Raw genomic sequence first — 144,179 nt, forward strand, 5'->3', positions numbered from 1 at the left:
ACTTTCCAACTCCTCCATCAAGAGGTAGAATCTATATCCCATCCCCTAGAATTTGGGCCGGGCTTTATGACTGCCCTAACCAATGCAGTACAGCAAAAATGACACTGTGTGACTTCAGAGGATAAGTCACAAAAATACCATATATTTCTGCCTTGATTTCTTAGGATGCTCATGCTTGAAACTCAGCCACCATGCTGTGAGGGAGCCCAAGCAGCCTTTGAAGGGGATCACATGGAAAGGAACCAAAGTCCTCAGTCCAGTGCCCTGGCTGGGATCCTAGAGCCAGCAGTTAGCACCAAGACATTCATATGAGTGAACCATCTTAGAAGTGGATCTTCCTATCTCCAAGTGAGCTGCCTCAGCTGAAGCCCCATGGAGCAGAGACAAGCTGACCCCACTGAGTCTTGTCCAAATTGCTGATTTATGAGCAAAATAAATGATTATTGTTTTCTCAAGTCACTAAGTTATGGGGTGGTTTGTTACACTGTAATGAATAAACAGAGCCCTTACCTAGAGGTATTTTAAAATAGTATAGAAAGGACCCTAGAGCCAAAGCAATATGAAAAAGATTGATAGAGGAATACTTTAAAAGGTGAAACTTCTGCATGTAAAAAAAGTCATAAACAATGTTAAAAGGCAAAGTTAATAGTTAAGGACATTCACTTCTGGGTATATATACAAACTGATTGAAAGTAGGGACTCAGAAATATTTGTATACCATGTTCACAGCATTATTATTTTTATTTTATTTATTTATTTTTTTTTTTTTGCGGTACGCAGGCCTCTCACTGTCGTGGCCTCTCCCGTTGCGGAGCACAGGCTCTGGACACGCAGGCTCAGCGGCCATGGCTCACGGGCCTAGCCGCTCCGTGGCATGTGGGATCTTCCCGGACCGGGGCACGAACCCGTATCCCCTGCATCGGCAGGCGGACTCTCAACCACTGCACCACCAGGGACGCCCACAGCAGCATTATTCACAATAGCCAAAAGGTGGAAACAATTCAAGTGTTCATTGATGGATGAATGGATAAACCAAATGTGGTATATGCATACAATGAAATATTATCCAGCCTTAAAAAGGAAGTTCTGACACATGCTACAAGACAGAAGAACCTTGACGACATCATGCTAAGTGAAATAATCCAGTCACAAAAGAACTAATATTGTATGATTCCACTTATATGAGGTTCCTAGAATAGTCAAATTCATAGAGACACAAAGAAGAACAGAAGTTACCAACGGCTGGGGGGGAAGGGAAAATGGGGAGTTAGTGTTTAATGGGTACAGAGTTTCAATTTGGGATGATAAAAGAGTTCTGGAGATGGATGGGGGTGATGGTTGCACAACAATGTGAATGTACTTAATGCCACTGAACTGTACACTTAAAAACGGTTAAAATGAGGACTTCCCTGGAGGTCCAGTGACTAAGACTCCATGCTTCCACTGCAGTGAGTGCGGGTTCAATTCCTGGTTGGGGAACTAAGATCACGCATGCTGTACGGTGCAGCCAAAAATTAAAAAAAAAAACAAAACAGTTAAAATGGTAAATTTTATGTAATGTGTATTTTACCACAAAAAAAGAATATAATAACAAAGACAATTAGAAAACTGGAAAAATATTTGCAATATATTTGCAAACGTAACTGTAATATATTTCCAGTTTTTTTAGCATGGGAAAATGATAGAAACATGCAATACCAAATAAGAAGGATGAAAAAGAGGAGGAATAAAAAATGGCCAAAAAGCACTTTGGAAATATATTCAATCTCTCAAGTAAGCAGTTTTAGTGAGTACATGGGATAATATCATACACAACTGGTGAGTGTGTAAATTAGCATCTTTCTGGAAGGCAATTTGGTTCTACGCATCATATCTTTTTAAAAAGTACCCTACAATTGCACTATTGGGAATTAATTCTAAAGAAGTAGTCAGATAAGATAAAAGGACAGCAATACAAAATGGCTTATATACAGACAAAAATTTGAATCAACATAGATCCATGAAGAGGGGGTTTGTAAATAAATGCTGGTACATCCATGGACTACAGTGCAACCTTTAAAAAGGATGATGTTCTGCTATATTTATTGACATGCAGAGGTGTTCATGACATATTTTAAGTGTAAAAAAATGCAAAATAAGAAGCAATATGTTTAGTATGGGGGCGGGGAGTGCATGTGTCAGAATACATAAGAAGTCTAGAAGAAATGTTAACCATGCTCATTTCTGGCTGGGGGAACTCCAGATAATTTTTTTCTTCTTTATACTTGTCTGTGTTTTCTAACTTGTTTTTGGCTATGAGCATATATTACTTCTATCAGAAAATTTTAGAAAGACCTTTTTTTTTCACAACTACAGAAAAGCACAGCTGTGGTCCTGGCTGGAAACTGAGCATTCTGTTATGAATCCCACCGCTGTTCTCATCTGGGGATCTCAAAACACATCATGAAACATCTGCTGAGGTCCTGGCAGACCCTGAAGATGTCTCGGTCAAAGTCGCCTTGCCTGAGAGTCTTCTGGAGGACAGTCGTGGATCCCCATCCTCCCACACAACTCGCTCACCAACACTCCGCAGGTCCTCTATCACCTGGAGCAGGTGAGCTAAGTTCCTAAGGACCCAGGTTCTCACTCTCAACCCCTTCCCTTGCCTCTCCATGGCCTTGGGCTCCCATTGGAGCACCTGCTTCATTGCTTTCTTCTGCTTCTTCATGCCTCAAGCTGGTGACACATGACAGCCTGAGTAGAGATGGTCACGTCATGGCCCCCAGATGCCAACCTTCTCTGGGGAGAGTCTGATTCTCTGCTCTCTGGATACCGGAATGCTGGCGTCCTGGGAAAGCTGGGAGTTCCCATCCTGGACATCAAGGATGTCACAGGAGAAGCTTGGCTCAGGGAGCCAGAAAATGTGGTGCATCCCAGAACAGGTTCTTATTTGCCACGTGTGGGTTACAAGCTATGCAACCCAGCTGGTGACCTTTTCCTTCAACTTCTTTACCTGCAAAATGGGTATATTGGACTTTTCTCTAGCTATTCATAGAGGTGAAATAGCAACAATGATAGAAATAATAACAACAAGAATTATTTTAGCTGCTACTTTCTGAGAACCTACTATGTACCCAGCCCTGTGTGATACACTTGCAGACATCAATCAGCTAATCTTCACAATGTCACAAGATGGGGACTGAAATTGTACCCACTTGACAAATGAGGAAACTAAGGCTCTAAGAGGTTAGGTGAGCTGCCCATATCTCACAGCTAGGAGGTAGTACAGAGTGGACTGAAGCTTCAGCTGCCTGTCTCCCATGCCCATGCTGGGACCACATTCTGCTTTGCCCTTCCTCTCCCTCCTCACTGCCCATTTCATGCCTTCCTCTGGTTTGTTTCTTCCTTTTGTTCCTACTTCCTGCACAAACCCTAAAGTGAAGCACTGTGCTGGGCATGCAGAAGGTGCAGAGAGCGGGGGTCTGTTGACGTCTATGCACCCTCTCAGCCCTGCTCAGTATGATCCTGCCCTCAAGGAGGCTGCAGACTAGAGTTTGGAGATGTTCCATCCATCATTGTATATAGTGGCAAAACAATGGGCTATCCATCCACAGGGGACCGAATAAACAACTCATGTGACTTGCACAGTGGAAATCTCTGCAGCCATTACCAAGAACAAAGTAGCCCCTCAGAGGACAATATCTAAGATATAGTGTTAAGTGGAGAAAGCAAGAAGAGAAGGCATGTTTTAAGTGAGCCCATTTGATTTTAAAAACGTGTGTAACATCCTAATTTGATTGATTATTGTTGTGACAGTATTTTTAGTGAGGTAAAATTCACAAAACAAAATTAACCATTTTAAAGTGAAAAATTCAGTAGATTTAGCACATTCACAATGTTGTGCAACCATCACCTCTATCTAAGCTCCAGCACGTTTCCATCACCCCAAAAGGAAAACCCTGTTCCCATTAAACAGTCACTCTCTATTCCCTCCTCCTCCAGCCCCTGGCAACCACTAATCTGCTTTCTGTCTCTCTGGGTTAACATATTCTGGATATTTCATAGAAAAGGAATCATGCAACATGTGGCCTTTTATGTCTGGCTTCTTTCACTACTCATAATGTTTTCAAGGTTCATTCATGTTGTAGTAGGTACCAAACTTCTTTCTTTTTTTATAGCTGAATAATATTCCACTGCCTGGTTAGAGCTGTTTGTCCATTTATCAGGTGATGGACATGTGGGTCTTCTTCCCCCTTTTGGCAGCTGTGAGTAGTGCTGCTATGAATGCTCGTGTACAAGATTTTGCTTGAGTACCTGTTTTCACCTCCTTTGGGTATACATCTAGGAGTGGAATTGCTGGGTCACGTAGAAATTCTATGTTTAACTTTTTGAGCAAATGCCAAACTGTTTTCCACAGCGACTGCACCATTTTACACCCCCACCAGCAGTGTGCAAGAGTTTCAATTTCTCCATATCCTTGCTAACGCCTTTATTTTCTATTTTTTCTTTATAGCTATCCTGATGAGTATAAAGCAGTATCATTTCCCTAATGACTAATGACGTTGAGTATCTTTTCATGTGCTTGTTGGCCATTTGTATATCTTCTCTGGAGAAACCGTCTATTCAAGTCTTTTACCCATTTTTTAATTGGGTTATTTGTCATTTTATTGTTGAGCTGTAAGAGTTCTCCATTTGGGTTTTAAAGATATGCTTGTTTATGTATGTCCCTTCATTCACATTCATAATGTTTATCAAGCACCTACTGTGGGTCAATCACTCTACAGTGGTAGACAAGGCAGTTAAAGATGCTTGCTTATAAGGAGCTTCTGGTCTAATAGGGAAGACAGAACAAAGGAAGCAAATAAATAAAACAAGATCTATTCAGATTGTGGTAAGTGCTAAGGAAAAAGTAAAGCGGGATGATGTGATAGATTGAGAGAAGAATTTCTTTACTCAGGGTGGCTGGGGGATGCCTCTCTCTCAGGAGGGGACAGTTGAGCTGAGACAGAGAGAGAACAAAGAGCCAACCATTTGAAGACCTGGGGGAAGGGCTCCAGGCAGTGTGAATAGCTGGTGCAAAGGCCCTGAGGCCAAATGAGTTTGCTATATTTGAATAACAACAGGAAGGCCAGTGTGGCTGGAGCATAGTGAGCACAGGGAAGAGAGATGTGTCAATAAAATAAGAAATGTGGATGGGGGCCAGAGCACATCTAAAAGCTGGACACACAAAATAGACTGTGGCAGCTTCTGGGGCAATGCGGACCTTCCCTTTCTACTTTACAGATTTCTCTTGTGTTAGGTTTTTATAAAAAGCAAATATTGCTTTTGTGAGAAAAATTATTATCAAGAGCAATGTATGCCCAATATAGAAAAATCTAATATAGAAATGCATAAAAAAGAAAATTAAAATAAAAACTGCCCAGATGGCCAGCCCCTAGAGATAAGCCCTCTGGTAGGGATTTTATTTCTCCTCAGAAAAGACAACTTCATATCAAAGAGCATGTCTTCCAGTCTCTGTAGGGTTGCCCTGAAACCCTCCAAAAGGCCCTCTTAAGAAACACCCAGATCTCTAAATAGACATTTCACCAAGGAAGACATACAGATGGCCAAGAGACACGTGAAAAGATGCTCAACGTCACTAATTATTGGAGAAATGCAAATCAAAACTACAATGAGGTATCACATCACTCCAGTCAGAATGGCCATCATCAAAAAATCTATGAACATCAAATGCTGGAGAGGGTGTGGAGAAAAGGGAACCCTCATGCATTGTTGGTGAGAATGTAAATTGATACAACCACTATGGAAAACAGTATGGAGGTTCCTTAAAAAACTAAAAATAGAACTACCATATGACCCAGCAATCCCACTACTGGGCATATACCCTGAGAAAACCATAATTCAAAAAGAGACATGTACCACAATGTTCATTGCAGCACTATTGACAATAGCCAGGACATGGAACCAACCCAGATGTCCATCAACAGATGAATGGATGAAGAAGATGTGGCACATATATACAATGGAATATTACTCAACCATAAAGAGAAATGAAATTGAGCTATTTGTAGTGAGGTGGATGGACCTAGAGTCTGTTATACAGAGTGAAGTCAGAAAGAGAAAAACAAATATCGTACGCTAACACATATATATGGAATCTAAAAAAAAAAAAATGGTACTGATGAACCTAGTTGCAGGGCAGGAATAAAGAGGTAGACATAGAGAATGGACTTGATGACATGGGGTAGGAGGGCGAAGGGGGGCAAAGTGAGAGTAGCATCGACATATATACACTACCGAGTATAAAATAGTTGGCTGGTGGGAAGCAGCAGCATAGCACAGGGAGATCGGCTCGGTGCTTTGTGATAACCTAGAGGGGTGGGATAGGGAGGATGGGAGGGAGGCTCAAGAGGGAGGGGATATGGGGACATGTGTGTGCATATGGCTGATTTGCTTTGCTGTGCAACAGAAACTAACACGGTATTGTGAAGCAATTATACTCCAATAAAGAGCTATTAAAATAAATAAATTAATTAATTAAAAAAAAAAAGAAACACCCAGGTCTCAAAAATAATAGCTTTCAAAGTGTGTACAACCTTCAGTCCAGCATTTCCACTTGTAGAAGTGCATCTTAATGAAATAACTGGATACTTGGACAATGTAAAAATGTTACAAGAATGGTGACTACATCGCCATTTATAATTGAGAAAAACAGAAAACAGCCTAAATGCCCATTAAAGGGGGAAATGGTTGAATAAAACATGGGACACATCCATACAGGGGGACATTCTACAGCTGTTACAATAATGATGTGAATCAATATTTACTGACACAGAATGGTCTTCTGGTTATATTATTAAGCAAATAAGTGGTTATGAAACTATATGTATGGAATGACTCTCATTTGTTAAAAAAAAAGAATATATATGTGTACTTGTACACGTGTATGTCTAAAAGTAGGCCACTAAAATATACACCAACGTGTTAAATTGTTATTCCTGGGTAGGGGAATTACAAGTGATATTTTTCTTTTTCAGTATCTATTTTTTCCACAATAAGTGAATATTACGTTTTACTTTCAAAACTAAATAACACACCAGCTCGATCCCACCTCAGGGCCTTTGCCCTGGCAGTTCCCTCTGCCTGGAATATTCTTCCCCAGATATCCTCCATTTCTTCAAGTCTGCTCAGATGTCACTGTCTCCAGGAGCCTTCCTGACCATTTTAAGTTGTCCCCATACACCTCTCTCTCTTCCCTCTTTTTTTTTTCGATACGCGGGCCTCTCACCGTTGTGGCCTCTCCCACTGCGGAGCACAGGCTCCGGACGTGCAGGCTCAGCGGCCATGGCTCATGGTCCCAGCCGCTCCACGGCACATGGGATCTTCCCGGACCGGGGCACGAACCCGTGTCCCCTGCAGCGGCAGGCGGACTCTCAACCACTGCGCCACCAGGGAAGCCCTCGCTTCCTTCTTAACATGCTGTATTTCCCTCTTTTATTTCATAGGAGACCTTATCAACTTCTAACCGAATTTGTAATTTGCTTATTTATTACGTTTATCATCTGTGATCTCTCACCCCTCATCCTCAGCCAAAAGGTCAGCTCCAGTAGGTAAAAAAATTTTGTCTATTTTGTTCCTTGTTGATTCCCAGAGCCTAGAACAGGGCTTGGAGCAGAATCGAGCTCTATAAATACTTGAGGAATGAATGAAATATAAACAAATGGTTTTCCTGCACGAAGACTTTAGTCCTCGCCCTACTGGTTTTCATAAGTGCTATGGATGAGATGGATCTGGCAGGCTTGGTGAGGGACAGGTGGGAGAAAAGATGTCCTCTCCCTTTCCAGATTTCTGCTCCCGTCACTTGCCAGCGAGCAAACGTAGCTGCGCTGAGCCCTAACATAGCACCGCCCCCTGCTGGGACGTTTGAAGAATGCAGTGCTCTGCTGTGGCCCCAGATAACATTTGAAAAATGATTAAACCTGGGAATTTGGAAAGAAACCAGGTGGAAAGGTTATGGGGACGAAGCCCCCGTGTTTTCCTCTGGGCAACCAGATAGGTATGTGGAGGCTTTTTCAGGCTGGAAGAGGGGATGAGAAGGAAATGGGGCCCACTCTTTCAGCTGTGGGGTCCTGAGGGGTCCTGATTCAGGCACAGTTCACCTCTCACAGTGGAAGGACTGCTCCTGATGAGAAATTTGGCCCAGACTCACCTTAATGGATATCAACCACAATTCAGAGTCAACCCTCCAGGGATCTTTTTTGGAACTTCTGGCTCCCCTGGAGCCAGTTCAAGTACAGGGTTTTTTTTAGGTTTTGTGTTTACTTTGTATTCTTTTTATCCAACCCACCTCACAAAAGGAGAACTTCAAATCCAGTTTTTACCCAGACTTTTAAATGAATGTGCAAGTTCAGTTACAGAAAGAGGAAATGGATTGGTCAAGTTTGCTTACTGACTTAGCATTTTTATGGAGCAGTTACTGCTAGCCAGGCAGGGTTCTAGGTGCTGGGGATACAGCAGAGAAAAATATAAAAATTTCAGCTGTCATGGAGTTGATATTCTAGGGAGGAGACAGATGCTTCACCCATAAATAAATTTAAATATCTAATTTAAAACTGTGGTAAAGTGCTCTGAAAAGAGAACATGGTGAAGAAGAGTAATGGGGTAGACTTCAATTTTGGGAAATCCACAAAAGAACATGATATTTAAATTTGAATTCTGCTGCCAGTAGTCAGGGGCCGTTTAGGGTGGGAGGAAATTTCCAGTCTTTCAACCTTGGCAAATTATCTCCCCAGAGAAGAATAATTTGCCCATTTTAGTTAACTCTTTGCTCTTCAGGATACAGTATTGCACAATGGTGTAGGATCAGAATTCTGGGTTCAAATCCTGACTCTGCCCTCTTCTTTAGTTTCTACTTTCTTGGTTCCACAGAGTTATTACAAGGATTTAATGAGATAATAGAAATAAAGCAACTGATACAGTGCCTGGCAAGTGGTCAGTACTCAAAAAATACCAATTGTTATTGTTAAAGGCTCTGAGAAGTTCTGCAACTGAGAAACCTATTTAACTAGACTCACTCTTTTGCTGTAGAAATTTTTGTTGTAGAGTATTTTGTATTCCACTATATATTTGGGGGAAAAAATTATTTCAGTTATTTTGGAAGGACTGGTGAGCAGACATTATTTATCGTCTACCCCAGATCCATTTGCCATCTTTTTTCTTGCTAACAGAACTCTGACTATGTTCAGGATTTGGCCAAAGAGACTTTGATTGCAGAGAAAGTAGGCCAGGCTTGATGTAGACATGGGCACCTTACTTTGTTCTGGCCCATGAAGTGTATAGAGAGTCTTCTAGGGGCTTTCTGGGAAACATATTTGCTTGCCTGATAAGAAGTAGACAGGCTACTTGGATCTGTGGCTGCCATCTTGGGAACATGAAAGGAAAGTCAATAGAATCATGGGAAGAACATCAGGATCCTGGTCATGTCCAGCTACCAAACAACCCTGCAACTACCGATTCCCAAACCCCTTGTTGAAAGAGAAAAACAGTCCCCCATTGGTTTAAGCTCTGGCTAATGGTTTTCTGTCACCTGCAGCCCAAAACATACCTCATGGATCCAGGGGTCCCAGCTCTCTGCTCAGAATTAAGATCAACCTGTTTTTATCCATTTGTATTAATAATCGCTCTTTCACCCTGAGGACAGTCTCTGGGCATTGTACCAGGCAGAACCATTCCCTTCCCTGGGGCCTGTTCACCTTGTAAAACCATGACTCACTTCAGAGGCTCTTTTTGGCCTCACACCTTCATTCCAGAGTGGATTCCATGATCCATCCCTCTTTATCTTCCTCATCTTTCCTGTCTATTTTTGTCCTTTGTAAAATGCCCTTGCTCCTGGCCAGGATACGGAAATATTAGCACACACTCCCCCTTAATCCCTCAGGCTCCTGTTCCCTTGTCCAAAGTCACCCAGGAGAACAGGGCAAACTTAGCTTTCTCTGTCTGGCTTTTCCTGGGGAAATAGAACTGCTCCATTGTGTGTCCCAACCCCCAAATTCTCGCCTGTTCTCCTCACCACACATAACTCAAGGGCCTTCTTTCTGTCTCAGAGGATACCTACAAAGGTTGAATAGCAAATGTGTAGCACATGGCATGCACACCCCACTACCTTATCCGGCACCCATGGCAGACATTGCTAATCAGTCCCAGCACTCTTTCTTACTAAGCCAGGATGGCCATGCTCAGTTGAAGTTGGTAGGGGAGATCCTTAACCTCTCTGACACGGATGGTGGCGAGAGATAAAAAGCGATGCCGTGATGCTCTCTCAGTGAGCCAGAGGGGACCCAGCAGGCCTGAAGCCTACAGGTAGGGGTGGGCATGAGGACCACTGACTTCAGCCCCCAAAGAACTGCATAGAAGTTTGCTCAGGCCTTTTACACATGTGTTCTGGACTCACTCCCAAGACCATCCTCAGTCCCTTTTGAATTCAGTTCCATGGAGCAAGTCTATAGCAATCACCTACTATGTGCCAGGCCTGAGGGTCCTGGAAAGATGAATGAATCCTGGTCTCTGTCCTGGAAGGTTCTGGAGAGACAGATTGACAAAATGATAAGAAGGTGCAGTGAATGCTGCAACAGAGCATCATTCAGCCATTCAATAAATATTGATTGAGTGCCTACTATGTGCCAGGCACGGTGCTGGGTACCAGGGGAAGATGGTGAGCAAGATAGGCACAGTCTCTACACTGTGGAGCTACAGCCCAGGCAGGGAGTCAGATGCTCGTCAAATAATGACAAAGAAATGCAAAATGCAACTGTGGTAAGTGAGAGAGAAAGGAGCCCAGTGCTAGCAACCTTCATCTGGGGAGTTGGGGAAGGAAGAACGTTAACTAGAACAGTGGTTCTCTAATGGAGACAGTTTTGCCCCCCTGCTCCAGGGGACACATGGCAATGTCTGGCAATTTCTTTGATTGCTATGACTGGGTGGCATCTAGTGGGAAGAGGCCAGGGATGCCACTCAACATCCTCCAATGCACACGTCAGCCCCCAACAACAAAGAATTATCTGGCCCCAAATGTCAATAGTACTGATGGCATCCCTCTTTATCCCCCACCTCCAACCACGTCAGAGAGGTTGAGGATGTCAGCTCATCTCCCTTGCCAGCTCCAATTGAGCATGACTGAATGAGGGAGAGTGCTGTGATTGACTAGCAATGTCTGCCATGGGCACCGGATTGGAGAGTGGTGTGCGCATGCCATGTGCCTTGTATTTGCTATTCCTCCTTTGTAGGTATCCTCAGAGACCTGAGACAGAAAGTTCTAGGGCCTTGCATGGTGACATTGAGAAACTCTGATGTAGATAAAGAGGGGAGGGAAGTAGGGTCTAGAAGGATGGAAGAGTCTTTACCCTAAGAGAGTGGGAGCAATTTAAAAGTATGGGTGAAGGGACTTCCCGGGTGATGCTGTGGTTAAGAATCTGCCTGCCAATGCAGGAGACAGGGGTTCGATCCCTGGTCCGGGAAGATCCCACTTGCCGTGGAGCAACTAAGCCCATGTGCTACAACTACCGAGCCTGTGCTCTAGAGCTCACGAGCCACAACTACTGAGCCCATGTGCCACAACTACTGAAACCCGTTTGCCTAGAGGCCGGGCTCGGCAACAAGAGAAGCCACCGCAATGAGAAGCCCACACACTGCAATGAAGAATAGCCCCCGCTCGCTGCAACTAGAGAAAGCCCGCGGGCAGCAACGAAAACCCAAACACAGCCAAAAATAAATAAATAATTAAAAAAAAAAAAAAAAGTATGGGTGAAGACAACTGACTTTGAAAAGGTTCCTCTGGCTGCCATGTGGCAACAGTCTGTGGAGGGTCAAGGACAGGAAGCCGGGAGGCTGTTGGAGTCATCCAGGTGAGTGGTTACAGGGATTTGATCAGGACAGTTGTGCACTCCCTGCAGTCCTGAGCTGAGGGAGGACAGAAGACTGGACATGAATTCAAGGAAGAAGTTTTGAATTTTGGTTGCCATTTGGGGCTAGACATTCTAAATATTGAAGTAAGATTGTATTTAGGACTAAATGACCATAGGACTGTCTTTTACCTAAGAATGAGCAGAAAAGCCATGCACAGAAAAGTCAACTTTTCATCCAAGGGTGGGCATAGGTTACCCTGAGAAATAGGATTTATGAAGACCTCGGACGGCAAAACCCAAGTTGCATTTTGTTCAGTGTTATCTCAATCCAGCCTCGCAGCGCCCCATGAGGTTGGTGTTCTTACCCACCCAATTTCACAGATGAGAAAAGGGAGGTTCAGCAAGGAAGAGTCACTTGCCCTCCATTATCCAAGCAGCAGGCAGCAGAGGTGACATTCTATCTCATCTGACTCCAAGTGTCCCTCCTTCCCCAGAGCCAGGCCAGGAGACAGCAGGAGGAAAAGCAGAGGGTGGTCGGTGGACTTCAGTACCCCTAACCATCCTCAGACTCCTCACTGGCAGGGAACCCATCTCTCCCATCCTAGTAATAATTCTCGAGGTCAGTGGTTCTCAACCTGGGATAATTTCCCCCCACAAGGGGACGGTTGGCCATGTCTGGAGACATTTTTGGTTGTCACCGTCCGGGAGAGGGTTGCTTCTGGCATCTGCTGGGTGAAAACCAGGGACGCTGCTCAATGTCATGCAATGCCCAGGACAGCCCCTGCCCCATAAAAAAGAACGATCTGGACCCAAATGTCAACAGATCCAAGGCTGAGAATCCTGGTCCAGAATCAAAGCCCTGTGAACACCCGTGGCTGTGTCAGGAAGGCGCGGGGCCCCAGCCCTGCCAAGCTGTGTGAGATGAAGACATGTTGAAAGGTCCTTCACCCAAGAACCCCAGGTAGGATGACTAATGAGCTGGGAGCGCAGCCTTAGCACAGCTCCAGAGCGGGGTGTTAGTGACAGTTTTGGCTGTCATGATGCCACGGTTTCAGCAAAGGGGACTCAGACAGGCAGGCAGAGGAGTGTGGAAAAGCTAGTGGGGGAGGTCGGGGCAACAGCTGTTGCTGGAATCTGGGCCTCACCAAGAGGAACAATGCCCCCGGAATGCCAGGCACGCCACCAAGACAGCTGAGCCTGGGGGGTGAGCGGGCGTGGGCAGCGGGCATCTGAAGGGCACCAGTAAAAATGGAATTGTCTGGGTGCCTCAGTCCCCCCACGCAGGCAAGGCAGATGACTGAGGGCTAAAAATACCAGGAGAGGAAAAGCCACCAGAGGGTTGTCTGGCTGCCTGGGACCGGATCTGACCTCTGGGCTCCCTGGGGGTGGTGAGAGCTGGGACCTGGGTCCCTAAGGCCCAAAACTGGAACAGCAGTGTGAGGAAAATTGCAGTGGTGGAGTCTCACATTCAGGGTTCAAATCTGCCAGGCACTAGCAGTGAGGCCCTGAAGTGTGACTGCTCTTCTCTGAGCCTCAGTTTCCTCATCTGGAAAATGGGTCTAACACTAGTACCTCCCTCACAGTGTTGTGAGCATGAAATAAGATGATGGGTAAAGCTCTTAGGTCAGTGCCTGTCACACAGGGAGCTCTAGATAAGCAGGACAATAATGATCTGATTTCTCTCGGGACCTCAGTTTGGTGAGCTCACGGTACAGTGGCTGGGTGGTGGCCCCAGTGGGCAGGCCTGCTTTCTCCAGGGCCTTATTACCTACCCCCAATGATCCAGCACAAGTCTTAATGTCCCCTCCAGGCCCAGCACATGCCTGCTCACACTTAGACAGCTCATGTGTGTCCTTCCTACACCATGAGGGTGCCACTAAAAGCAGGAACAACTCAACAACTCAAACATGTCCAAGTGTCACAGATCATCTTCCCCCAAGAGCTCTGCCCGAGGGGCCTGGAGGGTGAGGTTGGGGCTGGCATAGGAAACGAGGCTGGAAAGGTAACCAGTAATAACTCCCCCACACACACACGCATGCATGCGTGTACTCATGGTGCACATACTCTGTGCTGTGCCTGGCACCATGCAACGCCATTCACACGAATTGCATGAGTGACTAAATGGATGGTACTTGGGACAGTGCCTGGCACAGGGCAAGCATACAATAAATGTTAGTTGCTGTCATTAGCAGCACAATGATCTAGTTTTACTTTAAAAACAAGCTTCTAAGGTCAGCACTATTGCTTCCCCCATTTATAAGTAAAGAATCTGAGGTTCAGGGTAGTTAAGTCACTTGTCCAGGGCCCTACAGTCAAGGAAGTGAAGAAGCTGACCTGGAACCCAGCTTTCAATGGACTCTGATGTATCATTCTGGTACATCAGGGTCAAGCAGTAAAATATCTTAACTATTGGACCAAGGAGGGGCGAGTTCCTCCTCAGGTAGTGGGGAGCCACTGAGAGTTTGGGAACATATACAGCTCATCATCAGAGCTGGGTATGGGGGGAAAGTATTGGAGTGGGGGGTACGTGGAAGCCAGGGGTGGAAAGGCAAGAGAAGAGGAGCCTCAAACAAATCGAGATCTACTACCATAGGCCAGACCTGTGGCAGGACGTAGGGGATATGGATTTGCAAGACCTGACAGGGGCAGAATAGATAGACTTTTTTGCCAGTGGGGCAAAATCAAGATGGCTGAGGATTTTGGTCTGGTCGTTTTAATTGACAAAGAGATTGGTAGAGCGAGAAGAAAGAATGAATTCATGCTTGAACATACTACCTTTTTTACCCCATCTCCCTGGACACGGCCGACAGCCAGTGCTCTAGAATAAGAGCTGACATTTACTGAACACTCACTGTGTGCCCAGAGTGTTCTAGCACTTTGCAAGTATGGGTTAAGTCATTCAAACCTCACAAGAATGCTGGGAACACCTGGAAATAAGGACCTCTATTATACGCATTTCACAGATGAAGAGACTGAGGCACAGTCCGCTGATGCTGCTTGCCCAAGTTGCACTCAGTACACAGTGGGTGCCCCATCACTGTGGCTGCCCCATCTCTGCTGGGCACAAAGCTTGTCTACCCAGGTCTGACTTGTTGGAAAAGCCACCTTCCCCACTTGGTGGCTCTCGCTGACAGCTGGGGGCCCTGACACAGCAAGATAGGCCTTATCACTTGGTGACAGAGCCAATCAGCCAGCCAGCTTTGGGATGGCAGGGCCTGGTATGCCTTTGTTCTGTTGGGAGATGGCTGACTTCACCACCCGCCTTAAAGGGGCATCACGCCCAAGGCAAGGCGACCCGCTAAACCAGTTTGCTTCCAATGATATCACAGTGAGCACATACATGGCACTTTCCTGTGCCAGGTTCTGTCTTAAATATTGACGTGTTACTAGATTAACTCTTTAATTTACTAATATTAATATATGTACTCATTTGATCCACTGAAGAGTTTTATAAAACAACCATACAGAGAAGCGCTTCCTTTTTACCTTAGAAAGGATATAAAGGCTTAGACTTGAATTCCAGGAGCTAAAGAGAAAAAAGTACTTACAAAGGAAACAAATTAAAAAATACCCCCCGCCGGAGCTGGATTAAAACCTTTACATGACTCAAAAACAGCAAAGACGCCAACTCCCACCACCTCATATGAAATGCAAGATAAAAACAGTATGAAATGGACAAACCGGCGTAAAAACATCTCGTGATGTTCTGATTTTCCCTGCGGTGACTATTTTAATCCTTTTTAAAAAGATATCTAATCCTTTCCAAAAATAAGTTTGTTGGGTTTTCCTTTGTTTTTTTGTCAACACTGCTGCTCAGCTGGTGCTCTGAGCATGTATTAAGTATGTCCGCTGCATGACCTGGCTCTGCCACCAGCCTCTCGCTTGGCCACAGATGGGAAGACATGCATCCCATCCCCATCAGTGAGGCAAGGGTGGAGGACTTCTCAAAAGGTTTCCAAGGCGCATCGTGCAGTAGAAAGGTCCAGGTGGCTTGTGTGTGTGTGAGTGTGTGTGTGTGTGTGTGTGTCAATATCATTAATGTGAAAAAGTATATTAGTATGTATGTGTGTGATATGATATTAATGCAAAAAATGTATATTTGTGTGTGCAAATGAGAGCAGTTGAGAGAGTGAGAGAGAGGGAGAAGCTGAGATGCAATCCTGAAATAGATTCTGGAACAGAAACAAGGGCAATGGTGGAAAATCCAGTGAAATCCAGATGAAGTATGGAGTTGAGTCAATAGTAATGCACCAATGTCAGTTTCTTAGTTTTGACCAATGTCCATGGTAACGTAAGATGTTAACATTAGGGGAAACTGAATGAGGCGGACATGAGAACTCTGCAACTTTTCTATAAATCTTAAAATTTAAATTTTATTTTAAAAAAGTCTGGAAGGAATTTCCTGAAGTTCTAGAATGGCAAAGCTAATCTCCAGTGCTAGAGGTCAAAAAACAGTTACTTTTGGGGGGTGTTGACAGGGATGCGGCTCTGGGAGCTGGGATGTTTTGGGTCTTGACCTGGGTGGTGGTGACATGGTGTATGCATATGAAAAACTCACCGCACTGGGCACTGAAAAGGCATGCGCCTTATTACAGGTGTATCTCAATGTTTAAAAACCAAAGAATTAAAAATATAGTCTAAAAGACTTTACATCAAACCACAAACACTGGTTCCCTCTGGGGAGGATTTGGCTGAAGTGACAGAAAGGAAGATTTTTAGTCAAAATATTTCTGTAGCATTTCAAACTGTTTTATAGTAAGAATGTATTCATTCACATTGTACTAATTTAACTTTTTATGGACATGCACACAGAGAAGGGCACAGGCACACAGGGCACACAGAAGGGCAGCTCGATAAATCTTCCCAAACATAACACACCTGTGTAACCAGCACCCAGATCAAGATACAGAACATTCCCAGTGTCCCAAAAGATCCCCCAAATACTGTTTATCTCAAATTCCAATTTAACTGGGCATTCTATATTTTTTTTTTTTTTTTTTTGGCTAAACCTAGTAACCCACCCCTAGAGGCCCCTCACAGTTACGAACTCCCATTGTTCTGACCCCTAACAGCACAGATCCATTTTGCCTGTTCATCCATATACTGTTTTGAAATTTAAAATGTTAATGTTTACCTTAGAAAAATATGAGGAGCAGTGATCATCAGCAAAGTGGGAATCAAAGTCTAATAGGAACCCAAAGTCTCCTTACCCATCTCCCCTCATTCCAAGACCCCTTTTGTCCACTGAAAACACAGTCAACCCAGGCAAAGGTGTTGGATCCAAGTTCAAATGGGCACTTTGACCCTGAGACACTCCATGTCAAGGATCCAAACGGTCAGTGGAAAAGAACTATTCTTCCTTCAAGGACTTCCCCTCCCCCAGGTTAGACCACGTTTTCCAGGCCTGGGGAAAGGTGTTCCCAGGTCTAACAACCAAGCACCCCAAAACAATCACAGTGGCTAACATTTATCAAGGGCTCACAATGCTCTATCCTATTTGACCCTCATGACAACCCTATGAGGCGATGCTATTATTTTCCCCATTTTACAGATAAGGAAACAGACTCAGAGAGGAGGAAAAAACCTGCCTGAGGGCTTCCCTGGTGGCGCAGTGGTTGAGAGTCCGCCTGCCGATACAGGGCACACGGGTTCGTGCTCCGGTCTGGGAAGATCCCACATGCCGCGGAGCAGCTAGGCCCATGAGCCATGGCCACTGAGCCTGCGCGTCCGGAGCCTGTACTCCGCAACAGGAGGGCTACAACAGAGAGAGCCCCGCGTACCGCAAAAAAAAAAAAAAAAAAAAAAAAAAAAAAAAAAAAAAACCTCCCTGAGATCACACAGCTGGCCTGAATTCAAACCTTGGTTTATCTGATTCCAAAACCCTGAGCAGTCACACTAGGCCATCTCAAGGAGAATCAAAAGCAAGTATTCTTCCTGTCCTCAATCTGGCAGATGACCAATTGCTGGGACCTGGGGTTTGTGGGCTGCAGCCCCCCGTTCTCTGGCTCCTTGCTTCCAGCATTGTCAAGGAAAAGTCTGATGCCATTCATATTTTTTCCACAGGAGCCTGGAAATGTGTCAGATTTTCTCTTAATCCCGGGAGTTTGTGAATTTTGCCAGGATATACCTCGGTTTGTGTTCTTTTCCTCATCCATCCCACGTGGAGCTTGGGAGTCCTTTCAATCTACAGATTTCGTTCTCTCCTCAGCTGAAGAAAATTTTCTTGTATTACTTGTTTAGTTTCAGCCCCTCCTTCTGGAATATTTATGGTTTGCATCTCTTCATTATTTTCCTCCAAGATATTCCCTGCACACCATCTTCCAAACCACTATGTGGATTGCAACAGGGACCCTCCTTGTTGACAATTCATCTAGTTAAGTTCTTAGTTCAAAAATTAGGTCTTAAAGCTCCAGGATGTCATTTTGGGGTTTCACTGGTATTTCTCTGTGTTTGTTTGTTTCAGTTTTTGTTTTATGTAGTAAGCCAATACATGGGTTTTAAAAAATAATCAATTAACACACTGCTACATTTTCAAAACAGAAGATTATTGTGCCATAGGCAGTTGAACATAAATTCTTACTTTTCTCAAATTGAAGCTTAGTATTTATGACTCTCCCCTTACCCGAACGAAGTTTTACTGATATACATCAGGCCTTAAGAACAGGACCCTGCATAAAGGGGGGCACCAATAAATATTTAAGTAATTCATGTCCTTTGAAACTGGGGTCAAAATCATTCTTGCTTTAAAATAGTGTACATCTATTTGCACTACTTATATTTTTTCCCTCTCCTCACGCCTTTTTAAAAAATTGTCAATGGGTAATTTTTTAAATTACCATTCAATAAAATCGACCTTTTTTCGTGTACAGTTCCATGAATTTTAATACACTTAAATTTTATTGTTGTAATTAATATTACTCAGCTGTTGCTCTGTTTCCTCCTGTGCTCACTAGATGTGGGGGGCAGTATAAAACTCTCCAGAAATGTCCATGCCCAAATCCTTGGAACCTATGAATATGCTACCTTACATAGCAAAGGGGACTTTGAAGATGTGACTAAGAATCTGGAGGTGGGGAGATTACTCTGGATTATCCAGGTGGGCCCAATGTAATCATAGGGGTCCTCAGAAGACAGAAAGGAGCCAAGAGGATCAGAGAGGTTGAAGTCAAGAGACTGGAGTGATGCATCCACAAGCCAAGGAGTGTGGGCAGGTGTTAGAAGCTGGAAAAGGCAAGTATGGATTCTCCACTAGAGCCTCCAGAAGGAATGCAGCCCTGCATTTTCAATTTCTGACCTCCAGAACTGTGAGATTAATAAATTAGTGCTCTTTTAAGCTACCAAATTTATGGCAATATTTTTATAGCTGCAGTAAAAAACGAATCCACTAGGTTTGTTTTCTGATTGTTCTAGAATTTGCTATTCTGATTGCTCTGCCCAATGTTCTTCTCTCTGACTTCTGTTCAGGTGGGCAGTTATTTTTCTCTTTGGCTGCATGGAACTTAGGTCTGGTTGCTGGACATTTCTTAGCTGTATGAATCCCACCAGGAGTAGAAAGCTCTCAGGCCCAGTGGGACTGTGTTCCTAGGCAAGGTGCCTTAGCCAAGCCAGCCTCAAGGATAGAGAGGCCTCAGACCACCCACGAAGCTCCCTCCCCTGGTGCAGGTTGAGGTTGATGCTGAATCGTACCCCTGAATGTCTACACAGACCCAAACCCCAAGTCTTCCCGGATTGCCACTCCCAGGGCCTTGTCCCAGGGCTCTGGGGGACTCCCCAATGCTGGCCCAGCTCATTGACCAGAGTGGGTATTTGGGTCTCCAACAACAGAGCCTAAAGTCTAACCCAGCCTGTGGGCCCAAGTCCTGGCAGCCATGTGACTCCATGCCCTACTCAGGCCACATGTTCCCAGAATTTCCCTGACATACACAATCTCACTTAATCCTCTCAACAGCCTTATGGGGGTTTGTGTACTATTATGGTTTCCATTTTCCAGATGAGGAAACTGAGGCCCTGAGAGACTTATTACCCTGATTGAGACCCCACACCTCTAGCTATGGAGCCAGAACTCTCCCCCCAGCACCTTCTCCTAAAGGTTCAGTTGAATAAAATATGTTCTCAGAGGGCCCAGCTATACGGATGCCCTTCAGGGGCACCACCCACCTCTGGAGGGCCTGAGCCCATCCTCACCCCTGAACCAGGGATCCTCCACCCTCATCATGCATTCTACACATCCGCTGTGGCTGCAACAACCTTTTCACTTGGTCATTTATAGCTACTGACTGCTTGCACAAGCGTTTTAACAAAAATCCATGGTGTGCCTATTAGCTAGGGAAACATTTATTCTGGTGTTGTCAGAGAAAAGCTCTTTTTGACCTGTCTGTGTCCACGTGCATGTGTGTATAAGTGTGCATAAGTCTGTGTGTAATATGTGCCTCTGTGTATGTGCATGAGTGCATGGGTGTGTTTTGGTCCGCACACAGACGTGTGGGCATGTGTGTGGGTGCAGGTGCCCACTCAAGTGTGTGTACCTGTGCCTGTACCCATACAGGAAAACACATTTTTTGTTATTAAAGATTCTGTTAGAAGAGGTTCCTGGGTAATTCTAACCCATGTTAGAGAGGTAAAAACTCACACCCTTTTTTTGGTCATGGCCATAAATGATTCTTGGGTTTGCACCCCCAAATTTGAAACATTTTTTTCACCTGAGAAAGGAAGTGAGTGATCACTGCCATTTACTGAGGACCTGCCTGGGCCGCATCGCCACTCACCCTCTGGAAAATCTCAAAAGGAAGGTTTTCTTTATGTGCTCAGAGAGGTAAAGTCTCTTGCCCAAGGTCACACAGAGCCCACCAGTTCAAATGCAATTTTGTCTGACTTCCAAGTCTGAGGGCTCAATCACTCCACTCCATTGCCTCAAACTGCCTAAGGTTGAATGAAAATGTTCTAACAATCCCTACTCAGGCCCTTGGCAAGGAAAGCAAAGTCTGTGTTACTTGTTTATTAACTACTTTGTTCATTCCTGGGGGCCAAGGATCTTCCAGTTTTCTCCAGCAACATCCACAAAGGTTTCAGCACATCAGACTAACTGAGCACATATCTGTAGATTGATTTGGTTGATAGGATCTCATTCCAGGGTGCTGCCTGCTGGCCTTGCCCCCGAATCAGATTGTCCCTGGCATGGGCAGCCCCGGGGGCTGGTTAGCCAAAAGGTCTCCCTGCTGGGAACTCCCCTTGCTTCTGGAATGAAATCCCAAGGCCATACCACATGATCTGCCCTGCCCACCTTGCTCGCCTCACTTTGTGCCCTGGCCCACACTCAGCTCCAGTCACATGGTCCTTCTGCTCCTCAAAGATTCCCAATCCATCCTCCTCTGAGTCTCTTGCCATCCTGTGGCCAGAAGCACTCTCCCCCAGTCTCTGCTCGGTACTACCGCCCGGCACTACCCACCTCTCTATTTCATCTCTCTGTAATATGTGTCACTACCTGAAATTCTCTGGGTTGCGCATTGTTTATTTTTATCCATCTACCCGTTGCACACAGCGTCATAAGGGTGTGGAGTTTGTCACTCGGCGGCAGTCTCCCACACTAGCCCCATGCATGGCGCAAAGCAGGCTCCACAGAGGGGGTGACCGCTGGCCCAGCCATCGGCCCTGGGGCCACACCACCAGGGACAGGACAGCTGAGAGAATGTTCTGCTTCTTAGAGGCGTGGACTCTGGAGCCCGTCACCCACGGCCACTAAACAAGGCCATGACTTGATTCCAAGCCCTGACTTCTCACTCCTTGGATCCCAAGGCTGCCTGTGAGGCCACAGGAGGAAAACCATCCTGAGGGAGATTAACAACCACAGTGCTTGGCGTTCTGAGAGCAAACGGCCTTTCCCAAGGCCCTTTAAGAGCTTGGACTCTGGAGGCAAATGAGCCTCAGATCCACTCCCAACTTCACTGCCTGATTCCAGGCAGCTCATTTTGCCTCTCAGCCTCAGTTTCCTCATCTGTGAAATGGGGACACTGAAAATAAGGTGGTCTCTACCACACAGGGTGATTAGAAATTTAAATTGGAATAAGAGACGTGTACACAGGCACTCCATGAGAGCTGTTATTTCTTCCTTCCTTCCTTCCTTCCTTCCTCCCTCCCTCTATTTTTGGCTGTGTTGGGTCTTCATTGTTGCATGCGGGCTTTCTCTAATTGCGGCGAGCGGGGGCTACTTTTCGTTGCGGTGCGCGGGCTTCTCATTGCGGTGGCTTCTCTTGTTGTGGAACACGGGCTCTAGGCACACGGGCTTCACTAGTTGTGGCACACAGGCTCAGTAGTTGTGGCTCGCAGACTCTAGAGCACAGGCTCAGTAGTTGTGGCGCATTGGCTTGGCTGCTCCATGGCATGTGGGATCTTCCTGGACCAGGGCTCAAACCCGTGTCCCCACATTGGCAGGCAGGTTCTTAACCACTGTGCCACCAGGGAAGCCCGAGAGCTGTTATTTCTTCAGTCAATTAACACATACTCATTGAGCAGCTGCTGTGTGCCTGCTAGTCACGAGGTTGGAGCCAGGGAGCGAGTGGTGAGGAAAATAAAGAGGACCCACCCTCCGGAGCTGTCCACTGACAGTGAACAAAATAAGTGAATTGCACGGTATGTTAGAAAGTGGTAAATGCTGGGGAGAAAAACAAAGCAGAGAAATGTCTCTGCAGGGCAGGGCTAAATGGCTATTTTAAATAGGGTGGTAGGGAGGTCTCACTGAGAAGGTGACGTTTGAGCAAAGACCTGAAGGAGGTGAGGAAGGGAGGCTTGCAGATGTCTGACAGAAAAGCATTCCAGGCAGAGGAGACTGCAGGTACAAAGACCCTGAGGTGGGACCCATGCCTGATAATGTTAGAGAATTTTAACAGTCTCCCTCCCTGCCATTTTCCTTCTCAAAACAGACAAGCACAAGTGCTGACCACCCAAGCGCTGCAGAAAGTGAGCCACATCTCTCCCCATGCACCAGCCGCCAGTCTATTTAACCTTGAATGCCTTTTTGGGTCTCACGTGTCACTGGGTGGCGAGTGAGCTGCCCTTACTTCAGAAGAACGGCATGGGGTGGGGGTGGGGGGGCCTTAGGTGGTGTCCGCCTCACCTACTACTGCCAAAAGTGGTCATGGGGTTATTTTTAAACTTGGGGAGGAAGTATTTATTGTTCCTGGGCTGAGGAGAGCTGGGCAGCCTGTGGGATTCTTCTGGGGGAGCAGTGCTGTGTCCTTTCCACCATGGTGAGTATCGAGGGCCCCCGGAGGTAAGTGATGCTGGGCGGCGAGGTGAGGACACCACCTACAAGCAAAGGACGAAAGGGGAGGGGGAGAAAGGCAGCTTTCTGGGGCCCCAGACCCTGGTGGAAAAAGCACTATTCGCTGTGTGCACACAGAGGAACCCCAATCAATGCCCCGATAAGCCACAAATAACAGCAGCTCCCGGGTACTCGCAAAAACAAAATAAGAGAGTTGGCCTTTTTATGGCTTGTCTACTGACCTCTCGAGGAATCAATAATGCCCAGGGCTTGCAAAATGGGATTGAACACTTTTAAGGATCAAATTGTAATTCTTTTCTCTTGTTCAGGCATTTGGGGAAAAGAATCCTTTTTGTTTTCACCTTTTGAACTTGCAAATTTAAAACCTTTCTCCCTATGTTTTTGGTTAGGTGTCCCCCTCCTGAATCAGGAAGCCCCCAAATCAGGGTCAGTGTAGGACTGTGGTTAGGGGCACAGACTCTGGAGTCAGTCTGCCCAAGTTCAATACCTGCTCTGCCTTTCTGTGACTGTGTGACCTTGGGTACATGACCCAACCTCTCTGAGCTTCGGTTGCCTCCCTGTAAAATGGCGATGGTAATAATAGCATCCACTTGACAGAGCAGTTATGAGAATTAAATGCAATAACATATGCAGTGTTCAAGCGTTTGCTGTAACTCAAGTCAGAAGCGGGTGGGGAAATGTTAACTCGCTCTTCTCTGCTCTGTTTGCACGGTGCGAGGACAGAACATTTAGAGAGGAGATTTTGCTGCCATTTGGATCAAGAGAAAATTGAGGCGGACAGAGCAGTTGGGTTTTAACACCCTGAAAATGTGTCATTTCATCTCGCATTCCTCATGGTTTAGTGAGCCTGGCTCTTTTTCGCCTCCAATCAATTCTCCTTCTGTGCATTACTGAACTTTTTGTGAAATGCATCGAAACAAAAGCAGCTGGGTCCTGCTGGGGCTGATCCGAAAGCCTGGCCTCCATTCTCAGAGACAGACCTCTACCTCCACTAGTTTGCAAAGGAGCTGCTGCAAGATCCACAGTCTTTTACCATCCACCAGAACTGGGGTGCTTTTGAGAAACCTTATTCCATGTCCTTTTATCTTTCCAGCATCGCCATTTTGAGATGAGTGTGGGCACCATACCCCCATTTCACAGATATGTAGCTGAGGCTCACCCAGAGATGACACCTGACCTAGTCTTCTAATTCCCAGCCTCTGACTTTTTTTAATCGATGCTTTTTTACACCCTAGTCACCTAAGAAAGCCAAGAAGAGACCAGAGGGCGCCAATTCCAACGTGTTCTCCATGTTTGAACAGAGCCAGATCCAGGAATTTAAGGAGGTGGGTGCAGCTGTGGAATCATTCGCCTGGGTGGAGAGTCTCACATGCTAGAAAGAGCCCTTCCCTCGTTCCATACTCCCTGCAAGGACCTCTCAGTTAGGTTGTCTTTATCTTCCCCCCAAACCCCAAATTCGGTCTGAATGTGTGTGTGAATGACTTAAAGAAATTAACTGTTGCTGCTCATCAAGGTAAAGCATGTGTCTTGTTGAAAATGTAGGAAAGAATTTCAGAAATGCACAAAGAATAAAAATGACCTGACTGGGCTTCCCTGGTGGCGCAGTGGTTGAGAGTCCGCCTGCCGATGCAGGCGACAAGGGTTCGTGCCCCGGTCCAGGAAGATCCCACATGCCGCGGAGCGGCTAGGCCCATGAGCCATGGCCGCTGAGCCTGTGCGTCCGGAGCCTGTGCTTCGCAACGGGAGAGGCCACAACAGTGAGAGGCCCGCGTACCACAAAAAAAAAAAAAAAAAAAAAGACCTGACCTACAATTCTACTACCCAGAGATAATCAGTTAACATTTTGGTATTCACCCTTCCAGTGATTTTTGTTATACATTGCGTTGGCCAAAAGGTTCTTTCATTTTCTTCCATAAGATCTTATGGAAAAACACAAACGAACTTTTTGGCCAACCCAAAATATGTACACATTTGTTAAACAAAGCACACTAATCAGTACCTGCTGTTTTTCTTTGAGCAATTCGGCACCAACATTTTCCATAATTTATTTAAACTGCTTCCTATGGTTGGATGTTATACACAGAATGTTGTACTATTATAAATAACACATCTTTGCTTGTATCTCTGGTTATTTCCTTGGGGTAAATTCCTAAAAGCAGAACAGCTGGATCGAAGGAACTTTTTAAAAAAGGAACTAAAACCAAGTATAACCACTGGTCCAAGTTGCCTTCCAGAAATGCTGTGATCATTCTGACTCCCATCAGCACCAAGAGGAGAAAGTGCCTTTCCCGCCACATCTTCATCAACATAGGGCGTTAACGTCTCAAAATTTATTTTTGTCAATCTGAGAGATGTCTGAGAGTATCTTAGATTTTAATTTTTACAGTCCTCAGTTGTTGGATGCTAGCCGGGTCTGAAACCCTATCACAGTCTATGGGCATGTGCCTTAGTAAGCAAACCTAAGTACCAATTAGGCAAAATTAAGCCACTGCCGCAGACTCAGAAGGATAAACTGAATTAATTTTCCAGCAGTCTTGATGGCTCACACTGAGTCATCCACATTCTCACCTGGCCCTTCAGAGGAAAATATGTTAAAGCTATGCTGGAGAGGACACTGTTTTATATAAAAGGGGAAACTGTTTGGGGCTTCCAATGGGACATGAAGACTGGTCCATGCTGTCCGCACCAACATTCAGATCACAGGAACGCCGTGGCCCATAAGCTGCCAGGGAAAGAGGAATTCCTGGGATGAAATATCATATCTGAACTTGAAATAGTCCCCTTCCATGGAGAAGACTACACCCTCCCTTCTCCCTCACTCTGTCCCAACCTCTGGAATGAGATCAGCTGCTGGGGGTATGACCTGGGGATGCAAATATTTTCAGGAACCAGTTGCTAAAAGAACTAAAAAAACACAGATATAATACATCATTTGTAAATTACCTGGGCGTTCACAAAGCTCTTAGAGTCTCTCTGGAGCCAGCTGGGAAAGATTACTGGCTCTGTTTTACAGATAATGCGGGCTTGCGAGCTGGCGGAGACAGACTCCAGTTTTTAACTTAGTTTTGTTTTTCAATAACAGCTTTATAAAGATATAATTCACGTACCATGTAGTCACCTTTTTAAACTGTACAATTCAGTGGTTATTTAATATAGTCACAGAATTTTGCAACCATCATCACTGTCTAATTTTAGAACATTTTCATCGCCCCCAAAAGAAACCTCATACCCATTAGCAGTCACTCCCCATTTCTCCCGCCCCCCCAGCCCCTGACAACCACGGATCTATTTTCTGTCTCTATGGATTTGCCTGTTCTGGAAGCTTCATAGAAATGGAGTCATATACTATGTGGCCTTTTGTGTCTGGCTTCTTTCAGCATCAGATCTCAAGGTTCATCCATGTTGTAGCATGTGTCAGAATTTCCTTCTTTTTATTGCTGAATGATATTCCATCATGGGGAGAGACCACATTTTGTTTATTCACTCATCAGTTGATGGACATGTGGGTTGTTTCCAGTTTGGGGCTGTTGTGAATAGTGCTGCTGTGGACATTCACCTACAGGTGTCTGTGTGGACATATGGTCTCATTTCTCTTAGGAACACACCGAAGAGTAGAATTGCTGGGTCCTACAGTAACTCTAGGCCTAACATTTTGAGGAACTGCTAGACTGTTTCAGATCTTTGATTCTTGATCTAATGTCCTTCGATGTGCCTTGAAAACCCCAGAGTCCCACTGCCCCCAGCCCTTGGCATAACCTCTAGGGCTCCTCCCCCCAATTTCTCTCGGGCTGACCAGACAACCGCCTCCCTTTCACAGGCCTTCACCATCATGGACCAGAACAGGGATGGCTTCATAGACAAGAACGATCTGAGGGACACCTTTGCTGCTCTTGGTACGTCGCCCCACCAACGCCTGCAGGAAGGTCTCCTTATCCCACTCATGTGAGGGGCAGGAGGTGGGGCCATCAAAAAGGTCAAGAGCTTGTCATTTTCCAAAGAAACAGCTCAACCAAGATTTGTCTTTAAGGCAAATTTCAGAGGATAGGAAAGAAGTGTTTTAGTCTTTGTCTTCACATGTGTCTTATTTTTCTTTCAAATTAATTTTTGTGTGGATTTGAATGCAATGGCAGTTTACAATAGAAAACTTGGAAAACAGAAAAGTATAAAGAGGAAACAACGTTGGCCATTAGGCCACATTCCACTGTTAACATCTCAGCCTCTAAGTTTTTTTCTAGGCATCTCGTGTGTGTATGTGTGTGTGTGTGTGTGTGCGCGCGCGCACGTGCCCACGCGCGCATGTGCGTGAGCATGCGTGCACGTGTGTGTTTAATAGCTGGAATCATTCTATTTTGGATTCAGCTTTTAAAATTTAACATCTCAGGAAGATGAGGATGAGTACATGGAGCTGTTTCAAAATATAAGTGTCCAACCTGCCACCACTAACCGCTCCTCGACTCCTAACCCCAGAACTCAGGGCCATGAACAGCTGTGCAGGTTGTGTAGTGAGCAATTATACAGAGTACTATTCATATTTGTAGCCACTGTAGACTTTTACATTTAAAACATAAACTATCTTAAGAAGGGGCGGCTTTTTCTAACTTACACAAAGGTACTTACTATATGGCCTGTGGCAGTGGCTAGAGCAGGTACATCAGAATCTCCAAGGCTGTATGGGTTATAGCAGGTATAATTTGAAAAAGTTCCCTCAGGTAATTCTGATGTCTCTCCCACCTCCAAGTAACAAGGGCTAATTTATAATACAAGCATTTCCCATTGAGTAAAATATTAAAACATCTGTATAAATTGTTCCAGGTTCTGAAGGCACTATTTTAAAAAGTAACTAAACCCTCTTTGGGTTGTTTCCAGTCGTCTGACTTATATAAATAACACTTTTGAGAACATCTTCTCACGTGAATCTTTGGCCCCATCCACTCCGTCTCTGATTATTTCTAGACTAGATTCCTTGAAGTAGGATTACAAGGGCAAATGCCAGTGTCCTGACAGCTGTTTCTGTCCCAGCTTGGAGTTACTAAGTGTGTGTCTCCTGCCCTAGGGCGTGTGAATGTGAAAAATGAGGAAATTGATGAAATGCTCAAGGAGGCTCCAGGTCCAATTAACTTTACTGTGTTCCTACAGATGTTTGGGGAGAAACTTAAGGGTAAGTTCATGTGTATATCTGTGCATCTATGTGTGTACATGTATGTCTGTGTAGATGTGTCTCTGTGCATCTGTGTATGTCTGTCTGTCTTTATGTGTCTTCATCTTTGGGCATCAATTAAAGCACTGGGAGAACATGTTGGGGTTGGCACATGAAGGCAGAGTAACGTCAGGGGGAAGAAAAAACAATAAGAACAGAAGTTAACAGTGCTCCAAGGCTTACCCTGATCCAGACCTCATGCTAAGCACTTTAAACACATTTTATGCATCACCTTATTTAATAGCATCTAGGAGATAGTTTCTATTCTTATCCCAGTCTACAGATGGGGAACTGAAGCTCAGAGACGGACAGTCTCTTGCCTGCAGCCACACAGCTACCAAATGCTGGAGTCAGAATTTGAATCCAAGTCTTTCTAAGCCTAGATCCCTGCTTGACCTTGGGTTTCCTCAGAAATAACTGGATTCTCAGGACTTCCCTGGTGGCGCAGTGGTTAAGAACCCGCCTGCCAATGCAGGGGACACAGGTTTGATCCCTGGTCCAGGAAGATCACACATGCTGTGGAGCAACTAAGCACATGTGCCACAACTGCTAAGCCTGCACTCTAGAGCCCGCAAGCCACAACTACTGAGCCTGTGCTCTGCAACAAGAGAAGCCACCACAATGAGAAGCCTGTGCACCGCAACAAAGAGTAGCCCCTGCTCGACACAACTATAGAAAGCCCGCTCACGGCAACGAAGACCCAACACAGCCAAAAAGAAAGAAAGAAAGAAAGAAAGAAAGAACTGGATTCTCAGCCCACTCTTTCAAAACGCCAAGGCTCAGTGCTCAGGAGGCAACCGGACCTCCCCTCCTTACCAGAGGTTCCCAGCCACCCATGGCACATTTTAACCCTGTTTTCTGTTTCAGGGGCAGACCCCGAGGAGACCATTCTCAACGCGTTCAAAGTGTTTGACCCTGAAGGCAAAGGGGTGCTCAGGGCTGATTAGTGAGTGGGATCTGTGGGGGAAGACCTGGGGTTCCTTGCTTCTCCCCCCAGCCCTCTCCACACAGCCGGCTGCAATACCTGCTTTTCTCTCTCTGCAGCATACAGGAGATGCTGACCACGCAGGCGGAGAGGTTTTCCAAGGAGGAGGTAACAGGGCCCTTTGGACACTCTCTGCACCCCAGCTCCTGGCCTCACCCTTCTGGGGACACCCTCTCCAGACTCTCTTATATAAAACACCCCTGACCCCACACTGAGAGAGAATCTGCTCTTGTTTACTAAGCCCTTATCTCATTTCACTCTGTCAATCACCCTGTGAGGTAGGGACTAGTATTATCATCATTTTACAGATGGGGAAACTGAGGCTCAGGGAAGCAAAGTCACTTTGCTTTGACTGAAAGGACAACACTAATGAGAAATGCCGGGGCCTGGATTCAAACCTAGGTCTGTCTGACTCCAGGTTCTGTCTTCCTCATAATGCATGGATACCTGGTGAGAGTATCAATTTCCTGATGAAGTGAAGGTGGCATGCAGGGTCACCACATACAGTCGTGTAGGTTATACACTGAACAATCCTCCTGGATGCCCTTAATAATATATACTGCAGAGTATTTATTTGTTGCAATAGTTTTCCAGCAGATGGCAGTAAAGTGTCTTATAATTTTTTAGAAATCAGAATATATGACTTTTTCTGGCAGGTGGCAGTAATGTGCCTGGAAGAAGGGGCACTATTGCTAATTCACCAAAGGCCCTGTATAAACAAGCAACTGCCTTGTCAACGTTACTAATGAACCTTAATGAGTCTATTTAAAATAGTCCCGGGATTCCCTGGTAGCACGGTGGTTGAGAGTCCACCTGCCGATGCAGGGGACACGGGTTCGTGCCCCGGTCCAGGAAGATCCCACATGCCGTGGAGCGGCTGGGCCCGTGAGCCATGGCCGCTGAACCTGCACATCCGGAGCCTGTGCTCCGCAACGGGAGAGGCCACAACAGTGAGAGGCCCGCGTACTGCAAAAAAATAAAAAATAAAAAAATAAAATAAAATAAAATAGTCCCTTATAGCCTCTCTGGCCTGATTCCATAAAGTTTCACATTTTACTAAAAATTTTATTTGGATCTCCCCCTCAAAACTCAAGCAGTTGAAAGAGCCTGCCTTTCAACTCTCACCAGGCTTTGGGACTTTGGACAAGCTCCTTAACCTCACTGTGCCTCAATTTCCTCATCTGTAAAGTGGGGACAATAATAGAATCTACTTCATAGTACACTGTGAGGATTAAATGAGTTCACATGTATAAAGTGCTGATATGTGATAAGGGCAATATAAATGTTATCTATTATTAACCCCAAATTAAAAAAAACATAACTAGCCAATACTTTTTAAATGTAGAAATTGCACATTCTAAAAAATTTAATTTATAGTTTCCCTCAAAGAGTCTGACCTCCTTGCCCATGTGGACACATTAACTGGCCCTGAGCAGTTGTGACCTCTGTAGATGGACTAGTCTCCATTTAGCCACAGTACCCACCAGGCCCACCTTGCTCCCCTACATAACCTGCCTGCCCCTTTGCACACTTGAGTTTGCGATCCCTTCTTTCCCCATCGCAGGTTGGTTCCCGGGAACATCCCTGCAGGATGGCCCTTGGGGTTGGCACCTGTGGAAGAGCTACAAAGGGCAAGGAAGCAGGAGGGCACAGAGGGATATGTCCAACGCAACCCATGTCCTCCAGGCCCCCAGCTGCCTCTCCACTCGGGCTGCCCTGCACACAGCCCTCCCCCCTCCACTGCCCCTCCCCATGTCCTCAGCATGTCTTGCTGGTTCGTTGCAGATCGACCAGATGTTTGCCGCCTTCCCCCCTGATGTGACTGGCAACTTGGACTATAAGAACCTGGTGCACATCATCACCCATGGAGAAGAGAAGGACTAAGGGAGGGGATTGTCTTTGGGTGGGTGGATGGGGGGGGCGTCCCTGCCCTTTTCTCACCTTGCCCAGTAATGCCACCACCCCTGCCCCTGGCCTGTTGGCTGTGTGGCCGCCTCATTTATCTACCTCCATCTTCTTCGCAGCCTGGGTGCCTTAGAGATACCATGTGGCCACACAGCCAGCAGATGGAAATCCATCCAGAGGCCATGTTCAAATAAACAGGAGGTTGTGTATTTGTTTATGGTGTGTCCTTGAGTATGGAAGACCCTTTGCTAGTTCCCATGAAGGTGGTGTATGAGCTAGTGATGGCCCTGCTGTCATTATTATTGAATCTTAGTGACTCTGTAAGGTAGACCTTCAGGGACTTCCCTGGTAGTCCAGTGGTTAAGACTCCATGCTTCCACTGCAGGGCCACGGGTTCCATCCTTGGTCGGGGAACTAAGATCCCGCAGGCTGCACAGCGTGGCCGGAAAAAAAAAATAGACCTTCACAGCCACTCAGGACTATTTCTATGAAAGTCCACATTTTACTGGAATGCTAACCAGAGGACCACAAACCTTTCTTTCAAAGAGTTCGAGCACTGGTAGAGCCTAGCTTCCCCGGTGTACTTTCCTTTAGGATGCCACTGGAATGCTTCTCCCATAGATGTGTTTAGGCCCCGGGATAAGTTAAGAAGAAGAGGCCTCACATGCACACTGCCAAAAAATCACATCCATTAACTGTAAGAGGTTAATTTCTAATTTCATATAAAGTAGAAGTTGTCTGTATTTCTCTCCTGGCAAATTAGGGGAGGGACACAGACATACATAGATAATGACTTCTGACCCTGCCTGGGGTCTAGGAACTAGGCCTAGGTGTGAGTTGACTCTTGATTTTGAGTGACCAAAATCATTGTTGAAACACTGAGGTCTGTTTTGGCTGCAAGAATCCCAACTTAGGAGACAAATGAGTTCACATAACTGAGAAGTCTGAGGGCTTCAGGCACAGCTGCATCCAGGAGCTCAAACAGTACCAACAGAACCTGAGGAGGCCTCTCCACTGCTCTGCTTTCTTTCATGTTGCTCTGCTCCCAGTGGTGACAGAATGGTCACCAGCAGTTCTTAGCTCTTGTCTATCCCCACAGGAATCCTAGTGGAAAGAAGGCACCTCCCTCTCTCCCAGCTCCACACAAATCCCAGAACAGGGCCTATGGGATACCTGAACTAACCCCGAAACAGGTGTAGTGCTCTGACTGGCAAACTTGGTCACACAATTAACTCTTGTGTTGGGGTTGAAACCAGCCCCTTCCAAACCACATGGCCTGAGGATGGGAGGGGCCGTTCCCGAAAGGAAAATCCAAATGCCTTTTAGGAAGAAAGGGGAGGGGATGCCGGGCACTCTAAGTTTTCAAGAGAACCCCAAGAACCCAGGACACAGCCAAAGCGAATGACGTGATGGAAACAAAGGGCTGAAACTGGGGGTGGGAGCGGCAGCTGGGGTCGACCAGGGGGTATGAGGGGGTCCAGGTGGTTGAAGGAGTCAGAATTTGAGTGAGTCTTCAAGGTTCAAGAACAACACCAGAGCCCCCAGAGGAGGAGCTCAAGGTCAGCTCCAATGACATCACTTGCTGGGAAGGGGGGTCCCTTTCAAAGCCAACAGCAAGCTGGGAAGGCAGGGACTCAGGGGCCCCCCACGCCATGATGACCCATCATGATCCAAACCCTACAACAACCCATATCCCCCACGTCCGGAACCTGTGACCTGGGGCTCCTACAGAGACACGGCCAGGCCCGGGCGAGGCCCCAGCCCAGAGCGCTCGAGTGGAGTTTGTGTTTCTGGGCAAGACACTCTGGACACAGCTCCACAGTGACACACTCATCCACACCACACACACACACACACACACACACACACAGCCTCCAAGGCTCCTGGTTCCCACCTATGAGCGTCTGCTGCACCCCATGTGGTTCCAGGATGTGAAATCAGTATTTTGGCTCCCAGCTGTGGTGACCTCACACCACTCTTGTCCCCTTGCTGGCTTTGGAACTCGACCCTCCTGCTCCTCTACCCCATCCTGGGGTGGCTCCAGCACCCCAGTCTCTTAGTAATGAATGTGAAGAGGCACCGGGGTTACGGAACAAAACATTTACTCTCTCTGGTTATGGTACAAACATGGCCATGTCCACCTCAGACTGTTAACTTCTTCTTGGGCCTCAGATCGTCCCCCTTTTCAGGCACGCTGTCCATGTGTAAATCCCTGTTTCTAGACTCCCTTGCGGTGTAGTGGCTGAGCACCATTTGCCGAAGGCTGCTGTGGTCCAGGGGTTGGTCCACTGTGCCAAAGATGGGACTAGTGTGAGGAGTTTGGAAATCAAACCCAGCACAGCAGGGGGTGGGCTTCCTTCCCAGGGACAGTGCCTCTCTGCCCTGTTCAAAGATATCCAAGCCTGGTTTGGTGTCCCTCCATAGTGCTGGGGGTTGGAGTGTAAAAATTCTCAAAGTCCAGGGAGGGGGAGGACAGGCAGAGATGTACTGCTCAGGGATGGCCAGACAATAACTGTTTTTTTCTCCAAGATGAGGATGTAAAGATGAGTTTGGTTTAGTATCAAGGAGATAGGGTCACCACGTGCAGTTGCTCAGGATGTAGATTGCACAAAGACACCTGTTTCTACAGGGCTGCAATCCAGCCCCCCACTTGATTGCCAAGCCATGTCTACCCATCAGGGGCTCCTTTTCCTAATTAATCTGCCCAGAGGGGCTTGCCTCTTCTAATTCACACATACAAGCCATAGAGGCTAGTGGGCTAAGAGAACCTAATGTTTATCAACATTCCCTTGAACAGAAATAAGACAACATCTGTACTTTCCTGACCTTGTGAGGACAGTGTTCTCAACAGCTGTGCCCTGCCACCCTCCTCCTTTAAGAACTCAAAGGGCCAAGGGAAGCTGTGCTAAGGTGGCTGACATCAGCCCGTTTTCACTCCTGCTAAGTCTCAGGTGCCTTGAATAAATCAAACAGGAGGTGTGTGTATGCCTGTGCCTGTGCACGAGTGCCTGTTGGCCATCCCCTCCCTCCATCCTTGGCACACCTGCACAACTGAAACGTTGCTCACAGAAGAGGGGCAGCTTTTAAAAATACCAAATTTTTTCCTCTGATTACTCAAGTCATGCAAGGTCATTTTAAAGAAAATTCTAAGCAATACATAATTAACTTAGAAATGCAAAGTTCTCTGCAAACCACCACCCAGAAATACCCACTGTAAGTCAGCAGTGTATATCCTCTTCATTTTTATATGTATCATCAAGATAACTTCCTCCTTCCCTTCCTCCGCCTCCTCCTCCTTCCTTCTCTCTCTCTCCCCCTCCCTTTATTATAAATCAGGTTGTGAAGGGCTGTCCTGTACACTGCACGATTTTTAGCAGCATCCCTGGCCACTAGATGCCATATATACATGTCAGTTCATGTCAGCCCACTGCATTCTTTTTAGTGGCTGCATAGTATTCCATGGCATGCATGGGTGAACTATAACTTATTTAACCAATCTCTAACGGGTGAGCATTTCAGTCATTTCCAGTTCAATCACCCTCCTACTTCCATCTTTAACCCTCGAATAAGTTTTTCTTTGAAGGATCAATCTCCACAAGTGAGATTACAGACTCAACGTGTGTATCTGAAACCGGGGGTAATCATTAGTCAACCCCATTTCACCTGTAACCTGCGTTCACTAAGCAAGGTCGTTTTAATTATTGCTACAAAAGACTTGCTTGTCCTCCAAGCAGCATTTAGCCTAAACAATGTGTTTGCCTGAGCTGTTTTCCAGGAGCTTGGATTCAGCTATGTCTAGTTCTAGGTGAGCTGGTTAACACTGGAAGGAACCACCAATCCTTTAACAGGGCACGTGCGAGTGTCACTGGATGACCTCTTGAACATGCAGAGGCCCACAGCTTAGTTACACCGGCACAGAACCCCGATTACCGCACCGTTTTCCAATTGCCTTTCCTCACACTCCCCACGCCTCGGACCACCCTGCTTCTTTATTCTTTATTCCATAAATACCCGAGCCCCTTGCTTTCAGGGAGGTGGATTTTGGACGTTTGTTCTCCCATCTCATCTCCTCGCTTTGCTGCCTTGTGAATAACCCCCCCTCTCAGCTGCAACCCTCCACTCTCAGCGTTTGGCTTGCTGCATATCGCAAAAACTGAAACTGGCTCAGTAACATAACCATTTCTCAGGCTTCCCGAACGTGTTGCCAAACTGCCCTCCAAAAACCATGTGGGGCCGATTATATCCCCACCTTCGGAGAGAGGGGCAGACCCCCACAAGGGGGAGTATCATGAGCTTCAGCCTCCAAAAGCAAAGATCAATGTGCAGGCGCCCGCAGGGCCACAGTTCAGCTCTGGCGTGAACCGTCTTGGGCGCTTCAACCACGGGGTTGGGGGATGTGGATGGGGCTGCGGAAAGGAGGTCACAGATGGAGGAGCGAGTCTCAAGAGCATAGGGTGAAGGTGGGAGCCGGGATCAGGGAATCTCCTGTGCCCATAACTTGACAACCCGGAAATTTTACACATTTTAAGGTTCATCAAATGGTCACAAAGTTGTTGCAATTTTTTTAAAGTACGCAGGATAACTAAACTTCAGAATCTGTGGCTGAGTCATTGTGCAGTAGAAAGAGAAGCCCGGGAAGAAAGAGCTCACCTTCATCCAACCTGTCACTAAAGGGGTCAGCCCCGAGCACTGGGGGGATGACCTTGATGGGTTCTGCAGGCTTGAGGAGGGCAGAGCCACCCCAGAAGGGGTTGATGAAGGGTGGTGGGACGTCCATCTCCGCCACTTCCATTTCCATGATCCGCTTGTAGGATTCTAACAGCAGCAGGTCGTTGGTCTTCTTTTCAATGATGGCTGGAAAAAAATAAACAGAACCAAGAGGGCTGCTGGGAGACGGGAGTCCCGGGGGTGGGGGGCTAGAGGTTGCGCCCCCTGCTGGAGATGAATGGTAGCAACAGGAAGTGGAGCAGGTCATGAGCTCCTATAAAGACAAGGCTTTCTCTTGGGTTACATCACACGTTCCCTAGAGGGCACAATTTGGTTCTTGAGAAGCAAAAATAATCTGACTCTTTAATATATAAAGTACAGATATACATACAAGACGTAAACAGTTATATGGTATATGAACTGTATTAAAATTCCACAAGGCGGAGCAGTTGGGAAAAGAATGTCTAAAAAGGCTCCTTAGGGCTTCCCTGGTGGCACAGTGGTTGAGAATCCTCCTGCCAAGGCAGGGGACACAGGTTCGAGCCCTGGTCCGGGAAGATCCCACATGCCTCAGAGCAACTAAGTCCATACGGCACAACTACTGAGCCTGAACTCTAGAGCCCGCGAGCCACAACTACTGAGCCCACACACTGCAACTACTGACACCCACACACCTAGAGCCAGTGCTCTGCAACAAGAGAAGCCACAGCAATAAGAAGCCCGCGCACTACAGCGAAGAGTAGCCCCTGTTCTCCACAACTAGAGAAAGCCCGCGTGCAGCAACAAAGACCCAACACAGCCAAAAATAAATAAATAAATTTATTTTTTTTTTAATTTCTAATTAAATAAAAAAATAAAAAGGCTCCTTAGGGGACAATAATGAAAAGAAGATTGAGGAACACTGGGTTACACTAAAAATTGGGAGCCCTGGGCAAGCTCTGCCTTAAACTATGGTTTTTTCCTCAGTGCTGTCTCTGAGTTTGAGGGAGCTGCCCTTCCCACCGTGTTTCATAGCCTCATGGAGTCACCAGAATAATTCATTCATTCATTTCTTCATTCATTCCACAAATTATTATTGGATGCCTATCATGCCAGGCATGGTGCTACAATGCATGGAAGAAAAACAAAATGATGATAAACAATAACAGAGATGCAGTCCCTGTCCTGATGAAGCTCATAAGCTTCAGTATGAATGGGGAGACGGAGAGAAAGGCAAGTTCAGCAAATAAATACACGTATCCCTCACAATCCAGATGCCTATTATCTGAATTCAGTAACTACTGGATCTGGACAATTTTTTTGAAAAAAACTCACACAACCCATACCGTTTCTATTCTCTCTGAAAGTCAGGAACCAAAAAGATTTGCATCTGAACCTTGCTATTGGATCTCAAGAACCTCATAGATTCAGATAATGAGAATTACCTGTACATAGAGACAAACTGGGTGAGTATTAAATAATAGGACTGCTGTAAGAGTGAATAATAGTGGGTAGGGGAGGACCAGCTTCATATGGGGCAGCAGAGGGAGGCCTTGTTGGAGGGAGGGCATTTAAACTGAGATCTGAGAATGCGGAGGAACTGGGCATGGGATGAGTATCCCAGGAACCACCCATGCAAAGGCCCTGTGGCGGGGATGAGTTGGGGGAGGGATTTGAAAATACAGAGAGGAGGGGCTTCCCTGGTGGCGCAGTGGTTGAGAGTCCGCCTGCCGATGCAGGGGACATGGGTTCGTGCCCCGGTCCGGGAGGATCCCATATGCCACGGAGCAGCTGGGCCCATGAGCCATGGCCGCTAAGCCTGTGCATCCAGAGCCTGTGCTCCGCAATGGGAGAGGCCACAACAGGGAGAGGCCCGCGTACCACAAACAAAAAAAAAAGAAAATACAGAGAGGAGAGCACTGTGGCTGAATGTGGTAAGAAAGGAGGGAGAGCAGGACAAGAGATGATGAAAAATGTAAGTAGGGGCCAGGCTATAAAGAACCTGATAGGCTGTGGGTAAGAAAGAGTTAACGCAGCAAAGCCTGACTGCTCTTAGAAAGGGCTGCTTACCAGATTGGCCCTTGGATAGCATCAGGGAATTTGAATTTCAGGAAGGTCCCCACTACCATTAACTGTTAAAAGAGTGGCTCATCATGCTTAAACTGTGGTATAAAAAATGTGATTTATGCTGAATACTCACTATTCTTTCTGGGAGTCTGGAATTTGGGTATGTGTCATGCTGGAGGTGCCTATATGATGAGCACCCCCCCAATCCAAACCCTGGGCAATGAGTATCCAGTGAGCTTCTCTGGTTGACAACATTTCACTTGTGTTGTCACAACTCATTGCTGGAGGAATTAAGCTCATTCTGTGTGAACCCACTGGAAGAGGAACCTTGGAAGCTTGCTCCTGGTTTCCTCCAGACTTCATCCCAAGCCCCTTTTTCCTTTGCTGATTTTGCTTTGTATCCTTTTGCTATAATAAATCAGGGCCATGAATATGACTATATGCTGAATCCAGGAGCCCTCCTAGTGAATCACTGAAACTGGTGGGAGGGAGGTGTCTTGGGAACCTCTCAAAAACAGATTGTATTAAGAGCCTTACATTTTATTCTAAGAGTAGTGGAAGCCATTCATTCTAAATTGTCATGATCTCTGTCGATGCATCCTCCCTCTCTATCCTGAGTTCAAGGCCTATGCCTAGAAATGTGTGTTATAGTTAATAGGCATTTGTTACATGCCAGGCACTGCTCTGAGCCTTTATTTCTTCTTTTCCAATCTAAATGCCTTTCATTACTTTTTATCGCCTTATTTCCTTATCGAGGACCACCAACACAATATTGAATAGGAGTTGCGAGAGCAAACATCTTTGCCTTGTTCCTGATCTTAGAAGAAAAACATTCAGTTTTTTCACCATTAAGTATGAGGTTAGCTGTAGGTGTTTTTGTAGATGCCCTTTATCAGGTAAGAAAGTTTCCTTCTAGTTCTAGTTTGTTGAGAGTTTTTATCATGAATGGATGTTGAATTATGTCAAATACTTCCTTCTGCATCTATTGAGATGATCATGTACTAATTCTCTAAGAACTACTCATTTATTTAATCCTCCCAATATTTTTTTGGATGAAAAAACTAAAGCACAGAGAGGTTCAGAAAGTTGCCCAAAGTCACACAGCTAGTAAGAGTAGAACCAAGATTTGAACCCAGCCAAGCTGGCTTTAGTGCCCATATGCTTCACCACCAGGCTCACTACCTCCAAAAGAACAAGTCCTTGGGTCTGGTCATAGAAACCTCTGGAAATGGTTGCTACCCCAGCTCGACTCACCAAAGTACTGTGGGAGGTTGGTATCAGTGATTTTCCCTGTCTCCCCTAACTGTACCAGGATCTTGGTGGCATCACAATTTATCTTCTTAAACAGATTCTCAACCAAGTTCTTGAGATACTCCAAGGTCTTGTTGATCTCCTTGTAGTTGTTCTCATACATATCTGCCTGCTCCATGGTCTTCTTTAGTTTCTCCTGTGGCAGACCCCAATTCCCATCCAGGTCAGCCAGGTCACCACCCTGGGCTCAGCCCTCACATGAAAGCTTTTGCTGGCGATGAGGATTTAGGACCCTCTGAAGCCAGGATCTCCAAAGTGCAAGTTTGCAAACTTCTAAAGGGGTGTGAGATCAATTTAATCAATAAATTGGCCTCAACCCACATTTTTTTAAAAAATGAAATAAAATGATCAGAAAAGAAATGAAGAGAAAATACTAACATGCATTGCAGGTAGTGAGGGTAGTTATTGTTTAATGTAAGTTTTGTTTACTTACGTATGTGTATGTGTGTCTACATGTGTACTGGATTACAGTATTTTTAAAAAGCTGGTGACTCATTTTTAAAAAATGGCCCACAGGAAGGAATATATTTTACATTGCAGCCCAATACTTATATACGTGTGTGTATTTTTATATATTTATCTAATCAAATGAAATTATAGATTCACAAATCATATTCTTATTGTGTGTTCTAGTATTTTCCATTCTGTTCTGTTCTATTCTATCTTGTTTTTTGTTCTTTTTTTTGCGGTACGCGGGCCTCTCACCGCTGTGGCCTCTCCCCCTGCGGAGCACAGGCTCCGGATGCACAGGCCCAGCGGCCATGGCCCACAGGCCCAGCCACTCCACGGCACGTGGGATCCTCCAGGACCGGGGCACGAACCCGTGCCCCCCGCATCAGCAGGCAGACTCTCAACCACTGCACCACCAGGGAAGCCCTCTTGTTATTTTTAAATGCTGGTTGCAATCCAACAAACCAATTTCACCACTCAGTTTAAATCACATTAGAGCACAGTGGTTCTCAAAGTGGGGTTCCAGGACAAGCAGCATCAGTTTCACCAGGGAACTTGTTAGAAATGCAGATTCCTGGGATCCAGTCCAGACGGAATGAATCAGAGGCTCTGGGGGTGGGCCTGGCAATCTGTATTTAATGCAGGTGATCCTGATGCATGATAAAATTTGAGAACCTCTGTGAGTCCACTGGACCACAATTTTGGCTTCACATTGGTATCACGTGGGAGTGTTTAAACATTTGCTGCCCAAACTCCAGCCTCAGAGATTTAGACATCTTGGTCTGGGATGCAGCCTAGGCATCAGGAATTTTAAAGCCTCCGAGGTGATTCTGACTTGCAGCCCAAACTGAGAATCGCTGCTCTGGGATGAGTGCTTCAGTGGCTTCCTGCCTGTCCCTCTGAGTTCTCAGCTTGCAAAGGTGAACTGGGCCCTGGAAGGACCAGCCTTGTTCCCACCAGCTCCGTACGGACCATTCCAAATAAAGATCCCAAAGGGCCCTATTCACACCCCCATTTTCCAGGTGAGGAAACTGAGGCTCTAAGGAATACAGCCAGGAGAGGGAAGCCATGGTTTGAACTGTCTCTCAACCACCACACCAGGCAGCTTCCTCCATCCCAAACACTGGAATATTCAGTTCCCAGGGCTGCATTTCCTCATATGACAGCAAGAGCCCCCCCTCATTCTAAAGGTGCATTAAAAGATCACATGGTTGAGAATTCCCTGGCAGTCCAGTGGTTAGGACTCTGTGCTTCCACTGCAGAGGGCACGAGTTCGATCCCTGGTCACGGAACTAAGATCCTACAAGCTGCGCGGCATAGCCAAAAAAAAAAAAAAGATCACATGATTAAAAACATTTTTTAAAGCCTGATGTGACAGTGACAACACATGTCCAGCACCTAAAATGTTCCAGGCATATTACACACATCATCTTAACTTATCCTCACAACTGCCCCAGTTTTCAGATGAGGAATATTGAGGTCAGAGAAGAAAAGTGAACTTGTGTTTAGCTCCTCTGTATTGAGTTGTCTAATACCTGACCATGGGCACAACTCTTTATCTGGACAATTATTTGGTAATAAGATGATGGTGATTTGAGGTTTTATTGACTTACAGGATAAACAACAACAACAATGATAGCTATGTTTATAGCTCTCTGCCCTGCACTGTGCCAAGCGTGTACATTGCAGTATCTTATTCAATCTTCACGGCCCTACAAAGTGAGTACAATTTTTATCTCCACTTTACAGGTGAGACACGGAGCCTCAAAGAGGTTAAGTCACTTTCTCAAAGTCACACAGCCAGGAAGCGACTCTTCTGGGAGTCATACCTAAGCGTTTGTTCCCGGAGCCTGGTTGCTTAACTCTTATGCAAAACCCTCCCATTAAAGGACTGGTCTCACCACTTCTCCCAGAGGGGAGGATGAAATGGAAGTTAAGTGGAAAGGTTCCAAGAGTAGAAGAGATGGAAGCGATCTTTAGCAGGGGGGTAAGAAAAGTGGTTTCTAAGTGAGCCCATTGCTATTAAGACAAATTCTCTTGCTTAGAGTATTTGCATTTGAAAAGAGGTTCCAGGAGTTCCTACTAAAGCCAAAGGAACAAAGAGCTGCTGGAGGACTTCAGGCAGAGGTCTTCAGGGGGAGATGCTTAGGGTTGCCTGGTCAGCCTTCCCAAACTGTGTCCCCCTTTAGGCCTTCAAAACCCCAAGAGGCAGAACAGCACAAGTCCCAACCCCAAGGAAGCATTTGGACACTGGATGACTCAAAGCCAAGGATGTGGGACGCCAAGCATGTGTCCAACTTAAGGAGAGTCTCCTTGAACTTGGGCCCTGCCTGCAAGTCTACATTCCCCATTCCCGAGTCGTGGGAGAGGTTGCTGAGCCTGAGAGGTGCTTTGCTGCCCTCCAGTGGTGCATGAGAGAATGGGATGGCCAACCCTTTCTGCCACCTGCATGCCAAGAGTAGAAATAAGCCACAGAGAAAGGAAGGGAAATGACCAAGGATTGTAGTTCCTGGGCCAGGAACTACTGGATTAGAACAGGGCTTTGCAGTCAAACTCTCTGGTTCATATCTTCGCCAGACATTTGCTATCCATTCTCCCCTTATACCTTAATAGCAAAATGCTGATTGTATTTGGGGTGACAATGTGCCTGCTAAAAGTTATATCTCCAACCCTCCTTTGCAATAGGGATGGCCAGTGAGACATAGATACAGAAGTCACTGGCTGAGAATTCAGGGAAAAAACTTTTAAGCTGACTAACTCAATTAGCAAGGCCTTTTTTTCCTTCCCTACTTTCTTTCTGCTTGGAATGTGTATGTGATGGGTGGGCCATTGGCAGCCATAATACAACCATGAGGCATCCTTGAGAATGTAAGCCACACACTAAAGATGGAAAAACTGAAAGGAGAAGCCTGGGTTACTGATGACATAATGACCAGCCCTGAAGTGTTTATCTCCAGATTTATGTTTTAACAAAGTAAATAAACTTCTATTGCTTAGGCCACTGTTATTTTGGGTCCCTATTATTAGCAGCTGAATACAATGCAAAGCTCATGCAGTATCCCAGCTCCAGGATGTTGGCAGTTACTTCCCTGAACCTCAGTTTCCTCATCTGTAAAACAGATCATATCACCTACCTCATAGAGCTGTTGTGAGGATTAAATGAGATAATGCAAGCAAAGCACTTAGCCCAGTGCCTAGTATGTAGTAATGGCTCAGGAAATGTTTGTAATTACTATTATTGATTGAGAACAGGCCACAGCCAGGACAAGGGGGAGAGAGAATAAAAGACTGAGGCAGAGATCCGTCTGGAATTTACCAGCCTGGGATGAAATTATAGGCACAAGGGCCTGAGATAGGCTCCCTGAAGTGGGAGAGTCTTTAAAATAGACAAAGAGAGCCTCAGGGACAATATTCTGCAGCAAGATCTGTAGCAGAGGCTGCCTGTAACAAAAGGTCGGGACATGTCAAGACATGACCCAGGCCAGTAGATAGTCATGGGGCAGACATCTTCCTCCTCCTGAGAACCAACCGACAGGTCACCTGACAGACAATGGAGACTCCTGCATCCCTCCCTCCCCACCCTGGTCTTACCTCCAGCTGTCTCAGGATTTAGCGGTTGTCCTCATGTGATGATTTCTGCTGGGACTGCGAGCGGATAACCTCATTCTGCTCAGGAGAGAACCAGACGATAAGGAAAAGCAAGTGCTCCCCTGCCCAACATACCTAAAAATAAGCCAATGCCTCGAGGCGTTGGTGAGGATTTAAATTATCCATTTCAAGTAGCCCCAGAACCCCTGGACCCCTCTTATGTCCATGGAGGTTCTTTCTGATGTTTCTGAATTAAAAGGAGGATGTAGGCATGAGCAGGTGGGTGGTTCATCCTTTCTGGAGAATTGTGTATAATCAGTAGGATTTGCTGCAATGGTGGCAATGTTCTATCTATGCCGTCCAGCACCGCAGCCACTAGCCACACATGGGCACAGAGCACTTGCAATGTGGCTAGTCCCACTGAGGAACTCATTTTTTAATTTAATTTAAATTGATTTAAACTTAAGTCGCCCCATGTAGCTGATGGTTATGGTAATGGACGGGCAGCTCCAGAGCAGGGGTTCTCAAGCTCTAGCATGAATCAGAATCACCTGGGGGTTTGTGAAAACACAGATATCCGGGCCCCACACCAGAGGTTCTGATTCAGTATGTCTGTGTGAGGCCCACGAATGTGCATTTCTCTCAAGTTCCCAGGAGATGCTGCTGATCCAGGGACTAGATTTGAGAACTCCTGGGCTAGAACAGTGTGTCCAAATGTAAAAGGCAAGCACCCTTTTTTTTTTTTTTGCGGTACGTGGGCCTCTCACTGTTGTGGCCTCTCCCGTTGCAGAGCACAGGCTCCTCCGGACGTGCAGGCTCAGCGGCCATGGCTCACGGGCCCAGCCGCTCCACAGCATGTGGGATCCTCCCGGACCGGGGCATGAACCCGTGACCCCTGCATCGGCAGGCGGACTCTCAACCACTGCGCCACCAGGGAAGCCCAGCAAGCACCTTTTGATGGGGCAATACCATCTCTAGGAGTCTGTCCCATGGAAACAATAGGACATGTGGGCAAGGTGGCCACTCAAGGCTGTCCCTTGTGCTATTATCTGTAATCTCCGTTAGGGACAACCTACATGTCTACCGGTTGGGGGATCGGTTAAGTAAACGATGGTACATTTACATTGTTGGGGGGAAAGGATCTCAAATTAAAATATGGTTTAGGGCTTCCCTGGTGGCACAGTGGCTGGGAGTCTTCCTGCCAATGCAGGGGACACAGGTTTGAGCCCTGGTCCCGGAAGATCCCACATGCCACGGAGCAGCTAGGCCCATGCACTGAAAGTGCTGAGCCTGAGCTCTGGAGCCCGTGAGCCAAAACTACTGAGCCCACGTGCCACAACTACTGAAGCCCGCGTGCCTAGAGCCCGTGCTCTGCAACAAGAGAAGCCACCGCAATGAGAAGCCCGCGCACCTCAACGAAGACCCAATGCAGCCAAAAATAAATTAATTAATAAATTTTTAAAAAATATATGGTTTAAATGCAGATTCCTGGCTTATTCTCAGAGAATCTAGGTTTGTAGGTATGGGATAGGGCCTGGGGAATCTGTTCTTTTAAGAAGAATTTTGTGATACTACCACAGAGCATCTAGGGTCTTCAGAAGCCACTGAAAAGAACATAGAAGATGTTGGGCAGTATCTATGATGAATTGTTGAAGAAAAAAGTTTATTAAACAGCACAAACTATCTAGTATACACCCAGTACTATAAGTGGGCATCTAGGGGAGTGTGTGTATGTATGTGTGTGTGTGCGCGCGCATGGACACATGCTTAAGTGCACACTGCCTGCGTAAAGCAATGTCACCAAAATATTTATTGGCAGTATCTCTGAGTGGTGATATTTTGGTGACCTGTACTTTTTCCTTATATTTTTCTGAATTACATATTCCCACAGGCATATCTACTTGCACATGGCCCCACATTCAGGCAACAGTGACATTGCAAAAGGAAGGGCTCCCCTCAGTCTCCCCTGAGCACAGGGACCTCAGAGGAAAGAGTAATGAATTCCCAGAGGAGGTGACATCTGTCAGGACTAATGAGCGGTACTGCATCAGAAGAAAAGTGGGAGGGGCGGGGAATAGCATGAGGAAAGCCTCAGAGGAGGGAAATGCAGGGGGAAGCTGGGACTGGCAGCTGATGAGAGTGCCTTGGGGGTCATGATGGGAGCTGAGCATGCAGGGGCAGGTTGAAGCCAAATTTTGAAGGGACTGGAGTGTCACACTAAGGAGTTTAGACTCTCTCCTGTGCAGACAGTTCCAAAGGCTGGTTATGTGTGTTCTGCGGAGTAAGTAGTCCAGGGAGCCAATTAAGTTTGGGAAATTATGGATTTAACAAGGTAAATAGTTTCTTTACTGTAGGATTTGTCAGAGCCTTTATTATGCTCATATACATCAACTCTCTCCAAGATTAGTTTACCATCTCTCCTCAATTCTGTGAAGCTGTTGATTAACAGGGGTCAGCCAGCTTTTAAGGCAAAGGGCCAGATTGTTGATATTTTGGGCTTTGCAGCCCACATATGGTCTGTCTTGCATACTTTGTTTCCTTACAACCCTTTAAAAATGTGAAACCATTCTTGGCTCATGGACTGTACAAAAACAGGCCAAAGGGCATATCTGGCTGTGGCTATAGTTTACTGAACTCTGGATTATAAGACATACCATGGATTTTAAATGTCACTTATTGGAGGTGAGGGGACATGAACACATTAAGTGTATGTATCAACTGGAAGACAAATACCAATTTCAGGAAGGTTAAAATGTAGGGGGGAGAACACTGGGGGGATATAGTATTTCCTAAACTTTTTTGACTTGAAGCCCTTTTTTCTGCAGAGTATCTCAAGGAGTGTTCCAAGGAACCCACTTTGGGGAAGGCTGCTGTGGGAGCAGGCGGGCCCCTGGCCTGGGAAAGAAGAGGTGCCCTGACCTGGATTCTCTCAGTCTTCTTGTGCATCATCTTGATGTCATTGTTGAGCTCTGTGACATACATGAACTGAGCAAAATTCTTCTCCTCCTTGGCCAGAAACTCCTCGATGAGCTGATTCAGGCTGCCATTCTTTGTCAGCTTCAGCAGCCGGAGGTGAGCCACCTCATAGCTCTCAAAACTCTCACCCTTGTTCTTCTTCCCATGCTTCTTTGCCTTGAGAGCTAGAAAAGGAAGAACTGGCAACCATGAGTCTGAAAGGGAAGCCGCTCAGAGTAGTGCCCAGTGGAGGGATGTGCTCCATAGCATTATCATTGTGCCCTGGGGAGGGGGCTAGACTTTCCCATGAGATGGAGTGGGAGCTTCCCTCCTTAGCCACTTCACGAATACCTAATTGATTGTCTACTATGTTCCAGACACTGTGCTGGGCTCCATAGCTACAAAATCACTGCCCCACAGAGCTTTTAGTGGAGGAATCAGCCACAAAGAGAAAAGAAAAAGAGATAGCCAAGTAAACAGAAAAAGAAATCCGATAATTACCATTGTGGCCCAGGCAATGGAGGCGATGTAGTAGGTGCTGTGATGGGGTAGCTGCGTGGCCAGGGAAGGAGGTGATGTGAGCAGGATGAAGGCCGGGGAAGCCCTCTTGGCAGAGGGCCTTAAGCAGTCTCAGAGCTTGGCAGATTCAAGGCATTAGAACAAAGCAAGTTCTCCAAGCCTTGCTCCCCAGCCTGATGCCTGCAATAGCCCCACCTCTCCTGAATTCAGCCTTGTCTCTCTGATTTGGCCTCCACATGGCGATCGGAAGGATCTTTCTAGGTCTTCCTAGGCACATCTGGCCACGTGACCCCTTTTCATTTGTGGCTCCCTACTGTCCCTGGGATGAAGCTGAAGTTTCTTGGCATCATTTAAGATCTGATCCCCTCTAACCCTCAGTGCCTGGTCACTATCAGACTCAGTCACTAGTCTGCCTAAATCTTCTGATAGCTTCCCACCACACTTAGAATCAGCGTGAGCTCCCTGTGCAGCCTATAAGGGCCTGTGTGGTCTGGCTCCTCCTCACCCCTCCAATTTCATCTCCTACCACTCTCCTGTTGGCATCAACTCACTCCAGCCACACTGGCCTCCTCTCTGTTCTAGAAATATGCCTACCTCACTCCCACCTCAGGGCCTTTACACCTGCAATTCTTTCTTCCTGGGATGTGCTTCTCCCAGTCTTCCATGTGGCTGGTTCTCTCCTATCATTCAAGTCTCTGCCCAAACAGCACCTCCTCCAAGAGGCCCACCCTGACCACCCTAGATAAAGCAGCCCCTTGTTACTCTCTGTCAATTATCCTGTTTTGTTTTCTTCATCATGCTCATGGGTTCCCGAGAGATCAGATTAACTTTTGCATTTGCCAATTTGTCATCTCCCCTGACAGAAGTTCAGCTCCAGAAGGACAGGACCTCTGTCTTACTCCCCACCGTCTCCCAACATGTAGCCTACTTCCTGGCACATGGTCAGTCCTGCAGAAGTGGTCTGCCTGTTTCTTCAGCTTTGCGTCTACACTCCAGTTAACATGTTCCTGCCTCTGGGCCTTTGTCTCTGCCTGGATTCCTTACCCTTGCACAACTGGATTCTTTTCATCCTTTAGATCACAGTCTGAACAGCCCCTCCTTGTCCATCCTATCCAAGAGAGGTCTCCCTGTTACTTTTCCATCTCAATCCCTTGTTTTCTTCCTTCAAAGGTTCTATCACAACCTGAAGTGTTTGTATTTGTCTATTTGCTTGTTTTTTTGTGTGTCTCCATATCTAAAACATAAGCTCCGTGACATCAAGGACTAACACTGTCTTGATCACTGCTCTGTCTCTGGTCCCCAACATGGTGCCTGTTTCAGGATAGGTGATCATTAAAATTTGTTGGAAGACCAAGAATGCAATGGTTGGATGGATGAAGGAAGGAGTCAACTGATCATGAAGAACTTACCCCTGCGTGTCACAGGAACAGGAGGAGCCTGGAGGCTGGGAGACCCAGCAGAAGCTGCTAGAGGAGATGTGATGAGAAAGATGACAAGGCTGAGGCAGTGAGAAGAGGAAGGATGGACGCACAAGTCAACTGGAGTGGCAGTGAATGGGAGAACTCCTATTGACTGCACAGTTCGGGTCTTGGATGCCTAGTGGAATCTTGAGGCTGCTCAGTGGATTAGGAGAGAGAAGAGGATAGTAGTAGGACCTCAGGCTTTGGGGGGCAGACACACTTGGGATGGGGTCCTGGATCTGTTACTTACATTGCAGAGGACCTTGGCTATATCCATGTATCCTCTCTCAGCTGCAGTGCCCTCATATGTCAACTGGGGGTGTTAATAATAATGTCTGCCTCTTGGAGATGTTGTGAAGGCTAAATGGAAGCCATGCATGCCAAGTATAGAGAATGGAAGCTGGCATAAGCCAGTGGCTCAGTAAATGGATGGGTGGGTGGATGGAGGATGGAAGGATGTATGGATAAAGGATGGAAGATGGATGGGTGGATGGATGGATGGATAGATGGAGGATGGAAGGATGCATGGATGGATGGATGGATGGACAGAAGGTCCAAAAGGTGGTTTTTGTAATGTTAGAGAGTGAGAGATGGGATTTCTCAGAAAAACACTTCCAGCCATACAGTTGCAAATAAGGTAGGAAGGGACAGAAGGGGCTGAAAGAAAAAAAACAAATGCAGCTGCACAGGGGGCTCTCCCTTCAATCTGTTGAGGAGAGAGTTAACATAGCAGACCTGAGACTGCTCTCCTTAGAAAGGCCTGCTTGCAAGGTTGGCCCTTGGCCTTCATCTGGGAACTTAAATGGTGAACAGCTCCCTACACTGATATAAAACTTTCCTAAACGGTAAGTGTGCCTCCTGAGACCAGACTGTAAGGACAGTGTGCTTTATGCCGAACACCTGCCTTCCTGCTGGGAAGCTGGAATTTTGGTATGTGCTGGGGAGAGGGTGCCTACGTGACCAGCATCCAGTAAGAATCTTGGGCACCAAGTCTCTAATGAGCTCCCCAAGCAGACGACTCTTCATATGTGTTGTCACAATTAGATGCTGGAGGAATTAAGCATGACTTAATTCCCAGTCCCAGTGTGGCTCCACTGGGAGAAGATCCTGGAAGCTTGTGCCTGGTTTCCTCTGGACTTCGCCCCACGCACCTTTTCTCTTTGCTGATTTTTCTTTGTGTCCCTACATCATAGCCATGTTTGCTGAGTCTTGTGAGTCCTCTTTGAGAATAACCCGCCCGGGGGTGGTCTTGGGGACCTCTGACACACAAGTTCCTCCTCTAAACAATGGAAGGAGAGCCACAGGGTGAGGACACATCCTACAGGTTATGGGTGGCAGATAAAACCCAAGGCATCCAGTTAAATTTGAATCTCAGACAAACAATATATTTTTTTCCTTTGGCCACACTGCACAGCACGCAGGATCTTAGTTTCCCAACCAGGGATCGAACCCCTGCCCCCTGCAGTGGAAGCACAGGGTCTTAACCATGGGACCACCAGGGTAGTCCCGACACAAATGATATATTTTTAAAAGTATAAATATGTCCCAATTGTAGATAAACCACAAATAATTTTTGAGTATAAGTATGTCTCAAATACTACATGAGACTAAAATTTTATTCATTGTTTATGTGAAATTTAAATTTAACAGCATCTTGTATTTTTATTTGCTAAATTTGGCAAACCTACTACAAGGAGACTCGGGTACCTTCAGTTGAGAGAGAGAGAGAGAGAGAGAGAGAAAAGAGGACACCTGGAAAGCGTTACCTTCTTCCTTTTTGGACTGCTCCTCAAACTCGATCATTCAGCTTGATGAGTAGGAAGGATGTGAGCTTGGTTTCATGATCATAGAGACGCTCCAACTCTCGGATCTCCAGGTTGTACTGAGAGATGTCCTTCTGCTGGCGGTCCTTCATGACAGCCATTCGAGCCATGGCTTCCAGCCTGGGCGAGGGGGGCACGACAGAGTCTGAGTGTCCGGAGGCGCCTTCCTTCTCCTCCCCTCTCCCTACCAGTCCAGACAGACTTCCTGCCTGGTCAATGACCATCACTCCTTTTAATCATGGAGGTTTCTGGGAGTAGAGGAACAACTTTCCTCACCTGAATGACAGCAGTTGACAGCTCTAGACCACCCTCAGGAAATGATTTTCTATCATCATCATCATCACTACCACCATCACCACTGTCATCATGATCTTCACCACCATCACCACCACCACCACCATCACCACCACCACCACCATCACCACCACCACCACCATCACCATCACCACCACCATCAGTATCATCACCATCAGCATCATCACACATCACCATTATCACTAGTACCATCATCATCACCACTTGTCAAGTACTATGTCCCAGCCACTCGCTCATATACACATATTATTTAATCCTCACTACCACCTGAAGGGGTCCTCCAACAATGTAGTAGTGATGGAGCCAGGCTTCAAACCCAGATCTGACTCCAAAATCTGCACTCTTCACCACTAAACTGCATGCCTTTTGCCCCTCTAGGTGTGAAGCCAGGAGACAGCCCAGACTGAGAGGGACCCCTAGGACTAGAGGCAGGGACACCTGGGGGAGATGGTACAGCATAGGGGTTTGAATCGCAACTCCACCACATCTGCCATTTATTTGGATCTCAGGTAAGTATTTTGGCATCTCTAAGCCTCCATTTTCTGGTCTGTAAAATGGGGATAATAACTCCTAGGGCTGTTGTGAAGGTTGAAATACTACCCAGAGCATCTAGCATCATGCTTGGCCGACACACAATCAGCACTCAGAGTTATTATGATGATGATTTCAGGTTCCTCAACACATAAGCACAGTGGGTACAGGTGGACCAGAGTAGGAAGCTCAGCAGGGGGCTGAGACATCTTTGCCCCCAGGGTCTCTCCCCCAGCCCACCTCTGCTCATAGGCCTGCACAGACTGCTCGATGGCCATATTCATTGTTTTCTTCTGCATCAACAAGCGCCAATGAATCTGCTCATAGATGTTGTCATAAGCAGCCTTCTCATACCGTAGGTCCTCAATCTCCTTCCAGAGCTTCGCATTGGTGGTCAGCATCTTGTCAAAGTGTACAGTGACCTGCAAGGAGGGCTCTGCTTCAAAATAAGGCTCACTCCTGGGGCATGAGACAAGCTTCCAGAAGGCAGCCAGAGGGTTGAAGGGTCTTCCCCTCACCTCCCACCCCAGGCCCACAGAACAATGGTTGGAGTGCTGCCTGGCCTGTGTGCACACCATCGTTCACCTTATCCCGACTCAACCAGTGAGATGAGTATGTTCTGCTAATGGCTTCACAGACATCATTCTTCCCTCTTAGCAAAGGGAGGCAGAGTTGTTTGCAGAGTATTTTTTGTTTGTTTGTTTTTTGGTCACGTTGCAGCACGTGGGATCTTAGTTCCCCGACCAGGGATAGAATCCGTGCCCTCTACAGTGGAAGCATGGAGTCCTAACCACTGGACCACCAGGGAATTCCCCCAGAGAACACCTTACGTACGAGATGCAAACGGGTTTCCAAAACGTGGATCCGTTTTTGCAGTTTCTGGGGGTTATAGGCCTCCTGTATTTTTGAGAAGATCTGTCTTTGGTTTATATATATATTTTTTCCATCTGAATGATCTGAAAAGAAAAAGAGAAAGAGAGAGAGAGAGAAAACCCAGCTGTGTTAACATCTGTATGGGTACAAATGTGACAGTTCACTAACTCAAGTGTGGTAAAACAAAAACTGCAATGTTCTTTCTTTTCCCATGAATGGAATTTTAATTCTCTCTTGGGTGTATGCTCAACTCAACTTAACCTTAGCCAGTTTGGGGCAAAATGAGGCAACTTAGGGTTTTTACTCTCACCCGTGCATGTAAATTTCACTTACCTGTGGGCGAAAATTTCACCTGGCCCTAAAGCCACGGTTTCCAGCAGAAATGGCATTATTCCCCCAAGAAGCTTTCTGTAACCTTTGTTTTTTGTTTTGTTTTGTTTTGTTTTTTGCTCTTGCAATGATGAGGATGCTAGTGGCACTTAATGGCAAGTCATGAGATGTCACATACCCTGCAACATGTAAGACAGCACCAAACATCCAAGAATTGTCCTCCACCCCTTTTGACTTTCCAGTGCCCCTCTGGATATTAGGCAGGTGAAGAACCTCTCTATAATTTTCTGTACCTAGAATCAAACTGTCTTTTACATATACACACACACTATTTTTCATTAGGTTTTAATAGACACTTAATTATCCAGGAATGTAGTCACTGTATAAATTAAAAGAATGTTCGTTGATTTGTTTGGAACTTTACCAAGAGTTGGCCACCATTTTGGAAATCATGACACCAGCACAACCTGGATCATCATCTTTGAGTTGTGGATACAACAAGCCCAAATCAGTCTGCAGTGTGGAATCTTCAGTGATTCTGCATATCAATAATACTGGCCTCTGACTATATCTTTTAGACCAGCGGTCTGCAAACTAAGGCCCTGGGCCAAATCTGCCCCACTGCCTGTTTTTTGTTTGTTTTTTAATATTTATTTATTTATGTTGGTTGCACTGGGTCTTACTCGCAGCACGTGGGATCTTCATTGCGGCATGCAAGATCCTTTTTTTTTTTTTAGCTATAGCATGTAGACTCTTAGGTGTGGCATGCATGCAGGATCTAGTTCCCCAACCAGGGATCGAACCCGGGCCCCCTGCATTGGGAGCGCAGAGTCTTACCCAATGGACCACCAGGGAAGCCCCCCACTGCCTGTTTTCATAAATAAAGTTTTATTGGCACACAGCCATGCCCATTCTTTGCATTGTCTATGGCTGCTTTCATACTATGAAGGCAGAGTGGAGTAGTGTGGCCCACAAAGCCAAAATATTTACTATCAGGGCCTCTGCGGAGCAATTTGCTGGCCCCGGTCTCGATAAGTCAGGCCAAAACATGCACATATCGAAATACATATAATTTTAGTATAAGTAGCTTTCCTTTATTTTTTCTTTGCATTATAGTTATGGCATCATATTGATTTAAAAGAAGAAGGATAAAGGATTATATCATCTATGAATTTCACTTCAGGATTGTAAGGGAGGTATTACCAAATATTTGCTGTTAAAAAGGGGCATTGGCCGTTGAGTGACTCATAATTTCAAGTGCCAACAACTAAAAATGATTAAGTTCAATTAGGTTCAGGTCTTGCTAAAAACATGCTTTCCTTGGGAATTCCCTGGTGGTCAGTGGTTAGGACTCCTCCCTTTCACTGCTGAGGGCCCGGGTTCAATCCCTGGTGGAAGAACTAAGATCCCACAAGCCGTGCGGTGTGGCCAAAAAATAAAAAATAAAATAAAGTGAAGCATTTTTAAAAACATATGCTTTCCTCACAAGAATTTACTGTCTCTGCCTTTATGGGCACAGATCTCAGCAGCCTTCCTTCAGGGGCAGCAGCTTGTATCAATTAGGAACATATGCAACTACAAGTTACAGAAAGCCCAACTAACAGTGGTTTAAACAAATTATGGTTTATCTTTCTCTCATAATACACTGCTGGCTTAAGTTCAGCAACTCAAGGAGAAGCAACTGGCTTCTCCCTCAAAAGATGGCTGCCATTGCACCAGCCTTCACACAGTTATGTTCCAGGGAGGAAAGTAGAGGAAGCAATATGGATGAAGGGTACGACCTATGCCTGGAAAGCAAAACTTTCCCAGACACCCCTAACAGATGTCCCCTTACATTTCATTGTCTACCTTTAGGTGCAAGGGAAAATGGGAAATGTAGCTTTTTAGCTGGGTGCATGCTCACACTGGATAAAGTCAGGGATCTGTTAGAGAGGAAAACATAAAGAATGGCAGTGTCACCCACAACACTATGTAGTTACAGTTGCTTCAAGGAAATTCAGGCCCAATATTGCCAGATCTTCCAGTTTTTTTTAAAAGAGAAGCCAGATATCTGAATTTTTACATGAAATCTCCTGATTTTTAACATGTTAGGCCAAAGCCTTCATGTTGTCAGGCTCAGCCTGTTCTGAAGGCCACTGGTCTACTCATACATTTAGGGTCATGGAAGACCCACAGAAAAGTGATGAAAGATGGTTTTTAGGCAGCAAGAGATGCTTAACGGAAGACAGAAGAATGTTCCAGAACCAGGAGGCTGGCAGAGGTGACAACAGCCAGAACTGTACTGTGGTAGACATGGTGGGTGGTTAACCCGTCATGGGTGTTCTGGGAAAGAATACCCATCCCACCCCAGAAGACTGATCCAGGCCAAGCATGGTAACTCTAATCACTCTTCTTATGATTTATTTATTCAGGGATGGGCAAGACTAAACCAGTTGGAGCCTCTGGCTGTCTGGTAGGGAAGCATCTGGAAAAAGTTTCCTCATTCCTAAGAGAGTCATAGGAAGAGATGGTCTGTCTTCTCCTGACGGTATTGTTCCATCTGGATGTGGTCCCTGGAACTGCTGCTGCTCTCTTGCCCCCAAAGGACAAAGACAAATACCTTGATAACCTAATTGAGCTGCTGAATCAACCAACCCTGAAGCTTGCATTATCTTTATACTTCCTGTTATATGAGATAAAAACATTTTCTTATTGCCAGTAATCTAATTAGGGAAGGTGGGCTCTGCCCCCAAACCCAAGGGATAAATCATCATTGGTCTCAACTAGGGGTTGGGAAACTTTATCTTAAAGGGCTAAATAGTAAATATTTTAGGCTTCAAGGATGAAGAGATTAGTATGTAGGTACTCACATAACCATTTAAAAAGTAAACATTTAAGATGTAAAAACCATTCTTTGCTGGAGGGCCATAAACAAACAGACCAGACTTGGTGCATGCACTGTAATCTGCTGCCCCTGGTCTACCCCAAAGCAATTACAGAAATTCCATTTACCTTTGCTCGTGATTGGCCAAGGAATGGGGCATATACCCTAGCCCTGGCCAATCAGAGAAAATCTGCTGGAGGAATTTTGTAAAATATTCTCCCTCTCATAAGAAGAGAATATCATGTACAAAAACTTCCCATCCTTTCTTCCTATTTTTGAATGCAATTATATGAGACATTATACTAGCTAAGCTTTGGCAGCCATCTTGTGACCATGAGGGGAAGGCTGGTCAAGAGAGGCATAGAGAAAAAGAAGAACCCATCATTGTAGAGCTGCTAAACCATCCCTGGGATGGCCTATTTCTAGTCAGACATCATATTAAGTGAGAAAAACAAACCTCTGTTCTCCCAGTTGCTTCCAGTCAAGAATTCTATTATCAATACTTGCAGCCCAACACATTCTCAAGCAAAAGATCAGGCACCAAGGGAACCACTGGGTCTCACAAAACTGGTAAGGTATATGAATGCTGTAATGCTGTTTATGATTGATATTAGCCAGGCTTTGGACGTTAGCTGGAACACACACGCAAACACACACACACACACACACACACTCCCCCCCCCCCCCCCCTCCGCAAGCTCCCTCACAGCAAAAACAAATTATTTCATCAGTACTGACAAAGTCAGATTCAAGTCAAGTCAGGTTCCTATTCTACTCTGTTCTCCTCTCCTGTTCTATGCACAAGGCAGCATCCTCAACACAAACCCCCTCCAGCTCTCTTATGAAATAAAACAAATGATATATGGGAGAGCAGCATCTTCCACCATATATTAGGTGTGGCATCACATGCTCTGAAAGGATGCCTGCCCTAGCCTGAGTTGACCCCCAGAGTCCTAGGGCTCCACCTCCTTGCCAAAGGAAGCTGTGGCATCAGCTCTTGTGATTAAATTCAGAGCTGTATTCCCTTTGGCACCTTTATGTCAGACGCTGCTTTTGTGATGCTGAAAGTAATTAGGCTTCAGCCCAATGGGAGACATTAGCCAAGGCTGTGGCTGATGGGGAAATACGTTGCCTACACTAGATGCTCAGCAGGAAGGCATCAGCTTATTAATTATTTTGTGAGGCTAAGCAGGGCCCAGTGATATCCTCACCTCCAGTGACCCCTTGAAAGGACAAAGCTCTGGGCATTGTGTGGTGGACACAGCAGGAGGGGATTCTGGGAGCTGCCTGTGCTGAGATGGAATTAGACCAAGTGGGTTTTTGTGTTGGGCAGTGAGTGCCGTACTCTTTGGAGGATTCCAAAACTAGGTTGCCTTTTCTAATGTTTCTGAGAATCCACATCCCCATTTTTCTTCTTCACTTTTATTGCCTCCTTCCTCATACATTCATATGTTTGTTCACTCATTCATTCATTCACTCATTCATCAGTTTTATTAAGCCCCTGCTTGGTGCCAGACAACAGAGGTATGATGGTAACCAAGACAGAGTGGTCCCTGCCCTCAGGGAACCTACAATCTAGGACTGGAAACAAGCCAGGAAGCATGATGAGCCCTAGGAGAGGGGAGATAGATGGTAATTTGCACACACACAGTAGGGGCATGTAGCAGAGAAAGATGAGGGGACAACTATCTTGCAGAAACAGCATTTGAGCTGAGATGCAAAGGATGAATAAGACTCCCCCAAGCAGAGAGGATGGGGAACATCACTCCAGGCAGGGGGAACAGCATGTGCAAAGGTCTGGAGGTGAGAGACAGCACTGTGGATCCATGAAGGCAGCCAGTGTGGATGGAGCACAGAGGAGAAGGAGGCAGGAGAGAAGGTGGAAGAGGCAGGAGGGGCTGAGGCAGCAGAGCCGGCAAATTACACCAAGAACTTGGGCCCTTATCACAGCAAGAGTTGGAAATTACTGAAGAATTTGAAGCAGAGGAAAGGTGTAATGAGATTTCCAGATTCATTCAGTCAGTAAATATTTATTGAGGACCTGCTAGGTGCTGGACACTGGGATAGGAACAGGGGGTACAGTAGGGAACAAAACAGACTCACGCAGGTGACAGGTTAGGGAGACATTAGACAACACCCATATTAAGGCATAATTACCACCGTGAAAGGTACTGTGAAGGAGGTGCCATGGGGTGACATGAAAGAGGATAGGGCGTGCGCTGGGATCTTCTATTTGCCCCCCAAGATCTACTCTCCACCCTGCTCTGTGCCCCAGGAAGCTAACCGGGAAGGATCCACAATGGCTTCCTTGTAGTTGGGGTCAGAGGTGAGAAGAAAGAGAGGTTGAGGTATTTACTCCAGGTTCCAGAACGCCCTACTCGTCCGAGTACCCTACAGAGTATGCTATTTGTTCCTGGCCAAGAAACTAACACCAGGGGCATATACTTTAAACCGGAGAGAGGGCATAGAGAAGGCCTCCCTGAGAAAGTCACCTTCAGGCTGAGACATAAAGATAAGCAACTAGGTTAAGGCAGTGTGGGGAGCATGTGCAAAGGCCTTGAGGTGAGAAAAGGCTCAGCATTATTTGAAAGAAAGAAAGAAGTCTTTTGCAGCTGGAGTGTGAAGAGTTAAGGAAGAAATGACATGGGATGAGCCTAGAGGGATAGGCAGGGTCTTTCAAACGATAGTAAGGGATTAACACTGTATAGCAAATGTCTCTAGCTCTTTGCTTTCTGGATCCATGAGGGTTGCACTTCTTAGGCCCTTTTGTGAATGGGTAGAGTTGACTATTTTGGGTCAAGATAGTCTACCAAACTACGGGTTTGGTAGACTATCTTGAGCCAATGAGTCATGAGCAGAAGTGACACATGTCACTGGAGCATTCAACTGCCAGTGTGAGACCCTCAGGACTCACTTTTTTCTACCACAGTACCTGGCAATGTTCAAGATGGGGGCTATCCCATTAGCCTGGCCCCAGGATGAGAGGATATAAGAGCCCCTAGCCAATCCACAATAGACATAAACCATGAATGGGAAAGAAACCTTTGTTGTTCTAAACCACTGAGTTGGGGAGAGGGAATTTTGTTACTGCAGCATAACCTAACCTCTCCTGACTGATACAGTAAGGATTGGGGCATTTAGTCTTACTGTAATGGGGAGGCAGTGGAGACCACAGTGAGGAAATGGATCAATAGAGCTGAGAGATCAGGGGTTACAATGGTGGTGGAGACAGTGACCACAGTCACGTTTAGAAAAGCCAACGGTGGGGGTATGGTGGGGAGTACACCTCCTGCACTCCTTCCCCTTGCTCGGTGTTCTGGTTAACCCTTTAAGAGAAAGACCACACCTTCTCATCCAGTTCAGCCAACAGCACTTTCATCGATTTAATCAGGGCCTCGTAGTCCTCCTTGGTTTGCAGCAGGGAACACAGCTCCATGTAGTTTTTCTCATTCAGATCCAAGTTCCTGGAGGACTTGATGAGATTCAAAAGCAGGGTGATCTCATCCTGCTCCTCCGGCAGGGTCTTGATTTCCTTGCTGTTGGGAAAGCAGCATGTAATTAACCCTGAACCCCTGAGTTTGCCTGGATCAGACACTCCAGGCCCCTTGGTCCTGAAAGGAGACTCAGAGGGGTACTTCCCACCCCAGCAAGTGGAAGAGACTCACCCAAGGTCTCCAACCCAGGTCCAGAACTCAGATGTCCTTTGACCCAGTTCACTGCAACTTCTACTGCTCCGCCCTTCTCTGAGCGGCATTTTTTTTTTTTACTCCTCAGAACAATTTGCGGCTGTGCCTGTCAAAACCCATTACCTAGTCATGGTGAGAGCCCCCAAGTTCACTGACATCTGATTTTGCAGACTTTCTTTTCCGGCTTTACAGCCAGTTATCTCTGGTAATAAGAGGCAAACCCATGAGGCAGGATCTTTCAATTGTGTGTCAACACAGACTGCACAGGAACCTCTAACCCCCACCAACTTTTCTACTCAGGGGCTACTGATTTATGAAATTGGCTGACATGAGTCTCCTTCTCTTCCTCTGTCTGCTCTGGAGAAGAGAGGGTGTCGGGGACGTGAGCAACCAGGGATTTCTAAAAGAGAAAAGAAGACTCAGGCGACTGCACGGCAACTGAGCAACAGGAAATGGTACAGAGGCCAAGTTTCTGGCAAAGTCTGGGCAGCCTATTCCTGCTGCTCAGTGCGGTTTGCAGACTAGCTGCCTCAATGCCCTTTGGAAGCTTGGAGAAATGCAGCAGCTCAGGTCTCAATCCAGGACCTACTGAATCAGAATCTGCTTTGTAACAAGATCCTCAAGTGACCTGTACGCACTTTAAAGTTTTGGAAGCGCCACTCTAGAACAGCAAAGAATGTTCAAGGGCGGGGTCTGCAAAGCTTTTTCTATAAAGGGCCAAAGAGTAAATACTTTAGGTTTTGCAGGCCAGAGGGTCTCTGTTGTAACTACTCAACAAAGCAATCTTAGACAACACAAAAATGAAGAGGCGTGGCTGTGTGCCAATAAAACTTTATTTACAAAAACAGGCAGCCACTCAGACTTGGCCCATTGGCCACCGTTTGCTGACTGATGTTCTAAAGCAGCGCTGTCCAGTAGACCATTCTGCAGTGATGCAAACGTTCTCTAGCTGCGCTGTCCGACAGCATCCATCAGGCACGTGTGGCTATTGAGCACTTGAAACGTGGCTGGTGCAACTGAAGAACTGAATTTCTAATTTTATTTATTTTAATAAATTGCAAATGTAAATAGCCACGTGTTGCTAACAACCACTGGAGTGCATGCCCAGTTCTAGAGCATCTTGTCTTCTAAACCTGGCCCTTGGGACTTTTCTCCCCCTAAGCCCCTCTTGGGAGGGGTCTTTGCTAAGGTGCAGAGAAAAGAGAGAGAGAGAGCCGGATAGTAAGTCAGAGTTAGGTTTTCGGGGGTGCAATGAGGTCGGAAAAGCAAAAGGAAGGTTTGTCCGTCTTTAGGCAGGGCTGGGACTGCAGTGAGGGGAGTGAGGTGCCCCAAAATTTAAGGAGGTCTTCATTTTCAGGGTGGTATAGGTGCAGGGTCTGCACTGGGGAAAAGCACCTCCTTAAATATTACGCCCTAAGCACCTCACTCACCTCACCCCAGTTCTCTTCCACTCTCCTCCCCTTCAGTTCCACCATAGTGAAACCAGATCAAATGGATCGGGGTAGAGTGAGATGCAGAAGGGTAAGTAAGATTCAAGAAAAACTGAAGCCACATCAAGAAGTAGGCATTTCCTGATGCCCACCAAGGGTAGGCTGTGAATCAGGGTCACCAGCACAGATGTGCAGGTTGTGGACTGCACAGCCCAAGGGAGCACCATCTGCTTGAAAACATATCATTGATTTGTTGATTTACTCCACTTTTCTGCGAGACACTTTGTCTTGTTTTAACAAAATCCCTACATAATGATAATGTTTCCAGCAGATGGCAGTAAAGGGTCTTTGAGAAAGGGTGCCTTTTTCTAATTCACGTAATGATCCCACATGGACTAGCAGTGGCTCTGAGTGAACCAATCCATGGAAAATCTAAAGAACCCCTTTTCCCTATCCTCTGAACTTCACACATCATCTAACAGTAAAATTTTCTTTCTAACAATAGGCAGTTACTGCCTGTATAAACATTATGAATGTGGTTAAGGAATCACATTTCTTTGGACGGAATCTAAGAATGTTTGTTTAATGTCTGTTTATTCAACCTCAGGGAACACCTTTCTGTTGCCCAAAGAAACTATACACACCATAATTTCTAGGGCAACTCAATTTCAAATATTCAGGCCTGCAGATCCCATAATAACGCACAAGCAGGAAACGTCCTTTGGGGTATCCACCGACTGGTGATTTCCCTTTCTCTGGGAACTCCCCACCTTTACTGCTAGAACCGCTGGGGATACCCATAGCTATTTTTTGTCCTATGGCTCAGCCCCCCCAGGCCACAGCTGATTGGGCCAGAAGTAGACACCAGACCCAAGCTAAGCCAATCAGATTCTCCCTCTCCTGGGAATTTTGGGATTGGAATTGACTAAGAACAGTCTCTCTGTGTGGCCTTTGGTCGCTCAAGAATTGGAGGCAGCCATCTCCCACCAGCCACGGCTGAGATTCAGAGAGGAAAGAACAAAACCCATGTGTTGAAAGAAACAGGAACCAGAATCACTTTCTTGTTTGGGTCCTTCCCTGAGACATGGGTGCGCTGCTCCCCTTGGAGTCCCTGAGACACCCTGAACTCTGAGAATAAATCTCCTCTCCCCACTGAAGCTATCCCAAGTGGGTCCCTGCCCCAGACCCCATCAGAAGGCAAGCCCCATGAAACCAAACCCAAAATTTTCTCCAAGTTCACTCAGTACAGAACTCTGAGCATCACTTACTGCTGGTTTGTGATCTTCTGCTGGGAGCAGAAGTTAAAGGACTTCCGACTGTCCACCATCTTCCGGAACTGCTGCCTCAGCTTCGGAAGCTCTGCCTCGGCCAGCTGCTCTTTGGTCTTCTCCGAAGGTTCCTGGGAATTTTCAGGGTCTTTTCTTCTGTGCTTCTTTTGAGTGACACAGGGTGAGTGTTAAGCAACAGGTTAGGTGACTAGAAAAGCCCACATTTCAGCTTAAGGATGGAGGGCAAGAAGAGTGCTTGGGGCAGGGCTGGAGTAGGAAGACCACCCTTGGGTAATGTCAACTGCTTAGGTGTTACATGGAAAACCCACCCTGGGTTGCCAGGGTGGAGAGGAAGCTGGACCTCATTATTGCATACTGAAGAGGTGGCCTTGCTGTGTGACCTTGGATGAGTCACTTAACATCTCTGAGTCTCCAGTCTCTCATCTATAAAATGGGCACACATAGATTTGTTGTCAGGATTAGATGAGTTAATACGTGTACAGAGGACCGCACAATGCCTGACCCCATAGTAAGCCCTCTGTATGTAGGAGCTACTGTTACCCACCGTCAGCATCTTGAAGGAATTGTGCTTTCGCTCTGCTCAGACATTGTATCCAGGGAGGTCAAAGCTAGCAAGTGCTCCTTTCTCTCTCTGCGATACCTGTCCACAGTGGCGAAAGGAAGAGAACTTGTGAGCCACTCCTGCTGGTGGTGCAGGACCCGGCAGCACCCTCTCCCTTCCCCACCCCCCGCAGACCTTCCTCCTCCCACAGCTTGGCACACGAGGAGGACACGGCAGATGGCTGCCCGGGTGTGAGAAGTGGCTTTTTTTTTTTAAAGCAATGTTTGCCTGAAACCTGTTCCTCTCATGATTTATTATTAGGAGCCAGGCAGATGGTTCTGGCATGTCTGTTACCCTCTTGCTCCTTGTGTTCCCAAAGAAGAGGGGCAAGATGGCATCAGGGTAGTGTCTCCTCTGATGGGGTTACATCGAAATTCGCCCAGCTTCAGCTGTGGGGACACTCCCCCCCGCTTTTAAAGCAGAAGCCAGTAGTACTGAGAGACATTAGGTATTCAAAGAAGGCGACAATGCTAACCCTCTGAGCCCTATGGGGCTGTAAGATCCACTGCACCCCAACTCCCAGGCTTTAGGAGCTAGATTCTTTTTTTTTTTTTTTTTTTTTTTTTTTTTTACCCCCCTCTCCCGCCCCTAGGAGCTAGATTCTTAAACAAGAAAATTCTAGCTTTGCCACCCACTGAGGGGTCCTACAGTGCAGTGGTTTAAAGCATTGCTGTGTCAACCATCAGATCTCAGCAAAAATTCCTCCTTGGCCACTTGTTAAGTTTGAGCAAGTCATTTCAGTTCTCTGGGCCTTGGTTTCCTCATCTGGAAAATAGGAGAAATTCTAGAAGCCACTTCACAGGTTGTTCAGCATGTAAGGCACTAAGCCTGGCACAAGGTAAGTCCTCAGTAAACAGTGGCTGTTACGATGTGGTGCGATATGGGTCTTTTCATAGGATGAAGGTTCAGCATAAAAAATATTTATGTGTGGGCTTCCCTGGTGGCACAGTGGTTGAGAGTCCGCCTGCCGATGCAGGGGACACGGGTTCGTGCCCCGGTCTGGAAAGATCCCACATGCCACAGAGCGGCTGGGCCCGTGAGCCATGGCCGCTGAGCCTGCGCGTCCGGAGCCTGTGCTCTGCAACGGGAGAGGCCACAACAGTGAGAGGCCCGCGTACCACAAAAAAAAAAAAAATTACGTGGGCTTACGGGGCATCCAGCATTCCTCTGTCTCCTGGTAGCAATACCTGGAATTTCCAGTGGGAAGCCACTCCCTCCCTTACTCCTGGTCATTTTTTGCTCCCCTGAGGTTGACCCCACTCCATCAACTTCTGTATTGCAACCTATGACTCTGGATGGGTCAATCAGAGTGCCAGATCCCTGGCCAATCTGCATAATTCCAGCCCCCTGGCCTGAGTGATCAGTTCAGGAATGGGCACATGACCTTGCTTAGTCCAAGCAGAGTGAATAGTGGAATTTAAGCTTGCACACACAGGAAGAGAGAAACTCTGTTTCCTGCTGCACTTTAACCTATGTGAATGAGGTTGGGAGTGGCTGGCAGCCATCTTGCCTCTTCAGGGAGCCTGAGAATAAAGCTATCACTGAGGACAGAAGACAAAATCAAGAGAAATTGAACCGTAGGGGAATCATCTGAGCCCCTGGATATAGCCAAGCCTGAAGATACCTCTGGGTCATGTCCAATTACATGAACCAACATATTCTCCTAAAGCAATGTGAGATGAGTTTTCTGTCGCTTGCAACCAAATGAGTTCTCATGCCTGAAGTACCTAGATCTCTTTAGCATAAAAACTAAGCCCCTACTATGTGCTAAACATTGTAGGGAATTCAGGGATAAGTTAACCTTCAAGGTGGTATGAACCCCGCCCAGGGCAAAATAGTGGAAAAGGCTGCAAAAAGGAGATGATTTTCAATTTGGGTTTTGAAGGATTAATAGGAGTTCACCATGCAGAGAAGAAAAGTGGGGAAGGAATTTGGGGTAAAGAGAACTGCCTGGGCAAAGGCTGAGAAGCAAGTGAATAAAAGGAATGTTCAGAGACTGATGTGTGGTCTAGTGTAGGCAGCAGTAACCACTGGGAAGTGACTGGCCAAGAGGTCTGGAAAAGCCAAGATGTTCCTTAAAAGCAGGGATGTAAGAAGATCAGCCTGTAAGAGACGAGTTAATCGCCTTCCAACAGTCACTTCTCCTTCACGAAGGGTTGTTGCTAAGGTAGTTGCCTGGCCAGGGGTTACACTTCCCAGTTCCTCCTGAATCCAGGCAGAGCTACGAATTCTCACCCATGGGATGTGAGCAGAGAGGTGTGTCACTTCCAGACCATGACTTTTTAAGAAGTGGATGTGACATTTTCATCCTCTCTTCCCAATCTGACATCTATGTTAGGCGCAGCCATAGATGGGCAGAGCCACAAGACAGGTCTCTTAAATCAGCTTGTGGAAGAAGTCACCTGCCAACCACAAAATCCTCATTGGACTGTTACAGAAAAGAAAAATTAATTTCTGTTGTGTTAAGCCAATGAAATGAGGGGGCATCTTTGCTACAGCAACTAGTATGACTCTAAGAACACTCTGACTTCTTCTTTCCTAACAGGACTCTGAGCTTGTCCCTCCTCAATCTGCCCAGTTCCAGAGGATGAATCATGATTGGTTCCCACTAATCATAGTAACCCATTTCCCTTTGTCAATGATTGGTTGAAAGATGAACATGTGACTCAGATCTAGCCAATGAGACGTAAGGAGATGTCTATTCCTATTCCTTTGTGATAAAAAGAGCTTGTCCATGTTCCCCTCTCTTTTGCTTTTGGAAATTATTGTGAAGGTTACAATGGTTGGTGCTGGAGCAACCATCCTGTGGCCAGGAGGAGAAATATCACTGTCACACTAAAGAGAACAAAGAAATATGGGGGGAAATTTAGGGCCTCACTGACACTTTGCCACTGCCCCATCCTTGGAACCGCCTACCCTAGGCTTCTCGTTAAGTGAAATAACTAAGTGTCACTATTGTTTAAGGCACCCTTATCAAGTATCTTGTTCATTGCAGCCTAGATCATTCCTGCCCTACATGATCCACTATCTTGAAAATGATTCTCAATCTGCTGGGTGATAAGAATATAGTGGCTGAGACTGTAAGACCTCTGGCGTTTCCCTAATATGTCCTAGAGGTTTTCTAGAGGGTTTGAGGACTAACTGATTTTTGGTAAATCATATTTGAAGGAAAATATCTAATGCTGGAAAATTCCCACAGGCAGGGAAGTGGAATAAAGACTATGGTTCCATAGCTTGATTATTTCTGGAAGAGCCCTCAAGGTACGGGTAGAGGCTATGGCAGGATTTATTAGACTGATAAGGTTTGGGCAAAGAATACTCACTTTAGGACCTCTTTCAATTCTAGAATTTTGTGCAGCTCCGATTTCATATGGTGCAGGAGCTTTTCTATGTTTAAGGGTTCTTTTGATCCTAAGTGGATCTGTAATGCACCCTTCTAAAAGCATGACTAAATAAAGTATACTTGAAATTCACTGACAATGTGATTTCTCTCTCTGATCCTCAGTCTCCTCATCTATAGAATGGGGATGCTCACCCCCACACTCAGCATAAAATAATGTATATAAAGCTCTTAGCGCAGTGCCTAGCACATGACAGGTGTTTGATGAATGTAACTTGTCTGTGAATCAGGATTTTCAAGTGTCAGTTTATCTCGCCCTTGAGTTAACTGGTTGTGTTGTGTGTTTTTCCCCAGGAGCTGGAGGCTCCATCAACTCCTACCTTTTCGCTGATACATACACACACCCACAACCAGGCTCCCCCTGGGATACCGGCTTTTCTACAGCTTCCAGACACCAACACAAGTTTTTCCCTTTCTGTGCTCTGTGGGCTGGACCCACTCTGTTCCCTGGGAACAGATCGACCCCCATTCTCACAGCTGGGCCTTCAGAGAGCACCTGCAGGGTGTCCTGGGCCCTGGCACACCACCCTCTTAGTCAGGGGTCTCAAACTTGAGGCCCACAGGGCAAATTCAACCTGCCTTCAGTTCTTTTTAGCAGGCAGTGTTTTAAGATGTGAATATGGGTCATGCACTCACACTCCTGGCTGCAGGCTCCATTCCTCCCCATTGCCTAACTCCTCCTCCCCCCAATTCCCACATTTCCTGTAACTGCCTGGAGCCAGCAGGAATTTGAGTATGCGGTTCCTGTGAGGAATCTCAAAGCTGCCCATCTGTGTGCGCTGGAAAGTGCTAAGAAATCTAGAGCTCCAGGTCAGGGAGCATCACAAACATGCCTCCTGCTCCCCGGACCTCAGTCTACCACTACAGTATCTGTAGTCCTGGGCACATGATAAGCTCTTAGCAAATGCTATTTAAATGAATAAAGTCTCCTCCCAGGTGGGAGAAGACTTTATTGTCTAATATTTAATTAGCTGGGGTAGAGGAGGCTGGATCCTCCTCTGCTGCTGAATTTTAACAATCTGAACTTAAAAGAAAATCCTGACCCCTGAAGGGCTCTGCAGGGCCCCTGGGACAGGCCACTATGTGGGTTATAAATTCCAAGTCTGAGAGAGGAGGATCCTGTAAAAAAAATGAAGCCAAGGCTGCATGCATAACATGGTTTAAACATGTGCTTGGAGCACTAATCAAGCAGAGGTGCAGAAACACCCACAGATTTTTAAAAATTGGGATCGTTACAGGGGGAAATGGAAGGTTGTTGTACTTTCCTTGGAGTTATTTTACACACTGTAATTTATTTACGTTTAATTCATGGGGGCCAAGATATTTTCCAGGTTTAGAGGCAGCTAAACGTCTGAAGAGGAGAGGGGCAGCCGCCACGTCTTTGCTTTCCCCAGCAGGGGGAGCTGTGGAGCAGCAGGCGCGGCTGCGCTCTCCGCGAAACTTACCAGGGACGCCCTGCAGGACACCTCCCACCTCGTGTCCAACGGCCACTGCAGCTGCGTGTCCGACGGCGCCGGGAGGACTGATTGCTGTGCGGCTGCGCTGAGCCAACCCCCATTCTCACGTCCGGGCGTTCTCGGAACCCTGGAACGGGCGCCTTTGTGACTCGCACAGACGGGGCGTTTTCCCCTGGAAGGTGCTAAGAGGGTCCAGGGCCCTTAAGAGAGGACCAGAGCAGCTGGTGAAAGGAAAGTTGTTTTTTTTGGCGGGGGGGAGCGGGGAAGGACGACAGACTCCTCAACGACCCCTCTTCCCCCGCGGCGACCCCTCACCAGACTAGCCACTAACCCTCACGCCACTAACTTCTTAACTCAATTACCGCTCTCTTTCCCTGACTCGGCCACTCACACTGCCATTCAATCACCATTCCATCTCCTCTCATTCACCCGCAAGTCCTCTCACTGTCTCCCTACTCCCCATCTCACCCGTACTTACCCGTACTTACAGCAACCCTGCTGGGTACATACACTACAAAGGAATCCAGATCTCTCTTCTTTTTTTTTTTTTAAATAAATTTATATATTTTTGGCTGTGGCTGCTTGGGTCTTTGTTGCTGCCCGCCGGCTTTCTCTAGTTGTGGCGAGCGGGGGCTACTTTCGTTGTGGTGCGTGGGCTTCTCATTGCGGTGGCTTCTCTTGCTGTGGAGCACAGGCTGTAGGTACACGGGCTTCAGTAGTTGTGGTGCATGGGCTTCAGTAGTTGTGGCACGTGGTCTCAGTAGTTGTGGCTCATGGGCTGTAGAGCGCAGGGTCAGTAGCTGTGGCTCACGGGCTTAGTTTTCCGTGGCATGTGGGATCTTCCCGGACCTGGCCTCGAACCCGTGTCCCCTGCATTGGCAGCCAGGTTCTTAACCACTGCACCACCAGAGAAGTCCAGAACTCAGATCCTTCTGCTCTGCAAAAAAAGAAAGAACTTGAGACAAATAACCACGGGTGCAGAGGAATCTGTCCATCAGTTTTCTTTAGGAGCACCCACCCCACGCTCTGTGAGCTTGACATGGGCACCCCAGTCTGACCCAGGTCACCTGTGACTCCTGGCATGAGCATTTTTCACTGGCCTAACCGCATTTGATGGTTTAAAGATAGACATTTTTTCATACAAATGGCCCTGAAACATAAGCCAACCACTTCCTCTGGGGCTAAACTCAAGAAGCAGCCACATTACTGAAGGGAAATGATTAGGGGTACTGGTTTTCTAGGGTAATTTTGATGCCTGTGATTTCCACCTTACCTCCAACCCCTTGAGTGAATAGTAGCTCAGTCTTACTAAGTTCTCCATTCTCTTATACCTAAACTCTTGGGACAAGATGTGTTTTAGAAGTTACTGTGTTTTTGGTTTCAGAAAGGTGATATGGTGCACAAGTAAGCATGTTGCCCCTGATGTTGCTGGCAGCCATGTTGTAACCATGAGGGAAGTTAGGGGGACATTATATTTTACTAATGGGATTTGGGCAACATGTGAAAATCAAACACATTGATATTTCTGCAAGAAAACATGAATATTAATGAAAAGTAGAATAAATAATGATCATAAGCAGCTTCATGTCAGGCCTTGATGATTCACACAAAATGTTTTGGGACAAGTGTTGCCAGCCTCATTTTACAGATGAAGAGGGAATTCCCTGGTAGTCCAGTGGTTAGGACTCCATGCTTCCACTGCCGGGGGCACGGGTTCAATCCTTGGTCAGGGAACTAAGGTCCCACATGCCATGCATTGCAGCCAAAAAAAAAAAAAAAAGATTGTTTTCAATACAGATGAGGAAACTGAGGCTTGAGAAAATAGAGTGACTTTTGCAGTAAGTGGGGGATTCAGGATTTGAACCCAGGGCTGTCTCTAGAGACCCATGCTTTATCACAATTCTGAGTGAAAACACAGCTCCAAACCTGAGAAGTTCTTCTGGAAGCTGATATCTACCATCTATATGATATTTAAAAGGCTGCTCTAGCCCTCAGTTCCATATATAGCCCAATGACTCATAATTTCAAGTGTCAACGACTGAAAAATGATTAAGTTCAATTAGGTTCAGGACTTGTTAAAAATAGGCTTTCCTCAGAAGAATTTACTCTCTGCTTTTATGGGCACAGATTTCAGCAGCCTCCATGCAGAGAAGTGCAAGGCTTTTTAAATTAAAACATGCCAGAATCAATTCTGCTAAAGGGATCTTCAGCTCCATCAGCAGGGCTTGGAGCAGAGTGAGATGCCAGCTTGCCAAAACGATGAGCTAGCGGTGGGAAATGTTGACGACAGCTGAGTCTACAGAACGGAGGAGAAAATCAGAATCGGGATACAGAGGGGCTGGGCAAAGGCATTTCGCCACAGACCAGGAAGTTGATTGTCCAAGTGAGTCTTTGACAACAAGGATCAGAAACCCACCTGAAATAACTCAAAATGGTTTTATTTTTGGCTCTCCAGCATCTGTTCCCCCTTCCTCCTTCCCAACAGATCCCAATTTGTTCAGGTAACCATCCCTCTCCCATTCAGCCTAGATGGCCAAAAGAAATTGATTTTCACACACATCTCCAGGATAGCTCTCAATTACTCTTAGCCCATCACAGCCATCCCATCCTCCTTGCCAATGATTGGACCTGGAACCTAATTTTAAACCAATCTGTGCATAGCATTCTCCTGGAGACTGCAACTGGTCCAGGAATAGGCACATAATTGACAATGGCCTAATCAGACAGAAAGAAAGGACTTACAGTCCAGAGCTGGAAAGATGCTTTTTTCTAGCTCCATGGATGAGAACAAGGAAGCATGTTGCCCCTATTGTTGCTGGCAGCCCTCCTGTAACCATAAGGGAAGGCAATGTGAGAGCAAAGCCAACACATTATGGAGGGAGGAGCCTAGACAGAATTGCAGACCAGTGTAGCTGGAACTGTAATCATACCATACCTGAAATCCACCTTGGTTCCGCACTTCTTGTTAAAGGAATTAATACATTTTCTTATTGTCTAAGCCAGTCTGGATTCCCATTACTTGCAGCCAAAAGCATGCTAAATTATATGAATATCATGGTTATTGCATGTAAGCTGGAGGAAGATCCCAGTTTAAAAGAAATCAGGGCTTCCCTGGTGGCGCAGTGGTTGAGAGTCCGCCTGCTGATGCAGGGGACACGGGCTCATGCCCCCGTCTGGGAAGATCCCACATGCCGCGGAGCGGCTGGGCCCGTGAGCCATGGCCGCTGAGCCTGCGCGTCCAGAGCCTGTGCTCCGCAACGGGAGAGGCCACAACGGTGAGAGGCCCGCGTACCGCAAAAAAAAAAAAAAAAAGAACTAAAAGAAGTCAATCTTTGTCTTCTTAATCTCAACTTCCCAGGAAAGAGAACCCAGTTTGGCCAGTCTAGATTTTATGTCCACTGTTGGCACAATAACAAGGGCCAGGGGGCTGCTATCAGGTGGCACAATGGCCCCTCCACAGGGGCTGTGAAAATAATTCTCAAAAAAGGGGAGGGCACAGTCATATAATGGAGAGAACACTGGGCAAGGTGTTAAGATATCCAGGTTCTAGTCCTAGCTCTGCCACTGATGTGCTGCATGCTCTTAGGAAAGTCAGCTGACCTCTCTGAGCCTTAATTTCTTCAGACTGCCAGGGCCAAGTTGAGAACTTTAAAGCCTGAAAAGATTGTAAAGTATTTCATCCCACCTATGGCACTGAAAATACTAAGAGTACTGATCCATAAGATAAGGGTCAGGTAGTCTGACAGGATTCTGACTTCTGCCATAATGCTTTTTCAAATGAAATAACAAACCGTTTGGAGGAAAAAATACTTTTGGGTGTCCCTACTTCACGGGTGCCCTCGGTACTGCTTTCTTTTGTCTTTGGGTAACTCAGGAAAGGCTACCCACTCCAGCCCAGCCCTGCCGAGTGGCCTAATCTCCATGTTGGTGGCATGTGGTGTCACCAAATCCTTCTTTCTGCTATGGCTGACTGGACAGGAACCCCTCACCCAGGTTAGACAAATCAGAGCTTCTTTCCCAGAAAACAGAATTTGGACAAAAAATTCCTTGAGAAACAAAAGACTGATTAATAGGTATGGGGTACAAGAGCCAAGAGATTGTGTGAAGTCAGGGCTGGAGCAGCTATTTTTCCCTAAGTATATGCACTGCTCAGAGGCTGACCACACACAAAGCCCTTCCATCACATCTTCCTTGCTAATAAAACCCTGATTTGTGTTCCAGAATTGAGTGGAGAGCACTGAATCTCATAGAAAGTGAGCCCACTGAAATCTTGGGGTGGCCAATGAGATGTGAGGGGAAGTCCGCTTGGGGGATCTGGGAACAGACCCAAATGTTGGCTGAACCTCCAGTGCACGGAGGTGTGAGCTGAAGTGCCTGGGCCCAGGGGCGGGGGGGATTTGAGTTCTGTTCCTGCTACAGAGCTGCAAACCCACCCAGGAATCGCGGACTGCCTAATTGCCTGCAATAATCTCCATGTCTGCCTACAGCAGCTTCTGTCATTTGCAATCAAAAACATCACATACCAAGAGAGCAGGCATTGTTGGTATTTAGAGTTTCAGATTCCTCCCTAATGGGATCCAGAACTGGCCCCCTCATGGCTCCCTTCTACTGAAGCCAGAGTCACCAATTATAATCTCAGTGGCTGACTTTTGGGATAAGAAGTGATAAGGAATCTGTATATCCTTCAGAAAGTAATGTAGCCTCATACAGCAAGAGCAATAAACATGTTTACACCCTTCAACCCAGGAAACCTAAATCTGGAGATTCATCCTAAGAAAACAAGTCAATGACAAAAATTAATAAATAAATAAATAATAAAAAATCCGAAGACACAAAGATGCCCATTGTAACATTATCTCTACAGGAGAATGAGCCTGTGCTATTTGGGAGTCAGAATCCAGGCTCTCTGGTGGAGGGGAGCTGGGCAGTGATAACTGGAAGGAGACTCAGGGGGCTTCCTGGGTGCTAGGAATGTTCTGTTTCTTGATCTGGTTACATGGATAAGCTCTCTTGTGAAAATTCATCAAGCTGTGCACTTCTGACATGTCCCTTTTATATATGTATATCGTTTTTCAATAAAACAGCTCTCTACAAAGAAAAGAAGGATTTTTTTTTTTTTTTTTTTTTTTTGCCAAGAGGCTTGCAGCATCTCAGTTCCTGGAGCAGGGATCGAACCCAGGCCACAGCAATAAAAACGTCAAGTCCTAACCACTAGACCACCAGGGAACTCCCAAGAGAAGGATTTTTTAAGTAACTTGTGGCAGATCTATGAATGGGGGACATTCTGGAGTACTGAAAAATGGTTATACAAAAATAACCATATCTTTTGGGCATCTGCATAATACAACTGTATTGTTTCGCCCACCCCACCCCAATTCATTCTCCAGCCTCCTCTGCCTGCCCTGTGTTTCCCAGAAATCAGTAGTATGGCCCACATCACCCATGGGCTCCCTTGCCCTCGGGCTTCTGACTGGGTGTAGCCAATGGGAAGGACCAGCAGGAGATCAGAAGGCAGGGGGAGAGAGAGGTAGGGCATTTCTTTCAAACTCCCTCCTTCAATATCATGTCCCTGCTGGCGGCTACACACCTCCACAACTACAGCCTCTGTCTAGATGCCTTCCCCAGCTCCTGCCCTCGCTGGGCTTCGGTCACACTAGTTCCTTACCCTGCTTCTCCCTGCCTTTACTGTGGTAATGGCTTCCCTCTGTTGCTAATCTCTCAGTGCCTCTACCTCCCTTCTCTGATCCCCTAAACCTGCCCACACTCTGAGAACAGTCCCTTCTTTAAGGCCCCTTGAGCATCTGAACTGGATTCAGTTTTCTTCCGGGGCCCTGACTGTTGTAGCCCCTCGCCCACCTTCCCCTGTGACAAGCAAGTGACCTTCCTGGATTCAGTGCTGCAGAGACTCTGCCCTCCAGAGGGGATGGGAGCCAGGCTGGGAGTGTAGCCAGCATTAATTTCAATTTGGCACCAGGAGCGGTGCCAAATGTTTCCGTCTTTTTGAAAAAGCAAATAACTGGGCTCTCCCCCTCCCCATATGTGCTATCATCCTCTCCCTACCATGGTCTCACCCCTGTGGGTGAGGCAATGAGCAGGTAGAGCACACTGAACTAGGAGAGAGAGGGAGAGGGAAAGAGAAGACTCTGGATGCCATTATATTACCCTGGTGCCCCAAGCAGTAGTACACACCCACCGTGCCACTCAACTGCTCTAAGGAAAGATAGTCTCTGTCTGGCCACCTCTTCAAGGGGAAACTGATGCTTCACTGTGGCAGACCCTGCCATTTGCCTCCCAAATATCTACTCTCTCCTTCCTTCCTTTTCTTACTTTTATTGCGGATACAGCTCCCCTTGAATTGGAGCTGGCCTTGTGACTTGCTTTGACCCATAGAATGCTGCAGAAGTGATGCTATGCCACTTCCAGGCATAGGGCTTAAGAAGGCCTGTTAGCCTCCACTTTTGCCCTGGAAGCCAGCCACCGTGAAAGACACTTCATTGCTCAGAGACCACCATGCTGTGAGGAACCCCAAGTAGCCACATAAAGAGGCCACGTGGAAGAGCACCAAGGCCCTAGACATGTGAGTGAAGCTTTCTTGGATCTTCCATCCTGGCTCAGCTGCCAGCTGAATGCATTTCAGTGGATGGCCCCAACCAAGACCATGTGGGACAGAAAAACCCCCCAGCTGTACTCATGTCAACCCACAGAAGTGTAAGAAATAATAACTTGTTGTTTTAAGCCACTAAGTTTTGGCATGGTTGGTTACACAGCAATAGATAACTGAAATACCTTTCCATCTCATTGGGACCATGTTCTGTGGGGCTTTGATGCCTGGAGCTGAATCAGCTTCTTGGGATTATATGGAGCCACGTCACCAACATGCTGAACAGAAAAAAGGCAAAAGAGAGAAAAGGTCTGGGTACTGTTGAGTTGACAGACTAAAGCTGGAAGCTTCCTCCTCAAGACTTTTTGTTATGTCAGAATTAAACATCTTATTTCTTAAGCCTCTATTAATCAGTTCTTTTGTTACTGGCTGCTGAACTCACGCCAACTGAAATAATAGATTGGTTTCAAATATTGAGCAATATGATACTTGTAAGGCTCTGTAATAAGCATATCTTTTTATTCTGATGCCTTGACATCTCAGGGCCTTGCTGACACTAGAAAGGACTGCCCCTCTCAAGATTAGCTAATTCCTAGAGAGAGCAAACAACTCCCCTGGGAGTGTGCCTTTCCCCTGCAAACCAACCAATCCAAAGCCCACACCCCAACCATCTACTTTATCAAGCTCTTAGCTCCAGGCCAATATCCCCTTGCCCTAATCGCCCCAGGGCCAGGTACCAGACAACTGGGGAAGGAACCTGCACCCTAGAGCCTGTTATAAGTAATCAAATGAGCCAATTCTAAACCTTCTCAGCCTGCTTACTCTGCCTTGCACGTTTCTTCCTGCAGAAACTACAGTAAAACCTCCTGCCCACGTTCTCCCCTCACTCCCTCTGCCTCCTGACTGACCCTGGTTCTTCCCCATGTACCTTTCCCTACACTGTGAAATAATAGAAAATATATATATTGGTCTCTGCCCCTGGTTCCTGGCACAGAGTTCCTAAAACCCTTGGAATTTCCTAAGTGATAAGAGCATTAAGAACATCTTTTGCCCTAATATTTGTTTGATCTCGATCCCAGTTCCTGACACAGATTTCCTAAATTCTTTGGAATTTCCTGGGTGAGAGGTGTGTCTTTTGTTCAAATGAGGTGATTTGTGGTGGGCTTTTTTGGTGATTTGTCGTGGGCTTTTGGGGTCTGGTCACCAGAATAACCAAGCCATAATTAGAAACTTGGAATTTTCAGCCTGCCCCGCCCCCCCCCGCCCCCCCCCATTCTCCAGAGAGAGGAGAGGGCCTGAAAATGGAGTTAACGATCAATCGTGCCTATGTGTTGAAGCCTCCATAAAAAAAATCCCCAAAGTATGGAGTTCGAAAAGCTTCCAGGCTGGTGAACATGTGGAGGTGCTGGGAGGGTGATGTGCTCTCAGAGAGGGCATGGAAGCTCAGCACCCCTCCCCCCATACCTTGCTCTATGCATCCCCATCTGGCTGTTCCTGAGTTATATCCTTTATTATATAATAAACTGGTAAACGTAAGTCAGTGTTTCCCTGAATTCTGTGAGCTGTTCTAGCAAATAATCGAATCCAAGGGGGAGGAGGTCATGGGAACCTCTGATGTATAGTCAAGTTGGACAGAAGTTGTGGGTAACCTGGGGACCTATGACTTGACGATTGGCACCTGAAGTGGGGGGCAGTGTCACGGGGCTCCAGGTAGACGGTGTCAGAATTGAGTTAAACTGTAGGACACCCAGCTGGCATCACAGAGAATTGCATGGTGTGGGAAAAAAACTCACACATCTGGTGTCAGAAGTGTTGTGAGTGTGGTAATAGTGTGAGTAAAGAAGGAACACAGGAGAAGTGAGTTCTTTTCAAACATCTGCGTCTGCTGTGCCTATTTCTAGGGATGTGAGAGTATAAACTTCTTCCTTCATGGCAGTCATTTCCAAGTCTGTGTGTCTTACCACACCTGATTAAAACAAATCCCAGGTACCCTTGAAATAGGCATGGTGCCTGATGCCTGGGGTGCCTGAGGGCATCAGCTGTCAATAATACTGTGCAGAAGATACAAAAGACACAGTTCAGACCACTAAGAGCTTATATTCTAACTGAGGAAATTCATGTCTGCTGGGACAAGACTCAAGTGGCTATTGCCCCAAGCACAGCCCAGGGTCCCTTGAATGTTGAGGGGTGACAGAGCTCTGGGAGAGCTCAGGCTCATGGGGTCCCAGACCCTGGACATTGTCTCCCCTCCTGGGAATGCTCTCTGGGCAGAACCTGAGCCAGGCTGGGGCTGAGCAAGGTGCTGGACGAGGAAGCAGGAGGGTGAAAACCAAGCGCCAAGGCCAGCAGTAGGACTGGCCAGAGAAGCAGGCTCCCGGGGGCAGAATCATGGGGAGTTTTCTGGATTGCTGAGCTCCAGAAGTGGGCTGCCCTATAGAGAACCTGCAACTTTCAGTGGGAAGCAGGATTTGCCAGTTAAAGGGGCTGAGCCAGTTTAAATACCTGCTTTTCCTTGTCTGCCCTCCCCGGGGTTTCTGGAATAGGAGCAAGAAGGGACACCCCACAGAGTTCAGAAGTGAAGAATTTGGGCTTCAGTCTGACAGACTCCAGTGTAAATCTCGGCTTTGCCTCTTACAGCTCTATACGCTGAGGCAAGTCACGTCCCCTCTCTGAGCCTCTTCTCTTCTGAGAAATAGGGGTAACAACTACCTACCCATGGACTCTCTGAAAATCAGCGCTTAGGCTAGCACATAGTAAATGCACAATAACTTGCTGGTTATTATTATTCAGGAAAATCTAATTAGCGATCTGATTAGAGTTGACTGTCAGGAAGGAGAAAAGAGTATAGTTTCTCAGTCTTCCCAAGAACACACTAGTAGGCTGTACTACTGATCATAAATATAAACCGCCTATCCCGTGTTGAACTCAGATGTGGTCACGTGACCTACTCTGGCCAATGAAATGTGGACAGAAGTGATGCATTACTTCTGGGCAGAAGCTTTAAGAGCTAGTGTGTGGTCCATCAGGCTCTCTCCCCTATGCCACTATGCCTGGCAATTTCCAGGTGGGCTGCTCCCTTAGCTTGGGTCTCAGAGTAAACTCTGTTTCATAGTATGCATGGAGTGTGTGGGTCAGGGTGGCTGACAGAAAAAAGGAAACCATAGCAGTCATTTTAACAGAGAATTAGAATGAATGCTGGAGGGCTGAAAAAGCACAGGAGAGCAACTAGGCAACACAGAGATGCTGATACAGGAAGCAGCCACTGTCCCTGGCGCCAGTGGACAAAGGGTGGAGGTTGGAGTGTCAGAACCCAGAGCCTTGGAGGAGAGGCCCCCTCAGAGCTGGGACTCAGACCTCCAAGTGGGGGGTGCTCGGCACTGTGGGGACACAAGGAGGCTGGTTCCAGGGGTGTGTGTAAAAAACCCAGAGACTGGAACCAGTAGCCACTGCCAGGATGCAGAAGTGTTGCTTGGGTGACCTTGACCTGAACAGACAACAGAAGGAAGGAGCAAGTCCCTCCTCTTTCCTCCAGGCTGTCCGGAGCCTGGAGAGCCTACCAGGAGCAGCTGACAAACCAGGAATGTGGCTAGTGGGGTCCCAGCCCCAGCATCACAGAGCAGCGTATGGGAGGGCAGCTTTGGAGCTGAGAGACAGCAGCTTAATAACTAGCATGTGGAGTGAGAGTGAGAAACAAACACTTGTTTTAAGCCACTGAGTTATTGGGGCTCTTTGTCATTCAGCATAGCCTAGTCCATCCTATCCTGTAGCCTAGCCCCCAGGCCTGAATCCTAAGTCCCCTCCAAGTACAATGTGGGGCTTCCCTTCTTACTTCTTTACCTCCTCACCTGCCTTATATCAAATGTTTTCCCTTTCCAAGAGGTTCTAGAAGCCTCTAAACATTAACCCTCTGAGAGAGGCAGGACTCCTGGTCCTTTGCAAAGGGAAGAAAGAGAGGTGAAGAAACTTGTTCAAGGTCACACAGAGCATTAATTCTACTACTCAGACTTGACTCCAGGATTGCTGACTCCCAAACCTGGTTGCCTGGGTAACTTGGTATTAAAAACAACAACAACGACAACAGATGCCCAGACCTTGAGCCAAGATTCAGATACAGGAAGTCTGAGAGGGTCTTGATAATATCTGTTTAAGAACAACAATAATACATGCAAAGATTTATATAGCACTTGCTTCATACCAGGCATTACTCTAAGTACCTTAAGTACATGAACTCATTTAATCCTCACCACAACCCTATGAGGTCTGTGTTATTCTTTTCCCATTCTACAGATGAGGAAACACAGGCACTTCTCTGTAACAAGTGGGAAATTTGATGCAAGGGAATATCAGATTCTTTCAGGAATTGCAAATTGTTTGGCCCACAGTGGCCAATATTTAAAAATCAGGAGCATTCATGCAAAAGAAAATAGAGTATGCTGCTAAGAGCAGAATGCTGGAGCCAGGCTGACCAGGTTTGAAGCTAGGGTGATCAACAGTCCTGGTTCTCCCAAACTGAAGAGTTTTCTGGGAGGTGGGGCTTCTAATGTCCTGGTTTTAACCAGGATGGTTTGTCACCCTATATTCCATTTCTACCACTTGCTAGTATGTAACTTTAGGACAAAACATGTGACCCCCTCAGTTTCCCTATCTGTAAAATGGGGATAATAACAGTATCTACCTTACAACATTCAGTCAATATTTAAGGTGTTTTGAAACTGCTTGAGTGTTTGCCATTAATATGATTACTAAAACTTAGATTTCCAGATTTAGTTCCCTTTAAAGATTGGAAGATCTGACAACAAATAACCTATATTCTTATTTATCTAATTATTTAGCAAACATTATATATAGTGCTTTTTACTACATACCAGGGACTGTTCTAGGTGTTTGCAAACATTCATTCATACAGAACATCTCTATGAAGTGGGTTTTATCATTGTCCAATTTTACAGACGAGGAAACTGTGTCACAGAGAGAGGAAGTGGCTTGCCCAATGTCATACAATGAGTAAGAGGCAGAGCCAGGATCCAAATCCAGCCCATCTGGCTCTATTCAGTGACTGCCAACTAGCACTGGGTCTTAACTGCCCCCTTGAGAAGGGCATGAACTCCCCGGATTTTCTATCTCCCTGATTTTCTATCTCCATTCCTCCCAGATCCTTTAAGCTCCGTGTTTTCTGCCCCTGCATCCCTGGGGGTCTCAACCTCAATGGCACCTTTTCTAAATGATCCCAAGGAACGGAGTTTGAGGTCACTAAGTCAGCTTTCACTTTCTGGGCCCCAGGCTTTCTCGAAAAACGTCCTCTCCTCCAAGAGATTTAGATTAATCCCCTTATCCAGTGGCTCAGGATCAGGCAGACAGTCAGGTCACCTGTTATGGCCTGGCCAGACCGGATTACCTGCCGTGACCCCCAAATTCACTCATGCACACCTGCTGCTGAGACATTTGCTGATTAATAACAGCAGGGACTTTGGGGGTGGTGTGTTTTTCACCTTCTGGGAAACTCTCTGGCTTGAACACGTGGGCCACCTGATGTCGGGCTGTAGATAAACATGCCTCTCTTAACCCCTTTTCCCCATCCCCCCAGCTATCCGCCCTGAATCTGCATCATTTGAAAGCTCCACCAGATTCCACATAACTTAATGTCCCAGAAAGTAAAAGCTGATCGAGTCATTGGTCCTCAAATTAAAGAATTTGAGAGCTGCCAGAATGTTCACAAATCATCCTGGTCAGGGTTGTGTGATGAACGTCTGTCAAGTTTTCCTACTTTCTTGTGGTAAGGGCATCCCAGTATCCCTTTGGAGGTTTATCCCTTGACCCCTCTCAGTCTGTGAGGTTTGGGGGGCCGCCCTCATGGTGTCTGGATGCAGGTGGCCTGGATGAAGTTTGCGTTCGTCTCCCTACAGCGCGGCTCCTTCGTAAAGCTACAGCTCTCACCAGATTCCAGAGCAACCTTTCCCTTCATGCCTTCGGGCCCGGGCTCCCCGCTCCTGCCAGTCCCAGAAGTGTCACCACCCATTGCTGGCTCCCTTTCTCCTGCTCACAGCTGTTACAAGCCCTTCATTACTGATCATCAGTTACCCCCATGTCCCCTGTGGGACCCTAACTGATTGGCACCCCTGCAGTTGGATACACCAGTAGCCCTTCTGACAGCTGAGCACCGCTCTCACCCCCAAGTCTGTTTCCCCAGGCCCAAGAACTCATCTGCTTCCCTCTCATTGAAAATTCTACTATCATCCTCTTTCTTTTAGGGTTGCCCTTCTCACACTTAGTTTCAGAGTGGGGTTCAGTCTCCTAGCAGCCCTCAACCTCACCACTCTGAGTTACTCTCACTGTACACCAGGCACTATGCTCGGGATTTTCACAGGCATGAAAATGAGTTCATTGGCTACCTATCCCTGCAGGAAAATCCAAGTGGGGAAGTTACACACCTTCATCAATCTGCCAAAGTTCAAACTGTCATAGAGGCTGAACTGTTTTCCAGATTTGGCAAATCGCTCGTGGGCAGGAGGTCATGCTGGTTACAGGCTTGGGCTGTGGAGCAGACAGACCTGAGCTCAAATCCCACCTCTGCCATGTGTTAGCTGTGTGACTTGGGCAAGTGACTTAACCTCTCTGGCCTCTGTTCTTTCATCCAGGCGGCCATGTCACACAACTCCAGGAGGTAGTCATTCACGTTGTGGCACCAGAGGGCACAAGTTTTCACAGGCTATGGAGTGAATGCCAACCCAGGAGCCCAGCAAGGAGCAGCGCTGACAATACTACCTCCCTGGATTATTGTTGTCAGTGTACATTGTAGCAAGAGTAAGCACTCAGCAATCAACCCAATAACAGAAGAGGAAACTGAGGTTCAGAGAGGTTAAATGATATGTCCCAAGTCACACATTAAAAAGTGACTGAGTCAGGATTTGAATTCAGGTTTCTTTTCATCCAGAGCCTGTGCCCTCTCTAGCCTGCTGGCCTCCAGTTTGGATAGCTACTATGCCACACACGTGTTCACAGCCACAGTCCACCCATTTCCCCTCAGAGCACGGCTACCATCTCCAATGAGTTTTCTCTCAAGTGCAAATGGTGGTCTCCCCTCTCTCCTCCCCCCACCCCTGCAGAACTCCATGCAGACCCTCACTTTGTTCTTAACAGTCCCCATCTGGCCACTGGTACTTAGATCACCAAGTTGGATCCTGCGGCAGACATCACTAATCAATCCTGGAACTCTTTCCCCGCAGATCCAGGATGCAGGAGTCCAGGCAGGTAGCCATTACCCGCTGATTCTAGTGTTCTGTCAGGAAAAAAACAAAACAAAACACATTTGCTCTTCCTTCTCGAGATTGTAATCTCCTTGAGAGCAGCAGTAGAGTCGTAATCAGCTCTGCCCACTTCCTGCCCCAAAACAGTTATAAGTTTTCATATATTAAGAACTCAGGAAAGTTTTGTGGATGGAAAAATTGTCTTTCCTTCTCATAAGCATGTGACTTTGGACAAGTACCTTCATCTTTCTAACATCAAACAGAAATGGAAGCTCAGAAAAATGAAGGGACTTGCCCAAGGTCACACAGCTGGTAAGAAGGGGAACAAATTACGTCAAATAGAGACAAGATCTTCACTATATACCATTGGAGGTGTGGATGCACGTGGAATTCTTAGCACACTGCTTGGCACCTGGTATGAGCTCGATAACACCAGACTTCTTTTGTATAAAAAGGGATTGGCTCTGTTCCGTGGCCACAGCCTTGCATAAAACTGTTCTCAAGGGCTCTCTGGCCAGAATCTTTCCTTGATAGGAGAACACAAAAGGCCCCAGAAAGCCTAGGTTACTGGCTCACAGACTTGTGAGAATGTACGCTCTGGAATACTGGGGCAAAGTAATCTTTCTAGAACCCTGGGATGGATTCAGGAGCTGTGAGATTGTACTCTTGAGACCCCAGTTTGCCCAGCAGAGAAGCAAAGGTTGGAATGCTGATCCCAAAGGTCCCTCTGACATTCAAAGCTGTCTTCTACTGCTCCCTCCCCATGGCCCAAAGCAAGTTCGTGGGCAGCAATGATCTTCCCAGCCTATTGAGCAACCCTGGGCTGCTACATAGCTGCAGGGAAGGTGGGGACCCAGGAGGCTGGGCCTGGCTCTGAAACAGACCACAACTTCCTGCAGGACCGGCTGGCCACGGAAGGCACGACCCTTGATGGAACCTTTTTCTTTTTTTTTTTTTTTACGGTACGTGGGCCTCTCACTGTTGTGGCCTCTCCCGCTGCGGAGCACAGGCTCCGGACGCGCAGGCTCAGCGGCCATGGCTCACGGGCCCAGCCGCCCCGCGGCATGTGGGATCTTCCCGGACCGGGGCACGAACCCGTGTCCTCTGCATCGGCAGGCGGACTCTCAACCACTGCGCCACTAGGGAAGCCCCTCTTTTTCTCTTTCTTTCTTCCTCCTTTCCTCCCTTTCTCCCTTCTTCCCTCCCTCCCTCCTTCCCTTTCACCTTTCTTTCTTTCTTTCCTTCCTCCCTTCCTCCCTGCCTCTTTCTTTCTCCCTTTCTTTCTTTCTTTCTTTCAATTTTTATTGGCATATAGTTGCTTTACAATGTTGTATTAGTTTCTACTGCGAAATGAATCAGCTATACGTATACATATATCCCCTCTTTTTTGGATTTTCTTCCCATTTAGGTCACCACAGAGCACTGAGTAGAGCTCCCTGTGCTATACAGTAGTTTCTCATTAGTTATCTATTTTGTACATAGTATCAATAGTGTATATATGTCAATCACAATCTCCCAATTCCTCCCATGCCCCCTTCCCCCCTTGGTATCTGTACATCTGTTCTCTGTGTCTGTGTCTCTATTTCTGCTTTGCAAATAAGATCATCTATACCATTTTTCTATATTTCACATATATGCGTTAACATACAATATATGATATTACGATATACGATACTTGTTTTTCTCTTTCTGACTTCACTCTGTATGACAGTTTCTAGGTCCATCCACGTCTCTATAAATGACCCAATTTTGTTCCTTTTTATGGCTGAGTAATATTCCATTGTATATATATACCACATCTTCTTTATCCATTCCTCTGTTGATGGACATTTAGCTTGCTTCCATGTCCTGGCTACTGTAAATAGTGGTGCAATGAAAATTGCGGTGCATGTGTCTTTTTGAATTATGGATATATGCCTAGTAGTGGGATTGCTGGGTCATATGGTAGTTCTATTTTTAGTTTTTTAAGGAACCTCCATACTGTTCTCCATAGTGGCTGTATCAATTTACTTTCCCCCTAACAATGCATGAGGGTTCCCTTTTCTCCACACCCTCTCCAGCATTTGCTGTTTGTAGATTTTTTGATGATGGCCATTCTGACCTGTGTGAGGTGACACCTCATTGTAGATTTGATTTGCATTTCTCTAACAGTTAGTGATGTTGTTGAGCATCTTTTCATGTGTTTGTTGGCAGTCTGTATGTCTTCTTTGGAGAAATGTCTATTTAGGTCTTCTGCCCATTTTTTGATTGGGCTGTTTGTTTTTTTGATATGGAGCTGCATGAGCTGTTTGTATATTTTGGAGATTAATCCTTTGTCAGTTGCTTCATTTGCAAATATTTTCTCCTATTCTGAGGGTTGTCTTTTTGTCTTGTTTATAGTTTCCTTTGCTGTGCAAAAGCTTTTAAGTTTAATTAGGTCCCATTTGTTTATTTTTGTTTTTATTCTCATTACTTTAGGAGGTGGATGAAAAAAGATCTTACTGCGATTTATGTCAAAGAGTGTTCTGCCTATGTTTTCCTCTAAGAGTTTTATAGTGTCTGGTCTTACATTTAGGTCTTTAATCCACCTTGAGTTTGTTTGTGTGTATGGTGTTCAGAAGTGTTCTAATTTCATTCTTTTACATGTACCTGTCCAGTTTTCCCAGCACTACTTATTGAAGAGGCTGTCTTTTAAAAATATGGAACGGGCTTCCCTAGTGGCACAGTGGTTAAGAATATGCTTGCCAATGCAGGAGACACAAGTTTGGGTCCTGGTCCGGAAAGATCCCACATGCCGCAGAGCAACTAAGCCCATACACCACAACTACTGAGCCTGTGCTCTAGAGCCCGCGAGCCACAACTACTGAGCCTGCATGCCACAACTAGTGAAGCCTGTGCAGCTAGAGCCCATGCTCTGCAACAAGAGAAGCCACCACAATGAGAAGCCTGCATACCGCAACGAAGAGTAGCCTCTGCTCACCGCAACTAGAGAAAGCCTGTGCGCAGCAATGAAGACCCAATGCAGCCAAAAATAAACAAATTTTTTTAAAAATTAGTTCATTTAAAAAAGTTTTTTTAATATGGACCGCTTCACAAATTTGCATGTCATCCTTGCACAGGGGCCATGCTAATCTTCTCCGTATCATTCTAAATTTAGTATATGTGCTGCTGAAGCAAGCTGGCTTTCTCTTTCTTCCCTTCTTCCCTTCTTTCTTTCTTTCTTTTTCTTTCTTTCTTCCTTCCTTCCTTCCTTCCTTTCTCCCTCTCTTTCCTCCCTTCCTTCATTCCTTTCTCTCTTCCTTCTTTTCTTTCTTTTTCCCTTTCTTCCTTCCTTCCTTCCTTCCTCCCTCCCTCTCTCTCTCTCCCTTTCTTTCTTTCTTTCTTCCTCCTAAACTGCTCATAACCTGTTGATTGAAAACATGGACCCTGGAGCCATGAGTTCAAATCCTGGCTCCACCAGTTACCAGTTCTTGCCTTAGACAAGTTGCTCAAGCTCTCTGTGCCTCAGTTTCCTCATCTATAAAGTGGGGATAATAATAGTACTGACCCTCACAGTACAGCCTCACAGTCCTTGGCCTCATAGAACCTACATCCTAGAAGGGGAGACCAGCATTAAATAAATAATTATACAATTAATTGATAATTATTCTTGCCAAAGGGCAGAGGAGTCAGGGAATGTTTCCCATGCAATTGTGGCTTGTCTATTCATCTATTATCTCTTCCACTAGCTTATAAACTCCAAGAAGCCTGGGGTCGTACATTTTATTTGCTAATGTTTACCTGGCTTTGGGAGGCACCCATTAACTAGGTTTGGATTAATGGATGAATGAATAAAGTGATGTTCCACTGGAGACCAGAAGGATGAGTTGGAGTAAACCAAGTGAAGAGAGTAGATGGAAGAGCAACCTAGGCAGAGGGAACAGCATGTGCAAAGGCCCTGTAGCTGAAAGGAGGTAGGAGTGTGTGAAGAAATAAAGCCAGGACAGTATGTCTGGAGCAAGCAGAGTGACAGGGAGGGTGAGGCAGGCTGCCCAGGGCCTTGGGAGCCCCATAGTATATTTTCTCTATCAAGTGCCCAGCCAGGGCTGTAATGGGGACTGAGCTGGGGCGTCAGAAAGACCTGGGTTTGGGACTTCCCTGGTGGCACAGTCGTTAAGAATCCGCCTACCAATGCAGGGGACACAGGTTCTATCCCTGGTCCGGGAAGATCCCACATGTCACGGAGCAACTAAGTCCATGTGCCACGACTACTGAGCCTGCACTCTAGAGCCCATGAGCCACAACTACTGAGCCCATGTGCCACAACTACTGAAGCCCGCAAGCCTAGAGCCTGTGCTCCGCAACAAGAGAAGCCACCGCAATGGGAAGCCCGTGCACCACATGGAAGAGTAGCCCCTGCTTTTCACAGCTAGAGAAAGCCTGCACAACAGTGAAGACCCAACACAGCCCAAAATAAATAAATAAGCTTATTTTTTAAAAAAGAAAGAAAAAGAAAAGAAAGACCTGGGTTCATATCCCAGCTTCTGCATTTTCTGACTGTGTGACAAGTCAACCTCCATGAGCCCTGGATCCTCGTTTGCAAAAGGGACATAATAATAGTAACCTATTGCCTGGGGTTTGGAAAGGATTATAGACTATAAAGCACTTAGCACAGTGCCTGGCACACAGATAGTGCTCAAGAAATGTTGCTGTGGTCATAATAATAACATCTTTATGATTGACGCAGGTCTCCTGGTTCTCTTTCACTGTCCCTGAAGCTGAGTCTTCTCCTTAAGGAGGGTCCCCATCTCCATGCCCTCCCGGGGACATAGCTGTTCCTGCTTTCCCCATGCCCTGCTCCCTCAGGCCCTCCTGGAGCTGTTCTCCTTGAAATTCCTGCAGCCAAGACTGAGGAAATGGTTCCCTTGGCTCAGGGCAGAATCTGTGCCCATGTTGCTAAGCAACCAACCCCTATCCAGATGTCAGCTGCAGCCTGGGCAGAGGGATGAGCGTCAGCACTCTGGGGAGGGCCTCCTGGGGCTCTGCCAGGACCACAGGCTGCAACCAGGACTGAGGCAGGAACGAGCCAAGGCAGATGGTTCACTGAGAGTCAGCATACAGCAGTGGAAATCCTGAGGGGTCAAGGGCAAATCCAAATGCATTCAGACCCCAGCTCTACAATTTACCAGCTGTGCAGCCTCAATCAAGTCAGTGAACTTCTCTGAGCCCCAGCTTACTCATCTGAACAATGGAATGCAGACCTAGCTACAAATTCATCATGAGGATTACAGGGGATGATGTACATGAAAATGCCCAGCACACAGCACATGCTCAAAGAATCTTGAAATATGGATGTATATACAGGGCTGAGTTCACTAATCTTGTCACCCATCAGTGTCAATAAAATTCAAACTCCTTAGCCTACCCTTCATGGTCCTCTAAACTGATCCCCCCACTTTCTTCTGTCAACCTAGTTACCTACTAGTTCACTGTCTCTCACCCTCAGCACTACTGACTTTAAAAAAAAAACAGATTTATTGGCATATAATTCCTGTATCTTACAATTCCCCCTTTTAAGGTGTACAATTCGGGGACTTCCCTGGTGGTCCAGTGGTTAAGACTCCACGCTCCCAATGCAGGGGGCCCAGGTTCAATGCCTGGTCAGGGAACTAGAACCCACATGCCTCAACCAAGAACCTGTATACCGCAACTAAAGATCCTGCATGCCACCTGCAGCAGCCAAGATCCCGTGTGCCGCGATTAAGGCCCGGTGCAGCCAAATAAATAAATAAAATATTTTTTAAAAGTGTACAATTCAATGCTTTTTAGTGTATTCACAGAGTTGTGCAACAATCATCACAATCAATTTTAGAATATTTACATCACCCCAAAAGAAACGCCATACCCATTAGCAGTCACTACCCAGCCCTGGCAACCACTGATCTGCTTTCTGTCTCTATGGATTTGCCTATTCTGGAGATGTTATATAAGTGGAATCATATAGTATGTGGTTTTTGTATCTGGCTTCTTTCACTTAGCATAATGTATTCAAGGATCATTCATCTTGTGGTGTGTATCAGTTCTTCATTCATCTTTACAGCTGAATAATATTCCTTTGTAGGGATAGACCATATTTTGTTTGTCCTTTCATCAGTTGATGGACATTGGGGTTGTTTCTACTTTTTGGCCATTATGAATAATGCTGCCATGAACATTCATGTACAGGTTTTTGTGCGGACTATTGACACTTTCAGCTGGACAGTTCTTTGTTGTGGGGCTGCCCTGTACATTGCAGGATGTTTAGAAGCATCCCTGCCTTCAATCCACCTGATGTCAGTAGTACCCAGGCCCCCAGACTGTGACAACCAAAAATGTCTCCAGATGTTGCCCACTGTTCCCTGGGGGACTCCATCACCCTGGTCAAGAGCCACTGCACCAACTGTCCCTTAGCAGTTCCGAAAGCTTGTTCCACGAGCGGAAATACTGGGAGATGCTCTGAGGAAAATAACCTTCTGTGGTCAACACAGTTTAGGAAAAAACATACAGTCCACCTCCCTGCTCCTGTCCCTGGAAATTTGTGGGGCATATTAGTATTAGCATTTTCAAGGCTCCCAGGGGGTCTGCAACAGCGACAGCAGCACAAGCTGTGGGACATTATGTAACTCTACCTTTCTCAAACTGACTTGAGCAAAGGACCTTTTTCTAATCTTCACAGAACACCCATGACAGTGACTCTAGGGAATGCTTCTCGGACACCTCCTGCCCTCTGACTGCACAGGTTTGCTCGCTGCTTTCTTGAACACACTTTGCACATTTTAGTCACAGCAACTCTGCTCATATCGTGCCCCCAGTGTTGCAGGAAATGTCCCCAACAGCCACTCCCCCAACTTGCTTGCTAGAGGAACCCCAAGTTTGTTTGGGCAGCAATGTGTCCAACCTCAGGAGACAAATCATGATTAGTCAAAGCCACATATGTCAATCCTATTTCTCTTTGCCAACAATTGGGCTAGGTGTGGACATGTGGCCAGTCCTGGCCAAATATTTTCTAGGTGGAAACTTCTAGAAAATATTTTTCTACTTGATAAAGAGCTACTCAAAAAGAAGGCTCTTGCCCACTGAGTTGCAACTTCATGCTTGGGATGCTGTCTTGCCTGAGGCACATGGAAGCCATCTTGGCAACTTGAGGGGACAAGGTTGGGGAAGAGGGCAACACGCTGACAATGATTGACCAGACAGACAGAGAAAAAATCTGGGTCCTTGATAGCACCACTGAGCTGCTGAATCGGCACTGCCCAACCCACCCTGGACTTCTTGATCTGTTAAATAATGAATCCTATCAAAACTTGTAGTCAGTGCATACCCACTAATACCCCTGGAACTAGTTGGCTTTTGCTGAATAACAAAACACCCCAAAACGTAGCTGCTTTAATCAACAAACACTTAATATTTCTCATGATTCTACAAGTTGGCTGAGTAGTTCTGGCCTCGGCTGGCTCAGCTGGGACTGGAACATCTAGCATCCTCTAGATTCACACGTCCAGCAGTTAGCTCAATGACCACGCATCCCTATTCATCCAGCAGGCTAGCCCAGCTCCTCCCCGCAGTGGTGATTGCAGGGTTTCCAGCAGCTAGAGGTAACAAATTCCAATGCACAAGTGCTTTTCAAGCCTTTGTTTGCATCATGTTTGCTAGCATCCAACAGGCCAAAGCCACTCACACGGCCAAGTCCAGCTTTGAGGGCTTGAGAAATGGATTCCATCTCTTGATAGAAGAGACAGCAATGCCACAATGACAGGGGCGAGTGTACAGGGATGGGAGGGACTTAGGGCCACGTTGCAATCTCCCATACCTCTGACCTGGAAGACTCCAGCATTTAACACAGGCCTGACACATGGTGTGCTCTCAGTAAATATCTGTAGAATAAATGCGTGAATTCCCTCAGCCCTCACTGTCCATGGCCTCAAATCCTCACCAGAGGCCTCTCTTCTCACTCAGATTCCACAGCAGACGGGCCACGCAGAGAAGACCTATGGGGGTGACACAGGATTTGGCTCCTAATTCCCTCACACCAAGGTGGCACGTGTCCTGCAGTGTTACACGATGCACTCCAACAATTACAATTAGATTGGTTAAGAGCCTCACAGATATAGGTTCAAATCCTAGCTCTGCCACTGTGCTTGATATTGAAGTTGGCTCAATAAATGAAAATAGTTTAAAGAAGAAAGAAGTTCATTTCCCTCTGCTGAAAAAGTCCAGACCAGGCCTGATTATGATGGTCAACAGTGTAAGGGACCGAGGGTCCTCCCAGTCAAATGCACCTTCAGTCGGGGCCCTACATCATGGTCCAAGATGGTGGCATTTGTTTTCCAGACAGCAGGTAAAAGAAGGACAAAGAAGCAACAGCAAAGCGAGCACATCTACATCTCTTAGGGAGAATTCTCCAGTAACCCTCACACCCTTTAGCCATAATTCAGTCACATGTCCACACCTACCCACAAAGGAGGCTGTGAAATGACCTGCTAAAAATTGGATTACTTTTACTTTAGATAAGGGAAACTTTAGAATAGATGTTGGGGGACACTCAGCAGTCTTTGCCACAGCTCTCCAGACCTCAATTTCCTCTTCTGTGAGTTGGGAGTAACAATAGTTTTGCCTCATAAGGTCCTTGTGAGAATTAATTAAGTTAATGGGTATCAAGAGCTTAGTAAATTAGCAATAGGTGTTAGTGATTATTATGATGAGTAGTAAAACATCCTGGTAGCCAATAATCAGGGGGAAAAAAGTCAGTGTTTTCTGTTCCAAGTAGGGGCGTGCCCGGGTTCAATCAGGTTCACTGATTGGGTAAATGACAGGGAGCTGCCAAGAGAAAACTTCAGGACCTGCTTTACCACCCTGGGAGCAGTCAGAGGTGAATTCGTGCCTCCCTTGGCCTCCCAGAAGCAAGCCAAAGTCCCCAGGAACAATTTGTGCTCCTAAGAGCCCAAAGGTGGCCTTTGAATTAACCTGCACAATTCATTTGCTTCTCCAACATTTTTTCAGGAGCCTGGGTGACATGGGGCCTGGCCTCCTCTGAAACGGGGCAGGGCCCAAAGATGGTAAATAAGGGTGGGGGTGAGTGGACACTACCAATGGAGGACACTCTGGGCAAGACTGGAATCCTGGGTCTTTTCAGGGGGAGTTTAGTGCTTGGGCTCTGAACTCCTTTTTCTGTTTTGTTTTGTTTCTAACATTTTTATTGGTGATTGCTTTACATTGTTGTGTTAGTTGCTGAATCAGCTATACATATACATATTTCCCCATATCCCCTCCCTCTTGCATCTCCCTCCCACCATCCCTATCCCACCCCTCTAGGTGGTCACAAAGCACAGAGCTGATCTCCCTGTGCTATGCTGCTCCTTCCCACTAGCTAGCTATTTTACATTTGGTAGTGTATTTATACCAGTGCCACTCTCTCAATTCATCTCAGCTTACCCTGCCCCATCCCCATGTCCTCAAGTCCATTCTCTACGTCTGCGTCTTTATTCCTGTCCTGCCCCTAGTTTCTTCAAAACCATTTTTTTTTTAGATTCCATATATATGTGCTACCATACGGTATTTGTTTTTCTCTTTCTAACTTACTTCACTCTGTATGACAGACTCTAGGTCCATCCACCTCACTACAAATAGCTCAATTTCGTTTCTTTTTATGGCTGAGTAATATTCCATTGTATATATGTACCACATCTTCTTTATCCATTCATCTGTCAATGGACACTTAGGCTGCTTCCATGTCTTGGCTATTGTAAAGAGTGGTGCAGTGAACATAGTGGTACATGACTCTTTTTGAATTATGGTTTTCTCAGGGTATATGCCCAGTAGTGGGATTGCTGGGTCATATGGTAGTTCTATTTGTAGTTTTTTAAGGAACCTCCATACTGTTCTCCACAGCGGCTGTATCAATTTACATTCCCACCAACAGTGCAAGTGGGTTCCCTTTTCTCCACACCCTCTCCAGCATTTGCTGTTTGTAGATATTTTGATGATGGCCATCCTGACTGGTGTAAGGTGATACCTCATTGTAGTTTTGATTTGCATTTCTCTAATGATTAGTGATGTTGAGCATTCTTTCATGTGTTTGTTGGCAGTCTGTATATCTTCTTTGGAGAAATGTCTATTTAGGTCTTCTGCCCATTTTTGTATTGGGTTGTTTGTTTTTTTGATATCGAGCTGCATGAGCTGCTTGAATATTTTGGAGATTAATCTTTTGTTAGTTCCTTTGTTTGAAAATATTTTCTCCCATTCTGAGGGTTGTCTTTTCATCTTGTTTATGGTTTCCTTCGCTGTGCAAAAGCTCTTAAGTTTCATTAGGTCCCATTAGGTCCCATTAGGTCCCATCTCTTTTTATTTCCATTTCTCTAGGAGGTGGGTCAAAAAGGATCTTGCTGTGATTTATGTCATAGAGTGTTCTGCTTATGTTTTCCTCTAAGACTTTTATAGTGTCTGGCCTTACATTTAGGTCTTTAATCCATTTTGAGTTTATTTTTGTGTATGGTGTTAGGGAGTGCTCTAATTTCATTCTTTTACATGTAGCTGTCCAGTTTTCCCAGCACCACTTATTGAAAAGGCTGTCGTTTCTCCACTGTATATTCTTGCCTCCTTCATCAAAGATAAGGTGACCATATGTGCGTGGTTTTATCTCTGGGCTTTCTATCCTGTTCCACTGATCTATATTCCTGTTTTTGTGCCAGTACCATACTGTCTTGATTACTGTAGCTTTGTAGTATGGACTGAAGTCAGGGAGCCTGATTCCTCCAGCTCCGTTTTTCTTTCTCAAGATGGCGTTGGCTATTCGGGGTCTTTTGTGTTTCCATACAAATTGTGAAATTTTTTGTTCTAGTTCTGTGAAAAATGCCATTGGTAGTTTGATAGGAATTGCATTGAATCTGTAGATTGTTTTCGGTAGTGTAGTCATTTTCACAATGTTGATTATTCCAATCCAAGAACATGGTATATCTCTCCATCTGTTTGTATCATCTTTAATTTCTTTCATCAGTGTCATAGTTTTCTGCATAGAGGTCTTTTGTCTCCCTAGGTAGGTTTATTCCTAGGTATTTTATTCTTTTTGTTGCAATGGTAAATGGGAGTTTTTCCTTAATTTCTTTTTCAGGTTTTTCATCATTAGTGTCTAGGAATGCAAGAGACTTCTGTGCATTAATTTTTTATCCTGCTACTTTACCAAATTCATTGATTAACTCTAGTAGTTTTCTGGTAGCATCTTTAGGATTATCTATTTATAGTATCATGTCATCTGCAAAGGGTGACAGTTTTACTTCTTCTTTTCTGATTTGGATTCCTTTTATTTCTTTTTCTTCTCTGACTGCTGTGGCTAAAACTTGCAAAACTATGTTGAATAATAGTGGTGATGGGCTTCCCTGGTGGTGCAGTGGTTGAGAGTCCGCCTGCCGATGCAGGGGACACAGGTTCGTGCCCCGGTCCAGGAAGATCTCACGTGCCATGGAGCAGCTAGGCCTGTGAGCCATGGCCACTGATCCTGCATGTCCGGAGCCTGTGCTCCGCAACAGGAGAGGCCACAACAGTGAGAGGCCCGCGTACCGCAAAAAAACAAACAAACAAACAAAAAAATAGTGGTGAGAGTGGGCAACCTTGTCTTGTTCCTGATCTTAGTGGAAATGCTTTCAGTTTTTCACCACTGAGAATGATGTTGGCTGTGGGTTTGTCATATATGGCCTTTATTATGTTGACGTAAGTTCCTTCTATGCCTACCTTCTGGAGGGTTTTTATCATAAATGGATGTTGAATTTTGTCAAAAGGTTTTTCTGCATCTATTGAGATGATCATAAGGTTTTCATCCTTCAATTTGTTAATATGGTGTGTCACATTGATTGATTTGCGTATACTGAAGAATCTTTGCATTCCTGGGATAAACCCCACTTGATCATGGTGTATGATCCTTTTAATGTGCTGCTGGATTCTGTTTGCTAGTATTTTGTTGACGATTTTTGCATCTATGTTCATCAGTGATACTAGCCTGTAGTTTTCTTTTTTGTGACACCTTCGTCTGGTTTTGGTATCAGGGTGTTGGTGGCCTTGTAGAATGAGTTTGGGAGTGTTCCTCCCTTTGCTATGTTTTGGAAGAGTTTGAGAAGTATAGGTGTTAGCTCTTCTCTAAATGTTTGATAGAATTCGCCTGTGAAGCCATCTGGTCCTGGGCTTTTGTTTGTTGGAAGATTTTTAATCACAGTTTCAATTTCATTACTTGTGATTGGTCTGTTCATATTTTCTATTTATTCCTGGTTCAGTCTCAGAAATTTGTGCTTTTCTAAGAATTTGTCCATTTCTTCCAGGTTGTCCATTTTATTGGCATAGAGTTGCTTGTAGTAATCTCTCATGATCTTTTGTATTTCTGCAGTGTCAGTTGTTACTTCTCCTTTTTCATTTCTAATTCTGTTGATTTGAGTCTTCTCCCTTTTCTTCTTGATGAGTCTGGCTAATGGTTTATCAATTTTGTTTATCTTCTCAAAGAACCAGCTTTTAGTTTTATTGATGTTTGCTATTGTTTCCTTCATTTCTTTTTCATTTATTTCTGATCTGATCTTTATGATTTCTTCCTTCTGCTAATTCTGGGGGGGGGGGTTTGTTCTTCTCTTTCTAATTGCTTTAGGTGTAAGTTTAGGTTGTTTATTCGAGCTTTTTCTTGTTTCTTGAGGTAGGATTGTACTGCTATAAACTTCCTGCTTAGAACTGCTTTTGCTGCATCCCATAGGTTTCGGGTTGTCGTGTTTTCATTGTCATTTGTTTCTAGGTATTTTTTTATTTCCTCTTTGATTTCTTCAGTGATCTCTTGGTTATGTAGTAGCATATTGTTTAGCCTCCATGTGTTTGTATTTTTTACAGTTATTTTTTCTGTAATTGATATCTAGTCTCATGACGTTGTGATTGGAAAAGGTACTTAATACGATTTCAATTTTCTTCAATTTACCAAGGCTCGTTTTGTGACCCATGATATGATCTATCCTGGCGAATGTTCCATGAGCACTTGAGAAGAAAGTGTATCCTGTTGTTTACGGATGGAATGTCCTATAAATACTAATTAAGTCCATCTTGTTTAATGTATCATTTAAAGTTTGTGTTTCCTTATTTATTTTCATTTTGATTGATCTGTCCATTGGTGAAATTGGGGTGTTAAAGTCCCCTACTATTATTGTGTTACTGTTGATTTCCCCTTTTATGGCTGTTAGCATTTGCCTTATGTATTGAGGTGCTCCTATGTTGGGTGCATAAATATTTACAATTGTTACATCTTCTTCTTGGATTGATCCCTTGATCATTATATAGTGTCCTTCTTTGTCTCTTATAATAGTCTTTATTTTAAAGTCTATTTTGTCTGACATGAGAATTGCTACTCCAGCTTTCTTTTGGTTTCCCTTTGCATGGAATATCTTTTCCCATCTCCTCACTTTCATTCTGTATGTGTCCCTAGGTCTGAAGTGGGTCTCTTGTAGACAGCATATATATGGGTCTTGTTTTTGTATCCATTCAGCCAGTCTATGTCTTTTGGTTGGAGCATTTAATCCATTTACACTTAAGGTAATTATTGATATGTATGTTCCTATTACCATTTTCTTAATTGTTTTGGGTTTGTTATTTTAGGTCTTTTCCTTCTCTTGTGTTTCCTGCCTAGAGAAGTTCCTTTAGCATTTGTTGTAAAGCTGGTTTGGTGGTGTTGAATTCTCTTAGCTTTTGCTTGTCTGTAAAGGTTTTAATTTCTCCATCAAATCTGAATGAGATCCTTGCTGGGTAGAGTAATCTTGGTTGTAGGTTTTTCCCTTTCATCACTTTAAATATGTCCTGCCACTCCCTTTGGGCTTGCAGAGTTTCTGCTGAAAGATCAACTGTTACCCTCATGGGGATTCCCTTGAATGTTATTTGTTGCTTTTCCCTTGCTGCTTTTAATATTTTTTCTTTGTATTTAATTTTTGATAGTTTGATTAATATGTGTCTTATCATGTTTGTCCTTGGATTTATGCTGTATGGGACCCACTGCGCTTCCTGGACTTAAGATTGACTATTTCCTTTCCCATATTAGGGAAGTTTTCAACTATAATCTCTTCAAATATTGTCTCAGTCCCTTTCTTTCTCTCTTCTTCTTATGGGACCACTATAATTCGAATTTTGGTGCATTTAATGTTGTCCCAGAGGTCTCTGAGACTGTCCTCAGTTCTTTTCATTCTTTTTTCTTTATTTTGCTCTGCAGTAGTTACTTCTATTATTTTACCTTCCAGGTCACTTATCCATTCTTCTGCCTCAGTTATTCTGTTATTTATTCTTTCTAGAGCATTTTTAATTTCATTTATTGTGCTGTTCATCATTGTTTGTTTGTTCTTTAGGTCTTCTAGGTCCTTGTTAAACATTTCTTGTATTGTCTCCATTCTATTTCCAAGATTTGGGATCCTCTTTACTATCATTACTCTGAATTCATTTTCAGGTAGACTGCCTATTTCCTCTCCATTTGTTTGGTCTGGAGGGTTTTTACCTTGCTCCTTCATCTGCTGCATATTTCTCTGTCTTCTCATTTTGTTTAACTTACTGTGTTTGGGGTCTCCTTTTTGCAGGCCACAGGTTTGTAGTTCCCGTTGTTTTTGGTGTCTGCCCCCAGTGGGTAAGGTTGGTTCAGTGGATTGGGTAGGCTTCCTGGTGCAGGGGACTGGTGCCTGTGTTCTGGTGGACGAGGCTGTATCTTGTCTTTCTGGTGGGCAGGACCGCATCTGGTGGTGTGCTTTGGGGTGTCTGTGAACTTAGTATGATTTTAGGCAGCCTCTCTGCTAATGGTTGGGGTTGTGTTCCTGTCTTGCTAGTTGTTTGCCATGGGGTGAGCTTGCTGGTCGTTGAGTGGAGCTGGGTCTTAGCATTGAGACGGAGATCTCTGGGAGAGCTCTCACCGATTAATATTACATGAGGCCAGGAGGTTTCTGGCGGTACTGAACTTGGCTCTCCCACCTCAGAGGCTCAGGCCTGACACCCGGCTGGAGCAGCAAGACCCTGTCAGCCACACGGTGTGTGCCAGAGCGGAGATCCCAGTCATGGTGCTGCTGGTGGTCCTGTCTGGCCAGGGAACATGGTTGTTTGGCAGTTTTGACTGATTTGGGTCTCCAGTCAAAGGGCCCTACCAGTTCATTTTACCATTTTGCTTCAGCAGGAAAGCAAATACACAGCCTCCGTTCCTGCCCATTCAGGAGCCTGGCCAGAGGGGCTCTGAACTCGACAGGTAATCACCTCAGAAGCAGGGAAAGACTTTCTTGGAAGAGGGAAGTTTTTATTTTCTGATTTCAAAATTAGCAAATTGTCTTGGATCCCAACAAACAAGTATCCAACAGGACCAGGAGTGCCCTGGAATTCCACTGGGGATTCGATTTATACAGGATTCATTACATGCTGGATTTATTGCAAGTGCTAAGTAGGAAAAGTCCCGGGAGTCAGTGGCAGTTGATAAGTGGGGGTCTGACCTAGTTATGGAAGACTTCCTGAAGGAAGGGACATTTGAGCTGAGATGAAGAATGGGTGTTACCGAGGCAGGAAGCATACTCCTAGCAGGTAATAGGAGTGGGGTCGCCTGGCTGAGCCCCACTATGGGAGTGGGTGTGACTGGAGCTGAGGCTGGAGGCAGAAGAGACTGGACAAGGCAGGTCAGACAGGCTGCAGGGAGGATTTTAGTCCTCATCCTTGCCACCTGGGGAAGCAAGTGGGTGATGTGATCATATCTGGAAAAAGCACATTAGCCACAGTGTAGAGGATGGATTGCAGGGGGCGCAGAATTACTGACAAGAAACCCATTAGAAATGATGGCCCTGTCAGCAATAAATTCCCAGGGATCTTACCTGGCCATCCCATGTATCCCAGAATATACCAGAGCATCCCAGGAAAAGGTACTTCCTTGAACCTAACATACTCATACACCACACCTCCTGCCCCCCTCCCAGTCACTCTCTAGCCCCCTTCTCTGCTTTGCCTTTTTGTTTTTTTGTTTTTTTTGTGGTACGCAGGCCTCTCACTGTTGTGGTCTCTCCCGCTGTGGAGCACAGGCTCCTGATGCGCAGGCTCAGCGGCCATGGCTCACGGGCCCAGCCGCTCCGCAGCATGTGGGATCCTCCCAGACCGGGGCACAAACCCGTGTCCCCTGCATCGGCAGGTGGACTCTCAACCACTGCACCACCAAGGAAGCCCATGCTTTGCCTTTTTTTTTTTACTTTCATTGTCATTATTTTCTCTGCTATTATATATTCATTTATTTGTTGTTTACTTGCCAGGTTTCTGTCACCCCCTCTAGCAGGTGAGCTTCACGAGGGCAGGGACCTTGTCTCCTATCTTCCTTGATATAGTATAGCCCCTGCACCCTGCATAGTGACCGGTACACAGCAGGTGTTCAGTAAAGGCACTGAGTGTGGGTGTGAGTGAATGAGAAGTTGGGGTGTTAGGACAGCTTATGGCAGTGAGCTGGACCCAGGTTGGCCCTCCAGTAGGTGGTGGCAATTAACAAGGCTCTCGGCTCAATCCTGAAATATAAAGACTTGGAATTCTCAGGGCCAGAGAGGGTTAACCTCCTTCTGAGTGGATCTGAAGGCCAGGGAGTTGGGGAAAGGTCTCCATTTGGTATATGAGGACAAAGAAGTAAAATGACTCAGAAGAGACCAGCTCAGAGCCAGGCAGCAGGGGTAAGAATGAATTCACCAAAGATGCCCAACTCAGCTCCACACACCCATGGGTTTGTAATTGATAATGAGATGATGATGATGATGAAGATGATGGTTAACATTAATGTAAGTCACAATGGTATTTACCAGATATTGTTCTGAGCATTTTACTATATTAACTCTTTTAATCCTTACAGCAATCCTATGAGGTGGGTAATGTGGTTATCCCCGTTTTATAGCAGGGAAAGTCGAGGCACAGAGAGGTTAGGCAACGTGCCAAGGTGACAAGCCCCAGAAGTGGCTGAGCAGGGCTTGGAGCAGGTGATCCTGGGCACTGTACCCAAGCAAAACGCCTCCCTAACATCCTGCCACCCAGCCAGACACAGTGCCCCAGATGCTTCTGGTCCCAAGACCAGAGTCGAGCTGACCCACTCTTGCCCTCCTGTTTCATGAATTCACATTCAGACCACAAATTTCCCTTAGTGCATTGTTCCCTGGTGAGTGGGGTGCCCTAATGATTAAGCAAACATGGGCTATGGAATCAGATGGACTTAGGTTCAAATCCCAGCTCAGCCACTTCCTAACTAAGCAGGGAAGGATAAGTGATGTCACCTTTCTGAGCCTCATTTGCCCCATCTGCCAAATGGAGCTAACGATGTTTCACCCCCGGAATGGCTGTGGGGACTGAGCGAGCAAATCCGCCCAAGTGTGCAGCCCCTTGCCTGCTCGTGGTGTGCATGGAGGAGATAGCTTCTCTTTTACTACTTGCCTAGTCTTGACCCCTCTGTCTCCTTCTGCTTCCCGCCAGCCCACTTCCCACCCCAAACCAGCAGCCTGCTCACCGACCTTGCCAGAACTCAAAGTTGGGAGAAATTAAAAGCCCAGTGGGATCCCTGCAGGCTCTGCCAGCCTAACAACACAGCCAATTAAAGAATCTCTTGGATTTGAGTTCTGAGCAAATCGGAGCTTAAAACAAAAGTCCCAAACTTTAAACCCCACTGAGGGGCTTCCCTGGTGGTGTAGTGGTTACGAATCCGCCTGCCAATGCAGGGGACGTGGGTTCCATACGTGGCCTGGGAAGATCCTAAATGCCGCGGAGCAGCTAAGCCCATGCGCCACAACTACTGAGCCTGTGCTCTACAGCCCGAGCGCCGCAACAAGAGAAGCCACCGCAATGAGATGCCCGCGCACCACAAAAAGAGTAGCTCCCGCTCACTGCAACCAGAGAAAGCGCTCGCGCAGCAACGAAGATTCAACGCCTCCAAAAATAAATTAATTAATTAAAAAAAAAAAAACCACTGAGGAGCTAAGTCTGGTACCCCACGAAGCTATTTTTTTAAAGTCCTTTGAGCGTCAGCATTATTGAGAGGTAAGAGTTCCGAGTACCTGCATTTTAGGGCTGCCCAGTCCTCTCAAAGGGCTCAAAGTCAAAGGAGATGTTAAAAATACACGTGCCACAGACAAATGCAAACTGAGGGACAGTCTCCTAACAACTGGTCTAGACGCTTCAAAATGTCAGGGTCATAAATGACAAAAAAAAAAAAGCTGAGGAACTGTTTCGGATTAAAAGGGACAAAAAAGAAATGACAACTAAAAGCACTGCGTGATTCTGGATTATTTTTTTTTAATGGTGTGGGAGGGACAGTTAGGGAAATTTGCCACAAACTGTGGATTAGATAATAGTATTGCCTCAATGCTAATATCCTGAACTTGATAATTATGCTTCAGTTATGTAAGAGAATTTCCTTGTTCTTAGGAGATAAGCATCAGTAAAGAGGCATTTCGTTTACAGCTTCTCAAATGATTCAGAAAAGAAAATAATATGCATATTTATATATGGAAAGAGAGAAATGACTGAGCAAATGGGACAAAGGATATACGTAATTCCTTTGCACTATCCTTGCAACTTTTCTGTGAGAGCAGAATTATTTCAAAGTGAAAAAAAATTTTTAATGCAGATTCCTGTGTTACATTCCCCCCTTCCTGGAGAGCCCAACTCATTGGATCTTTGGAAGGACCCAGGAATCTGCATTTCTAGCAAGCTCCCCAGGGGATTCTGGCACGCAGGAAGCCTGACTGTAAGTCTATCTCTGCAGAAAGCTGGGGGCCTTCTTTCCCAGTCAGAGGGCAGAGGCACAGCCCCTCCAGTTTTTACCTTCCTTTCCCCACCTGTTCCAGGCAACAATCAAGGAGCCACTAATGGAGGGTTTTGCAAACCAACAGCATGGGAGGTTCCTCCAGACTTTTGTCAAGAGCAAAGCTTGCTCCGAGCCTCTAGCCCATTTATAATTACATGACTTAAAATACAATTTGCTAAAGACAATCTGCTGAGGAAGGGAGATAGAAGAAATAAAATGAGAGTAAGGAAGAAGCCGAGGCTTCCGGGAAGATGGCGGAAGAGTAAAACGCGGAGATCACCTTCCTCCCCACAGATACACCAGAAATACATCTACACGTGGAACAACTCCTACAGAACACCTACTGAACGCTGGCAGAAGACCTCAGACCTCCCAAGAGGCAAGAACCCCCCCCCCCCACGTACCTGGGTAGGGCTAAAGAAAAAAGAAGAAACAGAGACAAAAAATAGGGACGGGACCTGCGCCAGTGGGAGGGAGCCGTGAAGGAGGAAAGGTTTCCACATACTAGGAGCCCCTTCGCGGGCAGAGACTGCGGGTGGCGGAGGGGGGAAGCTTCGGAGCTGCAGAGGAGAGTGCAGCCACAGGGGTGTGGAGGGCAAAGCGGAGAGATTTCCGCACAGAGGATCAGGGCCGACCAGCACTTACCAGCCCGAGAGGCTTGTCTGCTCCCCCGCCAGGGCGGGCAGGGCTGGGAGCTGAAGCTCGGGCTTTGGTCGGAGCGCTGGGAGAGGACTGGGGTTGGCGGCGTGAACACAGCCTGCAGGGGTTAGTGCGCCACGGCTAGACAGGAGGGAGTCCGGGGGAAAAGTCTGGACCTGCCGAAGAGGCAAGAGACTTTTTCTTACCTCACTTCCTGGTGCGCGAGGAGACGGGATTAAGAGCGCTGTTTAAAGGAGCTCCAGAGACGGGCGCGAGCCACGGCTTAAAGCGCGGACCCCAGAGACGGGCATGAGACGCTAAGGCTGCTGCTGCCGCCACCAAGAAGCCTGTGTGCGAGCACAGGTCACTCTCCACACCCCCCTTCCGGGAGCCTGTGCAGCCCGCCACTGCCAGGGTGCCGGGATCCAGGGTCAACCCCTCCGGGAGAACGCACTGGTGCAACGTCACGCCGGCCTCTGCCTCCGCAGGCTCGCCCTGCACTCCGTGCCCCTCCCTCCCCCCGGCCTGAGTGAGCCAGAGCCCCCAGATCAGCGGCTCCTTTAACCCCGTCCTGTCTGAGCGAAGAACAGACGCCCTCCGGCGACCTACACGCAGAGGCAGGGCCAAATCCAAAGCTGAGCCCCTGGAAGCTGTCAGAACAATGAAGAGAAAGGGAAATCTCTCCCAGCAGCCTCAGAAGCAGCGGATTAAAGCTCCACAATCAACTTGACGTATCCTGCATCTGTGGAATGCATGAATAGACAACGAATCATCCCAAATTAAAGAGGTGGACTTTGAGAGCAAGATTTATTATTTTTTCCCCTTTTCCTCTTTTTGTGAGTGTGTATGTGTATGCTTCTGTGTGAGATTTTGTCTGTATAGCTTTGTTTCCACCATTTGTCCTAGGGTTCTACCCGTCTGTTTTTTTGTTGTTGTTGTTTTTTAAATTATTTTCTTTTTTTCTCTAATTATTTTTTTATTTTAATAACTTTATTATATTTTATCTTATTTTATTTTACGTTATCTCTTTTCTTTTTTCCTGCCTTCCCTCCTTCCTTCCTTCCTCCCTCCCTCCTTTCTTTCTTTCTTTCTTTCTACTTCTACTAATTCTTTCTTTCTACTTTTTCTCCCTTTTATTCTGAGTCGTGTGGATGAAAGGCTCTTGGTGCAGCAGCCAGGAGTCAGTGCTGTGCCTCTGAGGAGGGAGAGCCAACTTCAGGACACTGGTCCACAAGAGACCTCCCAGCTCCACATAATATCAAATGGTGAAAATCTCCCAGAGATCCATCTCAACACCAGCACCCAGCTTCACTCAACGACCAGCAAGCTACAGTGCTGAACATCCTACGCCAAACAACTAGCAAGACAGGAGCACAACCCCAACCATTAGCAGAGAGGCTGCCTAAAATCATAAGTCCACAGACACTCCAAAACACACCACCAGATGTGGAACTGCCCGCCAGAAAGACAAGATCCAGCCTCATCCACCAGAACACAGGCACTAGTCCCCTCCACCAGGAAGCCTACACAACCCACTGAACCAACCTTAGCTACTGGGGACAGACACCAAAAACAACGGGAACTACGAACCTGCAGCCTGCAAAAAGGAGACCCCAAACACAGTAAGATAAGGAAAATGAGAAGACAGAAAAACACACAGCAGATGAAGGAGCAAGATAAAAACCCACCAGACCTAATAAATGAAGAGGAAATAGGCAGTCTACCTGAAAAAGAATTCAGAATAATGATAGTAAAGATGATCCAAAATCGTGGAAATAGAATAGACAAAATGCAAGAAACATTTAGCAAGTACCTAGAAGAACTAAAGATGAAACAAACAACGATGAACAACACAATAAATGAAATTAAAAATACTCTAGATGGGATCAATAGCAGAATAACTGAGGCAGAAGAACGGATAAGTGACCTGGAAGATAAAATAGTGGAAATAACTACTGCAGAGCAGAATAAAGAGAAAAGAATGAAAAGAACTGAGGACAGTCTCAGAGACCTCTGGGACAACATCAAACGCACCAACGTTAGAATTATAGGGGTTCCAGAAGAAGAAGAGAAAAAGAAAGGGACTGAGAAAATATTTGAAGAGATTATAGTTGAAAACTTCCCTAATATGGGAAAGGAAATAGTCAATCAAGTCCAGGAAGCACAGAGAGTCCCATACAGGATAAATCCAAGGAGAAATACGCCAAGACACATATTAATCAAACTGTCAAAAATTAAATACAAAGAAAACATATTAAAAGCAGCAGGGAAAAACAACAAATAACACACAAGGGAATCCCCATAAGGTTAACAGCTGATCTTTCAGCAGAAACTCTGCAAGCCAGAAGGGACTGGCAGGATGTATTTAAAGTGATGAAAGGGAAAAACCTGCAACCAAGATTACTCTACCCAGCAAGGATCTCATTCAGATTTGATGGAGAAATTAAAACCTTTACAAACAAGCAAAAGCTGAGAGAGTTCAGCACCACCAAACCAGCTTTACAACAAATGCTAAAGGAACTTCTCTAGGCAGGAAACACAAGAGAAGGAAAAGACCTACAATAACGAACCCAAAACAATTAAGAAAATGGGAATAGGAACATACATATCAATAATTACCTTAAATGTAAATGGATTAATGCTCCCACCAAAAGACACAGATTGGCTGAATGGATACAAAAACAAGACCCATATATTTGCTGTCTACAAGAGACCCACTTCAGACCTAGAGACACATACAGACTGAAAGTGAGGGGATGGAAAAAGATATTTCATGCAAATGGAAACCAAAAGAAAGCTGGAGTAGCAATTCTCATATCAGACAAAATAGACTTTAAAATAAAGACTATTACAAGAGACAAAGAAGGACACTACATAATGATCAAGGGATCGATCCAAGAAGAAGATATAACAATTGTAAATATTTATGCACCCAACATAGGAGCACCTCAATACATAAGGCAAATGCTAAGAGCCATAAAAGGGGAAATCAACAGTAACACATTCATAGTAGGGGACTTTAACACCCCACTTTCACCAATGGACAAATCATCCAAAATGAAAATAAATAAGGAGACACAAGCTTTAAATGATACATTAAACAAGATGGACTTAATTGATATTTATAGGACATTCCATCCAAAAACAACAGAATACGCATTTTTCTCAAGTGCTCATGGAACATTCTCCAGGATAGATCATATCTTGGGTCACAAATCAAGCCTTGGTAAATTTAAGAAAATTGAAATTGTATCAAGTATCTTTTCCAACCACAACGCTATGAGACTAGATATCAATTACAGTAAAAGATCTGTAAAAAATACAAACACATGGAGGCTAAACAATACACTACTTAATAACGAAGTGATCACTGAAAAAATCAAAGAGGAAATTTAAAAATACCTAGAAACAAATGACAATGGAGACACGACGACCCAAAATCTATGGGAAGCCGCAAAAGCAGTTCTAAGAGGGAAGTTTATAGCAATTCAATCCTACCTTAAGAAACAAGAAACATCTCAAATAAACAACCTAACCTTGCACATAAAGCAATTAGAGAAAGAAGAACAAAGAAAACCCAAAGTTAGCAGAAGGAAAGAAATCATAAAAATCAGATCAGAAATAAATGAAAAAGAAATGAAGGCAATGATAGCAAAGATCAATAAAACTAAAAGCTGGTTCTTTGAGAAGATAAACAAAATTGGTAGACCATTAGCCAGACTCATCAAGAAAAAAAAGGGAGCAGACTCAAATCAATAGAATTAGAAATGAAAAAGGAGAAGTGACAACTGACACTGCAGAAATACAAAAGATCATGAGAGATTACTACAAGAAACTCTATGCCAATAAAATGGACAACCTGGAAGAAATGGACAAATTCTTAGAAATGCACAACCTGCCAAGACTGAATCAGGAAGAAATAGAAAATATGAACAGACCAATCACAAGCACAGAAATTGAAACTGTGATTAAAAATCTCCCAACAAACAAAAGCCCAGGACCAGATGGCTTCACAGGCGAATTCTATCAAACATTTAGAGAAGAGCTAACACCTATCCTTCTCAAACTCTTCCAAAATATAGCAGAGGGAGGAACACTCCCAAACTCATTCTATGCGGCCACCATCAACCTGATACCAAAACCAGACAAGGATGTCACAAAGAAAGAAAACTACAGGCCAATATCACTGATGAACATAGATGCAAAAATCGTCAACAATATACTAGCAAACAGAATCCAACAGCACATTAAACGGATCAAACACCATGATCAAGTGGAGTTTATTCCAGGAATGCAAGGATTCTTCAATATACGCAAATCAATCAACGTGATACACCATATTAACAAATTGAAGGAGAAAAACGATATGATCATCTCAATAGATGCAGAGAAAGCTTTCGACAAAATTCAACACCCATTTATGATAAAAACCCTGCAGAATGTAGGCATAGAGGGAACTTTCCTCAACATAATAAAGGCCATATATGACAAACCCACAGCCAACATCGTCCTCAATGGTGAAAAACTGAAAGCATTTCCACTAAGATCAGGAACAAGACAAGGTTGCCCACTTTCACCACTCTTATTCAACATAGTTTTGGAAGTTTTAGCCACAGCAGTCAGAGAAGAAAAGGAAATAAAAGGAATCCAAATCGGAAAAGAAGAAGTAAAGTTGTCACTGTTTGCAGATGACATGATACTATACATAGAGAATCCTAAAGATGCTACCAGAAAACTACTAGAGCTAATCAATGAATTTGGTAAAGTAGCAGGAATCAAAATTAATGCACAGAAATCGCTGGCATTCCTATACACTAATGATGAAAAATCTGAAAGTGAAATCAAGAAATCACTCCCATTTACCGTTCCAACAAAAAGAATAAAATATCTAGGAGTAAACCTACCTAAGGAGACAAAAGACCTGTATGCAGAAAACTATAAGACCCTGATGAAAGAAATTAAAGATGATACCAACAGATGGAGAGATATACCATGTTCTTGGATTGGAAGAATAAACATTGTGAAAATGACTCTACTACCCAAAGCAATCTACAGATTCAGTGCAATCCCTATGAAACTACCACTGGCATTTTTCACAGAACTAGAACAAAAACTTTCACAATTTGTATGGAAACACAAAAGACCCCGAATAGCCAAAGCAATCTTGAGAACGAAAAATGGAGCTGGAGGAGTCAGGCTCCCTGACTTCAGACAATACTACAAAGCTACAGTAATCAAGACAGTATGGTACTCGCACAAAAACAGAAAGATAGATCAATGGAACAGGATAGAAAGCCCAGAGATAAACCCAAGCATATATGGTCACCTTATCTTTGATAAAGGAGGCAGGAATGTACAGTGGAGAAAGGACAGCCTCTTCAATAAGTGGTGCTGGGAACACTGGACAGGTACATGTAAAAGTATGAGATTAGATCACTCCCTAACACCATACACAAAAATAAGCTCAAAATGGATTAAAGACCTAAATATAAGGCCAGAAACTATCAAACTCTTAGAGGAAAACATAGGCAGAACACTCTTTGACATAAATCACAGCAAGATCCTTTTTGACCCACCTCCTAGAGAAATGGAAATAAAAACAAAAATAAACAAATGGGACCTAATGAAACTTAAGAGCTTTTGCACAGCGAAGGAAACCATAAACAAGACCAAAAGACAACCCTCAGAATGGGAGAAAATATTTGCAAATGAAGCAACTGACAAAGGATTAATCTCCAAAATTTATAAGCTGCTCATGCAGCTCAATAACAAAAAACCAAACAACCCAATCCAAAAATGGGCAGAAGACCTAAATAGACATTTCTCCAAAGAAGATATACAGACTGCCAACAAACACATGAAAGAATGCTCAACATCATTAATCATTAGAGAAATTCAAATCAAAACTACAATGAGATATAATCTCACACCAGTCAGAATGGCCATCATCAAAAAATCTAGAAACAATAAATGCTGGAGAGGGTGTGGAGAAAAGGGAACCCTCTTGCACTGCTGGTGGGAATGTAAATTGATACAGCCACTGTGGAGAACAGTATGGAGGTTCCTTAAAAAACTACAAATAGAACTACCATATGACCCAGCAATCCCACTACTGGACATATACCCTGAGAAAACCATAATTCAAAAAGAGTCATGTACCCCAATGTTCATTGCAGCTCTATTTACAATAGCCAAGACACAGAAGCAACCTAAGTGTCCATTGACAGATGAATGGATAAAGAAGATGTGGCACATATATACAATGGAATATTACTCAGCCATAAAAAGAATCGAAATTGAGCTATTTGTAATGAGGTGGATAGACCTAGGGTCTGTCATACAGAGTGAAGTAAGTCAGAAAGAGAAAGACAAATACCGTATGCTAACACATATATATGGAATTTAAGGGAAAAAAATGTCATGAAGAACCTAGGGGTAAGACAGGAATAAAGACACAGACCTACTAAAGAATGGACTTACGGATATGGGGAGGGGGAAGGGTAAGCAAGAGAGAGGCATGGACATATATACACTACCAAACGTAAGGTAGGTAGCTAGTGGGAAGCAGCCACATAGGGAGATCAGCTCGGTGCTTTGTGACCGCCTGGAGGGGTGGGATAGGGAGGGTGGGAGGGAGGGAGACACAAGAGGGAAGAGATATGGGAACATATGTATATGTATAACTGATTCACTTTGTTATAAAGCAGAAACTAACACACCATTGTAAAGCAATTATACTCCAATAAAGATGTGTTAAAAAAAAAAAAAGGAAGAAGCCTACCAAGACAGGCTAAAGGGGCACCCTGGGGGACCAGACAGCTCCTGTGTGTTTGTTTCATCAGGGATCATGATGACATCACTTGGCTTTAATCCTCCTTAGTCATTTTCATTTGGGGACATTGGCAGCAGCTGCCATTTCTTTTTTTTTTCTTTCAGGGTTTTCTTTTTTTTTCTTTTTTTGTTTTTGTCTGCCTTGTGTCTTCTTTGCTATGTACTAGCTTTCTCTAGTTGCAGCGAGCAGGGGCTACTCTTCGTTGCGGTGCGCGGGCTTCTCATTGCGGTGGCTTCTCTTGTTGCAGAGCACAGGCTATAGGCACGCCAGCTTCAGTAGTTGTGGCATGCAGGCTCAGTAGTTGTGGCTCGCGGGCTCTAGAGCGCAGGTTCAGTAGTTGTGGTGCACGGGTTTAGTTGCTCCGCGGCATGTAGGATCTTCCCAGACCAGGACTCGAACCCATGTTCCCTACATCGGCAGGCGGATTCTTAACCATTGCGCCACCAGGGAAGCCCAACAGCTGCCATTTCTTAATGCATGGGCGGGACCAACAGCTCAGCTCAGTGTTGGTGCTCAAATATGCCAGGGCACTGTCTTGCAAGACAGGGCTGCCTCTCACAAGCAGAGCCTCGGGAAAAGTGACGACACCCCAAAAGGCAATTAGGAGGAAAACAACTTGGGTGGAAGCATAACCCAGACTTTCCAGAGGCTTGCAAACTGCTTTGACCAGGACCCACAATAAGGAATGCATTTACACCACAATCTGGTTCACTCTAACACACACACACAGACACTGACAGACATGAAACGCTCCATCCTCATCCCAGGAAGGCTTTATTGTCCCAACTTCTGGGAGTGCTGTCTGCAGAGAGCCTCCAGCTGTCAGCCCCTTGGACTGAGTCCCTGCCTTATCTTCATGGAGCCTCCTTGCTCAAAGTCACACCTCTTTCCCGAGATGGTTCATGTCTAGTGAGGGGAAGATAAAAACCTGGCCATCTTAGCCCAACTCAGGACAATTTCTGAAGAGCCATTTTAACTCCCAGATTCCCCGTGGGGTTAGTCAAGATCATTGTTAGACCTCCATCCCAGCTTGACCTCTCCCCCTGCCCACTCCTATTTCTCTCCCCTCCTGTCCACAGGAGTTGATCTCAAGAACAGTCCCTCATAAACCTTCCAAACACTAAATTCTGTCTCCAGATCTGCTTCCTTGGAGAACATAACCTGGGACCCACATAATTAAAACAAGAGTTCAACAAAACCAATATTTATCCTTTCTCTGTGTCATGCATTCTCATATAATCTATGTTATTTCATTTTTTAAAATGTTGGTCATGATCCAATAAATTGATTTCATGACTCAGCCATGGCTTGAAAATGCTAGTCTGGACTATGCCCATGAAGCATGGAGTATGGTCAGTGTATCCTTTGGGCTGTCCTTAGCTGCAAGTAAAAGAATGCCTGACTAGGGACTTCCCTGGTGGTCCAGTGGTTAAGACTCCGTTCTCCCAATGCAGGGGACTCAGGTTCGATCCCTGGTCAGGGAACTAGATCCCACCTGCCTCAACTAAAGATCCTGCATGCTGCAACTAAGACCCAGTGCAGCCAAATAAATAAATAAAAGAATGCCTGACTAAACATGGATTAAATGATAGAGGTTTACTTTCTACACAAGAAAATATTTGGCAATAGGTGGTTCCAGAGTTTGTTCATGACTCAACACCTTCATCAAAAACCCAGGTTCTGGGCTTCCCTGGTGGCACAGTGGTTGAGAGTCCACCTGCTGATGCAGGGAACACAGGTTCGTGCCCCGGTCCGGGAAGATCCCACATGCCACGGAGCAGCTGGGCCCATGAGCCATGGCCGCTGAGCCTGCGTGTCTGGAGTCTGTACTTCGCAACGGGAGAGGCCACAACAGTGGGAGGCCTGCGTACCGCAAAAAAAAAAAAAAAAAAAAAAAAACACAAAACCCAGGTTCTTTCCATATTTCTTCACCATCCTTGACATGTTGGCCATGCCCTCTCATAGTCACAAGATGGCTGCCATTGCTCCAGGCATCATGTCCTTATACAACCACCTCCAAAGGGGTGGGAAGCATCCCTTCACACATTTCTTTCAATTTAGGAAGAAAAAATTCTGCAGAAGCCCCAGGAGCAGACTTCCCCTTATTTCTCATTACCCAGAACTGGGTCATTGTTCATGTCTAAATCAATCCCTGCCATCCAATACCTAAGGTTCCATTAGCAAAAACAAAAAGGCAAATGAAGATTAGTAAACAACCAACAAGGACTGCCACAGTTCATGTCAGGTACCCCATTCAGCCCTTATTTCCTTCTAGGGTCCAATGTCTAAGACCCTGTGGTTGGGCAGAGTCATTGATCTCTGGCAGACTCACAGCAACCATACCACCATACCAGACATCACTAGTTGATCATAGCAATCTTTCCCACTGAGCAGGAATGTGATTTCACAATGTGTCCCAACAAAATACTCCATGCACCTATTAGAATTAAAACCTGAGATAAAATCTGGTTCCTGCCGTGGCCTCTAGAGCAGAGGATAACAATGGAAGCTGAGATGAGGGAGGATTAACCAGTTTTTGCTCAGTATTTTCAGAACACTCTCTGACTTACACATCCTTCCTTCTCTCCTCACTTGGAATATTTCTTCCTTCCCTTGGCCTATCTAAATCCCACTTGTCCTTTAAAGAGGTCCAACTCAAGCCCGATTCCTCCAGGAAGTCTCCCCGGTTATCCCATTCTTGTTTAAAATTATTCACTGAACCCACTGATAAATCTTAACATGACTCGAAGGGGGTTAACCAGACATTGTGTGCCTGCTGATGTGAGGCAGAGGAAGCATGCCTAAAAGTATCCTTGCCCAAATAACCAACCTGAATCAAATCCAGCCTCGAGGTTAACTACCAGTTTATAAGAAATACAGGAACTAACATTAAATGATACATGGGATACAATGATCTAGAATGTAATGTAGTATAATGACACATGGGATATAAAAATCTAGAATGTCAGAAACTAAAGAACCAATGACCTAGTGTCTTTAGCAAGTAAATGACATTTTAAAAAGGAGCAGAAATTTTGTAGATTTATATCAGTTAACTGCCACAATAATGTTGTGTAATAAACCACACTGGAACATAGTGGCTTAAAATAACAGTGTATTATTTCTCATGGTTCTGTGGTCAGCCAGGCAGTTCTTTTGGTCTGGCCCAGGCTCAGCTGATCTGGGCTGGGCTTGCTCATGCATCTATGGTCAGCTGACAGGTCAGCTGGGGACCAGCTGGTCCGGAATGGCCTCACCCAAGAAAGTCCTCCCCTACATGGTTACCCCACAGCAAGCTGCCTAAGTTTGCTCTCCTGGGTGAGATAAGAATCCAAGAGAATAAGTGGAATCGTGCAAGACAACTCGAGGCCCAGACCCAGAAATCATCCAGCTGCTTTCTATTGACCAAAGCAAGGCACATGATCAGATTCCAGGGTCCAGAAATAGACTCCACCTCTCAACAGGAGAAGCTGCCAAGTCAGATGGCTAAGGCAGTGAATATGGAGAGAGGCCATTTTTTGCAATCAATCCACCTCAGGGTTAAAAAAGACATATCAACCAAATGCAATGTGTGCCCTTGTTCAGATCCGGATTTACACAAACCAACTGCAAAACCTTATTTTTGTGGTCATTAGGGAAAACTGAACATAAGCTGAGTATTAAATGATAATATGGAATTGTTGATTTTTAAGTACAAAAATGGTGTTGTGTGAATTTTTTTAATGTCTTTATTGTTAGAAGTACATACTGAAGGGACTTCCTTGACAGTCCAGTGGTTAAGACTCCACGCTTCCACTGCAAGGGGCAAGGGTTCAATCCCTGGTCGGGAAAGTAAGATCCCGCATGCCGGGCAGTGAGGCTAAAAAAAAAAAAGTACATACTGATGTATTTGTGGGTGAAATTATATAACGTCTGAGATTTATTTTAAAATATTCTATCAAAAAAAGGAAGCAGGGGGAGGGGGAATAGATGTACAAGAATAGCAAAAAGGTGATCACTGTTGAAGCTGGGTAATGCACACAAGGGGTGTTATATTACTATTCTCATTAAATTTATGTACATGTGTTTGAAATTTTCCATAATGAGAAAAGTTTTAAAACTCTTCAGCTTTCTTTGGCTCATGTATTTTCATAGTGTGGTGATTATCACTGGTAGTTCAAGAACATTAAAAAGAAAGTCTCAGTTTGGTGCTAATCTGTCTTTAACACCTATCAAACACCCATTAATCTCTCTATAACAAAATAAAAGCAATTCTCAGGCTCCAGAGCCCTTAGCAGGGACAGGATATAACAAGAATTTCATATCATGGTTTGATTTCCATTGCATTTATTTTTTACTATTACCTTCTCTCTACCATGAGTGAAGCTGCTTTTCTATTTATGAATAGTGACACAAAGTTCTCTTTTTAAATAAATTAAGGTTATAAACAGTGAATTTTAAGTGATTAAATCAATAATGATACAGATGGTAAAAGGTTACGACTAAAACTGTGAAGGTGGTTGTTTTTGTTAAGGTCAGCTACCCCCTCTAGCAAATAATTCTAAATCCCACTGGCTTTACACAATAAAGTTCTATATCTTAAGTCACAGCCAAATGCAGGGAAATGGGGGCCTCTGCTTCAGGGAGTCATTCAGAGATCCAGGCTCCTTCCAGCTAACGGCTCTGAAACCCTCCGGCCTTTGAAGTCCACCATTGGACCTTCTGCACTCAGCTGGCACACTAGAGAAACGAGTACGCATCTGCAGTGTCACATGGAAGGATTTGGGGGCCAGGCCTGAACATACACACTTCACTTCAGCCCATGTTCTGTTGGCTAGAATTCGTCACATGGTCCCACCTAGCTGCGAAAGAGGCTGGAGGTGTAGACATACGCTTGGGAAGAAGGGGATTTGGTGAACATTTAGCATTACCTCTGTCACAGTGGCCCTCAAATGACTGAAATTTGAGAAAAACCATTCTAAAAGATGAAGCCCAAACTCCTCAGTGTGGCACATAAAGGTCTTTATGATTCTGGATGTATCAGTCAGGGTTCAACCAGAGAACCACTATGGACACCATAGAAAAAAGAATTACAGGGACAAGACTGGACACAGTGGTGGGAGCTGGTGGAGGAATCTATTCAATGATCTTGCCTCTGCATCACTTAGATCAGTTGTCAAGGAGGAGCCCTGGACATGAATGAGAGCAAGGACAAACTGGAACCTGGGAGGATGAACTTGGAGCCACAGGGACAACTGAGAGGACCAAGTGGCACCAGTGTCCACAGTGCCTGGGGCCCTGGGTTGACCTTCAGAGCATAAAAAACATGGCTTCAGTTTCACATCCATCTTCCAAAACCCACACAAGTTTCTCTTATGTTCGATGCTAACCCAGAACCACACAGGAAAGGTAATTCTGGAAAAAGAGTTCTAACCCAGCTGGACCCAGTACAAGCCACTTCATGGATCTGTGGGACACTTAGCCTCACCCCCCACCACTCCCCAGCTCATACCTTCCACTCCAGCCATGCCGACTACAGTTGACCCTTGAACAAAACAGGTTTGAACTGTGAGGGTCCACTTTTATGCATTTTTTTCAATAAATACGTACTACAGTGCTACATGATCCGAGGTTGGTTGAATCTGCAGATGCAAAACCACAAATTCAGAGTGTTGACTGTAAAGTTATAGGCAGATTTTCAACTGTGTGTTGTAGGGATGGGAACCTCTAACCCCCACGTTGTTCAAGGGTCAACTGTACTCGCCTTTTCTCAACTATTCCAGATGTTGCCTCACTTTATCCATGCTGTTCCCTCTCCCTGGAACTCTTCAGGAAGAGGTGCCCACCTCTTCCTCAGCCTTCAAAATCTTGTCAAATGTCACCTCCTCTAGGAAGTCTTCCCTGCAGTTTCCGGACAGAGGGGGAGAGGGGTGAAGCCCTAAATACAGAAGGTTGTGCAAAAAGCCATGTGACCCTTCTCCATAAGCCTTTAAATCTTCCGCAAAGTTGCTAAATGCACTATGTGCTGGGTGTGACTGGATTTCTTTTCAAAAATAGCAATGAGGCTGGGTTTCTTATCTGAGTTTGACTCAGGGTGGAAGAAAGCGCACATAGGCACAAGAGCCCTGAGACAGGGAGAAGCACGGGAAAGAGAGAAGCATGAAGAAATAAGACACCAGAATGGGCAGAAATTATGGGGAGACTTGAGGCTGCCCCAGACTTGGAATTCAGGTCTATGACCTGTTTAACCAGATCTCTAAAGGGGCAGGAGCAACATGTTACGCGGTTGTGGTAGATTGGATTATCCTTCTCAGGTCTTCACTCCCTTCCCCCATATGACCTTGAAGGGCTTGAGAGTGAGACAAGTATATTTCCCTGTCCTGTAGATGTTGGACTTGCACTTGACCGTATGATATTTTTTTCAGCCAATGGAAAGTGGGCAGAAGTGATGTGCTAGTTCTGAGCCAAGGTGGTAGGAAACCTTACATGTGACTGTTCGCCCCCTTGCACTTCTGCTATTCACCACAAAAAGAATATAACTGAGCCATTGCTGAGCCAAAAAAGAGGATGAAAGACATGAAGAAGCATGTGGAATATACTTGAACTCTTCAGCAACCAGGAGCCAAGCCCCAGATGATTCCAGCAGAGCTATAGTTCACTCTAGACTAATGAACAAGAGACTAGCTGTTTCTTGTTGGTTTTTATTAGCTGAATTGAGAAATAATTCACATACCATAAAATTTACCCATTTAAATAGTACCATCCAATTTTTTTTTGGCAGATTCACAGTTGTACAGCCATCACTATAATAAATTTTAGAACATTTTCATCACCCCAAAAGAAAATCGCCTATCCAATGCATTAACAGTCTTTTCCCATTTCCCTGTTTGTTGTTACACAGCGTCATTGTGGCGATAGCTGATATATACACAGGTATTAGAAATGCGTCCAGTGTTAGCAAGCTCATAATTCCACATTCTTCTTGCAGAAGTTCAGGATAAGAAAGGTTTACATGCACGCATCCACACAGACACCCCTACACACATTCACACAATTGTACACACATGCTCAGACACACATCCACTGTCACACACTTGTACAAATATATCACACAACCACACTCAGACATAGACTCACACTCATTTTCAAGGATACAAAGATTCATATACAGACTCGTGCACACACTCACAATTACACGCTTGTAGACGCACAGACCCAAACAGCAATTTCCCAACCCCCAGTCATTCAAATGACTCATCACAACTTTTTCCATATCTGCATATCACATATGCTTTTATTTCCTTAATTTTTCCTTTGAATGACACATTTTTATTTAAATAAATTGGTTTTTAAAAGAAAGTGCTATAAATAGATGGTCCTCATCTTTCCCATTTGCTCTTGACCCTTCCTTCCACCACACCCAAATCTACCTATTATAAGTGGAAGAGGGGGACCGGGTGCCACAACCTCCAGGAAGCCCCCCAACCATGCAGGTGCACAGACCCTGCGCTTAGAAAGTCCTCCTGCTTACTTTAGTGCTCTCAGCATCTGGGAATCCTTAATAATTCATTAACCATAATTATAATGCATTTTCATTTTGCACTGGAACCCACAAATTCTATAGCCTCTTCTGCCCCTGACCATAGAGTATCCCAGCTTCGGTGACACTTAGGGCTTCCTGAGATGGCAGCTCCTCCACTGGACTGTGAACTGACACAGGTCAGGTCACATGTCACACAGCCCACACCTTGGAGTCCAGACAGGTGGGAGTTTGAATCTCGGCTCCATTTATCAGCTGGGTAACTTTGGGCAGCCTGCCCTGACATACAGAGCACCCAGAACAAGAGTACAAATGGAGGCCCACAGGCCATGTGTCTAAAAATCTGCATGGTAAAAATCAGGCTTACATAGTGGGAAGCAGCAGCAGAGCACAGGAAGATCAGCTCGGTGCTTTGCAACAAGCTAGAGGGGTGGGGTAGGGAGGGAGGGCGGGAGGCTCAAGAGGGAAGGGATATGGGGATATATGTATGCATATGGCTGATTCACTTTGTTGTACATCAGAAACTAACACAGTATTGTGAAGCAATTATACTTCAGTAAAGACCTATTTTAAAAAATCAAGCTTACAAATTGTCAAAAAAAATATGGCCTAACCTCCTATTTTAACAAGTATACCTTCATTAAAACAAAGTCAAAATATATGTGTGAAGCTATGGTTTTTGTATGTCTGAAAATTGGCAAAATATCAAAGATGATGGAATTAAATTATGTTGTATTGATGTGCCAGTGATGTCTAAATGAATAATTTTAAAAGACATGCATAATTAAGAAATTGCTATATATTTATTGCATAAAGTTTTATTCTTGCCCTCATTTTAGAAAAATCACTCACCCTATTGTTATAATCAAGATTTTTACATAATTTCTGTGCTATTGGCAGTAATGATCTAAAGGAATAAAAAATAAATTGAAATTATATATCAAAGGACACAAAGTGTGAATATATTTTCAGGAGAAGTGTAAATTAAAGTAAATTTTAAAAAATTAGCAAATTAAAATTATTTTAGATGTTTTCTAAAGTAATTCTTCTAGAATATTTTATCAGTTTTTTCAGTTAAAATTAAATAATTGATTAAATTATCTTTTGAAATCAAAAGGCAAAATGCAAATGGAAAAATTAAAATAACATTTTAAAATAAGTTGTTTAAATAAAGTTACAGGGAGACAGCAGAGGCAAGAAGAACTACAATCCTGCAGCCTGTGGAACAAAAAACACATTCACAGAAAGATAGACAAGATGAAAAGGCAGAGGGCTATGTACCAGATGAAGGAACAAGATAAAACCCCAGAAAAACAACTAAATGAAGTGGAGATAGGCAACCTTCCAGAAAAAGAATTCAGAATAATGATAGTGAAGATGATCCAGGACCTCAGAAAAAGAATGGATGCAAAGATTGAGAAGATGCAAGAAATGTTTAGCAAAGACCTAGAAGAATTAAAGAACAAACAAACAGAGATGAACAATACAATGACTGAAATTAAAACTACACTAGAAAAAAAAAAAACTACACTAGAAGGAATCAGCAGCAGAATAACTGAGGCAGAAGAACGGATAAGTGACCTGGAAGACAGAATGGTGGAATTCACTGCTGCAGAACAGAATAAAGAAAAAAGGACGAAAAGAAATGAAGACAGCCTAAGAGACCTCTGGGACAACATTAAATGCAACAACATTCGCATTATAAAGGTCCCAGAAGGAGAAGAGAGAGAGAAAGGACCTGAGAAAATATTTGAAGAGACTATAGTCTAAAATTTCCCTAACGTGGGAAAGGAAATAGCCACCCAAGTCCAGGAAGTGCAGAGAGTCCCATACAGGATAAACCCAAGGAGAAACACGCCGAGACACATAGTAATCAAACTGGCAAAAATTAAAGACAAAGAAATATTATTGAAAGCAGCAAAGGAAAAATGACAAATAACATACAAGGGAACGCCCATAAGGTGAACAGCTGATTTCTCAGCAGAAACTCTACAAGCCAGAAGGGAGTGGCATAACATACTTAAAGTGATGAAAGGGAAGCACCTACAACCAAGATTACTCTACCCAGCAAGGATCTCGTTCAGATTTGATGGAGAAATCAAAAGCTTTACAGACAAGCAAAAACTAAGACAATTCAGCACCACCAAACCAACTTTACAACAAGTGCTAAAGGAACTTCTCTAAGTAGGAAACACAAGAGAAGAAAAGGACCTACAAAACCAAACCCAAAACAATTAAGAAAATGGTCATAGGAACATACATATCGATAATTACCTTAAACATGAATGGATTAAATGCTCCAACCAAAAGACACAGGCTCGCTGAATGGATACAAAAACAAGACCCATATATATGCTGTCTACAAGAGACCCACTTCAGACCTAGGGACACATACAGAATGAAAGTGAGGGAATGGAAAAAGATATTCCATGCAAATGGAAATCAAAAGAAAGCTGGAGTAGCAATACTCATATCAGATAAAATAGACTTTAAAATAAAGAATGTTACAAGAGACAAGGAAGGACACTCCATAATGATCAAGGGATCAATCCAAGAAGAAGATATAACAATTATAAATATATATGCACCCAACATAGGAGCACCTCAATACATAAGGCAACTGCTAACAGCTATAAAAGAGGAAATCGACAGTAACAAAATAATAGTGGGGGACTTTAACACCTCACTTACACCAATGGATAGGTCATCCAAAATGAAAATAAATAAGGAAACAGAAGCTTTAAATGACACAATAGACCAGATAGACTTGATATTTATAGGACATTCCATCCAAAAACAGCAGATTACACTTTCTTCTCAAGTGCACACGGAACATTCTCCAGGATAGATCACATCTTGGGTCACAAATCAAGCCTCAGTAAATTTAAGAAAATTGAAATCATATCTAGCATCTTTTCTGACCACAACGCTATGAGATTAGAAATGAATTACAGGGGAAAAAAACGTAAAAAACACAAACAGGGCTTCCCTGGTGGCACAGTGGTTAAGAATCCACCTGCCAATGCAGGGGACACGGGTTCGAGCCCAGGTGTGGGAAGAGCCCACATGCTGCGGAGCAACTAAGCCCACATGCCACAACTACTGAGCCTGCGCTCTTGAACCCGTGAGCCACAACTACTGAAGCCCATGTGCCACAACTACTGAAGCCTGCATGCCTAGAGCCTGTGCTCTACAACAAGAGAAACCACCGCAATGAGAAGCCCTCGCACCACAACAAAGAGTAGCCCCCGCTTGCTGCAACTAGAGAAAGCCCATGCGCAGCAACAGAAGACCCAACGCAGCCAATAAATAAATAAATAAAAAAGAATAGCTCAACCCCTAGGGTTGCTTTACGAAAAAAAAAACACACACACACAAACACATGGAGGCTAAACAATACATTACTAAATAACCAAGAGATCACTGAAGAAATCGAAGAGAAAATCAAAAAATACCTGGAGACAAATGACAATGAAAACACGACCATCCAAAACCTATGGGATGCAGCAAAAGCAGTTCTAAGAGGGAAGTTTATAGCTATACAAGCCTACCTCAAGAAAAATCTCAAATAAACAATCTAACCTTACACCTAAAGGAACTAGAGAAAGAAGAACAAACAGAACCTAAAGTTAGCAGAAGGAAAGAAATCATAAAGATCAGAGCAGAAATAAATGAAATCAAAGAAAACAATAGCAAAGATCAATAAAACTAAAAGCTGGTTCTTTGAGAATATAAACAAAATTGATAAACCATTAGCCAGACTCATCAAGAAAAAGAGGGAGAGGACTCAAATCAGTAAAATTAGAAATGAAAAAGGAGAAGTTACAACAGACACCGCAGAAATACAAAGCATCCTAAGAGACTACTACAAGTAACTCTATGCCAATAAAGTGGACAACCTGGAAGAAATGGACAGGTTCTTAGAAAGGTATAACCTTCCAAGACTGAACCAGGAAGAAATAGAAAATTTGAACAGACCAATCACAAGTAATGAAATTGAAACTGTGATTAAAAATCTTCCAACAAACAAAAGTCCAGGACCAGATGGCTTCACAGGTGAATTCTATCAAACATTTAGAGAAGAGCTAACACCTATCCTTCTCAAAGTCTTCCCAAAAATTGCACAGAAAAGAACACTCCCAAACTCATTCTAGGAGGCCACCATCACCCTGATACCAAAACCAAAGATACTACACAAACAAAAAAAATACAGACCAATATCACTGATGAATATGGATGCAAAATTCCTCAACAAAATACTAGCAAACAGAATCCAACAACACATTAAAAGGATCATACACTATGATCAAGTGGGATTTATCCCAGAGATGCAAGGATTCTTCAATATATGCAAACCAATCCATGTGGTACATCATATTAACAAATTGAAGAATAAAATCCATATGATCATCTCAATAGATGCAGAAAAAGCTTTTGACAAAACTCAACACCCATTTATGATAAAAACTCTCCAGAAAGTGGGCATAGAGGGAACCTACCTCAACATAATAAAGGCCATATACGACAAACCCACAGCAAACATCATTCTCAATGGTGAAAAACTGAAAGCATTTCCTCTAAGATCAGGACAAGACAAGGATGTCCACTCTCACCACTATTATTCAGCATAGTTTTGGAAGTCCTAGCCACAGCAATCAGAGGAGAAAAAGAAATAAAAGGAATACAAATTGGAAAAGAAGTAAAACTGTCACTGTTTGCAGATGACATGATACTATACATAGAGAATCCTAAAGATGCCACCAGAAAACTACTAGAGCTAATCAATGAATTTGGTAAAGTAGCAGGATACAAAATTAATGCACAGAAATCTCTTGCATTCCCATACACTAATGATAAAAAATCTGAAAGAGAAATTAAGGAAACACTCCCATTTACCATTGCACCAAAAAGAATAAAATACCTAGGAATAAACCTACCTAGGGAGACAAAAGACCTGTATGCAGAAAACTATAAGGCACTGATGAAAGAAATTAAAGATGATACCAACAGATGGAGAGATATACCATGTTCTTGGATTGGAAGAATCAACATTGTGAAAATGACTCTACTACCCAAAGCAATCTACAGATTCAATGCAATCCCTATCAAATTACCAATGGCATTTTTCACAGAACTAGAACAAAAAGTCTTAAAATTTGTATGGAGACACAAAAGACCCCGAATTGCCAAAGCAGTCTTGAGGGAAAAATACGGAGCTGGAGGAATCAGACTTCCTGACTTCAGACTATACTACAAAGCTACAGTAATCAAGACAATATGCTACTGGCACAAAAACAGAAACATAGATCAATGGAACAAAATAGAAAGCCCAGAGATAAACCCAAGCACCTATGGTCAACTAATCTATGACAAAGGAGGCAAGGATATACAATGGAGAAGACAGTCTCTTCAATAAGTGGTGCTGGGAAAACTGGACAGCTACCTGTAGAAGAATGAAATTAGAACACTCCCTAACACCATACACAAAAATAAACTCAAAATGGATTCGAAACCTAAATGTAAGACCAGACACTAGAAAATTCTTAGAGGAAAACATAGGAAGAACACTCTTTGACATAAATCACAGCAAGATCTTTTTTGATCCACTTCCTAAAGTAATGGAAATAAAAACAAAAATAAACAAATGGGATCTAATGAAACTTAAAAGCTTTTGCACAGCAAAGGAAACCATAAACAAGACGAAAAGACAACCCTCAGAATGGGAGAAGATATTTGCAAACAAATCAAAGGACAAAGGATTAATCTCCAAAATATATAAACAGCTCATGCAGCTCAATATTAAAAAGCAAACAACCCAATCCAAAAATGGGCAGAAGACCTAAATAGACATTTCTCCAAAGAAGACATACTGGTGGCCAAGGAGCACATGAAAAGCTGCTCAACATCACTAATTATTAGAGAAATGCAAATCAAAACTACAATGAGGTGTCACCTCACACCAGTTAGAATGGGCATCATCAGAAAATCTACAAACAACAAATGCTGGAGAGGGTGTGGAGAAAAGGGAACCCACTTGCACTGTTGGTGGGAATGTAAATTGATACAGCCACTATGGAGAACAGTATAGAGGTTCCTTAAAAAACTAAAAATAGAACTACCATATGATCCAGCAATCCCACTACTGGGCATATACCCTGAGAAAACCATAATTCAAAAAGACACATGTACCCCAATGTTCATTGCAGCACTATTTACAATAGCCAGGTCATGGAAGCAACCTAAATACCCATCGACCGATGAATGGATAAAGAAGATGTGGTACATATATACAATGAAATATCACTCAGCCATAAAAAGGAACAAAATTGGGTAAGTTGTTGAGACGTGGATGGATCTAGAGACTAACAGAGTGAAGTAAGTCAGAAAGAGAAAAACAAACATTGTATGCTAATGCATATATGTGGAACCTAGAAAAATGGTACAGATGAACCAGTTTGCAGGGCAGAAATTGAGACACAGATGTAGAAAACAAACTTATGGACACCAAGGGAGGAAAGCGGCAGGGGGTGGGGTGTGATGAATTGGGAGATTGGGATTGACATGTATACACTGATGTGTATAAAACTGATGACTAATAAGAACCTGTTGTATAAAAAAATAAATAAAATAAAATTTAAAAAAAAGAAAAAGAAAGAAATAAAAATAAAGCTACAGGGACTTCCCTGGTGGTCCAGTGGGTAAGACTCCATGCTCCCAAGGCAGGGAGCCCGGGTTTGATCCCTGGTCTGGGAACCAGATCCCACATGCATGCTGCAGCTAAGAGTCCACATTCCACAACTAAGAAGCCTGCATGATGCAACTAACAATCCCTTGTGCCACAACTAAACATGCCGCAGCTAAGACCCAGTGCAGCCAAAATAAATTAATAAATAAATATTTTAAATAAATAAAGCTACAAATATGAATTTTTAAATTAAATCCCAATAAATATTAAAAAATAAAATTGCTAACAATCTTAGAGTTCAAATGTCTGGAAGTCAATGTAAAGAAACGTATCACACTTCATGCATTTTACATTTGGATCTACATATATTCAAATTTAAGAGTAATATGAATCATTAATATTTCAAAATGATCCTCTGCTGCTGTGTTAGTTATATATTGCTGTACACAAAATTACCATAAGTTTAGTAGTTTAAAACAGGACAGATTTATTATATCACAACCCAGATATCCAGACTCAGCTTAGCTGAACCCTCTGCTTCAGAGTCTCTTATAAGACAGCAATCAAGATGTCAGTCAGGGGTGGGGTCTCAGCTGAGACTCAGATGAAGAAGGAACTACTTCCAAACTCACGTGGTGGTTCAGAACTTGATTCTTTATGGGCTGCCAGAGTGAGAATCTCTGCTTCTTCCTAGCTGTTGGCTGGAGAAAATCCTCAGTTTCTTGCCATGTGGGCCTCTCCATATGGTGGCTTACTTCATCAAAGCCAGCAAAGGAGGGTCAATAGGGAGAGTCTGCAAGCAAGACAGTAGTTACAGTTTATGCGGGGTAATCACAGATGTGAAATCCTATCAGCTTGGCTGCATTCTGTTGGTTAAAAGCAAGTCACAGATCCTGCCTACACTCAAGGGTAGAGGATGACACAGGAGCATGAACGCCAGAAGGTGAGAATTGGGGAGGGGGGGAGTGGCATGTTAGAGCCTGTCTCCCACAGTGGCCATGCACGGTGCTTGCAAAGATTACACTAATGTGTGAGTGCATCCAGAGCCACAAATTGAAACACAAGGAGAAGGCTGAGAGTTCTTTGTGCATTTATGCTATCAGAGAGGAAGGATTTTGCAAGTTAATACATTGTATTTGCTCTTATTTAAGTGCTTCCAATTCCCAAATTATCCCTGCACTAGAACCAGAGCTAGAATGTTCATCTCCAATGTTGACAGCAGCACTACCCATGAACCTTCATTGCATTCAGACACAACTGTTATTTTGAGGTCACAGTCTAAGAGATGTGGAGAAGCTTTTCCCAGGGGCCTGAATGATGGTATTCAGGAGAGTACATGTTTAGGACTACAGGTTGCTCTGTGACAGCCCTGGGTGCCAGACTCCAAGTGACAGACATCTCCATGTGTTTTTAATAAATTCTTTCTTTCTTTGTGTATCCTTGTGATATTTGGGGCAGCTTGAGCATCCTAACATGGCAACTGGAGTCCCCCAGAAAGAATAATCCAAGAAAGAGAGAGAGTGCAAGGTAGAAGCCACAATGTCTTTTATGACCAAGTCTTGGAATTCACACACCATCATTTTTGCAATATTCTTCTAGTTACACAGGTCATTCCTGTTCAGTGTGGGAGAGTTCTACACAAGGGTATTGTGGTAGGCAGAATTCTAAAATAGCCCCCAAGACTCCCACCCCTTGGTGTGCATGCCCTGTAGAATCTCCTCCCCTTGAGTGTAAGTGGGACTTGTGAATATAATGGGATTTCACTCTCACGTTTATGTGACATTATTTGGCAGAAGAGATTTTGCAGATGTAGTTAAGGCCCCTAATCAGTTGGCTTTCAGTTAATCAAAAGGGAAAATACCCTGGGTGGCCTGACCTAATCAGGTGAGCCCTTAAACAAGATCAGAAAGATTCAAAGAAAAAAAGAAAAAAAAAGAAAAGATTTCTGCTGCTGGCTTTGAAGAAGTAAATAACTATGTATGAACTACCCGTGGAGAAGGCCATTTAGCAAAGACCTGATAACAGCCTCTAGGAGCTGACAGTGTTGCCCTGTCAACAGCTAGCAAGAAAATGGGGACCTCCATCATACAACCAGAAGGCAATGAATTCTGCCAATGATCCATGAGCTCAAAAGAGAACTCTGAACCTCAAATAAGATCACAGCCCCCACTGACACCTCAATTTCAGCCTTGCGAAACCCTGAAAAGAGGACTTCTGACCTACAGAAACTGTGAAAATAAACAGGTGTTGTTTTAAGCTGCTAAATTTATGGTAATTTGTTACACAGCAGTAGAAAATGAATACCAGTGTGAACATCAGAAGGCAAGAATTATTGGGGGCCATCTTGGATACCGGCTATGAGAACTTGGTATTGTTAGACTTTTCATTTTTGTTTTTTCTCATTGGTGTCCACTTTTCTTCCCTCTCTTATGCATAAGCTTCTTTACACTTCACTCAGTCACTCAGCTACTCCTCTCTTGATACCTTCATTGCAGAAACAATTCCTGATCCCTTACTCTATTCACGTCCAGTGCTGGTCACTGGGGACAAAGAAGGGAGTCATATGTGTCCCCTGCCCTCCAGGAGCTCCAGACGGGAACAAGAAGCATTCCATGGTATCCCTTAGCCTTCTTAAATCTACTCGCAACATAACCCATATGTGGTTCAGACCCCAGGACCCTCCAAAAACTAGTTTCAGTACATTGTTCCATCACCAAACCACAAATTTAACCCCCAAAGCACTGGAGTGCAGCAGAATTTTGCTGAAGTTTCCAAGTAGAGACCAAGGGTGGTATTAGATCACATATTACAAGCCAAATGCTATCAAACTGTATTAAACTTCTCTCTCCTCAAGCTCTGTGATTCAGAATGTCTTCTCCCAATCCTCCCCTGCTAAACATCTTTATTACTCTGAGAAGTTCTTTTTTAGTTTTCATATTCCACTTGGCAAAACAAAAGCCTCGTCAGAAACCAAACCAATGTGAATGTGGGTGAGTGAGGGGTTTGCTTCCCTGGTTCTGCAGGCAGCTACACCCTAGCCCTGTGACCTTGAATGAGGTACTTGCTGCCCCAGTTTCCTGGCCTGCATTCTGGTAAAGTCCCCAAGAGAAGAATGGAGGCTCTTTGGGGACCCAGCCAGGCTTTTGAATTTCTTGGAGGAAGGTGTTAGGTAAACAGCAATTCCAGGTAATGCTGTCTGAGGGCCTTCAGACTGAGGGCATTGGAGCAGGTCAAAGGACCTGTGGACAGCACCTAAGATCCAGCTTCCAGAAGACTACAGTGACCCCCGCCATGGGGTCCCCTCTGGGTTTGAGACTGAGTAGCTGGATATCCTGGTCATCATTCTGGAAACCAGTTCCCCCTGCCCCTCGGTGACATGCATCCTCATCATCCTCCTCTCTCAACGAAGGGTCTGTCTTCACTCGCTCCCCACACACTCTCATCCAGGTTTGTGGCTTTAATACCCTCCTCATGATGACTCCTGCTCTGCCTTCTCCCCTGAGTCCCAGACTCATTATCCAGCTGCTAACTGATACATCCATTGGGATGTCTAATGGGCATAGCAAACTTCCTGTGTCCAAAATGGAACTCTACTTCATCCTCCTCTCTCCCCAGTGGCCCTCAGGAAAACCTACTTCTCCCCCATCTTGCCCATCTCAATAAATGGTTCCCTCATCATCCACCTAGTTGCTCAAGCCAGAAACCAAGGAATTATCCTTGATCCTTCTCTTTCTCCCATCACCCAACTGTAATTCATCAGCAAATTTTGTTGGCTTTCCTTACTAAATATATCCCCAGTATGTTTTCTTCTCTTTGTCTCCATGGCTCCCACCTTGGTCCATGTCACTTCCATCTCAGACCAGGGACCACAGTTGCCTCCTCACCATGCTGCCTGCTTTTTCTCCTGCCACCTCACCGTCTATCCTCCACACAGTAACCTGAGAAAATATTACTCCCCTACCTAAGGCCTCCAAGCCATTATTTGGCTGGCAAGCCCCTGCATGATCTGGCCCCTGCCTAGATCTTGAACTTCACCCCCTCCTACTGTCCTTTGTATTCTGCTCTAGCCACACTAGCATTCTTTCTGTCCCCTGAACACATCAAGCTTGATCCAACCTCAGGGCCTTTGCACGTGCTGTTTCCTCTGCATGGAATCCTCTCCTCCCTACCACTTATTTGTATAGCTGGCCCCTTCTTGCCATTCAGATCTCAATCCAAAGGTCACCTCCATATACATCCTGTCCTGTCCCTATCTAAAGTTGGCCCACCCGTCTTCCACATCTTGTTATCTTTCCTCCACAGTTCCTATTACTACCTAATTATCTTACTTTCGCTTGTTTGATTGTCTTCCTCACTAGAATTTCACTCCAAGAATTCTCTCTGGTTCACTGCCCCATCTCTAGTGCCTACACCAGTGCCTGACAAAAAAGACCTCAGGAAATATCTCTCAAATTCATTCATTCAGTCAGTCAGCACATATTTATTGAGTGCTTACTGCTTAATGATTCAGGGAGCCCCAGGATACAAGGGGAACCAAGACGTCTGGTGTTGGTGGGTTCAAATTCAGGCTTCACCGTTACCCAGCTCTGACCTCCCCTACCTGAGCCTCTGTTTCCTCATCCATAAAATGGTATACATGGTAGAATTGTTATGAACTAACTTGTAAAAGCCTACCAGACAACCTGGCACACAGTAGGTATTCATTAAATCAGTACTTTCATCCCATGACCAAGGGTGACCCTGTCTGCTAGAAAATGTGGGCACAGGCCTGGGGGCTCTGAGACAGCTGTGGAACAGTTGGATGCCCTCGGGGGAGAGTGACCAAGAACAGATGTGGGCAGGAGGACCCTCAGGCCAACTGCTGATGAACTCAGGCACAGGAACAAGGGGGACAGGACCATAAACAAGCCAGGGCATCTTTTTGAAACAACAGAGAGAGTGAGAACAGCCTTGAGGCCACAAGACATCTCCTAGGGGCCTCCCACGTTCAGCCTCTGAGACTCCCAGTCAGGTCACAGAACACTTCCAGCTCTCAGAGCCCTGCCTCCTGGTCAACCTAGGTGTCCACCGACCAGGGGCAGAGAGAAGTCTGGCAGGGACTAAAAGATGCCAGGCTTCGGGGCAAGGTTTGAAAACAGAACTTGTCCTTCCCTTCAATAGAAAACTGTGCAGCCACAAAAAATGAACGAGGATGCTCTTTATACACTGATGTGAGTGGTCTCTAAGAGATGTTGTTGAGTACGAAAAGATGAATTTTTAAAGGATTAAAAAAAAAATGTACACGTGTCTGCTCATGTATCCAGCCACTGTCTCTGGAAGGATGCATAAGAAGTTAGTGATGATAGCTTTCTCTCCAGAGTGGAAATGGGTGCTTGAGGGATGGTTGAAAGGAAGACTTCACTAAAATGTTCTTTGCCTCTTTTGAATATTGAATCATTGAATGTAACACCTATTCAAAAATAACTGCTTAATATTTGAGAAAGAAAATTGTTTACCCCACCTCTTCCACCAAAGGGAGTGAGGGATAGCATACTTCTTCCAGAATGATCTATCTAAAAAGTAAAGCCTGTTCTATTGTTCCTCTTTATGACCCTCCTCTGTTTAAATCCCTTCAGTGACACACAGTTGAACATATCATACAACCTCAAAAAGAATATTTGTTGAATGAGTGAGTAAATGAATAAATGCACGAATTTTCTCTCTTGATCTTTATGTACTGATATGGAAAAATGTCCATGTTAAGTGAAAAAAGAATATTGCGGAATATTATGTCAAGAATGATTCTACTTTTTATAATTATATATACATAAATTATACTGCAGATTATATTTATATATACATAAATTATTATATATGTATGTGCTATAAGTACATATATATTTATATATACATAAAATTATATTGCATATTAGCGTGTGCATTTATATATCCATATATGTTAGTATTTACATGTGTATGTATATGGTTATTGGCCAATAAACAGAAAAAAAATCTAGAAAGACCCCACATTTGCTGGTTCTATATCTTGATCTTAGTGATGATTACACAGGTATAAAGATGGGTAAAAACTCATCAATCTGTACTTAAGAATTGCACATGTTCCTGTATATAGTTATATCTCAATCTTTTAAAAGGAAAAAAGAGATATACCCCCAAATATTATTAGATATCATCTCCTGTAACAGTTAGGATTATGGGGGCTTTGGTTTCTAATATACATCTGGATATTTTACAACAAGCACACAAGTATGAATCCTTTTAAAATATGTATACTTTTTAATTCATATTTTATTTCTGACTCTTTAGCTTAGCATGCAAAACCTTTCACTTCTTTAACTCCCTCCACCCTTTATTCCAACCACATCAAACTGCTTATGCTCCCCAGTGTGTCGTGCTGTTTCTTACCTCCAGGCCTTTACCGTTGCTGCTCTTTCTTCCTGAGATGCCCTCTCCCACTTCCTCAACTCCTCCCACCTACCTAGGTTCTTCTAGTCATTTAAGTCTCAACTGAAATGTCACCTCCTCCAGGAAGGCTCCCTTGACTTCTCCAGGCTGGGTCAAATGCTCTAGAAACACTTCAGAGTTGCATCTGTCAGTCTTGACTCACTTGTCTGTCTCATTCATCCATCCTTGAGGCAGAGACTGGAGTGATGTGGCCACAAGCCCCAGGGTACCTTGGCACATAATTTGAAAATTGCTGCTCTAAATAATAAACTAAGAGACAGAGGCCAAACCTGGTCAAGTAGTGGTAGAATCAGGAATGGGGTTGGTGCTTCCATGCTGAAGTCCACTGAAGCACAGTCAGAGCAAACCTATTTGCAGAGAGAAGAAAAAGAATCAAAATATAGAAAGGAAGCCAAGAGGCTCCACAAGGAGCAAAAAAGGAAGAGCAACCACCTGATGCAGTACTGCCTGCAGAAGAACTCCATCATCTCGCCCCAAAATTCATGTCTGACATTGAACTCCTGATCTGTTGTCCTAAACCAGCCCCTTCCATAGTCTTTCCTGCACTCAGGGAATGGCAGCAGCTCCATCCTTCTAACTGCTCAGGCCAAATCTATGCATCGTCCTTGACTCTCTTGTTCTTTCTAATCCCAAATCCAATTTGTTAGCAAATCCTGTCATCTCTTGCCTCCAAAAGGTGTCCAGAATCTGAGCACTTCTCCCCATCTCCACGCTACTAGCCCAGCCACCACTGCCTGTCACCGGACAAGGCCACAGCCTCTTCACTGGTGCCCCCGCTTCTGCCTGGTCTGTTCTCAACCCAGCAGCCAGAGGGATCCTCTTAAAATATAACTCCATTCTGGGCTCTGAACTCTGATGGCCCCCATCTTGCCCAGGGTCGAAGCCAAAGCCCTTAACATTGCCATGAGGCCCTATGGGAGGTGGCCTCAGGGACCTCTGACCATATCACCCACTGCTCTGGCTCTTCACTTCATTCCAGTCACAACAGCCTCCTCATTGTTCCTCAGACATGCCAGGCACAATCCTGTCTCTGAACCTTTGCACTGACTGTCCCCACTGCCTGGAACATCATCCCCCAGACATCCTGATGGCTGGCTCCCTCACTTCCCTCAGTCTTGGCTCAAATGTCACTTTGCCAGCACCCTCATAAAACAAAAACAGCAACCCCACCTCCCAGCACTCGATGGCCCCTCACTTTTGGGAGGAATCACTGAGTTCTAGGAGCTGAGACTCAGTGCACTCATCTACAAAGAAGTATCTTTACAGAATTCATTCCTTTTTAACACAACATTGTAAAGCAATTATACTCCAATAAACATGTTTAAAAAACACAAAAAAGAATTCATTCTTTTTTATCACCAAATATTTACTGACTATGTATTATGCCCAAGAATTGAAGTGGGCAGTGAGGGCATAGAGGCTGCTTCGGTTTAAAGCTGGCCTCCTCAAATGACCCAAAATTGGTTATCTTGGGCTATGTTCCCCAGATAACTATTCTCCCTCCCTATCATTTACTAGGGAAGTATAATTTTGGAGGTGGTTGTGACCGTCTGGAAATCCTCAGACAGGTTGACTGGGAAGTCCCATCACAGCTCCAATCACCATCAGGCAATCACTGGCCTGAACCCAGCGGTCACACTGCCCTGTCCTGCATATCCAGCTGCCACTCTGGACTGCTAGTGGCGAGACTGGCCCAGAGAGGCACTGACCTCCTTTAGTCTGTGGGTTGGCAGGGAAACCCCATGGAGTTGGCTGCCAGGGCCATGAGCAAGCAGACAAGACCCGCCAGAATGCAACCTGATTTCTAAGATTTTATTTCCTTTTTTTTTCCTTTTTCCTTTCTCTTTGGTGGGGAGGCTCCCTCTCACCCTCCCTCACCCAGGGATCCCTCTCACCTTCACTCACGCAGGGCTCCCTCTCACCCTTCCTCACCGGGGCTCCCTCTCACCTTCCTTCATGCGGGGCTCCCTCTCAGCTTCCCTCACGAGGGGCTCCCTCTCTCCTTCCCTCACCCGGAGCTCTTTCTCACCTTCCCACACTCGGGGCTCCCTCTCACCATCCCTCACCCGGGGTTCCCTCTCACCCTCTCTCATGCGGGGCTCCCTCTCACCTTCCCTCACGAGGGGCTCCCTCTCTCCTTCCCTCACCCGGAGCTCTTTCTCACCTTCCCTCACCCGGGGCTCCCTCTTACCATCCCTCACCCGGGGTTCCCTCACACCTTCCCTCAGGCGGGGCTCCCTCTCACCATCCCTCACCCGGGGCTCCCTCTCACCCTTCCACACCGGGGCTCCCTCTCACCTTCTCTCACGCGGGGCTCCCTCTCACCATCCCTCACCCGGGGCTCCCTCTCACCTTCCCTCACGTGGGGCTCCCTCTCACCTTCCCTCACCCGGGGCTCCCTCTCACCCTTCCACACCGGGGCTCCCTCTCACCTTCTCTCACGCGGGGCTCCCTCTCACCCACCCTCACGCGGGGTTCCCTCACACCCTCCCTCACGCGGGGCTCCCTCTCACCCTCCCTCACCCGGGGTTCCCTCTCACCTTCCCTCATGCGAGGCTCCCTCTCACCTTCCCTCACGCGGGGCTCCCTCTCTCCTTCCCTCACCCGGAGCTCTTTCTCACCTTCCCTCACCCGGGGCTCCCTCTCACCTTCCCTCAGGCGGGGCTCCCTCTCACCTTCCCTCACCCGGGGCTCCCTCTCACCCTCCCTCACCCGGGGATCCCTCTCACCCTCTCTCATGCGGGGCTCCCTCTCACCATCCCTCACCCGGGGTTCCCTCACACCTTCCCTCACCCAGGGCTCCCTCTCACCCTCACTCACGCGGGGCTCCCTCTCACCTTCCCTCACGCGGGGTTCCCTCTCACCATCCCTCACCCGGGGTTCCCTCACACCTTCCCTCACGCGGGGCTCCCTCTCACCCTTCCTCACCGGGGCCCCCTCTCACCTTCCCTCACGCGGGGCTCACTCTCACCATCCCTCACGCGGGGCTCCCTCTCTCCTTCCCTCACCCGGAGCTCTTTCTCACCTTCCCTCACCCGGGGCTCCCTCTTACCATCCCTCACCCGGGGTTCCCTCACACCTTCCCTCACGCGGGGCTCCCTCTCACCATCCCTCACCGGGGCCCCCTCTCACCTTCCCTCACGCTGGGCTCTTTCTCACCTTCCCTCACCCGGGGCTCCCTCTTACCATCCCTCACCCGGGGTTCCCTCACACCTTCCCTCACGCGGGGCTCCCTCTCACCATCCCTCACCGGGGCCCCCTCTCACCATCCCTCACCCGGGGCTCCCTCTCACCCTCCCTCATCCGGGGATCCCTCTCACCCTCTCTCATGCGGGGCTCCCTCACACCTTCCCTCACCCGGGGCTCCCTCTCACCTTCCCTCACGGGGGGCTCCCTCTCACCCTCCCTCACACGGGGTTCCCTCACGCGGGACTCCCTCTCACCTTCCCTCACCCTGGTCTCCCTCTCACCCTCCCTCATCCGGGGATCCCTCTCACCCTCTCTCATGCGGGGCTCCCTCACACCTTCCCTCACGCGGGACTCTCTCTCACCTTCCCTCACGCGGGACTCCCTCTCACCTTCCCTCACCGGGTCTCCCTCTCACCCTTCCTCACAGGGGCTCCTCTCACCTTCCCTCACGCGAGGCTCCCCCTAACCTTCCCTCACGCGGGGCTCCCTCTCACCTTCCCTCACGCGAGGCTCCCTCTCACCCACCCTCACCCGGGTCTCCCTCTCACCTTCTCTCACGTGGGGCTCCCTCTCACCTTCCCTCACGCGGGGCTCCCTCTCACCATCCCTCACCCGGGGTTCCCTCACACCTTCCCTCACCCAGGTCTCCCTCTCACCTTCCCTCACCCGGAGCTCTTTCTCACCTTCCCTCACCCGGGGCTCCTTCACACCTTCCATAACCCGGGGCTCCCTCTCACCTTCCCTCACGCGGGGCTCCCTCTCTCCTTCCCTCACCCGGAGCTCTTTCTCACCTTCCCTCACCCGGGGCTCCCTCTCACCATCCCTCACCCGGGGTTCCCTCACACATTCCCTCACGCGGGGCTCCCTCTCACCCATCCTCACCGGGGCCCCCTCTCACCATCCCTCACCCAGGGCTCCCTCTCACCTTCCCTTACGAGGGGCCCCCTCTCACCCTCCCTCACGCGGGGCTCCCTCTCACCATCCCTCACCCGGGGTTCCCTCACACCTTCCCTCACCCAGGGCTCCCTCTCACCTTCCCTCACGAGGGGCCCCCTCTCACCCTCCCTCACGCGGGACTCTCTCTCACCTTCCCTCACGTGGGGCTCCCTCTCTCCTTCCCTCACCCGGAGCTCTTTCTCACCTTCCCTCACCCGGGGCTCCCTCTTACCATCCCTCACCCGGGGTTCCCTCACACCTTCCCTCACGCGGGGCTCCCTCTCACCATCCCTCACCGGGGCCCCCTCTCACCTTCCCTCACGCGGGGCTCTTTCTCACCTTCCCTCACCCGGGGCTCCCTCTTACCATCCCTCACCCGGGGTTCCCTCACACCTTCCCTCACGCGGGGCTCCCTCTCACCATCCCTCACCGGGGCCCCCTCTCACCATCCCTCACCCGGGGCTCCCTCTCACCCTCCCTCATCCGGGGATCCCTCTCACCCTCTCTCATGCGGGGCTCCCTCACACCTTCCCTCACCCGGGGCTCCCTCTCACCTTCCCTCACGGGGGGCTCCCTCTCACCCTCCCTCACACGGGGTTCCCTCACGCGGGACTCCCTCTCACCTTCCCTCACCCTGGTCTCCCTCTCACCCTCCCTCATCCGGGGATCCCTCTCACCCTCTCTCATGCGGGGCTCCCTCACACCTTCCCTCACGCGGGACTCTCTCTCACCTTCCCTCACGCGGGACTCCCTCTCACCTTCCCTCACCGGGTCTCCCTCTCACCCTTCCTCACAGGGGCTCCTCTCACCTTCCCTCACGCGAGGCTCCCCCTAACCTTCCCTCACGCGGGGCTCCCTCTCACCTTCCCTCACGCGAGGCTCCCTCTCACCCACCCTCACCCGGGTCTCCCTCTCACCTTCTCTCACGTGGGGCTCCCTCTCACCATCCCTCACCCGGGGTTCCCTCACACCTTCCCTCACCCAGGTCTCCCTCTCACCTTCCCTCACCCGGAGCTCTTTCTCACCTTCCCTCACCCGGGGCTCCTTCACACCTTCCATAACCCGGGGCTCCCTCTCACCTTCCCTCACGCGGGGCTCCCTCTCTCCTTCCCTCACCCGGAGCTCTTTCTCACCTTCCCTCACCCGGGGCTCCCTCTCACCATCCCTCACCCGGGGTTCCCTCACACATTCCCTCACGCGGGGCTCCCTCTCACCCATCCTCACCGGGGCCCCCTCTCACCATCCCTCACCCAGGGCTCCCTCTCACCTTCCCTTACGAGGGGCCCCCTCTCACCCTCCCTCACGCGGGGCTCCCTCTCACCATCCCTCACCCGGGGTTCCCTCACACCTTCCCTCACCCAGGGCTCCCTCTCACCTTCCCTCACGAGGGGCCCCCTCTCACCCTCCCTCACGCGGGACTCTCTCTCACCTTCCCTCACGTGGGGCTCCCTCTCTCCTTCCCTCACCCGGAGCTCTTTCTCACCTTCCCTCACCCGGGGCTCCCTCTTACCATCCCTCACCCGGGGTTCCCTCACACCTTCCCTCACGCGGGGCTCCCTCTCACCATCCCTCACCGGGGCCCCCTCTCACCTTCCCTCACGCGGGGCTCTTTCTCACCTTCCCTCACCCGGGGCTCCCTCTTACCATCCCTCACCCGGGGTTCCCTCACACCTTCCCTCACGCGGGGCTCCCTCTCACCATCCCTCACCGGGGCCCCCTCTCACCATCCCTCACCCGGGGCTCCCTCTCACCCTCCCTCATCCGGGGATCCCTCTCACCCTCTCTCATGCGGGGCTCCCTCACACCTTCCCTCACCCGGGTCTCCCTCTCACCTTCCCTCACGGGGGGCTCCCTCTCACCCTCCCTCACACGGGGTTCCCTCACGCGGGACTCCCTCTCACCTTCCCTCACCCTGGTCTCCCTCTCACCCTCCCTCATCCGGGGATCCCTCTCACCCTCTCTCATGCGGGGCTCCCTCACACCTTCCCTCACGCGGGACTCTCTCTCACCTTCCCTCACGCGGGACTCCCTCTCACCTTCCCTCACCGGGTCTCCCTCTCACCCTTCCTCACAGGGGCTCCTCTCACCTTCCCTCACGCGAGGCTCCCCCTAACCTTCCCTCACGCGGGGCTCCCTCTCACCTTCCCTCACGCGAGGCTCCCTCTCACCCACCCTCACCCGCGTCTCCCTCTCACCTTCTCTCACGTGGGGCTCCCTCTCACCTTCCCTCACGCGGGGCTCCCTCTCACCATCCCTCACCCGGGGTTCCCTCACACCTTCCCTCACCCAGGTCTCCCTCTCACCTTCCCTCACCCGGAGCTCTTTCTCACCTTCCCTCACCCGGGGCTCCTTCACACCTTCCATAACCCGGGGCTCCCTCTCACCTTCCCTCACGCGGGGCTCCCTCTCTCCTTCCCTCACCCGGAGCTCTTTCTCACCTTCCCTCACCCGGGGCTCCCTCTCACCATCCCTCACCCAGGGCTCCCTCTCACCTTCCCTTACGAGGGGCCCCCTCTCACCCTCCCTCACGCGGGGCTCCCTCTCACCATCCCTCACCCGGGGTTCCCTCACACCTTCCCTCACCCAGGGCTCCCTCTCACCTTCCCTCACGCGGGACTCTCTCTCACCTTCCCTCACGTGGGGCTCCCTCTCACCTTCCCTCACCCGGGTCTCCCTCTCACCCTTCCTCACCGGGGCTCCCTCTCACCTTCTCTCACACGGGGCTCCCTCTCACCCACCCTCACGCGGGGGTCCCTCACACCCTCCCTCACGCGGGGCTCCCTCTCACCCTCCCTCACCCGGGGCTCCCTCTCACCTTCCCTCACGCGAGGCTCCTCCTCACCTTCCCTCACGCGGGGCTCCCTCTCACCTTCCCTCATGCGAGGCTCCCTCTCACCTTCCCTCACGCGGGGCTCCCTCTCACCTTCCCTCACGCGGGGCTCCTTCTCACCTTCCCTCACCGGGGGCTCCCTCCCTCCTTCCCTCATGCGGGGCTCCCTCTCAGCTTCCCTCACGCGGGACTCCCTCTCACCTTCCCTCACCCGGGGCTCCCTCTCACCTTCTCTCACCCGTGGCTCCCTCTCACCTTCTCTCACACGGTGCTCCCTCTCAGCCACCCTCACGCGGGTCTCCCTCACACCCTCCCTCACGCGGGGCTCCCTCACACCTTCCGTAACCCGGGGTTCCCTCTCTCCTTCCCTCAGCCGGGACTTCCTCTCACCCGGGGCTCCCTCTCACCTTCCCTCACCCGTGGCTCCCTCTCACCTTCCCTCACGCAGGGCTCCCTCTCACCCACCCTCACCCGGGGCTCCCTCTCACCTTCCCTCACCCGTGGCTCCCTCTCACCTTCCCTCACGCGAGGCTCGCTCTCACCTTCCCTCACGCGGGGCTCCCTCTCACCCACCCTCACCCGGGGCTCCCTCTCACCTTCCCTCACCCGTGGCTCCCTCTCACCTTCCCTCACGCGAGGCTCGCTCTCACCTTCCCTCACGCGGGGCTCCCTCTCACCCACCCTCACCCTGGTCTCCCTCTCACCTTCCCTCACGCGGGGCTCCCTCTCACTTTCTCTTACGTGGGGCTCCCTCTCACCTTCCCTCACCCGTGGCTCCCGCTCACCTTCCCTCACGCGGAACTCCCTCTCACCTTCCCTCACGCGGGGCTCCCTCACACCCTCCCTCACGCGGGGCTCCTTCACACCTTCCATAACCCGGGGCTCCCTCTCACCTTCCCTCACGCGGGGCTCCCTCTCACCATCCCTCACCCGGGGTTCCTTCACACCTTCCCTCACGCGGGGCTCCCTCTCACCCTTCCTCACCCGGGGATCCCTCTCACCCTCTCTCATGCGGGGCTCCCTCCCTCCTTCCCTCACGCGGGACTCTCTCTCACCTTCCCTCACGTGGGGCTCCCTCTTACCTTCCCTCACCCGGGACTTCCTCTCACCTGGGGCTCCCTCACACCATCCCTCATGCGAGGCTCCCTCACACCCTTCCTTGCCAGGGCTACCTCATACCATTCCGCATCCTTTTCTAACTTTTAATGTATTTAGACATATGGTATTTGGGCTTGCAGTTGCACTCTTATCTCAGACTGTGCCAGTGTTTCAGGAAGGGACTAGATTCTGGTAACGGAATGGCAAATATATGGCAAACACCACCAAGACTGCCCCATCCCTGAGCGTGGCGACAACGTTATAGATCTCAGCATTCTTTCTCCCTGAGACCTGGCCTCAGAACTCGTTCTTCTGCAGCACTCTGAGAAGCCACTATGTGAGAAGTGCAAGGGTATTTTCTTCCCTGATCTAGTACTTTCTACTTGGCAGTCTGCTCTGCACCCCACAGCATTCATCTAGAAGTCTCATTCTTGTCTGGAAACTTTTTTTTCTCTTGTTAAAAAGGCACTGCTGATGCTAGATATTTTTGGAAAGTATATCAACTCTCAAATGTTGTCTTTGGTGCTCCTCAGAACGTTCTGATGTTATAAAGAGAAAAGGAAAAAGGAATAAAATAATTCCCCATTTGGGGAGCAATTATTTATATCAAAAACATTTTTTAAAGCCCACTCTTTCCTTCAAAAAGATTAATGTTCTGCATTAAGGCCTAACACAACTCACTCTGACTCCCAGGATGTTTTGGCAGAACAGAAAATCCTGATGGCTCTTTTTGTTTGAATGGTTTATTTTCTTTCTCTGCGTGGATCTCAGTTTCTTTGCCTTTTTCTTTTTGCTTCTCTTGTTCTCTGTCTCTTTATATTCTCTGCTCCGTGTGTGTATTTGTCTCTCCCAGTCTCAATCTCTTTGTCTTTCTCTACCTCTGTCCCCCTTTTTCCCAGTGGACTGGCAGCCCTTCTCTTATGTGAATCTTTCCCTTTGAATATTTCTGTGTGTGTGTGTGCGTTTGTGTGTGTGTTTGTCTATGTCTTCCTTTCCATCTCTGTATGTGGATTTCTTGCTTTCAGTCTGTCAACTTCTTCCTCTTACTCTGTATGTTTGTGTCAGTCTTTCTCTTCCTGAGTCTATCTCATCTATTTTCTACCTCTTTTTTTGTTTTTGTCTCTGTCTCTATATGAATTTCTCTTTCTCCATCACTCTCTCTGAGTTTATCTCTCTTCATCTCCTTATTTGAGTTTCCTCTACCTTTCTCTCTCTCTTCCTCCCGCTTCCTATCTATCTGTCCATCTGTCTCTCTCCCTCTGTCTTTCTGTCTTTGTATGTTTGTGTCTGTCTCTCAAAGTGAATCTCCCACCCCACTTTTTCCTCTCACCCACCCCTTGCCTCCAATCTACCCTCAGTCTCTGTCTCTGTCTCTCTGTCTTTGCCCTTCAATCTCTCTCTCTCTCTCTCTCTCTCTCTCTCTCTCTGTGCTTTTTCCTCTCCCCAACCCCCTGCCTCTAATCCACCCCTGTTTCTCTTTTTCTCCTCCCCCTTTTCCTCCTCTAGAGCCCTGAGGTTGGGTCCAGACAGCAAGACAGTGAATATAAAATAAAAAGTCACCCAGAGGTTTCCAGGCTACCAGATTTGCAACATATTTAGACAGAACAGCTGGATAATTTTAACAACTTCCTTGTTTTCCCCAGAACATCGGCCACCAGGGCATCTCAGACAGCGTGTCTGTGTGAGGATGCACACATGTATGCACCATGTGTTCCCTTGTGGGACCCTGTCCCACAATGCACATGTCACCATTCTCTCAAAGCCCCCAGTCGTATACTTTAATGTAATCTGATTCAGATTTCCTTCCCTGCAAAGTCTGTCTTTTTCCTCTTCTTGTGCTGTCTGGCTTAGACATCTCATCTTAAGCATCTCAGAGACCTTCCACCTGTGTCCTGTGATCTTCATCGTGATCTCTTGAGTGAAGTGTTTGGAAAGAGAAAAGAAAATGAGGTAGGAAGGTCTAGAGGAGGACCTAAGGAGAAATCTGGAAAGAAACCCCTCAAAGGCAGAGCACTGTGTTATTCTTGGCCCCATTTTACAGATGAAAAAGTTGATAGGCAAATTCTGGGGCCCAAAAATTCAAAAGAACTAGTTCTGTAACCCAGAACTGTTAACTCCCAGCAAGCAACTCAACTCCCAGCATCACAGACCAGCAAAGCTGGAGAAGACCTTACGTGAGGCAGCGTGGTGCAGTGGGCGTCACCTCGGGCTCTTGCGTCAAGCAGACAGCATGAACGTACATCCCTCCACTGGAAGGTAGAAGCTTTGTGGCCTTGGGCAAACTACTGCAGCTCTTTAAGCCTCCGTTTCCTCATCTGTAGAAGGGAAATAACAGTAGTACCTTCCCAGAGGGAAGTCTGATGAAATTAAACACGTAAAGTTCCTGGGTGATAGGAAGTACCTAAAAATATGTATATTGCTGTTGTTAGTATTCGTATTAATATAAAACTGAGGCCCAAGTTCACACAAATTAGTTGATGGTAGACCCAAACTTAGCATCCAGATCTCCCAGTTCTCACGCCAGTGTATTTTTACCAAGAGAGTCTCCTGCTACCTTCTCCCCATCAGAAATCTCAAAAACATTTCTTGAGCACTTTCTGTATGCCAGACACGATCACAACACCTTCCACACATTCACTCATTTAATCCTTAAAACAACCCAGAGATGGAGGTTCCATTATCATCCCCATTTTATAGATGAAGAAACTGAGACCCAGAGAGCATAAGAAACTTATTCGAGGTCTCCCAGCTAGTAGATGGCAGGGCTGAGGCACAAATGCAGGTAGCTGGCACCAAAGCCCACTTGGTAACCCACACACACTCACCGTGTTTTCTGTTCAAACTCTTGGGGATTTACCTCAAATCATGGTTACTTTTCTTTGCCTTTCTCTATCTCTCTCTCTGTATCTCTTCCTCTGTTGACTTTTGCTTACATAAGTAACACACGAATACATTCTTGGTGGAAAAAATTAGGGGTATTATTGATAAAACTAAAGTCTGATTTGATGTTACCCCTCATTTCCACTGTTGACAATTTGGTGAAAAGTCTTCCGGACTTTTTCCTACACATTTACTTACGTACCTAACTACTCCTTTCAGACCCTTCCCACTGGGCCTCTAGAAAACAGTAGTTGAGGCAGCAAACCTGAGATTGAAGGAGGACAGTGGGGGCTGGAGATGGTCTTACTTTCCATTTTCTGAAGATCAGTTACCTATAAATACTCTGAAAGCTTCCGGCAGATAGACTTGGCCAAGGTCCCAGAGATTTGGATGCATAATAACGCTTCTTTGGCTCTACACATAGACAAAACCAGAGAAGGATGGCTTATCGCTTATGGCATTCACATGGCAGCCATTCCTAACATGTGGTTCTGAGACTTTGATATTGCTGGTCCAAACTGAGATGTGCTGTCAGTGTAAAATACACACTGGATTTTGTAGCCTTAATGCACTAAAAAAGAGTACAAAATATTTCATGAATACTTTATTTGATTACATATTGAAATGATAATATTTCATATTATTGAGTTAAATCAAATATGTAATTAAAATTAATTTCCCTTGCTCTTTTTATTTTTTTAATGTGGCGACCAGAAAAAGTTTAAACTCCATATATGGTTAATATTTTACTTCCAATGGATAGTACCCTTGTAAACAGTTTATCAAGGAGACACTATTTTTTAAAATTTTTATTTTATCTATTTATTTTAAATTAATTCATTTTATTTATTTATTTTTGGCCGCATTGGGTCTTTGTTGCTGCACGTGGGCTTTCTCTAGTTGTGGCAAGTGGGGGCTATTCATTTTGGCGCGCGGGCTTCTCATTGCAGTGGCTTCTCTTCTTGTGGAGTGTGGGCTCTAGGCGCACAGGCTTCAGTAGTTGTGGCACACAGGCTCTAGAGTGCAGGCTCAGCAGTTGTGGCGCTCGGGATTTGTTGCTCCGCGGCATGTGGGATCTTCCCAGACCAGGGCTTGAACTCATGTGCCCTGCATTGGCAGGCGGATTCTTATCCATTTTGCCACCAGGGAAGTCCCGAGACACTCTATTTTTAAAATTTCACTGAGAATGGTAATAATAGTTCAATTATATCAGGTGCTCTTGGGCCAGACTGAACACTTCCCATCTGTGATCTCATCCTTCCTCTCACAATAGCTGTACAAGGAAAGCACTGTTCTTAACTCCGTTTCACAGAGGAGGAAATTGAAGTTCAGAGAGGTGAAGTCATTTGCCCAAGGTCACACAGCCAGGAAGCAGCAGAGCAGCAGTCTGAACACATCACTCACGGGGCTAACCCTGTGCAGTGACAGAACAAGAAAGCCATTCATGAGGACTCACCTTAGAGATGAGTGTAATCAGAAGGAAGCCTTTGAAAAGTTTGCTGGCATTGGGTAAAGGGCAGAAGCCCCAAAAGAAATGCAAGCCCATGTCATACTAGCGTTCTAAGGAGGGGCTTTATTTTGTTAATCTGGGGGCCAGAGGAGAAGCCAACCAGACCACTCCCACACTTCTTTCTCTGCCCTTCCCCTTGCAAAGTTCAGCCCCTGCTATAAACTGCTCTAATATGTAGCACACATTTGAAGAGTAGTGGTTTTATTTATTTACTAGTCTGGGGTGCCAATAGGCTTGGTGAGGCCCTCCTTAGAGACTTGTTCCACAATATCTGCTCCTTTTTTTGTTCAGTAATAAGACCAGATATGGCCATCCAGAATAGAGACTACACTTCACTGTAGTTCCATTGCAGCAAGATATGACCATATGATTACCTTCCAGCCTATGGGATGTAAACAGAAGTGGTATGTGTAAGTTCTAAGAAGTGTCCTTAAAAGTAGGGGACAGGGTTTCCCTGGTGGCGCAGTGGTTGAGAGTCCGCCTGCTGATGCAGGGGACATGGGTTCGTGCCCCGGTCCGGGAAGATCCCACATGCCGCAGAGCGGCTGGGCCCATGAGCCATGGCCGCTGAGCCTGCGCGTCCGGAGCCTGTGCTCCGCAACGGGAAAGGCCACAACAGTGAGAGGCCCGCGTACCACACACACACAAAAAAAAGTAGGGGACATGTTTAACAAGCTCTCCATGGTTCAAATGCAGACATGATGGCAGGCAGCCATCTTGTATCATGAGCTGGCAGGCACATGTTGAGGATAGAAGAAAAACAAGATGGAAGGAATCTGGACATCTAATGATTCTAGGGATGCCGTATAGCCCCAGGCTCTGTATTTGTATCTTTATATGAAAGAGAATAGTTTCTATCTAATTTCAGTAACAACTAGTTGGTGTCTCTTTGTTAAAACAACTATACCTTTATTAAAACGAATGCAGCCCTCTGAAAGAAGCCTTTCCCCACCAAAAACCCCAGAAGAACAGAATACCCACAGGTTAAGGTCCTCTGGCTTGAACTCTGAAAATTCACAACAAATGGCAAATTCGTTTGTGCTGGTCTTATCTATAATAGATGCCCTTCCTGTCAAACTGTTTGGAAAGAGAAATTGGTTCACTCTTCAAAGTTTGCCTCCTCTTGGCTGGACTGGATGACCTTGAGCTTTAAGGTAAGAAGCCCGTCTGAGAGGTCTGTACACACACAACTTCACACCCATGCACACATACACACATGCATATACAGCAAGATATACACATGCACACAAAGATTGATTTAGCCAGTTCCCTGTTTAGGTGCCCTCCAGGTATTTTCTAAGTTGCTAGTTTTGTTTGTGCTTACAAATAACCTTGATATATGTAGGCAATCGGTGTAGTGGCTGGAACTTTAAGCTCTACTTAGTTTGAGTTCCCCCCAAAGACACTCAGAGGCAAGGATTCTACTGCAAATTGTTTATTGGAGAAATGACTCCAGGAAATATCAGGAAGGGAGTAAGGAAGGGAGACAGGGAAGGAAATGAAGTTAATAAAATGGTACAAAGTACCACTGTGGGCAGCTGAGGCTCTGGAGGAACACTGGGAACTGTGTAGAACATGATCCCACCTGAGGGGAGGGAGCTGGGGTATTTATCCTTCAACTCCTGTCAGTCATTGGTTGAGGAGTGCTCCCCAGGGGATGTTAATTCCCTGGCACTTCTGATTTGCCCCTATACTTGCCCAGCCAGCCCTGGAGGACAGAGCCAAGTCCAGGTTCTGGAAGTTAGCAGGTCCAGGACTAGAGGGAGGTGAGTGAGGTGCCCAGGTTACAAATTTTGAGGCAGCACTCACTGTTAGGGTTGTTCAAGTGCAGGGTGGGAAGTGTGAACCATCAGATCAGCTTGCACAAGAAGGTGATTGCTGAAAGGATATGCGAGAGGCACAGACAGTATCTGCTACAGGCTTTGCAGTCAGGCTGCCTGTGTTTGAATCCTACCTCCGCCACTCAAGGACTACTTATTTCACTTCTCTCTGACTCAGCTTCCACATCTGTAAACTGGGATAATTATAGTACTTAGGATTGTGCATGAGGATTACATGGGATGATTCACGTAAAATGCTTAGAACAAAGTTGGGCATACAATAAGCCTCCCATAAGCGTTAGCTCTGATGACTTTGCAATGAATATTACAGTACTGACCTTTTTTGAGAATCAAGGAAGCAAGTTCATCTAATAGTTAAGAAAAGATCCTTTGGAGTCAGGCACATGAGGGTTCAAGTCCCCGATCCCTGTGTGACCTTGGGCCAGTCACTTAAGCTCTCTGGGCCTCAGATCCCTGATGTTTAAAATCATTATTAAATAATAAGATACTTCACAACTAGAAAAAAAGATGTATGCGAGATGCTTCTCTAAGCAGTGTGCCTGACTTGAAAATGTGCAGTAAATCTTAGCTGAGATTGCTGCATGTTCAATTTTCCATACGAGCAGGAAGTTGCTGCTGTGTTGGAGCAGCCAGGAAGATATAATGCACTTGGCAATATTTACTGCACACCCGCAAGTTGCAAGACACTTAGATGGGAAGTGAGTGCTCTTAAAAAGAAGTGTTAACACTCTGTCTTGGCCCTTTTGGGGGACTGGAGTTCTTTCATTCCTCCCGTCATGGAATCACACATTCATGCCCTTGCTCTGCTCCTCCCTTGAGTGGGCAGAGTAAACTTTCCAGCAGCCTTGAGATCATAAGCCAATTCAAAAGAAAGCAGAGGGCAAAGTTAGACAAACGGTCTTTGATGACTTTGTGGCAACACAAGCCCTGAGCTGCCCACCCATGGACTTCTTTTAAGTGAGAGAAAAACAAACTAATATGTACTGAGTTTCTGTTATATGCAGCCAAAGTTAATTCTATGATGTACATCCTTCTTTGTATTTTATTATTTTTTATGCTCTGGGCATGGCATAGGGGAACTGTGTTATCTGGTGGTTGCCCAGGAAAGTTCTCAAGTCCTGCAAAGAGGAAACAATTTCCAGGTTGACTCCTGCAGACTTTTGCTGCCCTGTTCCCACCCTGGAGTCCAGCCCTCCTCTTAGTCACCTTGTTACCTGTCCAAGGGATCCAACCAGGTGTCTCCTACTTTCTCTAAAGACACGAAGGGGAAACATCAGCAGCAGCATCAGGTCATGCCTGAGGGGGTGGAGCTGCCCTGAAACCACATTAGCCTTCTTACCCTCCTCCTTTGCCCCGACCTCCCTGGGTGTTCATTCTACTCACAGTACACCTGTCCTTCTTCCTGCCAGGCCCATTAATTAAGCAGCTAGGCCTTTATATCTTGACTGATACTTCTTTTTTGGCAGAACACACCAGAACTGCTGAAAATTTTTCAGAAATAATTTTCTGACTCAGCCAAGGATAGACAGGTTAGAACTTTGGAAAAAGGAAGCCAACTACTCCCTTCAAGTTTAGCTGCCATCTACTGATCACCTTACTCTGTTTCTCTACCCACCCACCCCCATCTTTTCACCCTCTTCAAGGAACAACACCTCAGTTTTCCTCAGGACATCCCCTCCCCCAACCAGTGGTTCTTTTGGTGTAAGTGATAGCAACTCCACTTCCGATGACCAGGATGGTCATGTGACCCAGACCTGGCCAATCAGAGCCTCACATGCCTCTGGTTGCTGTGATTGCCAACTCAGTTTGGACCACTGAGAGTCAGGCCAGGACTTTTGTTCTGTCTGTTAGGGAAAAGCTGGCTCTCTGCTCTGCTGGTCTTGGTGTTATGAGAGTAGGGGCTGCTGGCAGCCATCTTTCCACCCACAGGGCAGCATCTAATTGAGAGAGTGGAGTTAGCACAAAGGGAAACTGAATGGAGTGACAGGAGGAGAGAGACCAGCCCTGATATCATCATTTGAGCTCCTGGATCAAGCCACACCTGAATGTTTTTTAAGTTGTTCATGCATTCTTCATGCACATAAGCAATTAAATTTTCTGCTTAAGCCACTTGGAGTTTGGCTTTCTGATTCTTGCAAATAAAAGTCCCAATTTTCTTTTTTTTAATTTTTTTAATTTATTTTTGGCTGTGTTGGGTCTTCGTTTCTGTGCGAGGGCTTTCTCCAGTTGCAGCAAGCGAAGGCCACTC

The 144,179-nt window shown here is 46.0% G+C and overlaps 2 protein-coding genes and 1 non-coding gene across 5 annotated transcripts; 1 reads left to right on the top strand and 2 right to left on the bottom strand.

The window, feature by feature from the left end:
• Nucleotides 1-23,075: 23,075 nt before the first annotated feature.
• Nucleotides 23,076-31,457, top strand: MYL2 (myosin light chain 2). Of its 3 annotated transcripts, XM_065890552.1 has the most exons (8): nt 23,081-23,122; nt 24,393-24,482; nt 26,975-27,050; nt 28,211-28,315; nt 29,222-29,300; nt 29,399-29,447; nt 31,125-31,242; nt 31,364-31,457. In XM_065890552.1, the coding sequence occupies exons 1-7, from the start codon at nt 23,120-23,122 to the stop codon at nt 31,221-31,223; spliced, it is 501 nt and encodes a 166-aa protein (XP_065746624.1). In that variant the 5' UTR covers nt 23,081-23,119; the 3' UTR covers nt 31,224-31,242; nt 31,364-31,457. The 3 variants fall into 3 exon arrangements, with proteins under 3 accessions (XP_065746623.1, XP_065746624.1, XP_065746625.1); XM_065890551.1 differs by having other exon boundaries at nt 23,076-23,122; nt 31,125-31,457; XM_065890553.1 differs by lacking the exons at nt 23,081-23,122; nt 26,975-27,050; nt 31,364-31,457 and having other exon boundaries at nt 24,399-24,482; nt 28,177-28,315; nt 31,125-31,223.
• Nucleotides 31,458-33,386: 1,929 nt separating this feature from the next.
• CCDC63 (coiled-coil domain containing 63) lies at nt 33,387-61,569 on the bottom strand. The gene is given in 12 exon segments (XM_065890444.1): nt 33,387-33,532; nt 35,895-36,098; nt 39,252-39,444; nt 43,350-43,424; nt 46,266-46,486; nt 50,047-50,078; nt 50,080-50,223; nt 51,190-51,371; nt 51,784-51,885; nt 51,888-51,905; nt 58,362-58,551; nt 61,400-61,569. Coding segments are annotated over 12 exon segments (1,566 nt in total). The 5' UTR covers nt 61,459-61,569.
• A 22,207-nt stretch (nt 61,570-83,776) lies between these two features.
• Nucleotides 83,777-83,879, bottom strand: LOC136133354 (U6 spliceosomal RNA). The gene has a single exon (XR_010656503.1). It is a non-coding gene; the product is annotated as a U6 spliceosomal RNA (small nuclear RNA).
• Nucleotides 83,880-144,179: the final 60,300 nt, after the last annotated feature.

This window comes from Phocoena phocoena, chromosome 13, assembly GCF_963924675.1.
Source record: "Phocoena phocoena chromosome 13, mPhoPho1.1, whole genome shotgun sequence".
In the NCBI taxonomy this organism is placed as follows: Eukaryota; Metazoa; Chordata; class Mammalia; order Artiodactyla; family Phocoenidae; genus Phocoena; species Phocoena phocoena.

What these genes read in the sequence shown, in the direction of transcription:
- MYL2 (XM_065890551.1), top strand. An exon ending in GTTTGGGGAGAAACTTAAGG is followed by an intron (nt 28,316 to 29,221) that starts GTAAGTTCATGT and finishes TTTCTGTTTCAG; the next exon opens with GGGCAGACCCCGAGGAGACC. An exon ending in GGGGTGCTCAGGGCTGATTA is followed by an intron (nt 29,301 to 29,398) that starts GTGAGTGGGATC and finishes CTCTCTCTGCAG; the next exon opens with CATACAGGAGATGCTGACCA.